Here is a 144,179-nt window from a genome sequence, read left to right on the forward strand (position 1 = left end):
TAGCGTGTGGGAGGGGTTGTCCATGATGGCGTGGAGCTTAGCAAGGCTCTTCCTCTCTGACAGAGGAAGAGTCTAGCTCCACTCCCATGTTACTGGCCTTCCTGACCAGCTTATTTGTTACATATAAGGTACATGTACATTACAGTGAAATGCTTGGTTCTGTATGAGCCCCCTAGATTGTGCTTCAGACAGTAAAAAAGTAAAAAAAAATAAAGACCAAACACTATACAAAATATACAAACTAGTACAAGTACACAATGCAAACAAATGCAAAGATGAGTTAGAGAGGTAGTGCAAATCTTTTACTAATAAATAGATACAATATGGTGTAGTGTTAAAAAGTGAATGTTAAAGGTGAGTGTTATTCCATACACATGGAATATGTATCTCGATACGATAGAGGGCACACATTGTGAAAACAAAGAACAATTTACCGCCTAATAGAGGCCTTGTACAGAGTGTTTAGAATGCCCATTTCTCCTTGTTAGGGACCAAGCAGTGAGACAATGAGGAAACAGGAGTTGTAGATGAAAACTGGGTTTTTATTTACCCACAAGGTGCAAAACCATTGCAAACCAAGAATTTGATAACTAGGACTATAGATGGGTTTCTCGTCCACGTCAGACTCAGCAAGGAGGCCAAAAGGAACGTAATAATCCTGGTCAGAACAATGGGGCAGACTGTATAGAGGATACTTTGTAGGACATGACCTTGAGAACATTTGAAACTGTTTGGGGAGAGATTTCACACAGACACAACCAGGAATGAGGAAGATATGGATAGTGGTTTACAATTGTATCTCTTTGTTCCTGGATTGTAGCCAGCTCTTCATAACAACTCATCAACAATAGTCTTCCGGGATTCTGAAATCGGGGAGGAGATAGCGGGGGGAGCAAATGAATGAATGTGGATGAGAGCCGTGATGTAAGTGATTGCAGCTACGGCTGTGGGGGTGCTGGAGACATGATCGAATAGACTTGTATGCGCCTGAATCTCCTGAACACGGCGCGACCCATTCCTAAATCGGCAGAGAAAAAGCCCATTTTTAAGCACCTATTCCCCATGCACATGCGCAGATTGCCCACGGATTGTGACGCCAAGCACACCCGCCCTGGACTGTTCCATCAGAGGGGGGAGCTTCGGTGGTAGTGTGAGTGGCTACAGACCACTGCACTTAAATATAAACATTAGTCTACCTGGAGACTCAATGAGGTAATTGTAGATGTCGCCATAAGACGCGTCTGGTCATTTAGTGGGATCATTGTTTCATTATCCTGTTCGGCTGAAAGGACACTGGCCACCGAAGCTCGCCCCTCTGATGGAACAGTCCAGGGCGGGTGTGCGTGGCGTCACAATCTGCGCATGTGCATGGGGAATAGGTGGTTAAAAATTGGCTTTTTCTCTGCCGATTTAGTTCTGATCGATCAGGAATGCAACCACTTACATCACGGCTCTCATCCACATTCATTCATTTGCTCCCCGCAATCTCCTCCCCGATTTCAATGTAACGCGGAAGTGTAGTGGTCTATTGTAGCGCTCTACAAATTAAAGTTATTATTATTATTATCATTCTGTTTACAATTGAACATTCCATGAAAATTATCTATAAATTCTGCATCTTCTGAAACATTTATAAACAGAAAATTCATAAAAAATGGCAAAAGAAATTGGTAAATTCCAGTAAATATTGCAATTTTGAAACTTTTTTTCTTCTCTTAAGTATCATAACTGGATTCAGTATCCCGAATAACCCCCAAAACAACTCCAACATTGTTGAAATTGATCAAGTAGTTTCTGAGATTTGGCCATTTAGGCGATTATGCAAATGTTTGCTATATATGCAAATAAAAAAGTTGCCCAACATTTACAACTTAGCATCCGGCAGTTTCTGAGTGCTGGGGATCCGTACTATCCATATCCATCATAAAACTTTGGTGGTTCCGAAATTTCCGGGTTCACAGTGGGGCTCTATGGGATGGCAAATAGACTAAGGCCCCGTTTAGACGGAAACGCTAGCAGGTGAATCCGCAAAAATATTTTTGCTGATGTGCCTTTCGTTTATACGGAAACAGCGTTTTTACGGGGTGAAACCGCAAAAAAGTGAGACTACCTTCCAGGGTGGAATTCCCAGAAACGCAAAAGCTTTGCGATCTCGTCTAAACTATCAAAACGTATAAATCTGTTAAAACGATGACGAAAGGGTTGTCACGGCTCTGGTCGCGCGTACTTGCTTACGTCACAGGTAGCAGGTATGCGCCAGTAGCCGAGACGTAAACAAAGCAAGTATGTCTGACTTATATCAACGGAGATCACCTGAAGGCTACATTGGCAGTACTTTTAACCCTTTCACTGCCACACGACAGAAGGTTAACACTTACTATCACACAACCGGCTGTCGTGTGGCAGTGAAACGGTTAAATACACAAGAATCTGTCCCGCGGCGTGACTGGACCCTCTGTCTGTGAGTGACTCTGCTTTGGTGCAATCACATTCCCCATCCACAGTCTGCGGATCAGAGGCAGAGTAGGGCGGGTCTTCACAGCACGTCATGTGACATATGCGCCAATCGTGTGACAGTGGGGCTCCGTCGTCCCGAGTCGTTACAGCGTCGTCTGCACGCAGAATTCCATCCCAAAACGCTCGTCTAAACGTAAAATTAAAAGTGAAACCGCAAGATGACTTTTGCGGTTTCTGTTCACAAAACGCTCGTCTAAACGGGGCCTAAGATGCAAGGCCATGCCCTGCTCTAGTCCCTCTTGGGAGCTTCAACATTAAGACACCACTGCCATCTACTGGCACAAAATAGAATAACATGTCAGGTAAGTAGCACATCTCCATGCATACATGTGATTCCTCTTGTCCAAGACAGTACAAAAATGTGTGGACAAAAACAACTCTCTCCCAAATCCAAAAACTAGAGCTGTCATCAAGGCAATGGAGTCAGAGTTCACCCTAGAAGTTATTGTCAGTATGCCAGGCTGTTTGTTGACTTCACCTGCTTGTGTCAAGTCCCGTTTATATGGAGCACCAGGTGTGCTAATGCATTTCCTTTTTATTATGCAGAAAATTAACTTAGACAAGAATAAGATAATTGGTAAGATTTGCCTCGTGCAGATGTAAATAATGTACTAGTCATCAGCAAATATACAACTGTTCAGGCTCTCTGACCAATCACAGCTAAGATATTAGATTGATTTGCATCAGTGATTGATTTGCAACAGTGGCTCGGGAGATGGAGCAGTCGTCTGCAGTCGGAGGTTCCCAGTTCTATCCTCCCGGGCAGCGTGTCGAAGTGTCCTTGAGCAAGACACTTGACCCCTAACTGCTCCCGATGTGCAGGTTAGCACCTTGCATGGTTGCCTCCGCATCAGTGTGTGAATGTGTGAGTGAATGGGTGAATGTGAGGAACAAAGATTGTAAAGCGCTTTGGGTAAAAGCTAGGGATGTCCGATATTATCGGCCTACCGATATTGGCATTAAAATGTGATATCAGAAATTATCGGTATCGGTTTAAATTTTTTTACATTTATTTAACCTTTATTTACCCAGGCAAGCAAGTAAGAACAAATTCTGATTTAATTTATTGTCAAAAGTATGCATAATGTTGTGTTAATTCCACGACAAGAGATATGTAATGTTAATTACCTGAAATGATTCCGTTTTTTGGGGGGCGGAAACCCTGCATATATCGGTATCGGTTGATATCGGTTGATATCGGTATCGGAAATTAAGAGTTGGACAATATCGGTATATCGGTATCGGTTAAAAAGCCAATATCGAACATCCCTAGTAAAAGCGCTATATAAATGCACCATTTACCATTTACACACAAGCTACATACACATTTCCGGAGGAAAGCAACAGTTGTGATCAAGAAAAGAGGGCGTTGTTTGAGATATGTCATACTGATGTCCTATAGCTGCGATTAGTCAGAGGTGTCTGTACAGTGTGTTATTTATCATCTCCACACCACCAGCAACTGTGAACGTCTGCACATGTTATTTGAATCTGTACAAGGCAGCTCTGGCTGTTTAAATGAGTTACATATCGGCATGGAATTTCAAAATTGTGCATAGAAAATCTATGGAGAATGATTCATGCTTTTTTTTATGTCATGGAGATTTGTTCATTATCTTCTTTTTCTTTTTTTCATATCTGATACATGTCAAGATTGGCTGCTGGTAGATCTAGTTATCTTTTGAAGAAATAACATATTTCCTGATTAATTGTGTCATCTTATTGTTGTAACTGGCCAAGATAAATGGTTACTCGACAACCAAACCTGTGACCAAATAGTACAGTAGTGCACCCTGACAACATCCTACAACTTTATACCTTGTACTTTGGTTTTTTTATGTTTTTATGCTTTGACTCGTATATGCTTCACTGCCTGCCTGTTTCGTTTTTATGTTTTGTGTGGGGACTGCGGATGAAAACTATAGCATCCTTGCTAAATCCGGTGTATTTACACTGCATTTATTTGTAGTGTCCATTAATGCTCTGTCCCGTCTAAATAAACAAATAATAATAAAAAGATAAAGCCTGGGACCTCCAAATAAATAATACAAATATAATAAACTTTATTATACACCTTTCATACAAGAATTGCAGCTCAGAGTGATTCACATCAGTAAAAAAGACAGGCATAAAATAAGCACAAAATTGGCAGATCAAGAGCAATGCATAAAGTGCAGACATAAAATAAATAAACATGAAATAGATAGCAGCAAAATAGACAAAGTCAATGTAATATAATAGAACACACATATCCAAAATGATCCTTGTAAATCCTTGTGTTGTGTTATTAACAGCTAAATTAAATGATAAGGTAACAGTCCCTATAAGACAAGGTATTGCTATTTTTTTCATCTACATCAATTCCTGAATTTCCCCAAGATGGCCAATAAAGGAATATCTTATCGTATCTTATTTCATGGAGCTGTAATTAACACAACATAAAGGATCCAATGTCTCTTGAATATCACCGGTGGCCATATTCAAACTAATTTACTCTCAATAACTCTCAAACTAAATTAGTGCAAAACTGTTTTGCATGTTTTTGGATGTGCGTGAGATTATGTGCAAAATAAATCAGCATTGTTTTTTGGTGAAGTGCCATGAATTAATGTTCTAACTATAGATAATTCAACAATTGTAATAATATTTCTAAACTGAAAAAAATGTAATAGAGTAAGACTTGATGATCACATCAAGCCAAATAGCTAAATGAATTGGCATCAGAACGTCTGCAGTGTCCTTCAGCAATGTGTCAAAGATGCTGTCTGACAGCCGCACCTTCACAAACAGCTCGTCTTCATCATAGTTGACCCACTGCGCTTCCTCCTCAAGGATCTCCTGAAGCTGAAAGACCAAACTTCAAATAGTAAGACGACTGAAAACATAAAACATTTGAGTGCACAGGTAACAAAAACAGCTAGTCAATCAAGACGGGTACCAAACTGGTCATAAGGGTCCAAGAAAGGACCCCTGCAACACCCACTGCACATACTGTAAACCTGGGTCAGATTCAAAGTACTACTACATTTATCTCTGAATATACAGTAAGTGTTTTGATGCCGCAGCCTTACCAGTATGTGATCCAGGTTGAAGGTTCCTCCTGCCAACCTCCATGTCTTCTGCCAGTCTGTCTTCTGCTCGTGGTCTTTCTTCAGACCAGTCTGTCTTCTGGTCGTGGTCTTTCTTCAGACCAGTCTGTCTTCTGGTCATGGTCTTTCTTCAGGCCATACAGCTTCAGCACTTCTGATGTGATGACTTCCTGTTGTTATAAATAAAATACAAGTTAATTTCCTTTATTCACCTTCATGCACATAGAAGGCATGATTGCACTGGATTATATAGAAAAATATAAATACACTAATATATTTCATTCTAATATTTGACATAATAAAAAAATATACCGCATTAACATTCAAATGCCACTCTACGGAATGAATATGCGATTAGTGGAATAGTTGGGACCAGCTCAACATAATTTAATATCTGAATAGTGGACAGACATTATTTAATATCTGAATAGTGGAATAGTTGAGGCCAGGACAACATTATTTAATATGTTGGAACAGTAGGTTTGCGTCGTACTATTTGACTTGAAATGACTGGCTGGTTGTCTAATCCTCGTCTTATTTTGATTCGCGCATTGTATTTACTGACTGGTAAACTAACCCTCGTTTTCCTCTCTCTCTTTTTGTCTAGTGTGGGGACCAGTGGAGGTTTCTCTATGACAACACGTGAAACACAAATTCACTCATAATTCATAATTATTATTAATTTACATATATATATTTTTTTTTTTCTTTTATTATTATTGTAATGGCTTCTTGTAGGTCAACCAGGTAGTGTCTTTAACACGCACATTCCAAAAAATCCAAAACGAGATCCAAGGTATTATGAATTAAATTATAGATTTATTTTAAGCATCTAAATAAAACACCAAAAGAAAGATTCCAATACTAACACTGATGTGGTTTAAAGAAAAAATGTATGACCTGGCACCTTCACCAAACATTTTTACCATGCCTAGGCCTTCTCTTCCTGCTCATTAAACCACCTGAGATTCCAAGAGTCCCCGCCCCCCACTCTCAACATGCACTACCGGCCTTTGGATACTAGGTGGGGTAGATGACTACAGAGGGGCAGAAACAAAATGTAAACAAATGATAGATACACTAAGAACACAATAGAATGCCTACAACACACCGGCCCCTAATTGCCAAGCAAGGCAATTATCAATAGAAATGGAGCCCATATAATATAAGCAGCAATTACCATGAAAACTAGTTTATATATATATATATATTCTTTTTTACGGGTTTTCAAAGTCCATGCGTTTCTTGCTCTTCTTGAGAGTGTGCATTGTTCAATGATCGGTGTCAATCAGTATATGTGTAGGTGTCGATGACTCCGCTGATTCAATGTCAAGATGTTGCTTCTTCCAGGAGCAAACAAAGCTTGGTGATAGGTCTCTCCAATACGCCGCTCTTTGTTTTAACTCGAACACGACGAACCAGACCTCTGGAGTCTGGCATGGTGTCAATGATTCGTCCCATCAGCCATGAGTTGCGTGGAGCCGAGCTGTCCACTATGAGTACCAAGTCTCCAGGGCTTAAACTCCTTTTTATGCTGTTCCACTTTTGGCGTTGCTGCATTATAGGAAGATACTCAGATGTCCATCTTTTCCAGAAGAGGTTTGCGAGATACTGCACTTGCCTCCATCTCCTCCGAGCATACGAATCTTCTTGGGTGAACAGACCTGGAGGTAAGATTGGTTTACCCTTGAGCTGAATAAGATGGTTTGGTGTAAGAGGCTCAAGGTCATTTGGGTCATCTGAGACTGAAGTAATTGGACGATCATTGAGAATGGCTTCCACCTCACATAAGGCTGTCTGCAGAGCTTCATCATCAATGGTTTGCTGTGTCAAGACGGATTGAAGGACACTCTTTACTTGACGAATGAGCCGCTCCCAGACCCCCCTTGGTGGGCTCCGTGGGGAGGGTTGAATTTCCACTTTATACCATCCTGTAGCATTACCCTTTGAATTTTGTCTTGGTTCAATTGCTTCAAGGCTTCTTTTAGCTCACGATTAGAACTGATGAAATTGGTGCCATTATCTGACGTTATCTCTAGCACTTGTCCTCTTCTACATATGAATCGCCGAAGGGCACTAATGCAAGAGTCTGTGTCCAGGGAGTGAGCCATTTCAAGATGAACAGCTCTGCAGGTCAGGCATGTAAATATTACACCATACCTCTTCACAGTGGATCTTCCTCTCTTAACCTCAATAGGTCCGAAATAATCCACTCCTACATGAGTGAAAGGAGGTAGGTCTGGAGAGATTCTGTTTGTGGGAAGATCAGCCATCTTCTGTTCTCCCACCTTTCCATGTTTGCGTCGACAGATTACACATTTCCGGATAACAGTTCTTGCTGCAGAATTTGCACAGAGAATCCAATATTTCCGTCGCAACCTGGACAGCATGTGATTTCTTCCACTGTGTCCTACCAGCTTGTGTATGTGACAAAGGATCAGTTTTGAAACATGACTGTCCTTGGGAAGGATGGCTGGGTGTTTAACTTCCTCGGGTAAGGCAGACTTGCTGAGCCTTCCACCTACCCTCAGAACTCCGTTCACCAACACTGGATCCAGTCTGTACAATGGGCTGGTTTTCTTTACTGTGCCCGTTCTCAGTGCAGCAATCTCTTCAGAAAAACTCTGACCTTGGACAAAGCATATGACTGCCTCCTCTGCTTGGACCATGTCATCAACTGAAAGACCTGCAAATTTACCTTGCTGCTGCTTGTAATCAACTTGTCCAAGTGTCTTTTGTGCGCTTTTTCTTTCTTGGCATCGCAATCGAAGCATCTTTTTAACTTTCAGCATCCATGCCACAGCTACTTTGAGGTCATACCATGATGAGAAGTGATTAATGAGTTTCCATGTGGCAGCTTCGTCTTTGTTTATGACTGTACTGTAGACAGACATCTTTTTTCACCTCAGGATCGTCAACAGAAACAGCGTCAATCTCTTCAGGAGATCTTGGCCAATGTGATTCAGGGCCTGAGAGGAATCCCGGGCCTTGGATCCACCTTTTTGACTTCAGAAAAGCATCAACTCGCAGGCCACGAGAGGCCTCATCAGCAGGGTTTAACTTAGAGCAAATGTATCTCCATTGAGACGGCTTTGACAGATCTGTGATGGTGGCCACTCTGTTTGCTACAAAGGTCTGGAATCTTTTAGTTCTGTTAGAGATGTACTTCAGGACAGTCATGCTGTCAGACCAGAAGACTGATTTGCCAATTGAAACGATAGGTTATGACTATAACCAAGTTCTGTTAATAGTGGTGACGCTCGGCATCTCTCATGCACTATCCTCGCATACGTGCACGCGCACTGAATAAAATTCCACAATGTACCTTTATCCCTGTATTCGTCTGACCACACCCCTCGTTAGCTTACCTACATAAGCAGGTGTGTGGTCACCTGCTCTCCTCCTTCCCAAGCTTTCACCACAAGGTGAGATCAAGGGCCGCAGCGGCGTCGGATGCCGAGCGTCACCACTATTAACAGAACTTGGTTATAGTCATAACCTATCGTTCTGTATCATAGTGGATCCGCTCGGCATCACTCATGCACATAGGGAGGCCGAGCGGAGCCACCGGCCGACAAATACACCCCGCTGAAGGCCCCCCACAACCATCAGAACAGGGAGGGCCGAGCCCCCCCGACCCCCCCTAATGGAGGGCACCCCCCCTATTGGAGGTTTCCCGGGAGGGCGACGGACCCGACCGTGCGAAGAGGCACTCAAGCAACTCAACGCACAGGGTGAGCAGACCGTGGCCTGACCCCACGACTACACACACGCACAACCTGCATGCCACCCGGGAACGAACGGAGGGAACAACCTCGTTACTGCCCCCAGAATCACGGGGTCAAGGGCAACCCCAACCCCGTGGCAAGGCCGTAGCAGCGGAGCGCGCAGGAAGGCCCAGACCCACCAAGGGACTGGACCCCCTGGAACGGGGGCCCGGAGAAGTCCATGATGCCAGCATCAAGACCCCACCAGGTGGTCACTTAGTGACCCCGCCCCCCACATCGCCAGCGTATTCGGACAAAGGCCCCTCAGCCGAGCGGGCCCTGTCCCCCCAATAGTACACCGCCTGGCATACTGACCCCGCAGTACAGGCAGTCAGCACGGCCGTCAGCGCACCGGGGAAAAACCAGGCAACAGGCTGTTAACCCGAGCGTGGAGACTGCGGACGAGACAGGCGCCAGAGGGGTCAGCTGTACACAGCCGCCCCGGCGGAAGGGGCGTATGCTGGCGTTGTCGTCACCATGACAAACCTCCCTCAAAGCGAAGGCTGACACAATTGGCAGACGTCATGAACGTGCAGGAACACACTCAACCGGGCAATCCGGGAGTTGACACTGCACCGACACACCAGAGAACCAACCACCCAGTCGTTACCCTATGCGGTGGTTGGTCCCATAACCCCTCAGGAAAACTCAAAAACGTACCTGCGGCACTACCGCAGTACCCGTGTTCCAGTTTCCAACAGGGTTATCCCGCGCCTACGGGTCAACGAAAACATTACTTCGGACCGGGCCCGGTGATACGGGGAGCACAGGGTCCCCCGAGGAGGTCAAAGACCACCCCAACAGGCCCCTCTTCGCCATGCGTGAGAGAGGAGCGAAAAGAATGGAGAACCAGCCCCAAGCACACCGTACTTGGTATTCCCAGGCGGTCTCCCAACCAAGTACTAACCAGGACCAACCTGTGTAGCGGCCGAGATCTGACGAGATCGAGCGTGTACAGGTTGGCATGGCCGTAAGCCATTACGACAGTGCCGAGTACAAAATGTACCCAACCAGGGTCTCCATAGCGCTTAACCCTGTAACACCCGGACCGACCTGGCATTTTTCCCCCTGAAAAAAGCCCAAGTCCCTCAGGGTACCAGAACAGCAGATCTGCATCCCCGGTGGACAATGGTTTTAACTGATCCGGACCAGCGTGACCAGAACCAGTTCCGTGCCCTAACCACGCCGACATGCCTACTCCAGGAGAAGATATGCGCGTTGATCTTAAACATGAAAAGAAGGCGCCACCCAGACGTTCGGGGCGAACCGCGCCCGGAGGCCCACCCCCAGGGCGTGAGACCCCTCTACATATGTTCAGATCCATTCCGTCATCATCCCCCAGATATGAACGAGAATCCGTCGACAACCAAAACAGGTCGTCGGAAGAGGAAAAAACCTCCATCCCAGTTGCTTTATAAAAACGCCGTTTTAACCCCAAGCAACCAAGGCGTGCCAGTCAGTCGCCTGATTACAGAACACCCCGAGCTAGCACTATGCGTGCGTCGGGACACAACCACATCAATGAACAGGCTATTTAGACGTGTCATTGAATCCCCAAGGCGCCCAGGGGAACGACAAGAGGGGTGTGATACTTCCTAACTCCAACTCTTTTTAATAGAAAAGAAGGAAGCACCAACAGTATGTATCCCAGTCTACACAGCCGGGGGTAAATTTTTTTTACATCTTTACATTCCACCACCCTCCCATAGAGAGGAGACGGAAATCCCCAGAGAGACTTCCCACGCGAGCTGTACAGATTGAAAAGAATATATTGCACCTTGAGCCATGTAAAAGTTTGGTTTTAGGGCACTCCGGGGAGGAGGCACTGAACCCATACACACTCAATAATCGAATTGAATCGAATACACACACAATAGAGTAGGACTCCTTCTTGAGGTTCCACTCACCTTATCAATCTGAGGAGGAGGCTCTGTACTCTGAGGAGGCTCCCTCACATGGAAGGAGAGTCCCAACTCACAGAAGGCCCGAATAGGAGCTTCATGAGGAGGAGCCCTGACCACCCCCCGAAACAGATCCATCATATGGACCTGAACAGCACACAGAAGTCCTACCAACAGAGACGCGCACAGTGACGTACTCTATGGCGGGGGAATTTCTGTGGTGCACACGCCCAATATTCCAGGGCGTGGGACCAGGAAACTCCCCCCCCCCCCTCACCCTGTAACGTGCCGAACCGCAACGTGACAGGAACCTTGAAGGACAGGTGGGTTTACCCCTGACCAACAGAAAAAAGGGGGAGGAAAGGTTACCAGTTCACCCCTTTACGACCCCACACCCATGATACGATGTAATGACAAAAAAAAGAGTATGACGCAGTCATAGTCAGCTCCATGAAGCGTCTAACAGCTTCACACAGCGCATGTGCTAATCTACTATCTGATTTTTACTAAGGAAAAAACACAGAATAGAGAGGGCCCTCCAAGAGCCCCGGTACCAAACTTACACATGTGCTTCTGTGGCCAGCCCAACCCAGTTGTAGGTCACACGACACACACAACCCATTATCACCTACAAAAAATGGCAAAAAACACTCTACAGAGGAACGCCGTTTTTCATAATGAGAGAATACATAATTCTCGATTAGTATCGGCCACAGGCCTTGCTAAGCACACACGAAAAGCGACCAAACAATCTTTTCCTTTAGGAAAATAAAGTTCCTCAAGCAGTTTTAGCACAACCTCAGCAATCAAGCTAAGGGTTACATCGTATCCCTACCACACAGTGACACAATATAGTGTAACAACATGTCTGAGAGGAGGATGAAGAAGTCCCCAGGGAACCGGGGGGAAACACAACCCTCCTACTTTACCCTTAATACGGCCAGTTGAACAGGTAAACCTGTTAATATGTGAACACACTGTTCATTGTCATTACAGGCTGAGAAAAGAATCATTCTTTAATCTTTACTCATATGTCACTAAGCATAGCTTTATAGGTTAGTTTAACCCCCTTAGTTGTGAGTACACAGTACATAAACACACATGATGTTTCTCAACACAACAAACCAGATCATTTTCACATCTGTAACAAACAACCCGATTTGCATGGAGAAGCTAAATACCAGTGACAAGACCATTCACACATAACTCGCATCGTATCCTAAATGTAGTGCAGCAACACTCGTTTTGGAAAACATCGGTATTTACAAAACATTTAGAAGGGAAAGCAAGAAGAAGTGTTCAAGGTCTGGTCAGGACCTTGCCTACCAGGAGCGCAGATCAAGCAATTTGCAGTCTCTAACATGGCACCGAAGTAACACAGCCTCCTGTGTTTGACGACACGGGCAGCTCGCTGCTCCAACCCGCCGCTACGGTGCTCCTTGTTGACGCAGTCCTTGCCGGCCTGGCTCAGGGCAGGTTCGACGAACATCCTCTGTCAAAGATGACGTCGTAGTCAAGAGTGTTAAAAACATGTTATCGTCACAGCACGTTCAACAATGTAGCATTAAGCCAACGGCCGCTCTCGGCCGATAGCAGCAAGCTAACGTTACCTAGCCTAGCACAACAGGCTTGGTAAACACAGCGAGCTAGCGCCGCAGCTAACAGCTAACACAGTAGGCCACAACTAGCACGCAAGCGGTACGGAACTCGTACACAACGATACAACAAGACACTCAGACAGGCCGCCGTTCTGAAACCCTCCTCACTTTTTAAGAGAAAAGAGAAACAAGATGTTAACACAGTTTATAACGGTGATTTTACCAACACCCGACGGAGCCAGCACAATTCCCATCTGGGCTGTAGCTGACTTGAACACAGATCTTCCGCTAACGAACATCCATGCCCATATTTCCTCGCAAGGGAATACTCTCATTTGTATATGAAAGACGGGGCCTCACGGTGACAGAGAAACATCCACTCGTCCAGAAAACACAGGGATCACCAGTGTTATTGGTCGTGGCCCACTAGTTAACTATAATGGGCTTCAGACCAAGGTCTTCCGCCGTTGCCTAAGAGGCTGAACAAAAGACCCTAATCTGGGGCCGGTGTTCGTAAACATTGTCAGTTAGCCCCCATAGCACTAACAGACAAGTGGAGCTCGCAAGCAAAACATTACTCACCAACCTGGAACCCACCGCTTCTCACAACAGTGGCGCGTCCTACAGTCCAGCTGTGCTTTTACCGCAACCAGCCACAGCAAGGACTGCAGTTGGAAGGCATGTAGCGGCGCGAACTCCCAATACGAAAACCGGTGGAGGTTTTTTAGAATGATCATCAACTTCCAGACACTCCAGTACGAAGACAATATCGCCGTATTTTCTCAAATATAGTGAGAGAGAAAATAAAGATATGATGTCAACGTATCTCTTGTTTTCCAACTCTTCTCCTACTATCACATCACGTCAAGTGGGGATCTACCGAGGCATGCCTTGTGGTGAAAGCGAAAAAAAGGAGGAGAGCAGGTGACCACACACCTGCTTATGTAGTTAAGCTAACGAGGGGTGTGGTCAGACGAATACTGGGATAAAGGTACATTGTGGAATTTTATTCAGTGCGCGTGCACGTATGCGAGGATAGTGCATGAGTGATGCCGAGCGGATCCACTATGATACAGAACTGTAGTTCACGTCTTAGCATCTTGTCCATACGAACAGCCAAGACTGCGGCTGTAAGCTCAAGTCTTGGAATGGTAGTCTGCTTTAATGGAGACACTCTAGCTTTCCCCATAACGAAGGCAGTATGTATGTCATCCTTGTCACTTGTGAAGCGAAGGTAGGTCACTGTCCCATACCCTGCTTTACTGGCATCACAGAAATGATGTAACTGGGCTGTCTTTATCTCAAAGTCTCTTGGTAGGAAACATCTGTCCACATAGAATGCATCTAGCTGGGGCAATTCGGTTTGCCATCTATGCCACTGTTGAGCAATCGTGTCTGGAACGTCTGCATCCCAGCCACATCCAATCCTACACAAATTATGTAGAATTATCTTGGCAGTTAGTATGACTGGAGACAGAAATCCCAGGGGATTGTACACAGAGCTGACAACTGAGAGGATGCCTCGTCTTGTAGTGGGCTGTTCTTTTACTGCCATGTTGAAGTTGAACGTGTCAAGTTCAATGTTCCATTGGGCTCCTAGAGCTCTTTCCATAGGGAGACTCTCCCTATCCAAGTCAAGGTTTTTTACCTCTTTGGCCTTGTCCTCTTCAGGAATACGAGAGAGTACAGAGCGACAATTGCTTATCCATTTGGTCAGCTTGAATCCTCCCTTGGAACACACCTCCTTGAGGCCTTGATACAGTGACAAGGCCTGACCTTCGGTTTTGACAGACTTCAAACAGTCATCCACATAAAAGTTCTCTTTGATGGTATTGATTACCTCCTGTGGAAAGTCATCCTGATCGTCATCCGCAGTCTTCCTCAGTGCGAAGGTGGCACAGCTTGGAGATGATACAGCACCGAACAGGTGCACAGTCATTCTGTACTCAACAAGCTCTTGGCTGATGTCACCATTAGGCCACCAGAGGAAACGCAGCAGGTCAACATCTTCATCTGCTACCTTTACCTGGTGGAACATTCCTTCCACGTCAGCCATGAGGGCAATTTGACTCTGGCGAAAACGGAGGAGCACGCCGATGAGGGAGTTTGTTAAATCAGGTCCTTGGAGAAGCTCTTGATTCAGGGATGCACCCCGGAAAGATGAGGCACAATCAAACACAACACGAATTATTTTCTTTCTTGGATGGTAAACTCCGTGATGTGGAATGTACCACACTTTCCCGTTGTCGCGTTTTACTTGCTCTTGGGGAACCATTTCAGCATATCCTGTCGATAACATCCTGAAGAAAGCCTTTGTACTCCTCAAAGAATGTGTTATTCTTTTTGAACTTTTTCAGGAGGTGCAGTGCTCGCTGCTCCGCCAATGGGCGATTATTAGGCATCTTTACATCCTTCTTCCGAAAGGGTAGTTTCAAATGATAGTGCCCATCTTTTAGCATAGCAGAGCTGGACACAATCTGCATGAACTCTTGGTCTTCCATGGACATCTCGCTTTTGTCTGTATCATGCTGCTCTAGAAAGTCTTGATTATACTGCTTGATTAGCAGTTCCTCCACTCCTTCAATGGATATACGGTTGACACAAATGCTAGGATGACCACATTCATCCAGGCCGATGTTATCATGGAGTGGTCCATTGACCACCCATCCAAGGAGAGTCTTTATAGCGTAAGGCCCATTACCTTCACTGCTGACGATTCTCCATGGTTCCAAAGCCTTAGGTGTGTTGACACCAATCAGTAGCTCAACATCGGCATCAATTTGCATTAACTCAACATCCATTAGATATGGCCACTGTCGGATATCGTCTTCTGTAGGAATGTTGTCCTTTGTGACAGGAATGCTTTGTTGAGTATAGCAGTCTGGCAATTGCAGGAAAGAATCACTCTCAAGAGCAGCCACTTCTAGTCCAGAAACTTTAAAACTGGGAACAAGCCTCGACTGCCTGGTATCTTGGTCCATTGTTGTCAGAAGTATCTCCACCTTTTTTCCTGTAGCATTTAGCTTCGTCATCAACTTTTCAGTACAAAATGTACCGGTGCTTCCATTGTCCAGAAAGACATATGTGTGCACAATCTTGCTTCCTTTCGAGAGCTTTACCTGAACTGGTACAATGGCAAGCGCACATTCTTTGTTACCGGCCCCAGTAGAGCCGCTGAGATCTAGAGAGACCATTGCACTGGTTACTGGAGCTTTGTCTTTGGTGGCTTCTTTGGAAACATTTACCTCTGCTTGCATGCTTCCTTTATTTTCAACTTCTCTGTGCAACAGAGTGGGGTGGTTTCGCTGGCATTGTTGATTGACAGGTCATGCGCTTCTGACAGTTCTTGTGTGGTAATATTGAGTTGAATTTCATAAACAGCCTTGTATACTGTTTAGCAGAAGTGGTGGCAGGGATAGTTGAATAGACAAAGGTCACACCCACTATGTGGCCAGATTAGTACTGTATGGTAATAAGGCCCAAAGGGTCAAAGCGTATTCACACCCCCCACCCGAGGACATCATGTCACACCCCCCCTCGTGAGACAAGACAGACCCCTTCATCTCAGCAAAAGATCACACGGACGTGGGCCACCGATGGGCCCCTTCTGTCTCTGTCCCATCACGTCGCCACACCCCAGGGGGGGGGGGCTGCCAGCGCCCACAGGAGACCCCCCACAGAAGACGCCCACGGACCAACTGTATTATGTAAAGCTATTATTGGCTAGAAATTGTAGTATAAAGGAGGGGACATTTTGGTAATTCGGGAGCTCTCAGACCGGACCAACCCAGGGGGTCTGGGGGCTCCACCGCTCCTTCCACCAGAGAGAGACTGCTGTGCTGGTTGCATTTTATGTGAGTAAATCATGGGAAAACACCATTTGTTGTTTAAAGTTTAGTGTAAATCCTTAATATCTGAAACCAGATTTACTCATGTATAATGTGTGCAGCATGGTTAATGTATGTTCAGATTATGTTAACCAAGTGACTGTTTTGTGTACATTATTGAGGTTTGAGATGCAAACCTGATTGTAATATTTCTGTACAACAGACAGCCCTGTTAATGTTTTCTGATAATCTTTTGTATGTGAAAGGCAACCTTTTATTCACTCTTGGCCCTGACTCAAATAAATCAGCTGAGTTGAACTACAGTTCTGGTTTGTCTGGCGTACACGTTTTATTCCTCATCTGCTAAGTCGGATGAGGAGACCAACAATTCTATCAGTATGAATCTTTCCTCCTCCTTCCAGATAGTCAATCTCATTGTATTGTACTACAATAACCTCAAATTATTGTAGAAAGTCTGTGGGAATTTACCACACTTGCTCATATGTCCCCTTGTGAGACATCCAAAACACAGTCCTTTGCTTCTGAGAAACTCAACTTTCTCCTCGTTTGGTCTGTGTTTCAACTTCTGACAGAATTCCAATGCATGCCCATTATCACAAAAAGTGCAGCGTTTTTTTAGAAGCATCCACTATGTTGTCCTGTTCTTTGTTTCTAGTCAGGCTTGACTCCACAACTTTTTCTGGTATAGCAGTTATCTTTGTTGCAAAACTGCTCCCTCTGCTGGACAGTTTAGCTTTTTGCGTTGAGTCTGTATACTTAGGCTTTGTACCTGGTTTTTGAGTTGCAAAGTCTTGAATGTCCCCAAAGACTGGGTCCAATGCTATTCTGGCTTGCTTCTCCACAAACTTTACTAGATCTCCAAACCTGGCTCTTCTTTCGTATCTTTCCTGAAAGTCACACACGGCTGATCTCCATTTATCACGGAGCTTGAATGGTAACTTTGAGACGATGGTTCTGAGATGCGTTGGATTTTCCAACTCCATCATGTGCTCCATATCCTGCATTGTATTACAACAGCCTCTCAAAAACAGTGCATAGGAACGCAAACCATTACCATCTTCTGCTCTAAGGACTGGCCAGCTCAGGGCTTTATCCATATAGGCAGTTGTTATTTTCATCTCATTGCCAAAGTTTAACTGAAGCTGTTGTCTTGCTCTATTGTATCCTCTTGTAGGATCCATGTGTAAACAGCTGCGAATGAGTTCTCTCGGTTGGCCTGTTGTGTACTGCTCCAAATAGTAAAGTCTGTCTTGCATGTTATCGGTTTTACTCTCAATCCCATGTTGGAAGGCTTTAATGAATGACCTATAATGAAGTGGGTCACCACTAAACACTGGTATGTCTCTTGTTGGCAGTAGAGAGCTCTGCTGTTGCTTTATCAGGAATTGAGTGATGTCGTTTTGTCTTTGGATAGCATTAGCAAGAGCATTCTGGTTATTGTTCACATCATCCTGTCTGTAACCTGCTCTTTGAGAGTCAAATACATTGGCACCTGCTGTATTGGTCAATGGTGTTTGTCTCAAGCTTGTATGCAGAGCAGGAGAATGGGGCCTTGATTTGCAAAGACTTGGTCTCCCTTTTGGAATCATGTATTCAGTGGCATTGGATACATCCTGTAATGCTGGAGGATGTTTCTGTGTTAACTTGATTTACTTGTAAATTCATTACATCATGATTTCCATTGAGCTTCAAACACTTGCTTCCAACAACAGATGAATGGTAGACAGTAGATGAGCATCTTTGGTTCTTCATTAACTTGATTTACTTGTAAATTAATTCACAGTTGTGACATCATGATCTCCATTGAGCTTCAAAACACTTGCTTCCAACAACAGATGAATGGTAGACAGTAGATGAGCATCTTTGGTTCTTCATTAACTTGATTTACTCACTGTTTTCATTGTTGTCCTTGATTTACTCACTGTTTTCATTGTTGTCTGTATTGTTCCAAGTTCAACTCCATTGTGTGGAATTCCATCCATGGTAGAATTTTTCTTTAAACTTTAATGTAATGGCTTCTTGTAGGTCAACCAGGTAGTGTCTTTAACACGCACATTCCAAAAAAAATCCAAAACGAGATCCAAGGTATTATGAATTAAATTATAGATTTATTTTAAGCATCTAAATAAAACACCAAAAGAAAGATTCCAATACTCATAAATAATAGTATTCTAACACTGATGTGGTTTAAAGAAAAATGTATGACCTGGCACCTTCCCACCAAACATTTTTACCATGCCTAGGCCTTCTCTTCCTGCTCATTAAACCACCTGAGATTCCAAGAGTCCCCGCCCCCCACTCTCAACATGCACTACCGGCCTTTGGATACTAGGTGGGGTAGATGACTACAGAGGGGCAGAAACAAAATGTAAACAAATGATAGATACACTAAGAACACAATAGAATGGCTCCAACAATTATGATTATTAATTTTTTTATTAGAAATGTTTTCCTCTGTAAAAAAATGCCAGTGATTTTTTTTTCTTCAAAAATGGCCAAAATGTATAGCTCTGAGCAGGCCTGCACTCATTCTACATTGTTAATGCACACACATAGTCACCAGCTTACAGACACATTAATTAATTACATACATCATATCCCAGGCTTCCACCTGCCCACACTACACCACCACAGTCTTTGTTCTGTTGTTTTGTTTTGTTTAGTTATTTTTGTATAAATAAATACACGCCGGTTGGCGTTTTCCCCTTTGAATCTGTTGTGTTGCTTTTACGGGTCCCGTTCCTCTGTTCCCATAAGTTCAAGTTTCAAGTTCAAGTTTCTTTAATAGTTGTCATACAGAAGTACAGAATACTTTTATACAAAATGCTTCTTACTGTTACGCTCCAGAGACTGTGCTAGACAAGATAAGTATGAAATAAAATAAAGTAGCATGTAAAAAGAAGTAGAAATAGAGGTCCCAGTGTTCAGTATAGACATATGTACAATGTTCGATGCAGACTAGAAGTAACTGAGTTACCATACAATATACAATATACTATGCAATATACTAATATACAATACTATATACAGTAGTGCAAAGCAGAAATGGGATGAGGTACAATTTAGGTACAATTTACAGTAAGGTGTACGAGTTGTAGTGCAAATCCTTTACCAATAAATATAAAGTGTGTTTAGGTGATCTAAAGTGTGGAGAGTGGATGCTGCAGTGTGTTGTTTTTTTTTTTTTTTTTTTTTATCCACTTTTTCTCCCATTTTTCTATATTTTCTCCCATCCCAATTTTTCGTATCATCCAATTCAACCCTCCCCTGTCACGAACGCTGTTTCTTGCCTCCCACAAGCCGGCTGCAATGTGGACTAAGTCATACATAGCACAAGTCCCCTCCGGTACTTGAGGTAACAGCAGTCGCATCTTTTCACCTGCGCAGCTCGATCTCTCAGTGTCGAGGAGTAACGCGTGGGAGGCTCACGCTGCCCCCGACACTTCCTGATTCTACTGCGCAGGCGCACCAACCGACTTGTAGGAGTCGCTTGTTCACAACGTTCGATCCCCACCCTTCAGTTTTCCCTCCCCGTAATACGGCCAATGTGTATTACTGCGGACGACCAGCTAAACTGAAAACAATGTGGAGAGCTGGATTCGAACACGCGAATCCTAGCGTCTCCACACTGGTGGCGAGTGCCTTGCCCACTACACCACCTAGCCGCCCTGTGTTGTTTGTTTAAAGTGAGTGTGTGCGTGCGTGTGGATGTGTGTGCTGTGTGCATTTGATGGTTGTTGCATAGTGTTTATTGTTCGTTGAGCAGCCTGATGGCCTGGGGATAGAAGCTTCTTCTGAGTCTTTCTGTGCTCGCCTTGAGACTCCGGTATCGCTTGCCTGACCGCAGCAGTTCAAAGAGGCAGTTGTTCGGGTGGCTGGAGTCCTTGATGATTCTCTTAGCCTTACCCCTGCACCGCTTGTTGTAAATGTTCTGGAGGGTGGGAAGCCCCCCTCCAATTGTGCGTTCCGCTGAACATGTCACTCTTTGTAGTCTGCTTCGGTCTTGTGCAGTGCTATTCCCAAACCAGGAGGTGATGTTGCCAGTCAGGATGCTCTCTATTGTACATGAGTAGAAGTTCTTAAGGATCTTCTGACTGACTTGGAACTTCCTTAGGCGCCTGAGGAAGTAGAGGCGTTGTCATGCCTTCTTCACAACACTGTCAATGTGTGTGGTCCATGTCAAGTCCTCGGATATGTGGGCTCCGAGGTACTTAAAACTGTTCACTCTCTCAACCGGTGCCCCGTCGATGCTGAGGGGGCTGTAGTCCTTGACCCCCGACCTCCTAAAGTCCACAATCATCTCCTTTGTTTTGCTGACGTTCAGGGAGAGTCTGTTCTCCTGGCACCATCCCGCCAGGACCTTGACCTCTTCCAGGTAGGCCCTCTCGTCGTTTGCAGAGATCAGGCCCACCACTACTGTGTCGTCAGCAAATTTGATGATTGTGTTGTTGCTCCGCTGAGCCACACAGTCATGTGTGTACAGGGAGTAGAGGAGGGGACTCAGAACACAGCCCTGTGGGGCCCCTATGTTGAGGGTGATGGATGAGGAGGTGCAGTTGCCTGCTCTCACCACCTGGGGTCTGCCCGTCAGGAAGTCCAAGACCCACTGGCAGAGGCCATAGTTCAAGCCCAGATCCCTGAGCTTGGCTATGAGTTTGGAGGGGACTATGGTATTGAATGCTGAGCTGTAGTCGATGAATAGCATTCTCACATAGTTCCCCTGCCTCTTGTCCAGGTGTGATGCTGCTGTGTGCAGCACATGGGCTATGGCGTCCTCCGTGGACCTGTTGGGGCGGTATGCAAATTGCAGGGGGTCCAGGTTGATGGGGAGGGAGGAACAGATGTAGCCCTTCACTAGCTTCTCAAAGCACTTCATGGCTATGGAGGTGAGAGCTACAGGGCGGTAGTCGTTGAGGCAAGTGGGCGTAGATTTTTTGGGTACAGGGATGATGGTGGACTTCTTCAAACAGGTGGGGATGACAGCCTGTTCTAAGGACAGGTTAAATATGCAGTGAATACCGGGGCCAGTTGGTCGGCACAGACTTTTAGGACGCGGCCGGGGATACCCTCCGGTCCTGCTGCCTTCCTGATATTCACTTTCTTAAAGGTCCTCCTCACCTCATGTTCTGTTATTCTGAACACTGAATCTCCATCAGCAGCGCCCCCCCTCCATTGCAGTGGTTTGTAGGCTGGTGTTGTTATTCACCGCCTCAAACCTCACATAGAAGGTATTGAGTTAATTTGCTAAGGAGATGTCACTGTTCAGCTTGAGGGAGGTGCCTTTGTAATCTGTCATCGTTCTGAGGCCCTGCCACATGCCTCTAGAGTCAGCCTGTTCAAACTGAAGTTCAACTTTGTCCCTATAACGCCGTTTTGCCTTTATTACTGCTCTCCTGACGTTGTATCTTGCCGTCTTGTGTTCATCCATGTTGCCTGTCACAAGCCCGGTGTTGTATGCTGAGGTGCGCACTTTCAGAGCCTCACAGATGGATTTATCTACCCTATATCTATAACAAGCTGATAATATCTGAATAGTGGAATAGTTGAGGCCAGACCAACATTATTTAATATCTGATTATTGGAAGAGTTGAGGACAACATTATTTAATATCTGAATAGTGGAATAGTTGAGGCCAGTTCAACATTATTTAATATCTGAATAGTGGAATAGTTGAGGCCAGCCCAACATTATTTAATATCTGATTATTGGAAAAGTTGAGGCCAGGACAACATTATTTAATATCTGATTATTGGAATAGTTGAGGACAGCCCAACATTATTTAATATCTGAATAGTGGAATAGTTTAGGCCAGGGCAACATTATTTAAGATAAGATTAGTGGAATAGTTCAGGCCAGGGCAACATTATTTAAGATAAGATTATTGGAATAGTTCAGGCCAGGGCAACATTATTTAAGATAAGATTAGTGGAATAGTTCAGGCCAGGGCAACATTATTTAAGATAAGATATTCCTTTATTGATCACCTTGGGGAAATTCAGGCATTATAGCAGCATGGGGGAGGGGGGAGGGGAGGTACAGGTACATGGTAATAGTAGAATACACAATACATCGCTGCTGTCGGGACAAAACCTCATAACTCCATTTTTTTATTTTTTTTTTATTATATAAATCAACTCCGTAGATCATCCTCCATATGTGTGTGTGGGTTTTACAACGTTTAAACAATGGGAAAGCATTAAACCGATCATCTGTCTAAACCTCTTAACTCTATTCACCCTCAAATCTGTGTTAGTTTTTTTCATCTGCTGAAAAGTTGGGTTTTTGGAGTTATGAGGTTTTGTCCCGACAGCAGCGACATGTAATATAATTATAGTACAGTAGAAGGTAAAAATAGGCAGTGTAAACAATATAACAATATAATTTGCTTTGTGTCTATTTATCTTACATTTAGATGTCGACCTACAGTACCTTTGAAAAAAGTCCACAGAGAATATTGAACTTCTTCCTCTTGTCCTTCTTCACCTGAGGTGGCCTGACCTCCTCTGTGTCAGGGAGGGGTGGGGTCCTCTCTGGTTCCATGCTATCAGATTAAGAGGAGCCAGCAGTGATGGGACACTGGCAACAGCCAATCACACAAAGGAGGGTGCCCTTGACACTGAAAGAAATATGGCAGTCAGTAAATCAATCAATCAATCAATCAATCACACTTGTCTACTAACCTATGCACAGCAGTAACACTAACACACACACACACACACCTACTGAGAGCTGTGGTGGAAGCCATCTTTGCTCCTTGTTATAAAACGGTGTGAACCTCTCCTGGTGTTGTGCTCTTATCCACGTCCACATGAAGCATCTGTCCCACCAGGTCTGCAAAGGCGGACCTGTCCTCTTCCTCAACGTGCAACTGAATTTGGAAACAAGCTAAGAATTACAACAACACTGAAGCAAAAATGCTATTTGACCAACAAAGAAAGAAGGATGAGAAGGGAAAGAAGTACCTTGCAGATCCTGGAGCCTGGTGGATCTTTGGTGAAGGACTGGCTGGTGTTTGATCCAACACACAGGAGCTCATCCGCTAGCTGACATGTCCCTGTGTCTGAGCTGGAGAGACAACATCACATCCGTTTAGACAGACTCTTTAAATGGGAACATCACCCAAATCAAGAGTCAATGTGTTACTTCCATCATGGCCCAGCAAGGTTCAAACACATGGCTACTCTCTCTCAAAGCAGAAATCAGAGAAGTAAGACTCAAACTTGTGATGTCATCAAGTATAAAGTCTGGAGCTACTCCATGGATAATGATTGGGAGACCAATTTTGTGTATCCATAAAATGTCTGTCTTATTTAAGTTGTACAGTATACCCAAATTAGCTTTATTCTAGAGTTGTGTTCTCAGTTCTTCAACAGAAAATGTACCAATATAATAACAGAACATGCTCTCGGTATCATCTATATACCATATCCCAATTACATTTCTTTGGAGCAACTTCAGAATTGATAACTTTAACTTTACTAACTAATAATAATAATTATGTAAACTATGGACAGTCGCAGTCAACCAGCACCTGCTAACGGGTCGGACCCTTTATCTTAGCTGGTTAGTGCGGCCGACTCATCCATAGTTTACAATATAATTAACTTTCACACTGCCGCTGTTCCAAATTGCACCAAATCCGACACTGCATGTCCTTGGGTCGGAACTTCGGCTTGTCAAATGACGCTCGCTGGATATTCAGTTTCAGTTTAAACTTTATTTGAACAGGGACAGCACACATTAATGAACATACATGTCAATGTGTGAGACAGTGTTAGCCAAAGCTAATTTTCAACTGTTGTCCCTGGGCCTGGTGTTGGCCGCTAAAAAAGAAAACATAACATATATGCATACAGGTAATTAAGAACAGGTCTTGTACAGTAACTCGAGACCCGAAGCTTATTCATAAGGTTATATATATATATGTTATTTTCATATAAACATGTTGAATGGGGGAGCTCCAGTAGCTCACCGCGTATCTCGGCGCTATTTCGGCGTCGGGGACAACCGTGCGCGTCACGGATCTGGGGTACATGAGTTCGACTCCCGGACTTGCCGTATTTTCTCAGAGTGTCTTTCCCCCGATCTATATCCTATTCAACCTGTTTCTGTCGGTCATGCTTGACCAGAAAAAAGCGATAAACGCTAAAAAGAACCAGCTGACTGGTCAAAGTTTAAAAAAAAAAAACATGTTGAATGCATCATTTAAATGATTTAAATGGTAAAAAAAAATGAAATAAGTTAATAAAAACAATTGTCATAATATATTAAGATAATAATAAAATAATAATAATAACAATAATAATCAAAGTAATACTAATAATAATAACAAATAATTAGTCAAAACAAATGAATTAATAAGAATATTAGCCAATAAGAGATTAATTCAAACTTTATATAATCATCAGAAAGATTCTAGAATGTACATACATAAGCTCTAACAAACAGCTAGAGCTTTATACCTTTAGGAGCTTCTATCCCCAGGCCATCAGGATACTCAATGACTCTATGCAACACTAACCCATCCATCTACATTCATTGCACACACATCCACATGCACACACTCACCTTTGACATTCACTTTAGACACTTTAAACACTTTTTAACACTGTATTCTATCTATTTATTACAAAGATATTTGCACTACATCCCTACCGCATGTGGCATTTTGTACTTCATTGTTTGCATTTTGTACTCCATTTTGTACTTTAGTTTGTACTTTAGTTTGTATATTGTATATTTTGTATAGTGTGTGGTCTTTATTTAAACTTATTTTTACTGTATGAAGCACAATCTCAGGGGGCTCATACATAACCAAGCATTTCACTGTAATGTACATGTACCTTATATGTGACAAATAAAACAAAGCTTGAACTTAGAGCTCAGCATTCTATTTGACCTCCATGAGGCGACGGCTCAGAGCGGCTACGTTGCCCAGAGGAGGAACAGCACCACAGGGGCATCCGGCTAGAACAAGACTAATATGGTCCATCTTCCGTGTACCTGTCAGGAGCCTGGCTGCGGTGTTTTGTTCTTATTGCAGGTGGGACAGGGATGACTGACAGGGAGTTGCAGTAGTCTAGCTGAGAGGAGAGGAAGGCAGGGATGACTTTATCCAGATCTTTTAATGAGAGGAAAGTCTTGATTTTGTCAATGGAAGATATTTTTTTTTTACAACAGCATTGATCTGCTTGTCAAATATCACGCTATGGTTTTTAACATGAGGTTTGACAAGGTGCCGACCTGCTCACAGGGAGCAGTAAGGGGTTACGTTTTTATTGTTTTATTGGGGATCCCCATTAGTCTACACCAAAGTGAGACTACTCTTCCTGGGGTCCAAACATTAAAAATACAAACACACACAAAAAAAGTTAAATAAAAACATAAAACCACAAACATTGAAGTACTCACAAGAAAACATCACAATGAACAAAACAGTGAATAAAAGCTCACTCAATATTCATAAGTTAGATATCACAATTCTCAACCATAAAATACAAATTACATATTCAGTCCATAAGAACAAAACAGATCAAAATCATATATATGATTTGAACTCATATTATAGCATAACTTTTCTCAAGTCACCGATCACCTTTATATTTCCATATTTCAAAAGTCAATGGCCAAAATGTAACTAATTATTCATGAGCGCAATTTTAAACTTTTTTTTAAACATAAATTTGTTCCTTATCATAGTTATATTTCTGGGTATTTTATTCCAATAAGCAACTGCTCTATACATTACCGTCTTTTTCAGAGCATTTGTTTTTGGTAGAGGTAAAGTAAAGCATGAATCTAATGCTTGCCTTGTGCTATATCCACGTCTCATATTAATGCTGAATGGCACACTGGTAGGAAGAGCCGGAATTAAACCACTCTTACCTCATGAGCCCATTCAGATACGAGACTGTCAGAGAGACAGAAAGATATAGATAGGGCGGCTAAGTGGCGCAGTGGGCAAGGCACTCACCACTAACGCAGGAGATGCTGGGTTCGAGCCCAGCTCTCGGCGTTGCTACCAGCTTGGCTGGTCGTTCATACTAACACAATTGGCAGTGTTAGGGGTGGGAAATCTGGTGGGTGGGGATTGGACGTTGTGGACAGCGACTCCTACAGGTCGGTTGGTGCGCCTGTACAGCAGAATCAGGTAGCATCAGGGGCAACGTGAGCCTCCCACGCGTTACTCCTCGCCACTAAGTGTGGCATCCAACCAGAGTGCAAATGTACTGTAGCAGTACAATGTACAGGTGGTTACACTGGGTACAAATTAAACGGGAGCTTCTTTTCTGCTCTCATTTTCCTGCTGGATGTGTTGTGGCCACTGGATATTGCAGTGGCTGGACTTTTTTCCTGATAGTGACATCTGAGAATCCGCCTCAGGGTGGGCTAGTGTCAGATACATTTTCCCCTCTTTTTTCCATGATGGCGTGGAGCTTAGCAAGGCTTCTCCTCTCTATCACCACTGCCAGAAAGTCTAGCTCCACCCCCACCACGTTACTGGCTTTCCTGACCAGCTTGTCCAGCCTGCTCGCATCCCCCGCTCTCAGTCCGCTGCCCCAGCAGGCCACTGCGTACAAGAAGGCGCCTGCCACCCCACGACTCGTAGAACATCCTCAACATCCTTGTACAGACGTTGAAGGATCTCAGCCTTCTGAGGAGTGTCTAGGTGAGTGTAGGCTCTTGTCCCAGTCCACATGAAGCATCTGTTCCACCAGGTCTGCAAAAGCAGCCCTGTCCTCTTCCTCATCAGCTGTGTGACGTGTCTCCATGATGCCTCTGACCTGGAGAAACAACACTCCACCTGGAGGCCGGCTTCACCAGACAACATGGTCTTTGCAGCAAAGACTCATGGGGAAACATGATATAATTTATAATTTAGATAATTATAGGGATCTATTTTTATATCCAACATCAATGCAGAGTCTGACCAGTTAAAAAATTCTACACAAACGTATACAAGCATAAACAACAACACACACACAATCAGCACGCACACACACACTTACTGAGAGCTGTGGTGGAAGTCATCTGTGCTCACTGCCTGGAGGCGGGCTTTACCAGGGCAGATCTTTCTTCCCAACCTTGGAAAACCAGGCCCTCACTTTGCTGGTAAATGAGAGCTTCTTTTCTGCTCTCATCTTCTTGGTGGAGGTTGTGACTGGAGGCTCCAGTGGCTTGATTCCCATAAGGACTCTGGCAGTGGCTCTTTCCAGATCTCCAGGTGACTCTATACAACATAAACACAGTGGTTGGTCTGGGGAAGCTGGGAAAGCAATGAGTTGGTTGGCATGAACCTACAACAGAGCACACACCACAATGTACGACTGTCAACATGACCTGTATCTGTCTATGAAAATATAACATTACACAGCATGACTATCAACATGACATTTATCTGCCTCTAGGAATATATTTCTTCTGTATGGATGGAAACGCTGTATCTCCAGTTTGAGTAATTCTTGTGTTTTTACTTGAATATGACATGTATTAGGTTCTCTGTGTTGTACGCAGGTGTGGTGACAGAATGAGATGAGTGGACAATCAAGTGACTCTCCAGCTGGTGGAGTTGACCACATTAGTCCTTTGTCAGTCATCTTCATGACCCCATAGGCTCCATGGAACCCATTCAAAACACATTGTATAACTTGAAAAAGCATGGGTGTCAATACGAAAATGTATTTTTTTTTCTCTGAAAGAATAAGAAATAAAGAAATGTGTACCGTATGTGTTTTAGTCACAGTTCTTTAACAGTGAGAAGTAACCTACCAGTTTCACCACCCCTCTGTTAAAAAGTCCACGGAGAAACTTGAACTTCCTTCCCTGGTTCTCCTTCACCTGAGGCGGTCTGACCTCCTCTGTGTCAGGGCAGTCAAGGAAGGTGGCCTTGACCTGATTTGTGCTCTGTGTTGTGAACCGATGGACAAGAACTCCTCTTGGTGTTATTCTCAGCCCTGTCCTCTTCCTCATCAGTTGTGTGGCGTGTCGCCATGATGCCTCTGACCTGGAGAAACAACAAAACATCACATCAGTCTAGATAGACTCTATAAAGGGGAACAACATCCAAATCAAGAATTTCAATGTGTTATTTCCATGGCCCAGGATATTGGTGAAAATGACCTACTCTCTCCCAAAGCCAGAAACCAGTGAGGTAAGATTCAAACTTGTGACGTCCTCAGGTATAAAGTATGGAGCTGCTCCATTGACAATGAATGGGAGAATGATTTTGTGGACCCACAGAATGTCTGATTTCTTTTTTATACCCAAATGAGCTTCATTCTATAGTAGTGTTCTTAGTTTATGAACAGAAAATGTACCCGTATACACAAAACATTCCCCTTGGTGCTCTCAGTGTCAACTATGGCATCTTTCCCAATTCCTGACCTGTCCTGGTGGTCCTCAAGTAGAGCTACAATCAGGAATTGATACATGCTGAATCAATTGGGGGCAGCGGTGGCCTAATGGTTAGAGAAGCGTGTTTGTGACCGGAAGGTCGCCGGTTCGATCCCTGGGACCGGCAGGAAAAATCTGCTGCTGAAGTGCCCTTGAGCAAGGCACTTAACCCCCAACTGCTCCAGTGGAGTTGCTCAGTGGCCAATGGTGTCAGACTGTGGTTGTACTGGGCAGCTCCCAGGTGTGAATGGAACTGTGTGAATGTGAAGCAGGGCGTAGCTGAAAAAGAGCATCTGTGCTCAGCGAACCTACCCTGGGTAAATAAAGGTTAAACAAGAAGGAAGCAGATACTTACCACGTCAGACTTTGTCTTTGCCTTGTCAATTTCTTTGCCCATGGCCAAGTAAGCTAGGACACAGCCTACTGACCACACATCCCTCACGTCAAGGGGACGGATTTCGGGAGCCATGCAGCTACAGTAGCAACACATGGAGACACACTGAAGCACAAACATCGGAAGATCAAATACCAAGAATACAACGTTGAAAATGTTACCAAGATCAAATACCAAGAATACAACATTGAAAATGTTACCAAGATCAAATACCAAGAATACAACATTGAAAATGTTACCAAGATCAAATACCAAGAATACAACATTGAAAATGTTACCAAGATCAAATACCAAGAATACGACATTAGAAATGTTACCAAGATCAAATACCAAGAATACAAGATCAGAAATATTACCATTAAATACCAATATTAGTCATGTCTAATAGACAAGAACCCACAATATCAATACTAAGCTATATGGCACCACTTGAGAATGATGTGGTCTCCGATCCCTAGGAGGAGGTTTGGATGAGTACCACTCTCACTCTCATTTACAGGAGAGGTGTCCAGATCTTTATAGAACTTACCTGCAGTAATTGGGCTGAAGGACTACAGGGTGCTTGGTCTCAGGTGCTGATACGGAGTTGCCAAAGTCGATGATTTTGACATTGAGAGGGTGCTGATGACGGTCAGTCACCATTATGTTTTCTGCCTTGATGTCTGTGTGATTCACTCCAACGCTTTTCAGGGCATGTAATGCCGTGGCCAGCTGCAAATACAACATCAGGAATTTTAGAGAAGGTGCCGCAGTTTACCATTGATAAAGCTTTGAATTTTGACGTTTTATTCAATTGTCAGTGATGATGTTCACACCATGAAGCTTCCTACTACAATTACAGACTTAGACATTCAACCATGAAGCTTAATGACATACTTAGTTGTGTTGGTCACCAAGCAGCAACACAGGAGAAGTTGGGGTTGAAGGAAATCTGTGATTTCCATTTGGTTTATAACCGATATATAGAGATGAGCTTTAAGAGGGTAATACCATTATCATCATTTTTAGCATGTGTGTCTGTCTCCAGTCAAACTGGGCAGAGGGCCGTTATCAGCTGGGTGAAACAGAACAGAGAGGTGAAATGGTAAGCGTCCAAACAACAGCCTAATTAATTGAAAAACCAAGTAGTTTGTTGATCCTGAAGGTTGATTAAGGATGTCTATGTTTTTCTATATGCATATAATGTATATATATATATCGGTGGGTGACAGCGTGTACTGAGATGAGCCTATAGATCTCAAAAGTAGATGGCAGTCAGAGAGTGTGTTGCAGAGGAGGCTGTGCTGTTTAACATCAACAGCTGATAGCCACAGCATCAAGGTCAGTGTCTACAGCAGCGCTGGCGACACAGAGCAGTGTAACCACAAAGGGGGAATAATATCAACTTTGCCGTTGCTATAGTGATCTGGGTCAAAAAGCTGTGGTCAAAGATGGCCGTGTCACATAGTAACGAGGGAAGGGGGCGGGCCCGTCGTTGCTATGACGAAGATCTTATAATGTGAGTGTTCTTCCGCGTATGGGTTAGATTTAGACACGAAGCTGACGCGAGCGGACGTGGATCAGAGACGTCCATTTCTCTCTCACCCTCGCCGGTGGGGGAGGGGAGATGACACATCATCATTAGCTTCGGCTAACGGGAGAAGGGTTTTGGCTAACGACAAGGCCTTAGCCACCTTTGGACTGAACAGCAGAAGAGATCATTAGATTTTAGTTTTCTTCCAAAGACTTCTTTTCAAGGACAATACAGAATTGGTTTCCATCTGATCACGAGGCCTTTGTTTATGTAATAAACAACGTTTTTCAAGAAAGGTACTACGCTGTCCAGTGTCGAATACTTATGGTTATGGAGTTGCATTAAAGGGGAATGACAAAGATTGTACAGCCAGTATGAGAAGACAGAGAGAAATAAACACAACGCAGACACTACACAACGACAACGATGCAGAGGTGATATTGGCTGATTCATCGGAATCTAACAGGGTGAAGTGCCTTGCTCAATGGCAATTCAAAAATAGTTACGGAAGAGCGTTATTCATTCACTTTGCAACCCAAGATCTTTGCCAGTTCAGGTATTGAACCAGTGACCTCCTCACAAGCCCACTTCTCTAACCTTTAGGCCGTCACTACCCAGGATACAGTTTATAACATGAAGTACATGAGTACCTGTCGGGTGATGTGACGTATTTCCACCAGAGGAAGAGGAGCCAAATCTCTCTCTTCCATGATGCCCTCCAAGCTGATGTCCAGCAGTTCGAACACAAAACAATGTCTGTGTTTGTCCTGGAAACAGCTGAACCATTTCACAATGTGGCACCGGTCTGGATCCAGACAACGAAACTTTTGCAGCATAGACTCCTGGGAGACATGAGAGAATTTACAGTTAGATGATTATATGGATTTATTTGTATATCCAACATCAATGCAGAGTCTGACCAATTAAAACAATTCTACACAAAACTTGTACAAACATAAACAACAAAGACAATAATGTTGCATACCTTTCTTTCGGCATCACCAGGGCAGTAGCTGTCACAATCACGGCGAGAGCCTCTCTCTCTCCTCCTGCTTCCACACCCTTATATGGGCAGCTTCCGACCCCAGCGTTCCCACGCTGTCAGCTGCCTGCAATCAGCACAGCTGAGAGTCATCTGCTCATCACCAACCCTGATATCAACCCTACGGATCCTGCCCCTGATCGTCTCAGTGTTATCCTATCAACCTATAGGTACGAGGACGTACCCAACCTTGCTGCTCTGTCTCTATATTGCCTGCCTTGTCCTAACCTCTGTTCTCCCTGTGTCCAGGACCATCACTCTCAGCCTACGCTGTCTCCTGACGCACCGCCCGCTCTGACGTTCCTGGGAACCTCAAGCAAGCGGCCCTGCTCATCCAAAGTCACATATTCTTGTATATTCTCTGTTGCCTTGTCTGCTTGGTACCCAAAGGAATTAAAAAACCAACCTAAAACGCTCCATTCTCTCCCTGTGTTCTGCTATTGGGCTCAGCCACCGCTGCCGTAACAGTAGCGGTCATTCATCAACACTTTGATGGCCACGGTCTTCTCGGTGATGGTATCCCGGCACCTGGCCACCTCACCAAAGCACCCCTTTCCCAGGACCGCCTGGACCTCATAGTGACATGTGCCATTGATCAGCATATCACCCTGGGCCAACGGCCGGTCCTCTGATGACGACGATGGCGATTTATCTCTCTGAATCCATAGCTCTCTGTGTGTGTAGTGTGAATTGCTTTTTTTTCTTTTTTTATTATTATCTTTCTTCTCCCTCCTTTTTTCGTTTTTCTCCCATCCCAATGTTAGTCGTTATGCCCATTCCCAATCCCCTTCCTGGTCGTTGCGCACTCTACCCCCTACCGTCGGTCTGGGAGGGCAGAGACTATCACAGGCTTCCTCCGACACATGTGTAGCCAGCCCACCACTTCTTTTCACCTGGCAGCGCGGACTCTCACTGGGGGAGTGTAACGTGTGGAGGGGTCACACTACCTCCCCCAGATCCTTCCCTCACTGTGCAGGCGCCCTGACCGAACTGTAGGAGTCGCTGTTTACAATGACCAGGACCGACCCCGCCGGCTTTCCCACCCGCTGACACTGCCAATTGTGTCAGTATGGACGGTCGACCAAGCCGGAGGTACCGCAGCTGGATTCGATCCCACTGTCTCTGCGGTGGTAGACAGACGCTTAGTCCGCTGCGCTACCCGGCCGCCCTGTGAATTGCTTTTTAAAGCTAACTTAAGAGTGGTAGTAAACTTAAAAGTGGGTTTTGCATTGGCCTATATTCTATGATTACAGAATGCCAAGGAGAGAAAGCAGATGAGAGCAGAAAAGAAGCTCTCATTTACCAGCAAAGTGAGGGCCTGGTTTTCCAAGGTTGGGAAGAAAGATCTGCCCTGGTAAAGCCTGCCTCCAAGCAGTGAGCACAGATGACTTCCACCACAGCTCTCAGTAAGTGTGTGTGTGCGTGCTGCTTGTGTGTGTGTTGTTGTTTATGCTTGTATACGTTTGTGTAGCATTTTTTAACTGGTCAGACTCTGCATTGATGTTGGATATAAAAATAGATCCCTATAATTATCTAATTATATCATGTTTCCCCAAGAGTCTTTGCTGCAAAGACCATGTTGTCTGGTGAAGCCGGCCTCCAGGTGGAGTGTTGTTTCTCCAGGTCAGAGGCATCATGGAGACACGTCACACAGCTGATGAGGAAGAGGACAGGGCTGCCTTTGCAGACCTGGTGGAACAGATGCTTCATGTGGACTGGGACAAGAGAATACACAAGAGCCTACACTCACCTAGACACTCCTCAGAAGGCTGAGATCCTTCAACGTCTGTACAAGGATGTTGAGGATGTTCTACGAGTCGTGGGGTGGCGGGCGCCTTCTTGTACGCAGTGGCCTGGTGGGGCAGTGGACTGAGAGCAGGGGATGCGAGCAGGTTGGAAAAGCTGGTCAGGAAAGCCAGTAATGTGGTGGGGGTGGAGCTAGACTCTCTGGCGGTGGTGTCAGAGAGGAGGAGCCTTGCTAAGCTCCACGCCATCATGGAAAAAAGGGGGGGAAATGTATCTGACACTAGCCACCCTGAGGCGGATTCTCAGATGTCACTTATCAGGAAAAAAGTCCAGCCACTGCAATAACCAGTGGCCACAACATCCAGCAGGAAAATGAGAGCAGAAAAGAAGCTCTCGTTTAATGTGTATACTTTTTACCCAGTGTAAGTGTGTAACCACCTGTACATTGTACTGCTACAGTACATGCCACACTTATTTTCGTTGTGCTGTATAATCCACTCATACGAAAACAAAGAACACATACACTACTGTCTGATGCTGACAGATTAGATTCAAATTTATTGTCATTATACATTTCAGTCCTTGATCAAGACTTAACTGCTAACTGCTCCCGATGAGCAGGTTGCCACTTTGCACGGTTGCCTCCGCTGTCAGTGTGTGATTGAAAGGCATACGGTAAGTAGTAAAACACTTTAGATAACAGTGCTATACTGTATAAATGCAGTCCATTCCATTTACCATTCACTGTACCCTTCCTTTTGAAGCATTTTTCACAGTGCACTAGTCATTGCTCTGTCTGAATTAGCATCAGCCACACACCTTTACGAAATATAAATAATACAAAAATGTTTTGGCCGATACCATCTTATTACTTGTAAATACCATGATTTATCAATTTGTCACAAGGCTGTGTACTTGAACCTATTCAATTCTGTAGTGTAGAACTTGGGACTGCTATAATGCAAGAGGTGAATGCTGATGTTTTGATATGTCATTGAAAACAAAAATATATGACATGTTTAGCTCATTTCCATGGTGTATGAAGTTGTGGCTCATCTTTGCAAACCACTGTGCTTTTGTGGCACATGGCCACAAGGTGTCACCTGAGGAAAGGACAAGAAAAGGCTAGAATCACATCGCCTTTACAACATGTTCAAATGCACTGTGCATGTCATGTTTTATGTGTAAATAATTTACTTTAAAGTGGTTTGGTTTTCATTTAATAGTTTAACAAAGTTAACATTGCGAGTCATTAAGCTATGTGGTTGAGCATTTTAAAACTTATAGCACTTTTGATATTTGAAAAATATTACTGTGCAGTTGAGATTTATTCCATTAGGAGTTTATACTGTATATTTTGATGAATGCTAACAATGTATGTGTTCCTGCACAGATTTATAATGTGATTTACAACAAGGTTGACATTTGTATTTTATAGATTTAGAATGCATTGCTATTAAAGAAGAGCTTTTGCATGTAAAATTTTTAATAAATTGATGAAAATGATGCAACACAAGTTCAAGCCTGCCTACAGACCACGACCATACCAATTCATCGAGGACTGAATTTGACTTTTGATAACTAATACTTACTTAGAGAATTTTGAATGGCAGACTTTTACCAGAGTACCATTCTGTCAGGGTATTTCAACCTTTAGGCCTACTTGAATGGAAAGGATTTGTGTACCTCTTCCACTACTCACTACTACAACAAGTAGCCTATGAATAATAATGTTAAGACACATAGTAGTCTTTGATGCAGGCCGCCATTGCGCAATGCAGACAAACATTACACACAGGCAGACAAAAAGTGCATTAGGTCGGTCTTCGTCAACTTGTAAAGTTGGAAATGTCCGGGTTTACCACCAGGATGTTGGACTCAAACAGCTGTAAATAACAGTGGTAAACTCAGGCAAGTTTCATGATACCCGACTTTACGAGGTGACCTCTCAGTGACCTTTTTATCTTTTGTGGTGCAAACATGGAGTATTATCAGGCATCATGCGAAATCTGATATTGGGGGGGGCTGGGTAGTGTAGCGGTCTAAGCACTTGCCTACCACCAAAGAGACCCGGGATCAATTCACAGCAGCGGTATCTCTGGCTTGGTCTGTCATCCCTCCCTACAAACACAATTGGCAGTTTTCACAGGTGGGAAGCCAGGGGGTACGAGTCCTGGTCGTTGCAATTGATTGATTGAAAAGTGTATTAACAGATTGCAGAATGGGTACAGTACAGCTCAATACATACAATTGTTAAGGGGATGCAGACCAGAGAAAGACTTTCGTCTTGTTTACATCAGGGACCCCCATTTTCAATTGATCATAATAAAGCAATAGTGACTCCTACTGGTTGGTTCAGCAGGGAGGGGATCTGGGGTAGAGTTTGTGTGATCCTCCACGCACATTATGCTCTCCCAGTGAAACTCCTAGTTGTCAGGTGAAAAGAAGTGGCTGGTGACACCACATGTATCTGAGGAGGCATGTAGTGGTCTACACCCTGCCCAGACTGACAGTAGAGCAGCATGTGGTGGTCTACACCCTCCCCAGACTGACAGTAGAGCAGCATGTAGTGGTCTACACCCTGCCCAGACTGACAGTAGAGCAGCATGTGGTGGTCTACCCCCTCCCCAGACTGACAGTAGGGCAGCATGTGGTGGTCTAACCCCTCCCCAGACTGACAGTAGAGCAGCATGTGGTGGTCTACACCCTCCCCAGACTGACAGTAGAGCAGCATGTGGTGGTCTACTACACCCTCCCCAGACCGACAGTAGAGCAGCATGTGGTGGTCTACACCCTCCCCAGACTGACAGTAGAGCAGCATGTGGTAGTCTACAACCTCCCCAGACTGACTTTAGGGCAGCGCAACAACGAGGAATTGGCATAATGACAATTGGGGGATGGGAGAAAACGTGAAAACGTAAAAACAAAAGAATTGTGGGATTCCTAAAAGTTTATCAGACATCCTGTATCAAGAAAGAAAGGTTAAATAAACTATTTGAATCTGCTGCCTTGGATCCGATTGTTTTGACCTATAGCACCGGGATTCTATCACCATGACATGATAAATTCACGGGTTGACGAGGACCGACCGAACTCACCTAAAGCACTGGTGGAGAATGATAGTGGTAAATAAATGTCTTCACTCTCATCACTAAATAGCGGAATATACACACACAAGACATTGTCCTTGTTTGACATTGTGTACAAGGACTGTGAATTAATGAATCACAGGAATTGTTTTATTAAGCAAAATACAAAAATAGCATTTATATCAGACCGATAAATTTGATACACCGAGTACTTGACTTGTTCTACACCTACAATGTGTTTTCCACCTGTGCCAGTATAATCACTAAAATACACAATTCGTTATAAACATAAAATTAAGTTCCCAAAATGTAGCTCTTTGCAATAAAATTGGTCGACAGTTGAGACTAAAGTTCATTAACAATTCAGAAGGACGTGTAAGAAACAATGACGACAACCTACATTAGGAATCCAAAGGAAATAAAAAAATGTACATACAAAGAAAATACTGGGAATAACAAACAATTCTTTGCACAAATTCTTTCTTCAAAAAGATGTTCTATTTGCCTTTGAAGCTTTTGTTTCTTATTGATAACTCTGCATGTCAGTGAAATATCAATGGCAGTGGTCCTATGAAACATTTAATCAAGAATATAAATCCTTCTATGGATATAAAGACGTCAGCTAAGGTGCACCATGTAGAATACAGATTTCAACAGATGGATCCCCGTTTTCCAAAAACCTTCAAGCACAAACTCAGTAGTGTGTACTGGCCCAATGTCAGTGGCCATATAAACATCAAATTGGAAATAAAATAGAAATATTGGGTACAACATTGGGTATAACAACAAAACAATTAATATTGTTTGGGGCAATTCCATGCAAATGTCAACCTCACCATGAAAAAATTTAAATAACATGATCATAACCAAACCAATTTCAAATGTATCATCAAGGTCTGTATTTTGAAGTACAAAATAGATTTGATCGTAATATTTATGAGAATGCATATTTTTTCACACTACAGGAGGAGACACAATGATGTAAACATTTATTTTTCGATTAACCTAATTGTATGACTTTCTGAATGGCCAGAATGGCAAAAAGAAATCAACAGATATTTTTCTAACCTCACCTTTGGTCATGAAGGGCTGTTGTATCAATATGTGAATCAATTATGTACTTTGTGTCTTTCCATTGGCAGGTGAAGCATGCTGTTATAATGCCCCTTTATGGGACAGCGAATGTAACATCCATAACGTTTTCCAGGAAAAGTTGTCATAAAACATGCATCTGGAATGACATATTAGCAACATTTAGTCATTCTGGTCTTATTTTTTGTATTCTTTACAAGTGTTATGGATGTTACCGTTATGGATGTTACATTGCAAGTGACGGATGTTACATTGCGAATGTGTGTTGTTAAGTCCGATTATGACCCCTTTGTTTGAAGTATAATTTACACATTTTAGTTACACTTATTGAGATAAAGATGAGCCTGCAATAAGAAATGTTTTGACCTTTTGGATTTTGAGATAGGTGACAAAATACAGTGTTATGGATGTTATGGAAATTGACAAGCTTTTCGGACTCACTGAACACATGATGAAAATTCTGTGAATATCTTTTTCAAAGAATAACATGTTTACTATCACTTTGTAGGGAAGGGTTTGAGGTACCCAAAAAGCACATTCAGGAAAACCTGGCATTTCCTCTCAAGGAATGAATCACAAACAAGTGACGTTATGGATGTTACATTTTTGCGTTATGGATGTTACACGTCTGAAATAGACAAAAAACACTATCAAAAATGTGTGTTGTTAAGTCCGATTATGACCCCTTTGTTTGATTTAAATCAGAAGTATTTTATGACTCCTTGTTTGATTCAAATCCAACATATTTCCAGAGACAACTTTTTCACACATTGTTGGTCTAGGCAGAGCAGTGTCCACGTTAGCTTACTGCTAATCGGCTGCTGTCGGCCATCTCCCCCTCGCGTCTGCTCAGCCTACATGTGTATTTGTTATTGTTTTGCCGAGTATCGTGACAAGAAACCCACCCCAAAAAACACAGAAACCCCAAATGAAACCAAACAGAAAGTAAATGAGTATTATTTCAGGGACGACATTTCAAGACAGGCCCCAGGAATGAAGGATGCAGTGACCATAAGAGAAGGATTCAAGCAGAGGGTTCAGAAACGCCACATGTCCATGTCCCTTATGGAGGCTTACCGCTGCACTTCCAACCAAAGAGGACAAGTCCTGGGTCAGTTTTGATCAGATTCGTGAACACCTCAAACCTCACATGGATAACAGAGGGAGATACCATTTCTCTGAACCAGTCCAGGCAGAGTGAATTGGACTTGATTTTTTATAACTTTCTTTTTCATGGTGAGGTTGACATTTTCATGGAATTGCTCCAAAACTAATTTTCTGATTTAACCGATATTAATATTGCTGTTCTCTGTATAGAAAACACTTTTTTATGTTAATCAAATAAAGAGCTATTTTCCAAAAACTTTTTGTAATTTATTTTTGAAACTACTTTCAGTGCCACGCCTGGTTTTCCGTTTTACCGCTTGAATGCCACCATCGGCGCCAATGTTAACGTTAATATCGCCTAATCTATGTTTTAAATTATATCGCCTAATCTATGTTTTAAATTATGGCTATGTGTCTAATCTGCCCATCGCATTATCAAAGACTATTTTCCAGTCAGTGCTGTGAAGACAGATTGTTTTTTTATCGCGTCGTTTCCATTTCAGAGCAGTTAGAAAAGCCCCCGTTTTGATATAAAAAACAGCTCATTCTGGAGCATTCTATGAAAATCGTCTTTTAGTGGAATATTCCACAACGTTGATATTCGTCTGCCTTTTTATGAATCGTTTTCAAATAAACGCTAGATGATCAATATTATACGTGCACGCAAGCACATTACGGCCGCGCACTGATAATCGCTCCGTTGATTACCTCACGGAGTTTTACAGTGAAACCGAAAGAAGACATTTCACAAAACAGCTTATAACTTCATCAAACTTACTCCGATTATCCTACCACTGATAACATAGAGTCCTTACCTGACATCAGATGGTATCCAACTGGTATATTCCAATTCCTGATCACCATTCGAAAAAATCGATACGTGTATGGATCCAACGCGGCGACACAGTAGATCTCTATGATCCGCGGGGATCTGAGGCTCCAGAATGAACTCTGGTAACCCCGGCTGGATCAGTGAACTGGAAAATGTGGAGTACCGGATTTTTTCCCCCATTCATTTTCATTGAGTCCATTCCAAAATCACTTATGTCATCTGGGAGACGACAGGGGGCGCTTTTTTCCACAGTGATCGTCGGCGCCCCTCGGCTATACTCGGGTAGGCTCGGGTGATGCAATAATTTTTCAGTTCGCAAAAAAAAAAAAAAAAAAAAAAAAAAATCCGAGAAATCTCGTGAGTGGCTAGCAACCACCTATAAAAAAACACGACGTGTCACTGAAAGAGACCAAAAAAAAAAGATTCGTTTTTTTGTGATTTCACAGTATGATGTCATAATAGAACATTCTAGAACATTTGTGATGTCACAGTATGATGTCATAATCAAACAATCTATAACATTTGTGATGTCACAGTATGATGTCATAATCGAACATTCTAGAACATTTGTGTTCTATATATATATATTCAACAATTCTCTCAGCTTTAGTGGCGATGAGATGGAGGGTTCCCCCTCTTGGGTGGGCCCTTCAAGAGAGGAGATGATGTTTGTATTGTGATTGTATGACAAGAGGAGCAGAGAAGAAGGAGACAGACGATAGTAATGTGTTTTGAAGATGAGAAGAAGAAGAGTGTAAACTTGCTCAAGTGTGGGCGAAGCATAAGAACTGCGGAGGGCATTAATACGCCATGTTGAGAGCGTGATTGTGATTGGAGAGGTGGAGGTGGATCAAGATCGGGACTCGGGTTTTCTCGGGCTCTGAAGTGGATGTGGACATGGGGTGGGGGACATTTGGTGGCTTGCCGGGTGTGGCTTTTGCTTGCAGTTGATTGCTTTGGAGTGGTGTTCAGCTGGAATGGGGTGGAGATGGATGGGTGTCGGGGTGTCTGTGGAATGTGAATGGGCGTGTGGTGGATGTTGGGTGGAGGCTGTTCACGGCACATATGTCGCCGGAGGGCATGTGGCCGAACGTGGGGGGCGGTGGGGCCCCTGATCTCCCCACCGGGGCTCTGTCGCTTCTTGTTGTTTCTCATGCCTGGTGGCGGGTGTGCTCGGAGTGGTTTTTGTTCGGCGTTTGATGTGCATTTGTTTGCATTTTGTAGATGTTTTCTTGTTCATTGGTTTTTGCTTTGTTCTGGTTGGGTGCTGTTTTGGAGCGGTCGGCTGTGGGTGGAGGCCGCACTTGTGGGCTGTCGGGTGTTTTTTGTTCCGTGTTTGGGTCTGCTTCGGAGCCTGAGGGGGTGATTTTTTTTTGGGTGTTGACAATATTGTATGACAAGAGCAGAGAAGAAGGAGACAGACAAGAGGAGCAGAGAAGAAGGAGACAGAGACGATGGTAATGTGTTTTGAAGATGAGAAGAAGAAGAAGAAGAGTGTAAACAATCGAGTTGATTTACCAGAGACTATAATATGGAAACCATACTACTAGCGTAGTATAAGAACTGAGGAGGGCAGTAATACGCCATGTTGCATCTACACTGCTGGAAATTCTAAAGAAGAAGAAGCTTTTATAAAAGTCTGGTAGAGTTGGGAGTCTCTTCCTTCTCTCTTAAATCTTTCTTTGGCATGGATAATGAGAACCACCAGCTGATCACAGAGGCAGTGCTGACATTTCTGCACGCTTCAGAGTTGTACCAGAGGATATAGCGTTATTGTATTTATTAGTATTGGACAGGCAAGAGGAGCAGAGAAGAAGGAGATAGAGTCGATAGTAATGTTTTGAAGATGAGAAGAAGAAGAGGGTAAACAATCAAAAGTTGGTTTACCAGAGGCCTAACTATGGCACACCACTAGCGTAGTATAAGAACTGAGGAGGGCAGTAATACGCCTGCAGGAAATTCAAAAGAAGAAGAAGAAGAAGAAGAAGAAGAAGAAGAAGAAGAAGAAGAAGAAGAAGAAGAAGAAGAAGAAGAAGAAGAAGAAGAAGAAGAAGAAGAAGAAGAAGAAGAAGAAGAAGAAGAAGAAGAAGAAGAAGAAGAAGAAGAAGAAGAAGAAGAAGAAGAAGAAGAAGAAGAAGAAGAACTGCGGAGGGCAGTAATACGCCACGATGCGTCTACACTGCCGGAAATTCTAAAGAAGAAGAAGAAGCATTTCCTGGCATTTTTTCAGACTACAACATGAATCCAGACTGGTTTGACCCTCAAAATGGTCCACCGAAGTCAAACACATGAGGGTAAAGCCCTATTTTATAGTGTTTTTTGTCTATTTCAGACGTGTAACATCCATAACGGCACTTTTTGTGATTCATTCCTTGAGAGGAAATGCCAAGTTTTCCCTGAATGTGCTTTTTGGGTACCTCAAACCCTTCCCTACAAAGTGATAGTAAACATGTTATTCTTTGAAAAAGATATTCACAGAGTTTTCATCATGTGTTCAGTGAGTCAGAAAAGCTTGTCCATTTCCGTAACATCCATAACGCTGTGTATTTTGTCACCTATCTCAAAATCCAAAAGGTCAAAACATTTCTTACTGCAGGGCATCTTTATCTCAATAAGTGTAACTAAAATGTGTAAATTATACTTCCAATTCAAATCGATGCCATGTCAATGTTAAGTTAAGTTTCCAATGTTCTCTCTGAATGTAACATCCATAACACTGGAATTGTCCTTTGGCAACTACTGGGGACTGTATTAAGTATGTCTGCTTAATGTAATCAAAAACTGTCCATCTATCCCACAATACAAAGCATCTATAGTAGCATCATCTTTTGCTGTTGGTTAACTTAGCAAGCATTAGACTCAGAGCTAACATTTACTACCAAACATTAGCTCTGCTGTCAGCTAAGCTATCAAATGTCAATGCTAGGCTACAGCTAATGTTAGCTAGTGTTGCATTAGCTGCAACATTTGGTAGCCAACATTAGCTCTAATATTTAGTAGCTAATGTTAGCGCTAATGCAAGCCAACAGCAAATAGGATGCGTTAGATGCTTTGTATTGTGGGGTAGATCGAGTGACATCATTAACAGGGGCAGCCATACTACTTAATACAATCCCCAATAATGATATGATGATACTTTATGTAATTGCTCAGAAAATACCCGTTATCTTCTGCACCATAAGACATATCTCAATACATGACAGTACGTTCAAGTTCAACTGAAACTTGCAGTCTTGTGTAAAAAACACAAGTTCAACAATGACATTTTTTTTAAATACCAAACCACCTGTACTGCTTGTCGACTGTACTGTGCTACCAAAATCCCACACGTTTGATACAGCTCGTGTTAAACTATGAATAGTTATTCATAAAGTCTACGAGCCAATCAAATGCCCTGTTGTGCTTTCACTCCACTTACATCAACACTTGATTGAATGTTGATCAAGTTTCATCTCAAGTGATGTTTTTCTAGGAAAACAACTATTCCTACCACCGATTTACTATGTGTGCTAAACAGATACTTTATCCTATCCTGTTATTTTACCCTCTTGGTGCTTATTAAATGGGGCTGTTACATTCCTATCTGGGTGCCTAAGGCTGTTAGTTTCCTCTCTGAGTGCTTATTAAATGGGGTTGTTACTTCCCATTTTGGGTGATTATTAAATGGAGCTGTTACTTTCATCTCTGGGTGCTTTCTATTACAAAATGTTTGGAAGGGGAAGACAGTTGTAAAATTATTGGGTACAGGGGGACATTCTTCTTGCTGTATCTTAAGATTGAGAGTCCTTCCACAGAAAGAGTCTTGACACTGACTATAGTCTCTTCAAGGCGTGTGGGTAGTATTTCAGAAAGATACGGTGGGCAATCTCGTAAGTGTCTCCCTGAGGTGTAGTAGGGTATTTTCTACCGTTATAGATGAATCCTCTCTCCACCTGGAAGACGGCATGGTTGAAGGCATCTTGCTTAAACGGACGTCCCGTGTCAAGGCATTCCACCAGGGTGTTCACGAACAGGCCCCAGCGCTGGGCGTAGTAGTCCTCCATCAGACCGCCCCACTCTTTGCTGGCGTAGTCCAGGATCTCGCCATCAGGGCCCCACAGTGTGATCTGGTTTCTGGCGTTCATGTCATAGAGCTTCGCCTCGTTTTCGTCCAGGCCTAAAGATCTAGCCCTCTCAAGCCACACGCCCAAAAGGAAGTTGTGGTCGCTGGACAACAAGCGGTCAAGCTCTGGCAAAAGGTCGTAGACCAGCACGCCGCCTGCCACCAGCAGATCCGGCAATTTCTGGCTCTGGAAGGCTTCCACAATGTCCAGGTAGAAGCTACTTGTGAGGTCCTGCAAGACCTGCCGCGTCACGTCCACAAGGTCGTATCGGAATGTCTCCTTGGACATGAGATCCGGGGCTACTTCAATAAGCAGTTTCCAAGCTTTGTACAAGTTGCCCTGATCATACCAGAGGTTAGTGTTCATGTGGAATGAAGGCCGACGCACCAGGGGACTGTGATTGTGGTTCTTGTAATGTGGCACAGTGCAGTTGTAGATGCTGGCAAACAGTAGTCTCCATGCAGCGATCACGTTTTCCTGAGTGCTGCCGTAGCGCCGGATGGCATAAAGCGACACCCACTTCGCCAAGTTCACAGGCTCCTTGCGCCAAGCCAGCTCGCTCATCAGCTCGTACACCACGGGGTTCTGCTCGATGCCCTCGGGCGTCATTCCTAGGCCCACGAGAGTGGAGTTGGGGAAGGTCAATGCTTCAAATGGCCCTGAATTGATGCTCTCCACTGTGCCAAAGAAACCACTGTTGCCCCCAAAGTTATGCAACATGCACCAAATGAAGGGCTGCCCATAGAAGGACTTGGTGTAGGAGAAAATTGGCTCAGTCTCCGCAAACAAGTCCAGCACAATCATACGGCCAATGGGCACCCCGTGCAGGAGGGCCTGTATCTGGGCCGGCTTCCAGAATGATGCGTCACTAAAGAACAGCCAGCCCTGCATCAGCCAAATTGCCTGTGGATCAACTGGTGACAGAAAATAGATCTGGATTAGGGAGAAGAAAGACACAACTCTTGAACATGACTGGAAAACAGCAATAGGGTTGAAGGGGGGGCGGGTGTCTGTGTGAGACAATTGGGCAGCGGGTCAACCCGAGGTTATGAAACTAGGGCAATTACTGCACATGCAATGCAAAAGTTTGTCACATGGTCTGCATTCAAGAGTAGAATAGCTACCATTACCATTTTACAACTTGTAACACTATGCCACATAGCCAAGCAGAACTTTTCCTCACCTGCTGTCATTGAGGCGAACACAGAGCGACTGACCGCCGACAGATAGGTGGGGTCGGAGGAAGGAGGCTCCATCTCATTAAAGGTGTCTGTGTTATAAATGTGATCCGTCCCAAACTGTTTCACCACCTGGGAGAGGAAGAGGGAGCCGATCTGGAGAAAAAGGGGGTCACGGGGGTCCAAGATGTAGGCACATGAGTAGCTGCAGTTGAAGTGAGCCCAAGGCCCCAGTTTGGTTACATTTGCTTTTGGATACAACCTGGAAAAATAAGCAACAGTTAAAAAGGATACAAATATTTTAGCTGAAAGGCCATTGATAGCAATCGCATGGTTGTGTGTTTGCTGCAATGTGTAAATGTGTGAACTGATGATGACCATTAACAGAAGCCATTACTATGACATATTATAAAGCTGTTGTAGGAGCTTGTGATGGCGAAACCTTTATGCCACTTATGTAAAAAAGCCCATTACCCGAGAATTCCTAGAGAACATGTATATAACAGGGTACCTCTATGACTAAGTGAATCAAATTGAGACATAATTTGAATGTGAAGATGTTAGCTAGCCACGCTAAGGCCCATACCATGTTGGCTAGTGTAGGGGGCATCGTGATGGCTCATCACGCTAAGGCCCATACCATGTTGGCTAGTGTAGGGGGGCATCGTGATGGCTCATCACACTGAGGCCCATACCATGTTGGCTAGTGTAGGGGGAATCCTGATGGCTCATCACACTAAGGCCCATATCATGTAATCACTACAATCACATCTGGTTCAAGGCTTTTGTACAGTATAACACTACAAGTGGTTGTCTGTATAGAGTGTGACATATTGAAAATAATAATAAAATAGAGTTCAAGTGCATGTAGCCATAAACAGTACTAGGAATGGTTGCATCTACCTGAGAATGCCTTTTGGAATGTTCCCAGAGAAGGCTGGCAGGACAGGAATCATACCAAACGATCTCATTCGTTCCAGGATTTTAAACTGAAGGACAGAAGATACGACACATACATTCACATTGTTCCACTGTCAAACATCTCTGCTCAAAGAGGAAGTAAACTAAGTGGTGTTACTTATTGTCATAGTATTTTCCTAACACATTCCCCGCCAACAACGAGTATACTCGTTATTTGATCGTTATTTCTTTTATTCTATATTTCTATTCATTACAGGCACACAGACTCCGGGTAAACATGGGGAAGCATCCTGAGAATGCCAAAGTGCAATACCGGCACCGGCAGCATCCAGCTAGACGGCGGTATCGAGCACCCTTTATATCTTGGCCTGTACAACGGTCAAATGTCACCGGGCGCAGTTTTCTGGGTCTGGCCAGTCGAGCGGTTCTCCCGGTTTCATTGAAGAGCGTCAAATATCCCCGATCCATATGTTGTGGTGGGTTATGCCGTGGACCAAATGGACATCGGATGTACCAGATGGCGATCAAACAATTGGAATATTATTTTTGAAATACTCCCGATCACAGGTAAGGACTATCTGACGTCAATTTTAGCTTGATCGTGATGGATTTAGCTCGACAAACAAGGTGACACACTCCTATCTTTTAAAGGGTTGGCATTGCTACAACGGGCCCAGTCTAATAGCTGGCGCTGAATGTGTTAACATGTTGAATATTTCATTATTAATTAATTGGTCCTATCCAGGGTATCTGCACAATTCTCAACTTCAAATGTAATGACTTTTAATAAATGTTTAATAACTATACAAGGAAGAAATAACACCATTTCACAACAGTTTAACTATAATACAGTATACAATGTTGTATAGTGCGGATATCATTCTAATGAACGCAGGAAATTGGTGTCCATCTTCTTGTTAGACTCTGGAGAAGACGGTAAACACATTTCCCATAATGTTGGCTTGTTCCTTTGAACACAAACATGAACATAGCTGCTGGAACAGCGGAAGAGTGCAAACAGTCACATCCCTCTTTACTTACAGTAGGCCTACTTGTGTTTTTCAACCGTTTTGTCAATCACATTTCTATCAAACCATGGAGCGCTATACCTCGTTTTGTTCAGAGGAATGAGGCCTTTCCAGTCAACTGAATCTTATACGTAAGAAATAGAGTTTTAAATAAATTGAGAAGTTTCCTGGGTAGACAAACTTCACAAATTGTGCTCCACTTGCATTTAGGTGTTATTTTTACATGTCCAGACATGCCTGCCTTAGCATAGCATTCCATAGGAGGAATAATGTATATATACTGTAGATATTGTAATGACCCTAGGTGTAGAGGTGCAGGTGTGTTATTCTTCTACATGCAACCTCTGGTAGCTCTGCCAGAGGCTGGACCTTTAGACTCATTTTTATTTTTGTGTTGCTCTGCTGTTTGGACACTCAATTCCTCTAGTTGTTGCATGACTGATAACATTTGCAGGTGTTACAGAATTATATTAGGTTTATCCCCGGTCTTGTCCCCTTATTGGAAACGTTAAAATATCTATCCTCTTTGTTTGTCAATACAAATCTAAAATGTATGCCTCCCATTTTTAGACCTTTAACCCCCCCCCCCCCAAATCTTTTAAGGTCCATGTTTATTTACTGTGTCCATGAAAACGACACCATAAATGTATGGTTTCCTTGTGCAGAAAAGATAGTCTGATAACTATATCACTGCATAAATCATGTTCAGACAAGCTTAATATTTGGTTATTTGCTTTTTTATATAGCGCTTTTATCCAAAGCGCTTTACAATTTGTTACTCACATTTTACCCATTCACTCACACACCGACGGCGGAGGTATAAACTAGTCTAATCTAATTCTAATTCTTTCTATTCCAGCACCGTTTTCTTCCCTTGTATTTAACAGGCACACCACATTTTAAATGAGTTATTCCATTTACACACAACAAACTGGGTAGTACATGGGGTAGGCAGTGTTTGTAGCTCCAAGAAGCACAACCAATTGATTGCTTGTGATATAAAAAAGAACTTGTTAATGTGAAGACTTTTTTCCAGGAACTGGCCAAACGGTCATTTTCCCACAGCGCTTAAAGAACATTTAAGATTGCCAAAGACTAGGCAAAACTAATTTCCATAATATGGGAACCTTTAACACATTGGACGCCAAAAACGAGTATACTCGTTATTGCCCGCCATGCGTTGTGCGCCAGAAACTAGTTAACTTGTTTTTGGGATCAATGTTTAATTTTTTCGCCATGGCATTCATAATTCATCCAGCCTCCCTCCAGCTGGACCCTGTCTGATATTGCAACGCCTCAATACCGCCGCCTGGTGGATGTCGGGCGAGTTACACTCCAAGCCAAACCGGAAGTGGCACTCGGTGCATCGAGGAAATTCCTCCGGCAGTAATATCTTGTAGTGTGGATCTAGATACACACTCGAGTGCATTGGGATCGCTTTCGAAACGCAATAATCAATATGATTTCGGTGTTTATTGCGTCATACAAACGGGAAATGGATCTAGCAGATCGACGTCAAATAATTGGAATATTTTTCCTCCAGTCTCATCGCCGAACGGTAAGAGGAAACTAACATTATTTTCAGCCCGATTGTTTATTCATTTCACGGCAATCCATCTGATCAACGTATTAACCCATAGTAAAAAAAGACGCTACTGACGATCAAGGAATTATAAACGACCCCCCCCCCCCTTTCCTTCACGCATGATGAAGCATAATGTATACCGATATACAATTTTTTAATATAGCGTGTATAGGAAAGAAACGCCAATCGATAATCTATCATATACGTCAGGGCCTATAACTCGCGTTTTAGGAATTACTGCAGAAAACCTTAAAAACATACTTATATTCACGACGGTATTAACACGACAATGTATGAATGAAAAAATATAACGTTCCCACATCCGGAACGATAGATACCCGATGTTGAATGGGCCATAGTAATGTCGATATAGCTAATATTTAAAAAGTTATAGCCCTGCAAAGAAGGTAAACATCTCCATAGGGTTACAGCACTGCCAGACTGGGCATAAGGATGGGCACAATGCCTGGCAGACAATGTGTTAAAGGTGCTATAGAAAGCTTTTAGAAAGGTGCAGAATAAAAGTAATAATTTTCTCCCCAAACAATTATTGATTCATTAAATATTTTTTACGGGTCCAAAATGAATGTTGCAGTTGCAGGCATGTATCCCCTCCCTACTTCCCATTTCCCCACATGGAATTCACCTGATTGAATAAATGACATGATGGTGCTCTAGTGCGACATCTAGTGGCGGAATGTTAACTATAGCACCTTTAAATGTTCTACTTAAATTCCATGATTGACAAACAAGTTCAAATGAAATGCGTGTTTTGCAAGTACTTGGAGGTAGAGCTGTTTCACATGCCAGGACTGTGGTAAGGGGCCGCCCCACTCAAACATGTTGCCCATCCGGTTCCAGGCCAGGAAGGCGGGGCCTGAGAAGAAGTCCTCGATCTCCGATTGGTTCAAACCAAGCGCGCGGTAAACCTACAGAAAGAAATCTATTGATTAGTATATCCATGACGTGGGTACAGTAGGACTGGGCAATCTGGCCAAAACAAATATTTTATAGGGCTATATAGATATTGTTATCTAATTTTTCAGTTGATAACTTATCATCGTGCCAGAATTTATTGCTATAATGAACCCTTACACTGAAGAACCATATAACTCATGTAACATGTAAATTCAATCCACATCACTTGGGAGTTGTGACTGCGATATTTCACGAGAAAGTAAATCAACCTCTACCTTTTAACTATGAATGAACATGTAACTAACCGCCTTTAGATAATAAAAGTTTGAAAACTTTGTGCGGAGTGGGGATGGCTGATTTAAGCTGGCTGATCTCCTACAAGCTCTCCTTCCTTCCTACATCCATCACTCTCCTAAATAATACTAGAGGTCGATTCCTTTGAGGTACCACCTAACAGTGGGCTGTCACTTTCTTTCTTGTCCAAGTCTTAAATCTGTTTTTGAAGCTTTTGAAATGAGTTTACCTACTTATGTATTATCAAGTCAAGTCAAGTCAAGAGTTTTAATTGTCACGGCATACAATGAAATGCGGGTGGTCTTGCCCGCAACGATGTGCAATATTCAGTGGTACAACATATAATAGAATCAAAAAATGAAAAACAACATTGTGCAGTAAACAGGTAACAGGTAACATGGAGTGACATCTCGGTATCTGTACATAGTTATTTACAGAGCATATGGGACATGCTAGTTAGCTTTGGTAGTGCAATACACTGTTCCTGTTATTCTAATTTAAAGTGTCCTTTCCTTTGGCCATAAGTGTGCGTGTGTGCGACATGAGTGTGTGCCCGCTCATGTTAAAGTGTTAAGTGGCTGCTCGTGTGTGAGCGTGCACAGCGTGTGCGTGTCGTGTATGTGTTCATGTGTGCTTGTGTCTGGATAGTTCAATGTTCTGAGCACTCAATGTTCATTGTTCATGGCTCTGATGGCCTGGGGGAAGAAGCTGAGCCTAAGCCGCTCTGTCCTAGTAGCTGGGGTTCACAGGCGTCTGCCTGACCTCAGCAGCTGAAACAGGCTGTTATTGGGGTGGTGAGGGTCTTTTAGAAAGGTGCAGAATAAAAGTAATAATTTTCTCCCCAAACAATTATTGATTAATTAAATATTTTTTACAGGTCCAAAATGAATGTTGCAGTTGCAGGCATGTATCCCCTCCCTACTTCCCGGAAAGCCCAGAAAAACAATTGTTCCTCCCAGCCCTTTGGTACAGTATAAATGTAGTAAATTTGAAAACTAGGAAACTTATTTCACTGATCTGAGACTTATTAAAATATGAATCATCAATCAAAATGCACACTTCAAATTGTCAACACTTGAAATTATGGTTGCATGTATCTATGTATTGTCATATTTGTCTGAAGTCCTTTTTACTAACAACCAAAGGAATGATTGTATATATTTTTCTCTTCTTCTTTGTTTACACCATTATCGCAGAATGATGCAGCACTGATGTTCCAAGTAAATTTTCCCCTCTGGGACAATACAGTTTATTCTTATCTTATCTGCTCCGGGTCAAGCTAATTAAGACCTGGGAGCAGGGGTGGCTGTGTACCTGTTGAGCATTGAGGTAATCATTGCGCACAGGTAAAATCTGCCATCCAGACACTGAGAGAGTGCTTTTATCATGACAATATAACATCTGCTGTGGCTTGTATCATCTTGCCACCTCTCTTCAATAAATTGACCTCCTGTTTGTACTGTCGTCGCTTGTGTGTCGGAAAGCCCAGAAAAACAATTGTTCCTCCCAGCCCTTTGGTACAGTATAAATGTAGTAAATTTGAAAACTAGGAAACTTATTTCACTGATCTGAGACTTATTAAAATATGAATCATCAATCAAAATGCACACTTCAAATTGTCAACACTTCAAATTTGCAAAGCCATTTTCACACTAGACCAGACAAATAATGGGGCGTTCTTACCTCTTGCCACAAGGCCTCTTGGCCGGTGAAGGCCAACGGCAGATTGATGCCGTTGAGAGCCATCCAGTCAATCTCCCTCTGCCACCGCGGCCAGTCCCACCACGCCAACGAATAGCTGACAGTACATACATTCTGATAATACCTGAATCTGGACAAAGGTGCAAAATTATTTTAAATGCTGCTTTTTGTCACTGATAAACATGTCAAGTAGGCTTCATTTGATTAATCTGATAGCCTAATCAATAATTCCATTAGAAAACCTCAGCAATATACTCTAAAGGGTCTAGTCTGCCATGCAGGCAGCAATACACTATTACACTACAAAGCGTCCGTCTAGTATACCAGGCAAGCAGGCAGCAATACACTCCAATGGGTCTAGTCTACCAGGCAGGCAGCAATATACACTCCAAAGGGTCTGAAATCCTGCAAGGCGTGAGTTGTTGCAGGAAGACAACACTGGTCAGCTGTGGAGCATGAGAACGTACCGCAAAAACGTGTTGTCTTGAAAGCTAGCTTAGCGTCATCTAAAAGATAAAAACAGCGGTTCGTGTTTGTGCATTTCCAAATTGTGCCAACATGTTGCCAACTTTCTGTAGCGTTCATACTCCTAGTGTATGTGTGTGACTCTGCACAATATCTCATTATTGCTGCTACCATGCTCTTTATGAGTTATAAAAATGTATTTCCCTAAACAATTAGGCCTACTCAAACAACTAGTAATTAATGCAAATACTCCCTCTGGGAAAACATTACGTGTGCCCATCCCTAGTACACAAATATGCTTGCCGTTCAAGTGGTTAATGTCGTGTGGACCCCGTTGCTAGGCAACTGGGCAATGCGTCTTGAAGCCACAGAGGCTAACGATTGCGAAGGCATAATTAATGACAGAGGGATAATATGAAGAACGGCTCTGTATACAAACACATAGTCATGACTTGGTCCTCATGAGTGAACCGGAGTCATGGGAAAAAGTCCCATGCTTGCCGTGCATTTCATAATCTAACCACTGTGCACATGACATAGCTGGGGTGAGCTGATGCAAGCCTAATGCAACGCAGATAATTGAAGGGTACTGCGGTGGGGTGCGAAAACAGACGTTGTAACAATGCTCCATTTGTCACACGTCCCCGGTTTGATGCCGCTCTGTGATGCAGCAAGAGGAGGGGCCGGGACATAAACATGGGTTAAGAGCCTCAGGATTCCTCCGCAAAATGCCGCCACAGAGACGAGTCTGCACACAATACAGTACACCAGTGACCACGCACCAGCGTGAAATTGACTCTATGGGAAAATGATTTGCATGCACCGAAGATAGAACAAAATGGTATTGGCCCATTTCAGCTTTAAAAAAAACACAATCGGTCCTAATTGTATTTTTTATATAAGTGTCAGATTGTATAAACAAATTGTATAAACAAATTGATACTATTATAAACAAAGACATTTGTTATTTTACATGGCTGTGTCCTTGATAACCCGGCATGTCTGAAATACTTAACGAGTTGCACCAAAATGATATACTAGAGGCCTTGAACATAATGTGGTTCTTCCAGTATGTCTGTAACTATTGGTAACCACTTAACCACATAATTTATGTGCAGAGGTAGAGCAGGTAAAGCCTGATATTTACAAAATCCAGTAATAAGACACCAAATTATGTTTTTGTTGATACATTTCTCAAATTCTCATAACAACACATGGCAACCATTGTTTTGCACATAGCAACTGCTGTCTCTTCTTCCATTGCCATGTACAAAACAATGGTTGCTATTGCATGCAGCCATGTTGGAAGACAGAACTACACAAACATTCCATGCAGGGCCTCTATTGGTATCGGTATCAGCCAATGTGGAGGGGAAGGGGGTGTGGGGGTGCAGTATCAGCTTTAACAAAACAAAAAGTGCTCCCTGGGGAAATTAAATGTTCAATGATGCTGTTTTGCTGAAATTTGGTTTTCAGTAGTTAACTATTTGGAAGGAGCTGGGCTAGAGGAGCTAGACTAGAGGAGCTAGACTAGAGGACCTGGTATAGAGGAGCTAGAATAGAGGACCTGGTATAGAGGAGCTAGACTAGAGGACCTGGTATAGAGGAGCTAGACTAGAGGACCTGGTATAGAGGAGCTAGACTAGAGAGGCCAGGCTAGAGGACCTGGTATAGAGGAGCTAGACTAGAGGAGCTAGACTAGAGGAGCTAGACTAGAGGACCTGGTATAGAGGAGCTAGACTAGAGGACCTGGTATAGAGGAGCTAGACTAGAGGACCTGGTATAGAGGAGCTAGACTAGAGGACCTGGTATAGAGGAGCTAGACTAGAGGACCTGGTATAGAGGTGCTAGACTAGAGAGGCCAGGCTAGAGGACCTGGTATAGAGGAGCTAGACTAGAGGAGCTAGACTAGAGGACCTGGTATAGAGGAGCTAGACTAGATGGGCCAGGCTAGAGGTCCTGGTATAGAGGAGCTAGACTAGAGGACCTGGTATAGAGGAGCTAGACTAGAGGACCTGGTATAGAGGAGCTAGACTAGAGGTCCTGGTATAGAGGCGCTAGACTAGATGACCTGGTATAGAGGAGCTAGACTAGAGGACCTGGTATAGAGGAGCTAGACTAGAGGACCTGGTATAGAGGAGCTAGACTAGAGGACCTGGTATAGAGGAGCTAGACTAGAGGGGCCAGGCTAGAGGACCTGGTATAGAGGAGCTAGACTAGAGGACCTGGTATAGAGGAACCAGGCTAGAGGAGCCAGGCTAGAGGTCCTGGTATAGAGGATCTAGACTAGAGGACCTGGTATAGAGGCACCAGGCTAGAGGACCTGGTATAGAGGCGCTAGACTATAGGACCTGGTATAGAGGAGCTAGACTAGAGGACCTGGTATAGAGGAGCTAGACTAGAGGTCCTGGTATAGAGGAGCTAGACTAGAGGACCTGGTATAGAGGAGCTAGACTAGAGGAGCTAGACTAGAGGACCTGGTATAGAGGAGCTAGACTAGAGGACCTGGTATAGAGGAGCTAGACTAGAGGACTTGGTATAGAGGAGCTAGACTAGAGGACCTGGTATAGAGGAACCAGGCTAGAGGAGCCAGGCTAGAGGTCCTGGTATAGAGGATCTAGACTAGAGGTCCTGGTATAGAGGAACCAGGCTAGAGGACCTGGTATAGAGGAGCTAGACTAGAGGGGCCAGGCTAGAGGTCCTGGTATAGAGGAGCTAGACTAGAGGGGCCAGTCTAGAGGGCCTGGTATAGAGGAGCTAGACTAGAGGGGCCAGTCTAGAGGGCCTGGTATAGAGGAGCTAGACTAGAGGGGCCAGGCTAGAGGTCCTGGTATAGAGGAGCTAGATTAGAGGGGCCAGGCTAGAGGAGCTGGTATAGAGGAGCTAGACTAGAGAACCTGGTATAGAGGAGCTAGACTAGAGGACCTGGTATAGAGGAGCCAGGCTAGAGGAGCTAGACTAGAGGAGCCAGGCTAGAGGAGCTGGTATAGAGGAGCCAGGCTAGAGGAGCTGGTATAGAGAGGCTAGAGGGGCTGGTATAGAGGTCAGAGCTAGGCTAGAGGGGCTGTGCTAGAGGTGATTGGCTAAAGGAGATAAAGGAGAGACTAGGGGAGGTGGGCTAGAGGTGCTAGACTAGGGGAGCTATGTTAGAGGAGCTAGACTAAAAGAGGTGGGTTAGAGGAGCTGGGCTAGAGAAGATGCAATGTCTCACACATAAAATAATGAATACAAAGTATAGCCAACTACAGAGCACAAGTAGCCTAGATAAAAAACATTCGTCTCTTGGTGAATAACAGGACATGAAACCAGGAAGTCAATTGGAAGGTTTTATTTACTCAAAGTATGGCAAGTGATGTGTTTTAATAAAACTGCTAGTGTCGCATTGATAATACTACATGAATGAATGAATGAATGAATGAATGAATGAATGAATGAATGAATGAATGAATGAATGAATGAATGAATGTAAACTTTATTTAACAGATTGCAGAATGTGTACAATACAGTACGGCTCTATACACACAATTGTTAAGGGGATGCAGACCAGAGAAAGAGGTTTGTCTTGTTTACATCAGGGTCCCCCATTTTCAATTCAGTGTTGAGATATTAGTAGTCGGTGTTGGCAGTGAGCCAGATCATATTTGACTTGAGATTATATATCTAATTAATTCCAGTTAGTAAATCAATCTAATAGGAAGGGAAATGTAGAAATGTGGGAAATGTAGAAATGTGTGCAAATTGTCCACCATCAATTTAATTAATAAGCCCAATGAAGGGCAGGCCAATATATTAATTAGAATACCGCCTGTTTAAATTAGATACACGTACATGAACATGAATTGACATTCCTTAATTTTAGGCATTCGTTCGTTCCACACACACACACACACGACACAAAAGCTTCAGTGTGTGTGTGTGTGTGCGATTGATTGATCGATTGAAAAGTTTATTAACAGATTGCTGAATAACAGTACAGTACAGCTCAATACATACAATTGTTAAGGGGATGCAGACCAGAGAAAGACTTTCGTCTTGTTTACATCAGGGCCCCCCCATTTTCAATTCATCATAACATATATGACACAAACGACATACAGATGGACAGTACTGCTACATCTATACATTTATGACATACCAGATTTGCAAATACAGTACTGTTTGTGATACAAAAAGTGTCCAGAAAAGAGTGTATATACATTTGACGTAGAAATACATTGGAACAATGTGTGTGTGTGTGTGTGTGTGTGTGTGTGTGTGTGTGTGTGTGTATCACATGTCAATCACTTACTTGTGTTGCGTGTTGATGCGCAGGACGCCCGTGACCTGCGGCAAAGGACGTGGGAGATCCAGTTGATCGCCGGACCAAGAAACATGACAATTACAGAAATACTTCAGGTAGTTATAAATGCCAGATGCGACGGCTACTCCGGTGTTGCCCGTGGCGACGATCTTGTTGTTTTTACTCGACCGGAGCTCGCACACGTCCAGACTGTCATTGGACAGAGTCCTGTTGACCGACACGCTGAACTCTCGATATCGGTTGCCAATCAAACGTTTGAGAAGCTCGACCACCGCTCTCGATTGTGTCTCATCGCTGGCTTGCGGTTTTAAATGATCGAGAGTAGGAAAGTTACAGTGGGCCGTGACCATGAGAGAGAACGCGACGAATAAAACGAGACAAGCACCGCGCCTGAGATACATTTTGCTCTCTATCGTTGCCCCCAGCGTATCAGAAGTTTAAACACACAAGTTTATTCCATTTGCGAGCAACCAGGAAGCGTTTTGCTCATTAAAATGTTCGGAGCCAATCGGAGAATGTTTTGCCGTGTCAATCACAATGCAAAACCAATCATAAGCGAGTTCCAGTGAACCCAGTTTGTGTGTAACCTCGTTCCCAGCTTAAAGCCTGGTAAAGCACTACGGCCGAAAGTGGGAATCGGGTAGGAAGTCCCGCCCCTGAAATCACGACACGGTGCTCATGAAAATGTATCCCCCCCAGAAACAACCTCGTTATCGCCTCCCTCGACGAGTAGGGGGTATCTGCAGCGCCGCAGAGCCAGGCTGGACCCAATAGTATCCAGCTGCAGACCTTCAGACCAGCGCTTACAAGCCCCGCACATACAAGCACCGCACATAGCAACCCCTCGCTTCCATTGGCTGATTTTGGTGACGTGATTTTGGGTCACGTTGCACGTTGCACTGCGGGATTGATTGATTGATTGATTGAAAACTTTATGGTGACGTGATTTTGGGTCACGTTGCACGTTGCACTGCGGGATTGATTGATTGATTGATTGAAAACTTTATTAACAGATTGCCGTATGATTTGGGTCACGTTGCACTGCGGGATTGATTGATTGATTGATTCATTGATTGATTGATTGATTGATTGAAAACTTTATTAACAGATTGATTGATTGATTGAAAACTTTATTAACAGATTGCCGAATGGGTACACGTGACCACAGGCCCTGATTGATTGATTGAAAACTTTATTAACAGATTGTAGAATGGGTACACGTGACCTGACCGATTGATTGATTGATTGATTGATTGATTGATTGAAAACTTTATTAACAGATTGCAGAATGGGTACAGTGACCGATTGATTGATTGATTGATTGATTGATTTATTGATTTATTGATTGATTGATTGAAAACTTTATTAACAGATTGCAGAATGCAGTACAGCTCAATACACACAATTGTTAAGGGGATGCAGACCATGCAGTACTGTTACATTTGTGACATACAGTAAATATATACAAGGGGGAGGGAACTGTACATTTATGATGAATTGAAAATGGGGGACCCTGATGTAAACAAGACGGAAGTCTTTCTCTGGTCTGCATCCCCTTAACAATTGTGTGTATTGAGCTGTACTGCAGATATATTTCAATTGCCTTACTTATTTACATAAGTATTATAGGCCTACAGCAGTATTGTACAGACAGTCTGTGTGAAGTCTGTGTGGTTATCCAGCTGCACAAAGGCAGAGCAAGAGGCTCTACAGAGGGTGGTGAAGGCGGCAGGCAGGATTGTCGGGACTCCTCTATCAAACATCACCTCCGTCTTCACCTCCCGCTGCCTCCACCGCTCCAAGTGTATCATCAAGGACCAGTCTCACCCAGCACATCACCTCTTTCAGCTCCTTCCCTCAGGGAGGAGATACCGGTCCATACATGCCAAGAGTTAAAGATTTAAGAACAGCTTTTTCCCCCAAGCAGTCAGACTGTTAAACGCTCATTGACTGTCCCCTCACGTGCACCATGCACTTACCTGGACTTGATAATCACTGTTACCACTCATCATGCACTTTATTTAAAATATTCTGTTATGTACAGTGTTATATGTGTTTCATGTATGTATATATTGTACTACGGTCTGTGGGAGCTCCCCTGAAATTTCACTCACGGTCATATAAGAGTTTTAATGTAGAAGGTTTTATTAATGAAATGTTGGGTATAAACTGGGAGGAGGTATGTTGTGAGGATGACCCAGAGGTTGCACTGGACTTATTTATGTCAGAAACAAATCAGCCCCATGGATAGATAGTAGCTTTTAATGAATTTTAATGAATGAGAGAGACATACTGTAGCCAAAAAAGCATCAGTGTGTTCCAGTTCTGCAGATGACAGACAAAAGTACCGTTCCTTACGTAATCAAGTCACAAAGTTAAATAAGGTGAGAAAAAGGGAATATTTTAAACCATGGTTATATGATGTGAGAAATGATGGTAAAAATCTATGGAATGTTTTAAATCAAATTATGGGTAGAAAATCCAATGTCTGTACACCTTTTGTTGAGTCATATGGAATTGTCCTAACCAAACCATGTGATATTGCCAACCATTTTAATGATTTTTATGCAAGTAAGATATCTCAGCTCAGGCAGGGAATGCACATCTCAAACAATACAAAATCAAATGACATAATTAAGAATATCATAATGAAAGATAAAGGGTGTACATTTGATTTTCAACAGGTTGAGGTTAGTGATATTGAAAGGTTCTCCAGCTTCTGCTCCACTCTTCTTCTCTTTGTCAGCCTTTCTATCTTTTCTATATTAGGTCTGGAGTTGCCCTCATTAAAAACTGATTTGGAGTCTTTGGGTAAAGGAGTAACCTTAGCCTCCTTCCATATCTTTGGACATAGTCCCACTTGTATACATCTATTAATAATATGACACTGGACTTGCTATGATCGTAGCAGTAATTCTCAATAATTTACTATCCAAGTTGTCTGTGCCAGCTAACTTGCTGTCAGGTAGAGCCTGGAGTAACCTTTCAATATCACTAACCTCAACCTGTTGAAAATCAAATGTACACCCTTTATCTTTCATTATGATATTCTTAATTATGTCATTTGATTTTGTATTGTTTGAGATGTGCATTCCCTGCCTGAGCTGAGATATCTTACTTGCATAAAAATCATTAAAATGGTTGGCAATATCACATGGTTTGGTTAGGACAATTCCATATGACTCAACAAAAGGTGTACAGACATTGGATTTTCTACCCATAATTTGATTTAAAACATTCCATAGATTTTTACCATCATTTCTCACATCATATAACCATGGTTTAAAATATTCCCTTTTTCTCACCTTATTTAACTTTGTGACTTGATTACGTAAGGAACGGTACTTTTGTCTGTCATCTGCAGAACTGGAACACACTGATGCTTTTTTGGCTACAGTATGTCTCTCTTATTCATTAAAATTCATTAAAAGCTACTATCTATCCATGGGGCTGATTTGTTTCTGACATAAATAAGTCCAGTGCAACCTCTGGGTCATCCTCACAACATACCTCCTCCCAGTTTATACCCAACATTTCATTAATAAAACCTTCTACATTAAAACTCTTATATGACCGTGAGTGAAATTTCAGGGGAGCTCCCACAGACCGTAGTACAATATATACATACATGAAACACATATAACACTGTACATAACAGAATATTTTAAAACCTGAGCTGACTTCACTGTGTTCTTGCTGAGTAATGTAAGTTAGTACTCAATCCATTGTATATTTTGATAATTGTTTGTTAATCAATCAGGCTCTGTGCAACCCCATTGGGTTTGACTTGAGCAGCCTGTGGTAATTAGTCCAATCAGTCAGAGGCAAAGCTTGTTTAAATACATTTGCCTGTGCACATATTTCTCTAAAACCTGAGCTGACTTCACTGTGTTCTTGCTGAGTAATGTAAGTTAGTACTCAATCCATTGTATATTTTGATAATTGTTTGTTAATCAATCAGGCTCTGTGCAACCCCACTGGGTTTGACTTGAGCAGCCTGTGGTAATTAGTCCAATCAGTCAGAGGCAAAGCTTGTTTAAATACATTTGCCTGTGCACACATTTCTCTAAAACCTGAGCTGACTTCACTGTGTTCTTGCTGAGTAATGTAAGTTAGTACTCAATCCATTGTATATTTTGATAATTGTTTGTTAATCAATCAGGCTCTGTGCAACCCCATTGGGTTTGACTTGAAGCAGCCTGTGGTAATTAGTCCAATCAGTCAGAGGCAAAGCTTGTTTAAATACATTTGCCTGTGCACACATTTCTCTAAAACCTGAGCTGACTTCACTGTGTTCTTGCTGAGTAATGTAAGTTAGTACTCAATCCATTGTATATTTTGATAATTGTTTGTTAATCAATCAGGCTCTGTGCAACCCCATTGGGTTTGACTTGAGCAGCCTGTGCTAATTAGTCCAATCAGTCAGAGACTAGCCCCCTACAGGTGTGGGACAATATTCAATAGGGATTTAAGTGTAGTCTATCGAAGCGCCAGCAGAGCGCCGGCGACCGACTAAGACTTGGAGTTTTCCTGCTGGAGTTAACCGAGGAGGCAACCGAGTGCATCAGAGTATCTACTGCCCCTCACCTGCCCTCCTCTAGCAGGCCACTCCTTTGTACCTGCATTTTCTGGTCTTGCCTTGTTAGCTTGTCAACTTACTCGACCCACTGGTTTTAGCTCATTAGCTAAACCTTCAATCGGCTTCATACACATAGCCTTTAGCAGTTGATCCATAGTACTTCGTATCTTTATTTGTTCCTGCTCTACCTGGTGTAAGCATGGCTATGTGTTCTGTCTGTCCCTCTCTCCTAGAAAGGTTAACTCTGTTAGAGAGTCGTGTCCTTGAACTTGAGTCAGGAAAACAGTCAGCTTTAGACGTCTTGGACACTACAGGCTTTTCTGAGGAGCCTCTAGCGGGGTCTTCTCGTCTGGAGAGTCCCAGACATAGTGCTCAGGACAAGGCCTTTGCGCCCACTACGAAGCGGCAGTGTAACCCCTCGGCCTCGGCCTCAACAGCACCTGCTCCGCAACATGATTTTACACGTGTTGCGGGTTCCGGTCCCAGTACGCAGCCGGTTCCACTGCAACCCCGTCGTTCCGTCCTTGTGATTGGCGACTCCATCACCCGGCATATTTTGCTAGACAAGCCAGCCGAGATCAAATGTTATGGGGGAGCCAGAGCTACCGACATTGAAGCCAACCTGAGATTTCTGGCGAATAGCATAGTCAAGGCAAAAGGTAACCCACGTATCACACCCACTGAAGATAAATTCGACCATATTGTTATACACGTCGGAAATAATGACTGTAGGATGAAAGTCTCTGAGGTCACAAAGATCAACATAGTTAGGCTTTCTGACCTCGCCAGAAAGATGAGTCGGCATCGAGTAATCTTCTCTGGCCCCCTGCCTGTAAACCGGCATGATGATGAGTTTGTGAGTAGGACAGCTTCTCTACACCGATGGCTGGAAAAATACTGTAAAGAACAGGGCTTAGGGTTCGTGGATAATTGGTCCTCTTTCTGGGGGCGCCCTGGCTTGCTGAGAAAGGACGGCGTGCATCCTAACATGCAAGGCGCCTCTCTCTTATCTCGCAATATAGACAAGATTATAGCTTCGGGCTGACAGCCACCCCACAAGCATGCCAGGGTGCAGGCTCTTAGCGAGCCTGCTAGTCATGCTAAACTGATGGACCCTGCCAATCCTTATACCTTTCTTGCTCGGTCCCTCCTCCACCAGGCTCCCCACTCCTCTCTTTCTATCTCTACCCCTAAACCTGTATACCCAATCAAAACTAGAATATCCCGTTACGCTCCGCTTTACCCAGCTCGTCCTTGTGCGATAAACCATGCCAACTTAATTGCGATTAAACCTACCCACATGGCTGAAAACCGCGCTGCTAAGTATACAGAGAGTGTGAAGGTTGGCCTTATCAACATCCGCTCTCTGCCAACCAAAGCTCTTTTGGTAAATGAACTGATAACAGACCATAGTCTCGACCTATTTGGCCTCACTGAGACATGGCTTAAACCTAATGATTTTCTGCCCTTAAACGAGGCCTCACCCCCTAATTTTAGTAGCTCCCACATCGCACGCACCTCCAAGAAAGGAGGCGGAGTTGCTCTAATTTATGACTCTAAGCACAACTTTACATCCGACGCAAACTGTAAGTTTTCCTCGTTTGAGGTGCTCCTGTTGCATCCCTCTCCACCCAACAGAAAGTGTGGCGGTCTGATTCCTACCTCCACTGCATCCTTTGTAATGGCTGTCCTATACCGCCCCCCAGGCCCTTACACCCTCTTCCTAGATGAATTTTCAACTTTCATCTCTGAGCTTGTTATGCGCTCAGATAACATTTTAATTGTTGGTGATTTTAACATTCATTCCAATAAAACTCTAGATCCCCTAAATAAGGCTTTTACCGACATCATTGACTCTGTCGGTCTCATTCAAATCGTTGACCAACCCACTCACAGTGGTGGGAACACCCTTGACCTAGTCCTAGCCCGCGGTCTCACTGTGTCAAATTTGACCGTCTCCCCCTATGTTCCTGCTCTCTCAGACCACTACCTCATCAAATTTCAAATTGATCTGACGGTTTCTCGCCCAGACAGTGTAGAATCCTACATGAGCCGTCGTATTAACGCCTCAACTGTCCCAATTCTAGTTAACTGCCTACCAGATACCCTCTCTCCCTTCCTCTCTTACTCTGGCCCCCTTGATCTCTTTACAGACAAACTTAATGCCGCCCTTCGTAGCACCCTCGACATTGTCGCTCCCCTTAAACCTAAAATTAAACGTGCTCCGCAAAAACTAACTCCCTGGTTTACGGAGGAAACGCGCTCCTTTAAAAAGGCTTGTCGCAAACTTGAACATAAATGGCGTTCGACCAAACTCGAAGTATTCCGCCTCGCCTGGAATGATAGTTTACGTAACTACAAAAAGGCACTCTCACTTGCCAAAACCTCTTATTTTTCCAGGCTCATAAATGAAAACAAAAACAACTCAAAGTTTCTGTTTGACACAGTTGCAAAACTTACGCAGAAACAACCAAGTGCCCTAAACCATGCGTTCTCGGCTAACGAATTCATGACATTTTTTACCAAGAAAATTGACCTCATTAGAGATGAAATTGTTGCTTTACTCAACAATCAGAGTCCCTCCCAACCTTTGACGGGCATTCCCCCTGACTTTGATTCCAGTCATACGCTATGCTGCCTTGAAAACGTCTCACTTAGTGCCCTCTCTAAACTGGTTGGCGCGGCTAAACCTTCAACATGTCTGTTTGACCCTCTCCCAGCAACTCTCATCAAAAAACTCTTCCCAACTCTAGGCCCTGCCCTACTCAATATCTTCAACACCTCTTTGTCTACTGGCGTGGTGCCCCTGGCCTTTAAATCAGCCGTCATTAAACCATTACTTAAAAAACCGAACCTCGACCCTCTAATCTTGAAAAATTACAGACCTATCTCCAATCTCCCATTCCTATCCAAAGTGTTAGAACGGATCGTCGCAACGCAACTTACTGACCATTTATCAAACAATAATCTTAATGAATCATTTCAATCTGGCTTTAGAGCCTTACACTCCACCGAAACGGCGGTTACCAAAGTCACAAATGACTTACTGCTCTCTCTTGACTCAAACCTCACCTCTGTGCTCTTATTGCTTGATCTCAGTGCAGCCTTTGACACTATCGATCACTCGATTCTTCTAGGTCGGCTTGAGAACCATGTTGGCATTCGGGGTCTCGCACTAGCTTGGTTTAAATCCTATTTAACTGATAGAACACACTGCGTGGTCTATAATGATTTAACATCTGAGACCCTCCCAGTGCAATGTGGTGTCCCACAAGGCTCTGTCCTGGGCCCTTTGCTATTTTCGATTTACATGCTACCCCTCGGCGATATCATACGCAAATTTGGCATAAACTTTCATTTTTACGCTGATGACACCCAATTATATATACCTATTAAGCCAAATGATTCCTCCCAACTACAAAACCTTGAGGCCTGCTTGCTTGCCGTCAAAAAATGGATGTCGCAAAACTTTCTACTCCTTAATGCAGATAAAACTGAGATGTTAATTGTTGGCCCCCCAAACCACAGAGGCCTGTTTCAGGACATCTCCCTCAACTTTGATACCTGTCATGTATCCCAGAGCTCCACCATAAAAAACCTCGGAGTCATTTTTGATTCCTCCCTCTCATTTAATGCACATATAAAAAATGTCACCAAAATTGCATTCTTCCATCTTCGTAATATCGCAAAAATACGCCCCATTTTAACTCTGGCTGATGCTGAAACCCTGATTCATGCTTTTGTCTCATCACGTCTGGACTACTGTAATGCACTTTTTTCAGGCTTACCTAATTCAAGCATCAAAAATCTTCAACTCGTGCAAAATGCGGCTGCACGGATACTAACTAGAACTAGAAAATTTGATCACATCACACCAGTTTTGTCCGCCCTACATTGGCTTCCTATCCAAGCCCGCTCTGACTTTAAAGTGCTACTCCTCACCTACAAAATTTTAAATGGGCTTGCACCGCTCTATCTATCTGATCTCATCTCCCGATACTCGCCCGCTCGTGCTCTGCGCTCACAAAATGCGGGGCTTCTATCGACCCCTAGGGTTAAAAAGAAATCCGCCGGCCACAGAGCCTTTGTCTACCGCGCTCCCTACCTGTGGAACAAATTACCTGCCGTCATCAGGGGCGCCTGCTCTGTCGAAGCTTTTAAATCCCTGCTTAAGACTCATCTTTTCTCTCTCTCCTTCAACCTACATTGATCTCACCTGGTCGGGGACTGACCTTTAGATTAATCTGTGTAGTTTAGTTATGGTACAGGGTACTACATGGTACCACTGGGTAGTTTACTATAGGGTAGTTTAGTTAGGGTACAGGGTACTACATGGTACCACAGAGTACTACTTGGTACTGCATGGCATTACAGGGTACTACATGGCTTACATAGCTCTACATGGCACCACAGGGTACTACATGGCACTACAGGGTACTACAGGATACTACGGGGTACTACATGGCACTATGGGGTACTATAGGGTACTACATGGCACTACGGGGTACTACATGGCACTACAGGGTACTACATGTCTGCTCCTTTGCAGCACCACAAACATGGGAACTCTCTAACTCTTCCCCCCCCCCCTCTCACCCCCCCCCCCCCCCCCCCCCTCCCTCCCCCTTCTCTCTGAGTACCCGTCTCCTGGCGCTGACCAAGGTGATGGATGCCTCGGGGTCTTGGCCAAGCTTGTAGTGACTGCTCTGCATGCACCTCCGAGGCATTGGATCAGTTATTCACCGCCGTCTGTCCGTGGTCCTGTCAACTGTTTAACAGACTGTTAACAGATTAACAGTCAACGCGGTTTCATTGCTGGGTTAAGTACTTCTATTCTATTCACATAATACGCTTACTTCATATATCTACTCCATTCACATATATGCCTACCACTTGTATCTATTGCTATGTCCGCCTACTACAATCTCATGAGCTGTCTAACGCCTGTCCCGTCTCCCTGTCTTCCTATGACTTGCTGTCCTGGAGTGTTGACCGGAGTGTTGGACGTCCCGTGACGAAGGCCGGGAGATTGCGACCCCCTCTGCGTGCCCCCCTGTCTTCGGAGGTCTCGTAGTGGTGACCGGAGTGCCGGATGTCCCGCGATGATGTCGGGGAGTTCGCGACCCTCTCTGCGCCACCCCCCTTCCCCCTGTCTCCGGCTGTCCCTGAGCAACGACCGGAGTGTTGAATGTCCCGTGACTAAGACGGGGAGGACGTGACCCTCTTGCGCCGCCCCTGTGCCTCAAATAGATCCGCTATCAACTCTATCTTTAATCTTTCAAAATGTTCAGTTGCTATCGCTATTAGCTCTATCTTTAATTTTTCAAAATGTACAGTTGCTATTGCATGCACTCATCTGTGTTTCACCACACACATGAGTGCATGCTTACCAACTGTCCGTCTGCAACACTACTATCACCGACATCTAAGAAGGGAGATCCCCCCTTGAACGGCCCTTCTAAGGTTTCTCTCCTCCACATTGCCTGTGGAGCTTTTTTTCCCTATTGTTAGGTTTTAGTGAGTTTTTCCTTACCTTCGCGTGGGGTATGTCTGGGAGTGCTTGCATTCTTTCATTTATTTGCATTCATCTAAAAAATGTTTGGACCCTATGGTGTTCTTGTTCTGTTCTTGACTTATTGTTATGTTGTCTTCTTGACTTGTTTAAAGAAGACCTGTACGGCCCATGGGGACATTAACGTGTGTTGTCGGGCCCTATAAATAAATTTGATTTGATTTGATTTATGAGTGGTAACAGTGATTATCAAGTCCAGGTAAGTGCATGGTGCACGTGAGGGGACAGTCAATGAGTCGGTTTAACAGTCTGACTGCTTGGGGGAAAAAGCTGTTCTTAAATCTTTAACTCTTGGCATGTATGGACCGGTATCTCCTCCCTGAGGGAAGGAGCTGAAAGAGGTGATGTGCTGGGTGAGACTGGTCCTTGATGATACACTTGGAGCGGTGGAGGCAGCGGGAGGTGAAGACGGAGGTGATGTTTGATAGAGGAGTCCCGACAATCCTGCCTGCCGCCTTCACCACCCTCTGTAGAGCCTCTTGCTCTGCCTTTGTGCAGCTGGATAACCACACAGACTTCACACAGACTGTCTGTACAATACTGCTGTAGGCCTATAATACTTATGTAAATAAGTAAGGCAATTGAAATATATCTGCAGTACAGCTCAATACACACAATTGTTAAGGGGATGCAGACCAGAGAAAGACTTCCGTCTTGTTTACATCAGGGTCCCCCATTTTCAATTCATCATAAATGTACAGTTCCCTCCCCCTTGTATATATTTACTGTATGTCACAAATGTAACAGTACTGCATGGTCTGCATCCCCTTAACAATTGTGTGTATTGAGCTGTACTGCATTCTGCAATCTGTTAATAAAGTTTTCAATCAATCAATCAATAAATCAATCAATCAATCAATCAATCAATCGGTCACTGTACCCATTCTGCAATCTGTTAATAAAGTTATCAATCAATCAATCAATCAATCAATCGGTCAGGTCACGTGTACCCATTCTACAATCTGTTAATAAAGTTTTCAATCAATCAATCAGGGCCTGTGGTCACGTGTACCCATTCGGCAATCTGTTAATAAAGTTTTCAATCAATCAATCAATCTGTTAATAAAGTTTTCAATCAATCAATCAATCAATCAATGAATCAATGAATCAATCAATCAATCAATCAATCAATCCGCAGTGCAACGTGACCCAAATCATACGGCAATCTGTTAATAAAGTTTTCAATCAATCAATCAATCAATCCCGCAGTGCAACGTGCAACGTGACCCAAAATCACGTCACCATAAAGTTTTCAATCAATCAATCAATCAATCCCGCAGTGCAACGTGCAACGTGACCCAAAATCACGTCACCAAAATCAGCCAATGGAAGCGAGGGGTTGCTATGTGCGGTGCTTGTATGTGCGGGGCTTGTAAGCGCTGGTCTGAAGGTCTGCAGCTGGAAGCATCTCGGCTGGACGGGTATAAGTGGTCTGGACAAGTATAAGTGGTCTGGACAAGTAGTTGCGAATGGGGGGGGGGGGGGGGGGGGCGGGGTTCGTCTCGTTTACATAGGTACAGTATGTTGTGTGCCAGGTTCAAACAGTGCTGTATATGTACAGTTTATTCCTACTCCTATCCAAGCTCCGGGAGGGTCATCAAAGAGAAGTCGGGTCATCAAAGAGAAGTCGCCTATTCTTAGTCCTTGCCCCACAATGGTGGAATTGTCCTAATAAACTAACCTACACTGTAGCACTCACACTTTATGAACATTGTTACTGAGACGAAAGTTAAGTTTACTCTATTATTACTAGATCTGGTATGTCTAGATGTAACACTATGGGTACAAGTTTACTCTATTATTACATGTCTAGATGTAACATTACTGTCTATGTATAATGTACCTATGTAAACGAGACTAGATTAGATTAGATTAGAACGTTAGCACAGGAAGTCAGACCGGAAGACGGTTGCGACACGAAGTAGAAGAACAGCGACCGGATACAGGCGTTTAGTGTGAAATGTATTACATTCTACAACTACCTACAAAAGGTAGAGACTCCAGAGAGAAGATACCGGCAATGTGGGGTTGTTCCCGGAGAGCTCACTCTCGGCCGTGGTTTCTCAGTGTATAATGTATGGTGCTCTCCCTCAACATGCGAGTAGGGTGAGACAACACCATTCTTTAGTCCAAATAATACCCTACTTTATACTATATTATTGTCATTCGTTTAATGTAAAGTCAGTCTTACATTGGCACTGCTTTAACGTTGCATTTACCCATAATCCATTGCTGTATTAGACGTGCCAGTATAACTTTTGTAAAGTAATGAAGCACAAATGTAAAGTTAATCAATACACAATGAAACAATATCTTTATCTATATCACATGTCAAAACTACTTTAATAAAAGAAGATTTCCGTTTTTCATTTATACTCATACTTTTTTTTGTATACTTTTCATAGAATTTCAGTTTATATTACAGCAGTATCAGTTTTTAACATTACAAATAGTGTCTTGACTATACATAATTTTCCTGATGAATTGAAAATGGGGACCCTGATGTAAACAAGACGAAAGTCTTTCTCTGGGCACCGTTCCCCGTACCTGGCTATCTGAGTTAGCCGGATAATTTTCAGCATAGCTTGACTTAAGCCAGACCTTTCCATTCCCCGACGCTCGATTGTCTGAATCACTATAACAACAGATCAAAAAGTTTGAACCTGGTCGAGGGCAGGGTTAAGTTCAGTTAGCTGGATGAACTATGGCCACGCCCCCGCAAAGAAATCCCAGCTCCCTTCCTGAAATATTTCTCAGTCTAGATCCCATTATGCCATTCTGAATTATGTTTTTGTGCTTCGTTTGAAATGTAAAATAATATGTCTGCAGTAACACTGATAATAAATCATATTCAGCCTATGAATTTACTATATAATGCACGTCATATTTATACGGATACGGGCATACGGCGCTCGCGAGTCGCGACACACAGTTATTTTAATAACGGACTAAACGGATCATTGCAAATGTGAATCCCGCTGGGATATTTTTAATGAATGAAACCTATCGGGTGTTTGGCTCTGATTAGTTTAATATTCTTCGCTGTGTATTTGCTTAACGGAGCACCTGGATGCGTTTAATTCAAGCTGAAGCGTCTATGCGCGGATTGTGGATATGAATTATGAGGAATCTGAATCTGTGGAGTATTTAATTGTATCACTGTGACAGTGTCACACGTTATTGTGATATTGTAACTGGGATTAAAATATATGAGGAGATGCGCTGTTTGATGGATTTGATGACGTGACGTGACTTGATAAATTGAATGAGCCTTTGACGTTTTTGATGAATGAATTCGAGAAAATGCATTTATCTTTTCAAGCACTGTTATCTGATGATGAACATGAGGTGTCACTGGTATAAACCAAATGGTAATCAATTCAATGCATGTATGGATTAGGTCCGAAACAGATTAAAACCTGATTAATAGTGTAACTGCAAGCCTCCCTCCAAGCCTCTCTTTGGAAACCATGTATTTATATAGTACATAATACCTAAGCACAGATATCCTCATGATATAATTCGTATCAATTAGATATACTATTTGGGCTTGTTTTTATCGTTATTCTGAAAGAGCTGAACTAATTATTTTCGCTAGCAAGATCTCATTTGATTATTCATTCCATAAGCCTATACTGCCAGCAGGTACGTTTAAAGAAATATAATCTGATTGATTGGGGTAATGAGGGATTTAAAATTAGCCTATAGATTATGCATTTAACTTGTCGGCGAGGCTATGAGCCGTACTGCATTGTACCCATTCTGCAATCTGTTAATAAAGTTTTAAATCAATCAATCAATCAATGCCGTTAGAAAATCAGGATTTCTGCTATCGACACTTGCTGTCTTTTCAGCTGAGGCGGGCGCGCGCAATTATCCTGGGTCTCAAGTCTGGTTCAAATGAACGAGACTGAATCCACCTTCGAGGAACAGGAAAATCCCGGATTCAAACATCGGGTTAATTGAATCTGGATAATGGGACTCTTGATCGACTTAGTTGAACCAGGTACGGGGAATAGGGCCCTGGTCTGCATCCCCTTAACAATTGTGTGTATTGAGCTGTACTGTATTGTACCCATTCTGCAATCTGTTAATAAAGTTTTCAATCAATCAATCAATCAGTCTGACACTATAGACACATGTTAAAAGTCAAAGTCAACTTTGTCATTTTCCAATTTGTGCAAGACATACAGAACAATTCAATGACGTGCCCCCCCTCCCACGGTGTATATAGAAAGAGACAATAAACACAAAAGTAACATAGGACACAATATACAACACACAGGACTATGTACAATATAAACAGTGCCTACAATTAAATTAATGAATTAAATAAGAGGTAAAAGAGAACTTAGTGTAAATATTCTTTAATTTATGTCAACGTTATAAAAATCCTATTGTATTCAACAAATTAATTATGATGCACCACAATGTGCCCTTTCTATCTATTCTAAATATATGGCCTCGCGATTCCATGGCTACGCAGTGCAGACAATATAATATAATATACATACGAGGGGGAGGAGACTACATTGGGAGGGTGCGGGGCGGGGCGAAATATCCAGTTTTTTCAAATCCCAATGTTGACAGCTATGGTGTGGGAAACCGCACAGACTAGCTGTCATGTGATGTGTTTCTGATTTAGTAGAGAGAAGAGCAAAATGATTATCACATGACTCCTTACTGCACAGTCAGGTAAAACGTTTCAAGTATCATCTTTATATTCACTGCTGCGAACACCAGCAACTAGGACAGAGAGACTTCGGCTCAGCTTCTTCCCCCAGGCCATCAGAGTCTTGAACACTGAACTCTCCACACACAAGCACACATGAGCACACACACAACACACACACTGTACACGCTCACACACTAACAGTCACTTTAACATGAACACACAAACACATATGCTGCACACGCTCACACTATGGTCACTTTACACAATGAAAGGTCACTTTAAAAACAAGAACAGGAGTGGTTCTTGTATAGTAAATAGATGGATAGCAAGCTAGCATAAGAACACATAGTATAACTGTAGATTGTATAGTATAGCATTGTATAGTAGTGTACATAAGACCCAGTGCCCCATCCGTAGCTAACAGTGTACTGCACTATCACAGGACCTAGCATGTCTTACCATGCTTTTGAAAAACTCATGTACTCATGTAAATACCTGTATGTCCCTATGCCATAAATGTCATGTATGTTGTGTATGTCATAAATGTCGATATGAATTGAAAATGGGGGACCCTGATGTAAACAAGACAAACGTCTTTCTCTGGTCTGCATCCCCTAAACAATTGTGTGTATTGAGCCGTACTGTATTGTACCCATTCTGCAATCTGTTAAATAAAGTTTTCATTCATTCATTCATTCATTCATTCATTCATTCATTCATTCATTCATTCATTCATTCATTCATTCATACATATGTCTTTACTCTTATGACTTGTATTCTTATTATTGTATTACTTACTGTACTGTGCACAATCGTTGCGGGCAAGACCCCCCCCCCCCCCCCCCCGCATTTCACTGTATACTTGTATGCCGTGACAAATACAACTCTTGACTCTTGACTTGAGACTGAATGGTGCCGATTAAGGTGTAATACTCATTCCAGCCAGAGAGAAGCAGCAATGCGCCAAAGGCGCCTAATCTGCATTCAACTCCTAATAGAAGAAGTAAATGTATCGAATTCCATAGATATCTATATATATCTATGTCGAATTCGACGTACTTGCTTTTGACGTTCAATTAACGTTCGCTAACGTAGAGAAACGTCAGACGTACTTCGAGATACTTCCGTACTTTCCGCCAATCAGCGCGTGTCCTGTCAGCGGCAGAAGTGTCGTGTGGCTGGCGGAAGTTGCCCGTGAGCGGATATCTCCGGGGATGCATCTGGAGGCTACTCGAATTCGATAGTTTGCTTCCTTTCGCCACTCCCGCATTGTGTTGTTGAGAACCATATCTACATTTCTGATAAAAACATTTGTGAAATTATTAGATACCGTAAGCTACTTTTTATATATAATACGTTCATGTCGGTAAAACACGTTGGTTGTGCATGCCTACAACTAGTGTTGCACTTTGAGGAAAGATGAATGAGGGACAAATGGATACCCAACAACCAGGTATGTTTGACTGGTAATAGGTGTATTAAACAAGGTGTATGTGTTAAGAGAAAGGACGCGAGACACGTGTAGACAATGCAAGATGGCATTACTCTCTGCCAACCGGACGTGCCGCCTCTCAACTCCGTCCGTGTGCAAGCACAACAACATAGCAGACTCTTATTCCTTATCAGAACACCACCCATTTAAGTAAAAAAAAAAAAACTCTTAAGCAACAACTTAACAGATATCAACAACTCAAATCTTTGTATCGGTAGTCTAACCCACATTTACAAACCTTACAGTCTGGTCTGGTCTCTCCTCTGGTCTTACAGCTGGTCTCTGACAAGAACAAGTTACAGGTTGAAAAAAACCCTCAGCTCTGAACTAGGCAAAATCTGCATATGGCTCGCTGATGACAAACGATCATTACACATGGGCAAAACAGAGTCCATTCTCTTCGGTTCAAATAACAAACTCAGCAAGACCGACGGCTTCTCAGTTACTGTGGGTGATAATATTGTCACAAGGAAAGATGAAATGACCTACCTGGGCTCCATCCTAGAGGCTAATCTTTCCTGTGACAAAATGGCATACTTATTTTATACGTATCTATTTTTGTCTAGCACAGTCTCTGGAGCGAAACAGAAAGAAGCATTTTGTATAAAAGTTAGTATTCTGTACTTCTGTATGACAACTAATAAAGAAACTTGAAACTTTCCTTATCAGAACAATAGGTATTTAACCAGATAGTAATACTATAATATACTTAATCTTGACCAAATTAACCATTCTATGTTGTCAGCAATTTACCAGTGACCTCAAATATGAAAGAAAAACAATGAAATGTGTGACAGCCTCGGGTCTGAGTGTCTTCTGTCTTTCTGTCCATTGTTTTGACTGCAGTGTGGACTAAAGATGACTTGCTGAAGCTTCTGTGTGCCATGAAAGGGAGCGTTCAACAACGCGATAGATGGTTTGTCTATACCACAGGGCAGCGGAAACTTGACTGGGAGAAGGTGGCTTTTCAGCCGTACTCCTCTGAGGCATGTCAAAAGAAGTGGGAAGAGTTTATGCAAAAGGTGAGCTAAATTTTTCACTTTGATGTAAGGTTTCACATGAATAATAAAGCATCTTAAAAGGAACACGCCAACATTATGGGAAATGCGCTTACCGCCTTCTCCAGAGTCAGACAAGAAGATGGATACGGTACCAATTTCCTCTCTGTGTATTCAATACAAAACTATCTGGCTGCAAGCTAGCCAAGCTTTGGCACAAATTAATGGAAGCGGATAAGGACCACTAGCCTAGCTGTTGGCCAAAAACACCTCTCTTGGAGTTTTAAGGTAAGCTAGTGGTCCATATTGTTGGGGGGTTGTTCGGATATTATAGTTGCAGGGCTTGAATCTATCTTTTTTCCCTCACCACTTCCCCAAATGTGCCGCAAAGCCATATTTGTAACCGTCTCAAGAATATACACATGTATTTTGATATTATTTATAATATGACCATCATCTGGTAATATTCTGATACTCAAGAAAGTGAGGAAAGATTGAAATTGTATTGAGATATTTACTAAAAGGATTTACTCTTATTGTCACACATGGGACAAATGGGAGGGTCCCAAATAAAACATTTTAATGGGACATCGGGACCTTAATTATCAAATGCTGAGTTGTGAGTCCATAAAGCCTCAAAAGCTGAGGAGCTGGTGGTGACTAAAAGTGGTGTGAGTAATTGTTGTGAGATGACAAGCTCACTCTTAAAGATATTACCTGGCTGGGGAAGTTTGACCTGGGTCGGCCACCCAAGTCTAGTCTATGTGAGAAACACTCTGACCTTTGCTGTACCGGGAATCCAGAATTTGGGCTTCTTTTCCCCCGGTAATTGCACACTGGCAAAATTATTATTAAATCATTATTATATATATTTTTTGAAGGGGAACATAATCATAGTTTGTGTGTGTGTTTGATTCAGTATAGGTTTTCAGAATGAAAACAAGTGCATGCTTTTAACATGGATACAGATTGATTGATTGAATGAAAGTTTTATTAACAGATTGCAGAATGGGTACAATACAGTATGGCTCAATACAAAATTTTTTTTTGATCCACTTTTTCTTCCATTTTTCTATTTTTCTCCCATCCCAATTTTCATATCGTCCAATTCAACCCTCCCCTGTCTTCGAACGTTGTTTCTTGCCTCCCACAAGCCGGCTGCAATGTGGACTAAGTCATACATAGCACGAGTCCCCTCCGATACTCGAGGTAACAGCCGTCGCATCTTTTCACCTGCGCGGCTCGATCTTCCAGCGTCGGGGGTCTGGGCTTTGGAGGGGCCCCGCCCCCGTCGCTTCTTGATTCTACTGCGCAGGCGCACCAACCGACCTGTAGGAGTCGCTGTCCACAACGCCCGATCCCCACCCTTCAGTTTCCCTCCCCGTAATACGGCCAATGTGTATTACTGTGGACGACCAGCTAAACTGAAAGCAATGTGGAGAGCGGGGCTCGAACAGGAGGCATCCTGTTCGAGCCTAGTCTCCAGCATTCGTTGCGAGCGCCTTGCCCACTGCGCCACGTAGCCGCCAATACACACAATTGTTAAGGGGATGCAGACCAGAGAAAGACTTTCGTCTTGTTTACATCAGGGTCCCCCATTTTCAATTCATAATGAATTGTAAGTAAGGGTGCAATTTGCTCTGTGCAATCCATTCTTTGTGGATCTAGCGCAGGGGTCAGCAACCTCAAGTCAAGTCAAGAGTTTTAATTGTCACGGCATACAGGTATACAATGAAATGCGGGTGGTCTTGCCCGCAACGATGTGCAATAGAATAGTGGTACAACATATAATAGAATAAAAAAATAAAAAAACAACATTGTGCAGTAAACAGGTAACATGGAGTGACATCTCGGTATCTGTACATAGTTATTTACAGAGCATATGGGACATGCTAGTTAGCTTTGGTAGTGCAATACACTGTTCCTGTTATTCTAATTTAAAGTGTCCTTTCCTTTTGGCCATAAGTGTGCGTGTGTGCGACATGAGTGTGTGCCCGCTCATGTTAAAGTGATAAGTGGCTGCTCGTGTGTGAGCGTGCACAGCGTGCGTGTCGTGTGTGTGTTCATGTGTGCTTGTGTGTGGATAGTTCAATGTTCTGAGCACTCAATGTTCATTGTTCAGGGCTCTGATGGCCTGGGGGAAGAAGCTGAGCCTAAGCCGCTCTGTCCTAGTAGCTGGGGTTCGCAGGCGTCTGCCTGACCTCAGCAGCTGGAACAGGCTGTTATTGGGGTGGTGAGGGTCTTTCATTATCCTGCAGGCTCTGGATTTGCACCTCTTGTTGTATAGAACCTGCAGGGCAATACCCGTGGTACGCTCGGCTGAGCGCACCACTCTCTGTAGGGCCTTCTTGTCCTGTGCCGTGCTGTTTCCATATCAGGCAGTGATGTTTCCGGTCAGGATGCTCTCTACAGCTCCTGAGTAGAAGGACTGGAGTATCTTCCCCGATACTCTGAACTTCCTTAACCTTTTTGACATGGAGTGCCTGTTTGAAATATAGTTGTAACTAGTGTGCCTCAACAATATTCCATGCATCGTACAATTTTTTTCTCATAATCAGGTCTTTTTAATGATAATTTTTACATTATTACATCATTATTGTTGTTATTATTAACAATATTATTATGATGGTTGTATCAACCCTAAATCTGAGTTGGGGGGGGGGATGCAATGCAGACAAACAGCTGCATACAGTGCGACCATTTCACTCACATTTGCCCATTCATTTTTGGACACATCACACACCATCGGTGTGTGTACTGTATGTGTGCTGTCATAGCTCCACCTACAGGCCTAATGGAGAACACCAGGAGAACACCAGGATGTGAATGTGAGGTATATCGTGTAAATAAGTTTTGATTGATCGCAAGACTACACCGAAAAAAAAAAAAAAATAAGTTACCAGAACTTAAAAAAATTGAGTTCAGTGGGGCGGCTAAGTGGCGTAGTGGGCAAGGCGCTTGCCACGAATGCAGAGACGCTGGGCTCGCCTGTTTGAGCCCAGCGCTCCACATTGCTTTCAGTTTAGCTGGTCGTTCATACTAATACACATGGGCCGTATTAGGGGGTGGGAAACTGATGGGTGGGGATCGGGCGTTGTGGACAGCGACTCCTACAGGTCGGTTGGTGCGCCTGCGCAGTAGAATCGGGAAGTGTCGGGGGCAGCGTGAGCCTCCCACGCGTTACTCCTCGCCACTGAGAGATCGAGCTGCGCAGGTGAAAAGATGCGACTGCTGTTACCTCAAGTACCGGAGGCGACTTGTGCTATGTATGACTTAGTCCACATTGCAGCCGGCTTGTGGGAGGCAAGAAACAGCGTTCGTGACAGGGGAGGGTTGAATTGGATGATACGAAATTGGGATGGGAGAAAAATATAGAAAATGGGAGAAAAAGTGGATAAAAAAAAAAGATTGAGTTCAGTTACTGTGCATTAAGGTTTTCAGTTTTAACAGAAAAATAAGTACACAAACACATTATTTCAACCTAATAAAACTATGTTTATTGTCATTGTTTTAAGAACACAAGTTGACTTGGTAATACTCACATTTTGAGTAAAAAAAAATGGCTTTTAACATGTGCAATGTTCAATGAAATAGAAAAATAAATTATAAAATGTGTTGATTAATCCCACTGGTCACAATGGTGACCGTAATAATGTTTTTGTTACAAGGCTCTGCAAATGTTACTGAATGATGTAGCAATGTATTTCCAGCTAAATTTAAATAATAAACAAATAAAGGGTCTCAATTAAATATGTGGTAGTAAAAAGAACCTGTGGGAGGATTTCAACAAGATAAATGCGACAACAGTGCAAAATATTTCACTATAATATTTCAAAAAAAATAAATGCAGGCACGCGTGCCTAGGGTTGCCTACACATGATCTAGCGCATAGTTGTTGCAGGTTTATATACTACTGTTGCACTGAAGAAACCGGCTTCTACGAGTTATAGTGTAACTTGTTGTGTTTCTTGTTCAGATGCGTAAGATGCGTACCCTTACAGAGCTCCTTGATGAGGCTGAATCTGCCATTGAAAACCCTTTTGAGGGCAGAAACCGCAAGGTGAGTGTAAAGCTTGTTTTGAAGTTATTTGTTGTGTATAAGGTTGGTCTGTATGGGACTGGAAGATTAGGGCTATCAAATGGATGATTAAGAAGTCTGCGATGTGATATGCAATGCATTGCATTGTGCACCTCAACCATAACAAATTACTGCACTTGGCTCTTGCAGACAACACACAAACAGGATTGGTAGCCAGGCACCATTTAAATAAAAAGTCCATTATTCTCTTTATCGATTGGTTTGGTCTTAGTTGACCTAGACTTTGTTTGTCGATTAGTTTATTTGTATGCTTTCTCCGTGCTGAATGAGGTATTTTCCCCCAAAACGGCAAGAACTCAATTTAAATGTATCCAATGGAGTTTTTGACCACTAGTTGCTGAAATTGACGCTATAGAGCAGGGGTTCCCAAACTTTTCAGGCCGCGACCCCGAAATAACAGCCGTGACCCCCACTAATTTTTTTTTTAATAAATGGAAATGTATGGTTGAAACATGCACACGTTCAAACGCACACACACTAATAAGCATTGGAGGCTTTTAACCAGGGCCGGACTGGGGAAATCATTCAGGCCAGGAAATGTAGTGCAAAATATAGCCCCAGTCCGGCCACTTTTTAAGCAGGGGGTCTGGGGGTCCCCCACCAGGAAATTTATTGTTACAAAGACTTAATTTCCTGCATTCTGGTGCAGGAATTTTTTTATTTGTACCCTTTAACACTTTGACTGCCGGGAAACGCTGTACAGCGTCATTCCCGGCCATGCTCAAGTTGCCGGAGGAGCGTCCTTATATCAATATTTCAAAAATCTGCGATCGGATTCATATTTCCCCTCCGCTGGCCTGAGATCCACCAGGGCCCCGTTCCCCGTACCTGGATAACTGAGTTAGCCGGATAACTTTCGGTTAAGTCTGACTTAAGCCGGACTTTCCGGCTCCCCGTACCTGGATTGTCCAAATCACCATGACAACAGATCCAAAAGTTTGAGCCTGGTCGAAAGCAGGGTTTAAGTTCAAGTTAGCCGGATGAAGCACAGCCACGCCCCCGCAAAGAAAGTGACAGCGCGTTTCCTGAAATTATTCCCACAGTCTAGGATCTGCTTTATACCATTCTGAATTACGTTTTTGTGCTCCATTCTTCCAGAGGGGGCTTTTGAAATGTAAAATAGACCCAAAATGCTGATACTAAATTCACTTTGTCCTAAATAATGCACGTTATATATACCGTGGCGCTCGCTCGGTGCGATGTACACATTATGTGGTTATTCTAACAACGCGCAGCATTGCAAATGTGAATCCCGCGGGGATATTTTTAATGATTGAAACCTATCGCTCGTTTGGCTCTGATTCCTTTCATATTCTCCGCTGTGGATGTTTAATGGAGCGCCTGGATTGTGTTTCATTCAAGCATAAAATTGAAGTGTCTATGCGTGGATTGTGGATCTTGTCTCGTTCATTAATGTATAAACAATGAATTTATCCCATCTGGCACAGTGGCTCAGCGGTAGTGCTCAATCCTGGCAACCCAGCGACCGTGTTCGAAACCCCGTGTTTCCAATATAATTTTTTTGAATATAATATTAATGATTATACGCCAAAGTAGCCTAGTTTCAAGTTAAAATATTATAAATCTACATGCATTGAGGATGTCATTCTTTATATAGCTCTCAACGTGCACCAAATTGAATTATTCCTACATCGCAAAAGGAAGGGGGAGACTAGGTTTCGAACCCCGGTCGTCTGCGTGAAAGTCAAAAGAAGAACCTGTTACACCACAGTGGAGATAAGTAAAAGATCGACTATACATCAATCAATGGGAAGAGAGCCGTATCGTTATTTTGTATAACAGTTTAACTAATTATTTTCGCTAGCAAGATCTCATTTGATTATTCAATCCAGCAGGCAAGTTTAAAGAAATATAATCTGATTGATTGAGGTAATGAGGGACTTAAAATTTGCCTATAGATAACGCATCTAACTTGTCGGCGAGGCGATTGAGCCGTACTGCAATATGTTACTAAAGTTTTAAATCAATTAATCAATCAATGCCGCTAGAGAATCAGGATCTCTGCTCTCGACACTTGCTGCCTTCTCGGCTGAGGCGGGCACGCGCACTTATCCTGGGTCTCAAGTCTGGCTTGAGTTAACGAGACTGAATCCACCTTCGAGGAACAGGAAAATCCCGGCTTCAAACATCGGGTTAACTGAATCTGGATAATGACATCTTGATCGACTTAGTTGAACCACGTACGGGGAACGGGGCCCAGGAGGACCCACTGAGCTCTCTGGCGGTTCAGGAGCGCCATCTGGTGGCCGATCAGCGCAATCGCCAAACAGGAAGTGCTATGGAGGTTGTGCTGGTCGGCCATATTACTTCCGGGCACTCTGTTTGGCTCCCGGGACTCGATCTCGACACAATACATAGTAATAATGGCAATGTAGCAATAGAATTTAAAAAGTTATAGCCCTGCAAAGAAGGGGAATTTCTCCATAGACAAATAGCGCTGGCAATCCACAGTCATTTTCCGGATTTCTGGCCGGCACCCATAGTGTTAAATGCCAGTGTTTGTGATGGCATCACAAATTATTGTTAAAAAACAGGCTAGCATATGTATGATTAGCAACAACACTGATTTTGATGGATTTTGTTTTTTTGTAATGTCAGATTGAAAATAATACAATCTTTTATTCAACTTCAGCCCTGATCATAACACCACATATTCATTTGATAATTCTAACCCTTTAAATGCCAGTGTGTGTGATGGCATATATTTGCAATATATCAAATGCAAAGTAGATTTTTCTGGGGGGGATTATTACAGGCTAGCATGTGTCAATGATTAGCGACAAGTTTTTTGTAAGGGTCCCGCCTCCACCAATCACATGCAGCTCCCTTTGTGTGTGTGTGTGAGAGCAAGAGAGAGAGAGAGAGAGAGATGGTTCTCCAACTTGTGTGAGTTGCAGTGATCTAACTATTGCGCTGCTGCAACTAGAAACACTGTCCTAGCCTGCTTTTCTGTTCAGTGGCCTTGACTGCATACATTTTTTTTATTTTTTTTTGGGAAATCATCTAGCGACTTTAATGCGAATTTAAACAAAAGCAAGCTGTTTACAAGAAAACTGCGGTGGATACCTCATGTTAAAGAGGTATTTCTCCATGATTGCATGTTTGAAACGCAATTTAAATCAACAAACCCATTAGTCGACTAAGAATTTCTTTAGTTGAGGGCAGCCCCCGACTCAAAATGTTTGACAGCACCATTCACGGTGCTTCACAGACAACACTCAAATACACTGACCACGTGTCCACTAGTGGGACACCTCCTGAACAGCATTAACAGTGTTGCATTAAAGCCAAGAAGGTTTGACACTGGCTGCATATATTAACATTTATTAAAGTGACACTTTGGGTGTGTTCAGGACTGGGTGGTCATTGACTAGTAGCGTAGAATAGATGATAAGTGTGAATATTGTCCAGGTCATTCTGTGAGACCGCTGCCATTGCACCCTTTCTGAATGAATGAATAGTTTATTTCAAACAATATGAAAGAATCAAGAAATTACAAATAAAGATACAAGGATAATTAGCTGTGAAAAGAAAAATAATAAAGTAAGATAACATTATAAACAAACAAAGCAGTGTCTTGTCAATAGGCTACTGTCCATCCAGTATCTTTAGAAATCAAAAGGTATATGCTGACAAAGAACAAAACCCAAACAAATACAACTCAATAATTTCAATAATGAGAGCTTTTTTGCAGATCCATCCGGAGTTCCCAAAGAAACCCCTCACTCCAAACTGCACCTTCTTCCAGAAGCAAAACGACGTGCTTAAGAGACAGCACCCGGACCTGAGCAAACCAGAGTACCTGACCTTGGCCAACAGTAAATACAAGAAGCTCTCAGAACACAATAAGGTACAGTTAGCTAACTTGAAATGTAGTGTGACAGACTAAAGATCTAGGTTTTTGCAACAAGGTACATTTGAACCATTTCTGTTTTTATAACTCATACAGGCTGAATATGTTGAGAGATTCCATTGTGAAGTTGAGGAATACAAGCAAAGAATTGGGCAATTGAGGTAACATGCATTTCTTTTTTATCCTTTTAACCAGGGAAATCACAGTGAGATTTCCATCTCTTTTTCAAGTGGGTCCTTGTAATGTGGTCTTGTACGCCCTGCCCAGCCCACAGTGTTGTTCTGTCTCAACCAAATCCTCCTCCTGCCCAGCCCAGTGTCATTCCTCCTCCTTTCAGGAAACTGTATCCGAAGAAGAGAAAAGGCCATCAGCGGCCAACTCTCAAGAACTCTCTGCTAACGCCTCGCGGTCTCTGGTACCGCCATGAAAGGGAGAAGTACCTGAAGTCCAACCCAGGTGTAAGTGACAGGCAAACTTTGGTCAATCCCCTATCCATCCATTCTGGCATTGGTTTACTTTTTTATAGTTTGTTGTTCATTTTGAACGTCAATTTACCTAATGATCTATGATTTCTAATGGCCAAGAGATTGGTGTTGTCTGTGACAGAAACGACCCAACAGTTCCAGACAGATGGCTGAGCACGAAGCACGATGGGACAAACTGTCAGACTCTACGAAGCTCCAGTGGATCAACCATGCCTTAGAACAGCAGGGGGAGCAGGAGATGGTGAAAACACACATACACACTCTCTTTTATAACTATTTGTGAGGACTATTGACTACATTTCATTTACTACATTCATTCCTCTAACCCTAACTACAAAATGGCCTATTTTGTTAGACTCCCAACACACACACACACACACACACGCACACTCCCAGCACTCGCCCAATCTCGAGCTCCGCCCTCTTAGCTTGACAGAGGGAAGCAAAGCTTGTAGGAGGGTCAAGCAAAAGCCAGGAAATTATCTTTGGTCAAGAAAAGAGGGGCGGGGCTTGATTGCCAATTGTTACACCCCTTGTTGGGAAATTGCAAAAACACACACTGAACCTTCAGCATACCATGTGTATTAATATAGAAGTTTTGAATTGTGATTTAGACGGACAAGCAGCAGCCTTCCGAGTGTGGGAAGATGACCAGATTTCAGTCTCTGAATGAAACCGGCCTGCGGGAAGAGGACAGTATTGACAGGGAAAGGTATGTATTGGCCATAATAGTAAGTGAGAACTGTTTAAACAGAGAGCTTTGTAGAGAAGAGATACAGCAAGCTATTTGGCATGGCTAGAAATGCGTGGCCTGTGTTAAGCTAAATGGTGTACTGAGTGGTTCCCTACACCCTGAGGGGTGAAACAAGGTGACGCTCTGTCCCCAACCCTATTTGCCACCTTTATTAATGATCTGGCAAAGGAAGTAAAACTGCTGGGAAGGGGTAACATGCAGAGAAGTGATGATATAACTTTGATGGCAGAAAATGCCATCATGTACCACTCTTGTGTTTGTCTTATTCAAAGGAATATTAACTTTGATGATGTGAGGATATCTACTGTCAGTGGCTCTTGTATAGAGAGAGTCACTGAGTATAAATATCTTGGCCTGTGGCTCGACGAGAAATTAACATTTAAGTTCCATGTGGAAAATCTTGCCACTAAACTGCGACAGGAAATTGGTTTCCTGTACAGAAACGGATCCAATTTTCCTCTATTTAGTAGAAAAAGAATTGTGGAATCAGTCTTCTTATCAGTTTTGGACTATGGTGATGTAATTTATAGGCATGCTGCGGCATCAACTCTTAAACCTCTGGATTCTGCATATCACTCAGCTCTCAGATTTATAACTGGTGACAGATATGATACTCACCATTGTGTCCTGTATGATAGGGTGGGTTGGCCTTCTCTTGCAGAAAGGCGCAACAAACACTGGTATTTATTTATTTTTAAAGCCCTTATTGGTAAACAACCTGTTTATATCTCCTCACTGTTAGATTGGAATATTGGAACCTATTCAACTCGATCGAATGACTGGATGGTTCTTAGGGTTCCTCAGATTTGTTCTGAGCTAGGGAAGTCAGCCTTTTCCTTTGATGCCTCTAACTCATGGAATGTCCTTCAACTCACGCTAAAATTGGAGGTTCTCCCTTCCCTTGGAATGTTTAAATGTATGATTTCAGACCATTGTGTGACTACCTGTAACTGTTTTAGTTGATATTTTAAAATTATTTTTAAACGTTTTTAATTTGTTTTACTCTGGTGTTTAAATTTCTGTGAATATTGTTTTTATTATGTACTGTACAATCGTCGTTTCTGTAAATGAGGGAAACCTCAGATGCTTACGATTTTAAATAAAGGTTGAAATGAGAAAATTCTCGACTACTCTTCTAGGGTTTGGGGGTTTAGACTCCATAAAAGTGTAAGTGTTCATAATGGGGCAATTAGATACTTTCTAGGAGTCCACAAATATGCTCCCATAACTGCTATCAACAGTGACATGGAGTGGGAACCATGTGAGGTCAGTTGGAGGACAAATATGGTGAACTTATGGAATCAAATGCTTGATCTACCAGTTGACAGAATGGTGAGTCTTTAGGTGGGATCTCCCAACTTGAGGGGAATGGGCTTCATAAATGCTCAAACATCTTCAGGAGTGCAGGCTTGAGCATCTCTACATCCACAGACAGAAGGTTGATGTGGGGAGGTTCAGGGAACTTGCCATGATGAAGTATAAAATTAAATGGGTAGAGGAAATCTACCACAAACATAAATTACGAACATGTTGTCTGAATGGTGTATGAATGTGAATAGGGAGGTGTAGTGGTTACCAGGCGCGGAAATCCCAGGGGGGACATGTCCCCCCCAATCCTGAGAAATATATCATATGTCCCCCCCCCAATATATCACTGTAAACATAACTATGTAATTCAATAGAATAAATAATACGCAATGAAAGAACTTGTGCTGATTATAGACACTTAATAGCGAGTTTTTAAGTTTCCAAAGATTGCGACCACCCCCGCATTTCATTCACAATGGTTTGATCAACTGCCTCCCGAGTCCCACCCACAGCACGCTGTCAGTGTGGTGCATGAGATGCAGGTAGGCTGAGTGCTGTGTATATCACCACGACCAGTCTGTCATTTGTCGCAGACATTTCCAGTAAGTTGTTCAAACAAATGATATGTTAGACATGTCTTTACTTCTACAACTCAATACAATAAAACACATTTATAATCACCACCTTCTCTTAATTTTCGCTGCATTGAATTACAGGTCACTCTTTATCTTAGCTAGCGGTTAGCTGACGTTGCTAGCTGCTTGATTGATTGATTGAAAACTTTATTAACAGATTGCAGAATGGGTACAATACAGTACAGCTCAATACACACAATTGTTAAGGGGATGCAGACCAGAGAAAGACTTTCGTCTTGTTTACATCAGGGTCCCCCATTTTCAATTCATCATAACATATATGAATGACATACACGACATACAGATAGACAGTACTGCTACATCTATACATTTATGACATACCAGATTTGCAAATACAGTACTGTTTGTGATACAAAAAGAGTCTAGAAAAGAGAGTATACATTTGACGTAGAAACTGTACACTGTACATCAACCAGTGTTTGACTAGCTATAGGGCTGCAACGATTAGTCGACATAATCGACGACGTCGATCATAAAAACTCATCGACGCCGATTTTTGCGTCGATGTGTCGGAAAAAAAAACATAGGAAAAATACTTTTTTATTTTTTTTTATTATTTTTTTTGCACTACCTATCTTTGTGAAAGTGGCTTCTCAGCTCTGGTCCAGCTGAAGACAAAGCAGAGTAACAGATTGGACATTGAGCATGACCTCAGAGTTGCTTTTTCTACCATCACCCCAGACTTTGAGACTCTTGTCAGGAGCAAACAACATCCCCAGTTATCCCATTAGTTCCCTGGGATGTTAAGCTAAGAAGTCTGCTAAGAAGGATATATTATTTATTATTATTATTATTATTATTATTATTATTATTATTATTATTATTATTATTATTATTATTATTATTATTATTATTATTATTATTTTATTTCATTGTGTTTTAGCCCTAGTTGCACTTTTGTTGCAACCCCAGTTATCCCATTAGTTCCCCCAAACTTACTGTCGGTCTGTTATGTTAAGCTAAGAAGTCTGCTAAGAGCCCGGAAAAGGAGCCGCGCCCACAGGAAGCAGAGATGGAGGGTGTGACAGAAATAATCGTTAGATTAGTCGACTAATCGGAAAAATAATCGACAGTTTAGTCGACTACCAAAATACCGACATCAGAGCCTTTTTCAGTACACCAAAACGCAAAGTAATAACCCTAGTAGCCTAATATCTCAAAGACTTAGACTACAGAGGTTGAAAAATGTTCATACGAAAGAGGTGAAATGCTAAAATAATTTGATAATGATGTCATTAGGCAGAGCAGGCAAGAAATGGTACACAGACACTGACAGCAGAGCTGGGGACAGATACAGTAGGCAGGAACAGACGGGCAGAGACAGGGAGTCTCAGGTATGTTTGTTGAGTTCTTTTTTGGCAACATTATGAAATGTTGTATTTATTAGACTTGTAAAATATGGACATATTTTAATTTAATTTATTTAACCTTTATTTACCCAGGCAAGCAATTAAGAATAAATTCTTAACATTTATTTGAACATAATTGGACAATGCCATGGATTGTTGTCACTCTCAAACTTAAACTGGTGACTGAACCACGATTTGTTTTAAACAGTCAACATAACATATCAAAGTGCTTGACTTAAACTTAAAAGTCTCTTCTAACATACAAAATAACTCTGTTCCTCAATATACATTTAACATATTACAACGTAGGCTATGTGTTACAGCACTACTTTTCGTGTCCCCCCCCCCCCAGGAATTTCTCTTGAGAAAATATAATGTAATTGTCCCCCCCAAAGTTGATATCAGATTTTCGCCCCTGGTGGTTACGTCATTGTTGTTTCCGGCCAGTCCACCTCGCTTGAAATTGCAATCTATTCCAATGGACACATTTCTAAATCGTCTTGTTTAATCAAATAAAGCATGAACATTGGCATGGTGTACCTTTCTGTGTGTATTCATCCACAATCTATAGCTCAACATGAAACAATTAGCAATTAATCGTAAAAGAATTACGTATAATTTTATTTCAACCAAAAATGCTTAAACAATAATGTTAGTGATAGAAGGGAACTCATTTTGTGCAAAAATGGAAATTATGCAGAATTATTACAATAGCCGATAATACATTTTCCCAATGATAAATCCCTATACGGGTGGACCGTGCGGGAAACTAAAGTGACGTCAGACTACACCTCCCTATTGCCATTACATATTGAAACAGGGTGGTACACTGGAACTGAGGAAGACCAGAGGCTCTGTCTTTACTGTGACGTTGGTGAAATAGAGAGTGAAACCCATTTCTTACTTTACTGTCCCCTGACAATCTACGAAAAAGTACCAAAACATGTCTGCATGTCCCAAGAACCCCAAGACAGCTACACAATTAAATGGCTATTTGATAACCACATACCGGTATTTGCAATATCCAACTATATCCATAAGGCCTGGAACAGAAGGAAACAAGTAACTTATGCACAGTAGGCGTGTTGTGAAGGATCAGATTAAACCGAATATATATATTTATTTATGGATATATATTTAATAGTATTTGTATATCGTTTGATATCCCTTGTATATTCCTTGTACATATACACTGAATATCCCTTTAGTCTACTAACAGCCCATAATAGTTTCATTCTCTCATTGGACAAGAACCTGGCGCCAGCAGCCAAGCCCCTTGGTTCAAGTTCAATCGTGCCGACGAACATGTCGTTACAAGCCCGGTTCCGCGTAGGAATACGTCTGGCGAAATACGAATGGTACTATTTGTTCACAGCGCATATATATATGGCGCAAGTAAAGTAGAACTTTTCTTTTAGTCCATTAGTCCTTTACCCTCCAACCTAGTTGTTGTGAAGGATCAGATTAAACCGAATATATATATTTATTTATGGATATATATTTAATAGTATTTGTATATCGTTTGATATCCCCTGTATATTCCTTGTACAATATGCACTGAATATCCCTTTAGTCTACTAACAGCCCATAATAGTTTCATTCTACCATTGGACGAGAACCTGGCGCCAGCAGCCATGCCCCTTGGTTCAAGTTCAATCGTGCCGACCAACATGTCGTGGCAAGCCCGGTTCCGCGTAGGAATACGTCTGGCGAAATACGAATGGTACTATTTGTTCACAGCGCATATATATATGGCGCAAGTAAAGTAGAACTTTCTTTTAGTCCATTAGTCCTTTACCCTCCAACCTAGTAACAGACGCGAAGCCTCACCCACGACGCACGTGTGGTGCAGTAAGGCCTACTTGGCCTCAGAATAGGCATTGAGACATCGTGTGGATTAATAGTTGAATTGTCATAGTTTGGCACTATACCGTCGAGTTGGACGTATTTCTATTAAGCTAATAATAGTCTATTATGTATGGTGCATCGTTCGGTTAGAGTTATAAAGTGAGCAGTACCCCCATCGTTCCTGACGTTATCTGGAGTCTTAACCAGGCTGGGCAGACCACGTGTGGTGCTTGCATCCGAGGAGCTCCGGGCCAGGACGAGTGGACCTGTACATTGGATTACTTTACCCGGACGACGGCGAGCCTTCCACGGCTTGGATTATCTACATGCTTTGGGTGCTTTGATTATTCCATGGATAACGGCCAACACTGCTGAGTGTTGGAACTACCCCCCAGAGAGGAGTCCAGGTGAGACGGCGCTCTACCCCGAGTGAGGTCGCCTCACGTCTCTTCGTTGTGGACCGGCAGCTACCGTCCACCAGAGGGTCCAGCTGTATTCATCTGCGGACCGAGGTTCTGTGGGCATCGTGTTCAGGACTCTGAATTCTCCCAAGAAATCGTCGGCCAGATGGGATACCGCCAGCGGCTCTCCTAACCCCCCCTACTGTCTTACAACCAGCGGGACCCCCCCCCCCCCCTTTAGTGTATCCAGCTATAATCATTTAAGTACCATCGCTATAGTTCCCTAAAGAACCAGGTTGTATATTTGCTCCCTGCGTAACCAGAGATTGGACATTCAATGTTGATTTACCTACGAATACTCATTTGCCTTACAAGTGCATTTCAAATCATAAATGTCATTAAGTGAACGTTGTATATACCCTTTGCTATATAAAATATTCGATTTATACATTTGTGTGGACTTCGTTTCATCAGGTGGGAAAGTGTTCATCATATCTATATCATGTACTGGATGGCCAGAAGTTAAAGTACAAGCGGTAGTGGTTTAATAATACCATACTTATCAATACAGTCAGGGAATTGTACCCCTCAGTTACACTAGTAACAGACGTGAAGCCTCACCCACGACCCACGTGTGGTGCAGTATGGCCTACTTGGCCTCAGAATAGGCATTGAGACATCGTGTGGATTAATAGTTGAATTGTCATAGTTTGGCACTATACCGTCGAGTGGGACGTATTTCTATTAAGTTAATAATAGTCTATTATGTATGGTGCATCGTTCGGTTGGAGTTATAAAGTGAGCAGTACCCCCATCGTTCCTGGCGTTATCTAGAGTCTTAACCAGGCTGGGCAGACCACGTGTGGTGCTTGCATCCGAGGAGTTCTGGGCCAGGACGAGTGGACCTGTACATTGGATTACTTTACCCGGACGACGGCGAGCCCTACACGGCTTGGATTATCTACTTGCTTCGGGTGCTTTGATTATGCCATGGATAACAGCCAACACTGCTGAGTGTTGGAACTACCCCCCCGAGAGGAGTCCAGGTGAGACGGCGCTCTACCCCGAGTGAGGTCGCCTCACGTCTCTTCGTTGTGGACCGGCAGCTACCGTCTACAAGAGGGCCCAGCTGTATTCATCTGTGGACCGAGGTTCTGTGGGCACCGTGTTCAGCACTCTGAATTCTCCCAAGAAATCGTTGGCCAGATGGGATATCGCCGGCGGCTCTCCTAACCCCCCCCCCTACTGACTTACAACCAGCGGGACCCCCCTTTAGTGTATCCAGCTATAATCATTTAAGTACCATCGCTATAGTTCCCTAAAGAACCAGGTTGTATACTTGCTCCCTGCGTAACCAGAGATTGGACATTCAATGTTGATTTGCCTACGAATACTCATTTGCCTTACAAGTGCATTCAAATCATAAATGTCATTAAGTGAACGTTGTATATACCCTTTGCTATATAAAATATTCGATTTATACATTTGTGTGGACTTCGTTTCATCAGGTGGGAAAGTGTTCATCATATCTATATCATGTACTGTGTGGCCAGTAGTTAAAGTACATAAACGGTAGTGGTTTAATGATACCATACTTATCAATACAGTCAGGGAATTGTACCCCTCAGTTACAAGGCGGATCATACGTAACATCATTCTGTCCGTACCCAACTCTATGTATAAAAAAAGCTTGCCTCTCGCTCTCCTGGCTGAACTCTTTAGTTTTTGATTTAGTCATTTTTGATTTGTCTTATTTATTATTTATTTTTGTTTGTTTTATCTGTATCTCTTATTTGTATTCATTTATTTTGTTTTGTTTTTCATTAGTGTCAGCGTGATGGCACTAGAAAAAAAAGGTTCTCAAATGTGTCTGAATAATCCTGTAAGGAAATAAAATCATTCATTCATCTAGTTCATTAATTTATTGCAGCAAGCACCTGATGGCCGTTCTAAACAGCCGTGAGAGACGGATGCTATTAAAAGCAGAAGGCCTCCCTGAAAAACCTCAACGGTAAGTTACTGACTCTGCCAATGCTCTTTCCCCAGGGGATTAAAAAACTATTTACCGGTACTCAGTTTTCTGTTTTAAGCAGAAATGTCCTTGATAATGATTGAGCATTCATCTGTAATCATTTGTTAGTAGAGAATATAAGACGGTGTATTTTATAATGTGATCTAAATTACACCCTGAAAAACTATATTCACACTCTATAGAGATTGGAGGTTAAGCTAGTCTAACAAAAATTCTTTAGGTACTATTCCGTAGGTTTCAGAGAGTTGAAATTAAGGCCAAGTTAACCAAGGTCAGGACTGAGGAGGAGTTATAATTACAATGTTAAGGTCATGGTGATCAATGAGGCAACCTATCCAGTGTTTCCCCTACCATTGCCTTGGGGGGGCGGCCCACCCCGCTAACGGGACCCCCCGCCCCCCCTGAAAAAAGTATTAAAAAAATAAAAATGTATTTTATTTTTAACGTTTTTTGAATCACAGTAACGTTGGCGAGCTAGCTAAATTATACATAAATCTGTTTTCATATAAATCAATCTTCACTAAGACTTTAAAACGGTGGTGCGGCATGATCTACGGAGATTCAGAAAAAAAACTACCAAATCCATTCCGAGACTGACTAGCGGTGCGCGTAAAAAGTCTGTCTCTCTCTCTCTCTCTCTCTCTCTCTCTCTCTCTCTCTCTCTCTCTCTCTCTCTCTCTCTCTCTCTCTCTCTCTCTCTCTCTCTCTCTCTCTCTCTCTCTCTCTCTCTCTCTCTCTCTCTCTCTCTCTCTCTCTCTCTCTCTCTCTCTCTCTCTCTCTCTCTCTCTCTCTCTCTCTCTCTCTCTCTCCAAGTAACATTACACTATAAAAACGAACTGGATAGTTGATATAAGTTGGTATATGAACTGGATAGCTTATATAAGCCATTCTCCCTTTCTGTGTGTGTGCGTGCCCGTCCCAACTCTGGTCTTTGGAACGTTTGATAGTATTTACTGCGGATGGCCAGATAATGTTGATATTTAAACTTAAAAAATAATTATACAGAGAGAAGTTTCAGCAAGTACAAAACGCTGCTGACCGACAAAAGAGAATCCCTCACTGAGGAAAACACAAAGGCCTATACCATCATGTATCACAATGGTGATGTCAGCCAGAGATGGGGAGAAGCATGAACCTTTAATTAAAGGACATCTCTTTGAAATAAATTACATTTTACAGTTTTTTTCTTGATTTCTTTTAAACAAATTATTATTTTGTATTATTTAACTATTTAATTATTATTTAGTTATTGCACTGCACTGGCAGTTGAACTGAACTTAATTGAAAAAAATAAACCTCATAACTGGCACTTAACATTGAACTACACTGGCACTGTTTACAGATGTACTATTATTAAAGTTAGTTAAAAACTTTTTGTATTGTTTCTTTTGGTTAAATCCAAAGGAAAAAATATTAAATCAGAGAAATCCGAAAACGGGAACATTTTAAACGGAGAAATCCGAAAACAGGAAAATGCATATCCGGAGGGGGAAAAAAAACGGATTTCATAGGGCCCTAGTTAAGGTGAGTTAATAAATTCACTCTGGAAATGTGCTCCGCTCTGATAAACTGACTCTTTGCAGAGCGTCCAGTCTGCACTCAGAATTTCCGAACAACTTGAGTGCGCTCGCTCTGACACTGGTTGTAAATAGTTATGAGTGTTGTATGTGCCTCCCTCAGTGTTTCCCATTAATTACCTAGACTGATACATTGCCAATATGGATGTATTGGCAGTGGTAATAGTCGTAATAGTAATCCAGTATATTTTAATATTTTCTAAAAAATAAACCAGTTCAACACAGGTAACCACTTTTGCTTCATTTCTTTGATGGCTCAAATGTATGCTCTATCTAGTCGATTTTGTGTTTTGAGCACAAAGTTCATCATAGATCTGGCCTCTTTATTTTGCTCTCAAAGTGCAACAGATTGATGCATTTAACTTTAAAGGGGAACTATCTTATAAATGGCCTTTTTGAGTGTTTAGCATTGTTTCCTAGCTATGTGAACTTATATTAATATGATCTATGTCTCAAAATTCTCATATTGGCGCATTCTTCCAATTCTCCTCTCACAATATTCACCCTCACTGAACTGAGTCATTTGAAAATGTGCCCTATATGTGATGTCATATAGTCACTGCTGCATGTTAATGTCCCAGATGCCGCGAAGTGGCCACAGTGGTTGGAGCCCAGGCTCAAAACAGCTCGAGATCTTGAGGTAGAAAAATGCTGTTTTTGAGGACTTGATTAGAAATACAAAACAATGAATAAAAAAAATATATATATTACAGAGGTGTTCCATAGACTCACAGGAATTGTGTAAAAGTGCCCAAATAGTGAAAGAAATAGTAAAATAGTTCCCCTTTAAAATGTAAAAAAAAAAAAAAATCGGGGGAGCATGCCCCCAGACCCCCCCTAGAGGGTCCGAGGTTCACCCACCACAGTCTCATAAAATCCTGTGGGAAACACTGTCCGTCCCTGTATTGTAAATAGTTCATATGTGTGTTGTCACTACTGTATGTATAATTGTAAATAACTTAATCTATGTGTTGTTATTTACCTAATTTATGTGCAATCGTTTCATTTCAGCTCAGTGTAGAGAAATGCACCGATACTAACAACCGCCTTACTGCTTGCGTCTATGACGACACTGTTGACACCACGTATCCGTGACACACGCGCCCCGTGACAACACTAGTAGTTTTGGGGGGCCTACCACCCCCCCTGAAAAAAATCCTAGGGGAAACACTGCTATCGTTAAATTTTTCACTTTGAAATCTAAATTATGTAAAAGAAATTGTTTTTAAAATAGGCCTACAGTTTAATACATTAGTATTTATTTTATTTTAATGCAATTTCATTTAAATAAAATGCTTAAATGAATGCTTCAAAGCTTCAGTCACTGCCATGGTAATCAATGTCAAAATCACTATTTGAATGCTTTGTTTTCCTTTGGTTTTGTTTTTCGTTTTTTTTTTACCACTCCACATATTTGCAGTAGCAGAAATATCTTATAGAAGTAATAATCCAACATTAATTTTGAAAATCTGTTATTCTCCCACAAGGACATCATAAGAAATTTCAGAAAAACTAACGCATTTTACTCTGGAAGAATGAAGCTTTAATTATTCAATGCTAATTACTACTGAAGCTTCCAACCATTTTGTATTTGATTTACTTGTATGCATGTACATACCGGTAACCTTGTTTTTGTTACAGCCTCCCACCCCCCCTTCCCACAAAAGGCCTTTGCTTTTTGGACTGCTTTTGTATATAAGAATTTGTTCTTAATTGCTTGCCTGGATAAATAAAGGTTAAATAAATAAAAAATACAAATTTGATTTTCAAATAATCTTTTTCCAAAAGAAAACAAATATAATCAGGCTTGTCTTACGGTACTTTTGGAAAATGAATGACTTCAAGGCTGATAGGAGCCCTATGAAACACACACACAAATTGTGTATCGGAATTTAACTAGTGATATGGTAGGACTACTGGTGATGTCATTTATAGGCATGCTGCGGCCTCGACCCTTAAATCCCTGGACTCTGTCTATCACTCTGCCCTCAGATTCATCACTAATGATCGATATGACACTCATAACTCTGTCCTTTATGAGAAGGTTGGTTGCCCCTCTCTGACGGAGAGGTGCAACAAACACTGGTATTTGTAAAAAGAAAAAATAAACTTACATTTTTATTAACATTTATAGACAAACAACACTTACACAATACCTACAATGACATCAACAACACAACAGTACATCAACATGGGCCGCTTGAATTCGGCCTCGCTCACGGCCCTAGCACACAGCACACGAATGAACACGGACGGACGGACGGGCGGCTGCCGCTTCACTTCCGCTCCCATGTTAACGGACGCTACTGTGCACACTGGCCGCAAGCGGGAGCGCGCCTCGCGGGCGGCTCCCGAGCGACAAGCTATCCTTTCCGCTTCAATCGGATTCGAGGCGGCACGAGAGGCGTGCGCCACGCGATTGATTTATTGATTGATTGCAAATTTTATTAACAGATTGCAGCTCAGATTACAGCTCTCTCTTTTTCTCTCTCTTTATTCTCCCTGCCTTTCTTTCTCTTTTTCTCTCTCTCCAGTCTCTTTCTCCCCCTCTCTTTCTTTCTTTCTCGTTTTCTCTCTCTCTCTCTCTCTCTCTCTCTCTCTCTCTCTCTCTCTCTCTATCCATTTTTTTTTTTTTTTTTTTTTTTTTTTTTTACTTTATTTTTTAGCGTTTATCGCTTTTCTGGTCAAGCATGACCGACAGATACAGGGTGAACCGGGATATAGAGCAGGGGAAGACATTCTGGCAAATGACGGCGGGTCCGGGAATCGAACTCGGAGTCCACCAGATCCGTGACGCAGCACGGTTTTCCCCGACGCAGAAATAGCGCCGAGATATGCGGTGAGCTACTGGAGCTCCCTATCCAGTTCGTTTTTATAGTGTAATGTTACTTGAAGGAGAGAGAGAGAGAGAGAGAGAGAGAGAGAGGGTTCTATCTGGCCAGGCGCGCGATCCCGCTAGGAACCCGTGCGTGAAATTCGTGCGCGTTCAATGTGCCCGAGCCGTCAGCCTCCCAGACCCCCATGAGAGGGACCCCCCCCCCTCCCGCCATCCACCCCCAGAAACAGGGCTCCCCACATCACAGGGCCGTCCCACGCGGGGCCGAGCACTCAGCGACACGGGTACCTTGAATTTGATTGGGCCAGACAAACTTAAATTTTTTTTAATTGATTTGTTATTCTTGCTTTTTGCCTCACCTTGTTGTCTTACTGTTATGATCTTATATGCTTTTTTATTTTTATTTTTTTTAATAAAAATAATGTTTTGCTTATTTCCATATGTAAACTATGTATCTAAACATTTAATGTAATTAACTTATTTATTTGTGTGTCGTGCAGCAATGGCTACAGTCTTTTTTGTAAAGAGCAGAGGACCTTCCTGAAACCTTCCTGCACCGAATCCTACATTGTTATCTGTAGCCAACGTTGGCGACAGCTGACGCAGATACAGAGGGATGAGTACATCACACGCTGGAGAGAGGTTTGTTGAAGAGCAACACCGAAATCCTTAATTAAATTATTCCCTAGATTCAAAATATTGCAGAAGTTCAACACAGTTCAAGGAATTGATCCAGGTACAACAGTTGAAAATTAGCCGGCTGGCTAAAACTTGCACATTTACAGAAATGTTTATGTGCATTTATCCCTGTGAAACTGAATTGAATGGGGCGACAGTGGCTTGAGAGGTAGAGCAGTCGTCTGGCAATCCGGAGGTTCCCGGTTCGATTCCCGGGCAGCGTGCCGATGTGTCCTTGAGCAAGACACTTAACCCCTAATTGCTCCCGATAGCAGGTTGGCACCTTGCATGGTTGCCTCCGCCGTCGGTGTGTGAGTGAATGTGTGAGTGAATGAGTAACAAATTGTAAAGCGCTTTGGATAAAAGCGCTATATAAAAAAGCAGCCATTTACCATTTAAAGTATGTTTTTACATATTGTCCTGTGCTTTATTTCTCAGTTGAAGGGGGAATACGAGGTCAAGCTCCACCAATATCTGTCTGTAAGTAATGTTGCCTTGAAGGATGTAATCCCCCCCTGTTGCAGCACGTTAGCTGTTGCTGACACACAGGTAACATGTGATTGTGATAATCATGTGTTTTGTGTTGTTTTTAGGCACTGCCAGACAAGAAGCACCAGCTGATGTTTGCAGACGGTGACAAGATTCTGAAAAAGCTATCAAAAAAGAAGGTATGTATATGTCATTTTTATCTATCAAATTATTTTATCACACTATTCACGTTAGCTGCTAATAGCCTCAAATGGTCTGATGTGACAGTCATCACGGTCACGTGATACCAGACTTATTCCTAGAGCGAATGAAACAAGATAGTTTTTAGGGGTGGGAATCAGGCCCCACAATACATTATCATCATGAGTCATGGTATTGTAATATCATGATACTGCGATGTATTGTGATGTCTGTTCAACTAATTCCAGTGATTTCTATTGCATTAATACTGTCACTGTATCAATATAATATCGGCACACAAGATATCATATTTTCTGCAACGATGGAAACCACCAAGAAACCAGGAATCCACTCTGCAGAAAATCTGCATGCAAAAAAAAAAAAGGACCTGTAGGACTGCCATCAAAACTAAATCAAATCAAATTAAATCAAATTTATTTGTAAGCCCCAACAACACACGTTAATGCCCCCATGGGCCGGACACGTCTTCTTTAACCCATTCAGTGCCAACCACGAGATTAATCGGGTTAACTCGCCATGTGTTGAGTGCCAAGACCCGAGAAAACTCGGGTTTTAATCGTTATTTCTTTTATTAGCAATATCCATTCATTTTTCATGAATGGGTCTGAGCTCGAAAAGGGCAAATACCGCCGCCTATTGTTTCCCGGATGGTATTGCACATCATTGGATTGGATTGGGTGGGACTGCATCAGAAAAAAAAATCCGCTCCCGGGGTTTCCCTTCTCGGGCAAGCACTATCTGTTACCACATTCACTGGGGAGGCTCGGAGCAGCTTTCGATTATGTGTTTTGGTGCTATGACGTTGGATCAATAAATGCGATCAATATTTGGAATGGCGATCAGGAATTGGATTAATCTTTTTGCAGAACATCTGATGTGAGGTAAGGACTCTATGTTACCAGTCTTGGGTTAATCAGATGTTTTTTTTTCTGCCATCGCAGTGTGTGTGTGTGTGTGTGCGTAACGTTAGCCATAGCCACGGCATGGATAATCGATTTTTCAGCCTGCTTCTCTAGCGTGCATAAGTACACATATACTATCGATAATCTAGCGTTTATTTGAAAACTATTCATAAATCAGCCGAAAAATTACGGCGTGTTTTGTGTATTCCCGTAAAGGGCTATTATCTCGGAATTTCTCTGGAATTACTAGACGTCTCAAACTATACTCTTATTCAAAACGGTATAAAACGGAAATGTTATGAAAAAACAATCAGTTTCGTACATGTTGACTGCAAGCAAGTCATTGATAAGCGAGGGGTGTTTTAGACCCATAGCCATAATTTAAGATATAGTTTAGGCATTTGCAAATTTGCCCGTCCTACCATTGACTTCCTTACTGGCACGCTAGCCCTAATATGGTCAAAGGGGCGTGGCCCTGAATGAGTTAAACAAGTCAAGAAGAAACATCACAATGAGTCAAGAACAAAACAAGAACACCATAAAGTCCAAACAATTTTAAATAAATGCAAAATAAAATGCAACACTCCAAGACATACCCCACGCAAAGGTAAGGAAAAACTCACTAGAACCTAGCAATAGGAAAAAATGCACCACAGGCAATGTGGAGGAGAGAAACCTTAAAAGGGCCATTCAAGGGGGGATCTCCCTTCTTACCAGCGTAAGCCGTGGTAGTGGACGCAGCGCGCGCGTTCCGGATAGCGTTAACCACAGAATAGTCAAGACGCATCCCCACCAGATTCACACTTTCAGCAGCCAAGCCTAGAGGCTGCCCCAGAACAGGAGGCAGAACAGAGTTCCGCGTGCCTGAGAGAGGGCCCGCGGTGACCACGGAACAGGCCACGGCGGGGCCACCAAGAGCTGAATCAGGGCCGGGGACCACACAGGTGAGCCCCGGCCTGGCGCGACCAGGATCAAGTCCCGCGCTCCCGACGTACCCGCCCCAACAGCTGAGCTATCAGGTGTATGGGGGGGGAATGTGTACAGAATCCCGGGCGGCCACGGAATCGATCCCAGACCTGTCCGACTATGTCTGGACGTAGTCCCCACTTGTCAGGGTGAGGACCGCCCGCGACATCACATCTGCACCCACGTGACCGGAGAGCGTGCTAGACACAGCAAGACGGCGATGTTTTTTTAGGGCGTGCTCATCTAATGTAGCCGATCCCTCGGCCGCCTAGGCTGTCGGCCTTGTGATCACCTGTTTTCTTCGTGTCCAGGGTATCCCAGGCGGGGGAAACATGGCTGCACCAGGCCCCACCACCCGACAACATTTGAACAATGTTGCCAGTCGCTGCTAATTCTATACCGCGGCGGTATAGGCTTCAGCCCACCAGCCACCTGCCGGGCTGACTCGCCTCATGGCGTCGGCCGGGCGGGACACCGTTCCACCATGTCAGGGCAAAGGACTGATGCCACCTGCTTCACTAAGCACGGAACACCAGTGGTGGCTGCAGACCAAAGTCTACTACTAGTGAAGCACTGCCTCACTAGTAGGCATGCAACAACCTCCACTGCGGTGTGCACCCATGAAGGGATACTGTAAATGAATGAATGAACGAAAACTAATAACATATTGCAGAATGGGCTAGCCCAATACACACAATTGTTAAGGGGATGCAGACCAGAGAAAACGTTAGTCCTGTCCACACTAGGGACCCTCATTTTCAATTCATAGATTCACAAAAAGCACACCTGCCCTGAGCCTCAGCCCATCCACCCATGTAATGGTAAACAAGCCCCCGTTAAAACCCCCAACATTAGACACCGATTGACCGTCAGCATGAATGGTTAAGAGGAGGGAAGACAGTAAAGACAGCCCTCGGCGGGGAACAAGGGGAACGTCACCCCAACATTGTAGCATTAGCTGCGCGCTAGGATACTCGGAAAACATCCAAAAGAATTTTCCCAAATATCCCGCCCCCCGCGCCAATACATCACTCGGTCGTCTCACGAGACAACGAGCAGTATTACCCATGCTAGTATCAATGCCTGATAGCGCAGGTCCTACCTGTGCATGACTTAGCTCGACTGCTAACCGTAGCGCGACGTCCCTCAGTCCGCTGTCACGAGACGAGGAAACCCAGGACAGGCCCGTTGCGCTGTTAGGATGTGCCGAGAAGGTTCCGGGGCCTGGTGAACTTCTGGCGAATACCCAACATTGTGTAATTTCTCCCTACGTTTTCATAACAACTAGTTCACGGAGTGCACTGCTACTTCCGTGTTGGAAACGAAAAGAGGAAGGTGGAGCGTGACCATTTCCGGCGTCATATAGGGAGACGCATGGGCGTGGCCTGGTCACGTGCAAGTGGGTGCATTTGTTTGTTTCGTGTGCACAATATGTGCAAGGAGATAAGAGGTTATCTCATTGGCAGAGCGAGACGCGATAGCCAAGTATGCTATATAACTACCTTTAGGACCTGTAGGACTGCCATCAAAACTACCTGTAGGACTGCCGTCAAAACGTAGGACTGCTGTCAAAACTACCTGTAAGACTGCCGTCAAAACTACCTTTTGGACCTGTAGGACTGCCTACAAAACTACCTTTAGGACCTGTAGGACTGCCATAAAAACTACCTTTAGGACCAGTAGGACTGCCGTCAAAACGACCTGTAGGACTGCCATCAAAACTACCTTTAGAACCTGTAGGACTGCCGTCAAAACTACCTTTAGGACCTGTAGGACTGCCATCAAAACGACCTGTAGGACTGCCGTCAAAACTACCTGTAGGACTGCCATCAAAACTACCTTTAAGACCTGTAGGACTGCCCCGTTTCTTCATTTGGACCCACGGAAATATCCATAATCATATATTGAAAGTAGAGCTTCAAATGAGAGAGAGAAAAAGGCAGGTGTTTTCTTTAGTATCTTGGCTGCTCCATTGAGAGCAAGGTGTCCCCTACATTTTCAAAAGCCTAGAGAAAGCTTTTCTTAAATCGCCGTCATGAGTTATGCATGTGAAATTAATAGGGCTGTCAGTTTATCGCATTAATTAATTACACAGCAAATTATCACGTTATGAAAATTAACTCAATTAATTAAAAACATTTAAATACATTTGTTTTATTATTATTATTATTTATTATTTTTTATCTCATTCATTCCATAAGAATGTAGAATAAACATTTACAATTTTTTTTTTTTTAAATGGTCCATTTGCATGTTCTTGGTATCTGATTGGTATCTATGGATCTCAGGGAATGTATTCGGAGTGTCAGAAATACTGTGTCTGTTACTAGGCTTGAGTAAATTGTAATGAACCAAATGAGAATATCAATTCAATAATTTTTATTTTTTTTACTGTGAATAACACCATGCTAAAATTGACCAGACCTGAAAAATCTAAGCAAATGAATAAAGGGAAGATGATTAAACAGAAGGTTTGGTAGATACAGTACTGAATTCTGCCATCTGGAGACATTTGAAATATGATTATAGAATATAAAATATCATGCCTAAAATGGTTATGCGATTAAAATGCGATTAATTAGATTAATTAATTACAAATCCTGTAATTAATTAGATACAAAAATGTAATCACCTGATGGCACTAGAAATTTATTATATTTATCGCATGCGTGTGCGCTCCTTTGAAGATGGCCTAATTTCGAGCAGCCCAATTCCAGGAATATGATTTATAGATATGATTTGTCTGTTCAAAAGTTGTCATGAGTTGTCCTGGTATTACAAATGCAGTTACTGGTAAACGGAGATACTGAATAAAAACGTGCATCGCAATGCTTTTGTTCTCCAGACACACCGTTCAAATATTATTAAAATATTTCCACTACTCCAAATTCAAGAAAAAAGCCAATGACTAAGTATCTTTTGGATGACGATGGTCATGTCCGTTTAAATCAGACATGGAGAACTACGTGATTGGAACTGGGGCGGTATCCGCTCGTCCATCCTCATGTATGGAAGATAGCCCACAAATTTCATATTTAGGCTATTTATCATTATATAATTTATCATCATCAATTATTCTAATCTTACGTATGAATAATTTGTTAGATGATAGACTTTAGAAACAAAATCTTGAACATGGGCCAATTTGTAGACGAGACATGAGCATTTTTAAAAGATTAGTTTCCGACGCTCATAAGTATCAAGATTCAAGAGTTTTATTTGTCACATACATACCAGGGCATACAGTGAAAGCGGGTGGCCATGCCCGCTTTGATTGTGCAATAATACTAATAATAAAATAGACGGGTAATAAAATGGCCATGATAAAATAGACATGCTAAAGTCCTGAGATAATGATAATGTTAGCTACGGATTTAAGGCACTGGGTCCTATGTACACTACTATACAATATACAGTCTTTATTCTATATCCTTATGCTATACTTGCTATATCTAAACTATACTATATGCATGTGTGCTCATGTGTACTTGTGTGTGGAGAGTTCAGTGTATCAAGTATCATGCTTAAACTGCTCTATAAAGCTGATTTTCTTTTCATAACATCACACAAATATTAGATTAGGTTAACCTTTATTCTCAAGATAATAACTAAATATTATGGGCAGCCTATTAGACTACACTACAGGCTGTACAAAGAACACACCTGGAGAGAATGTGGGGTGTGTGCAAAGCCCTGTTCTACACCCTTAACACTTTCAGTGCCACTCACGAGTTTTCTCGGGTTTCCGATAGTTATGTTGAAAGCCACTCACGAGATTTCTCGGAATTATTTAAAAAAAAAAAATGTAAGCGATCTGAAATCATATTGCATCACGTGAGCCTACCCTAGTCTACCCGAGCGCCGCCGGCGATCAGATGTGGAAAAAAGCGCCCCCTATCGTCTCCCAGATGACATAAGGGATTTTGGAATGGACTCAATGAAAATGGATGGGGGAAAAAATCCTGTACTCCACATTTTCCAGTCCACTGATGCAGCCGGGGTTATCACAGTTCATTCTGGAGCCTCTGAGACCCGCGGAATCATGTATTGCACTGTACACACGTTGGATCCATACACTTATCGATTTTTTCTAATGGTGATCAGGAATTTGAATATACCAGTTGGATACCATCTGATGTCAGGTAAGGAATCTATGTTATCAGTGTTAGGATAATCAGACTCATTTTGATGAAGATATACCGTAATTCCTCTAATAGTAACCGGGTCTCAAATACAAGCCAGGTCTCTATTAATGGCCGGGTGCGCTCTTGAGCTAAGCAATTATAAGCCGGCCTCCTAATACAAGCCGGGTTACTAATATACTGAGCTGCATACTGAGCTAGTTACTTGATTTCACTTTGAAAACGTTGAAATGACCAGTGACCACCTGTAATTGCACTGTTTACTATTTCATACAGTACTTGGTTTCAATAAATGAACCCAGTACATTTTACTGGGTTCAAACTGACACAAAATGTTGATTTATTCATTATGATCCGTTTGAAAATTTTAAATATAGGCCTCCCTCTTATACAGGCCTCCTCCTAATACAAGCCTGGTACCCGCTACAGTTGAAACAAATACAAGCCGGGGTTACTATTAGAGGAATTACGGTAAGCTGTTTTGTGAAATGGGCTCTATCGGTTTCACTGTAAAGATCCAAGAGGAAATGAACACGGCGATTATCTGTGCGCGGCTCTAATGTGCGTGCGTGCACGTATAATATTGATCATCTAGCGTTTATTTGAAAACTATTCATAAATAGGCCGACAAATATCAACGTTCTGGAATATTCCAGTAAAAGACGATTATCATAGAATGGTCCAGAATGGACTGTTTTTTACCTCAAAACGGGTGCTTTTCAAAATGCTCTCAAACGGAAATGAAGCGATAAAAAACCAATCTGCCTTGACAGCACTGACTGGAAAAGGATTCTTTGATAAGCGACGGGCAGATTAGACACATAGCCATAATTTAAAACATAGATTAGGCGATATTAAGCGTAACATTGGCGCCGATGGTGGCATTCAAGAGCTAACTCTGGCGCCACCTCGTGGCACTGAAAGTGTTAACAAAAAGGCTAAATAACTAAAAGTGGTTCTTTGGCTCGTAATCATCTACAGGCTGCGTAAAAGATTATATACAACTGAAGGCTAAATATTGGATCCTCCAATGGTCCACGGAAGCAGATTGATAAATTTTTATTTAATAATAGGCTATGTGTGGATAACGCTCCCTGCGTTTGCTTGAAAAGTGGGGACATTTGCGCGAGATGCACCTGATTTCTATCACAGGCCAGGACCAAAATGTATTGATAAGCAAATTCAGTCTGGGGGCCGGATAAAAATGCCAGGTGGGCCGGATTTGAACCGCAGAGAAAATACTAATATATCCATATAAGCGCAAAAATATCCATGTAACCGTGTGGACATGGTCTTAATGTCTATTGTTCTGCATATGGGACTGTTTACCATCTTCATGACTCTGTACTGACAATGTCTGATTGACGTACAATCAGAGTGGACTAGTGTTTGCCTTTGTACTGTACCGTGTTTGCATGGGTTCAAATCCCACCCATTAAAATCCTGGAGGAGGTCTGCCCAGTTTGCCCATTCTCACAAGAAATGCAACGTGATTGTTGCTAAATTCTAGGGCTGACCTCGACTAAGGATTGTATAGTCGACTTTGATTGGTCGAAATGTACTACCCCTCCAATGCAAAAAAATATATATATAAAAAAAATTATCATTCCATTTGGGCTATTGGGGGTGCTTAACACTTTGAATGCCCAGCAGGGGGCGCTCATTTAGTGCTTGAATGCCCAGCACCACTCTAATGTTAACATTAATATCGCCTAATCTATGTTTTAAATTATGGATATGTGTCTAATCTGCCCGTCGCATTATCAATGACCCATTTCCAGTCAACATTGTCGAAGCAGATTGTTTTTTTATCGGTTAATTTCCGTTTGATAGCATTTTGAAAAGCACTCGTTTTCACGGAAAAAATAGGAGATTCTATGATAATTGCCCTTTACTGTAATATTGTAGAACGTTGTCATTTTGCGGCCTATTTATTAATCGTTTTCAAATAAACGCTAGATTATCGATAGTATATGTGTACGTGTGCACGCTAGTGCCGCGCGCTGAAAATCGATTCTCTCAGTTCCTGATCACTCTTACAGTCAAACAGTCATATCACATTATAGTGGAAACGCTTATATCTCCGTGAAAAAAGGTCTGATTATCCTAATACTGGTCAAATAGATTCCTTACCTGAGATCAGATGGTATCCAAATGGATTATTCCAATTCCTGATCGCCATTCCGAAAATCTATCCTTTTATTGATCCACTGCTACGTACTGTAAAACACATAATCCCCGCTGCTCTGAGAGTCCAGCCTGAAGCTCATCGACTCCGGTTACATGCGTGAGAAGTAAAATGTGGACTCCGGGTTTTTTTTTCTCATGCTTTTTCATTGAGTCCAATCCAAAAGGGTGAATTACCAACTGGGAGACGATAGGGGGCGCTTTTTTCACATCTGAGCGCCTGGGGTGGCTGAATTACCAACGGTAGACTCGGTTGATGAAATATGAATTCAGATCGCTAATAAAAAAAACGAGAAAAAACGAATATTCTCGTTATGGGCATTCAACCCACGGGGGGTAAACCCGAGAAAACTCGGGTTGGGCATTCAAAGTGTTAATGTCTGAAGGAGTCGACTGAAGGCTTCTTGTCCTCTGCGAAAGCATGCAATTGGTCCACTGATGGATACATCTTGATATTTGTCTAGTCTAGTGTCTTCATTAGATGGGTGAAATCCTCTTTCAGTGCCTCTGTGCCCATTTTCTTAGGCAGTTAGTCTCTGGTATGCGCGCCATTAGCGTTAGCCACTTTGCTTTTGGAAAGAATGAAGAAAAGAAAAAAAAATATATATATATATATATAATATTATTTTTTTTGCATTCAACTAAGAGGTTGTCAGTCGACTACGGCTCCTTTCGATCGATTAGTCGACTAATTGGGGTCAGCCCTACTAAATTCCAAATCTTTGTGCTCAATATGCAGGACTCAACAGCAGCCAAAAGGTTGTTTCCCGGTGAGCCCAAGAAGCCAGCTGTGTGAGTCCCACCTGTCACTCCTACTCTTCAAACGATCTGTACTAATACTGAAGATTCATGTTTGCAGCAAACTTGAACTCACAAGCTTCCTCTTTGTTCTCCATCTGTCTCGAAACAGAGCCGCGTATTTTGTGTTTGTAAGCGAGCAGATGGTACATCTGAAGAGTGAGGTTCCAAATTCAAAGGACCGCCTGGGCAAGATCAATTCTAAATGGAAGGGTCTCTCAAAGGCGGAGACGACACGCTGCAAGAGGATAGGAGGAGAGAACCTCAAGAAATATGCAGTGGAGCTACAAACGTGGTTTCTTGTAGGTGAAACCAGAGACCACCTTAATGAAACAAGATTATTCAACATGCTATCATTTCCTGTAATGTAGGTTTAATGAGGTGTGGGGCTTTGGCCGGCTTTACTGTGTAGGTGCAGGTTTTAATTCATACCAATTTCTTTTAAAATTTAAAATTTAACCAGGAAAAAGTCTCATTGAGGGCGGTCAGGTGGCGTAACGGAGATTGCGTTCGTCACCAACCCCGGAGCGGCTGGATTCGCCTGTTCGAGTCCAGCTCACAGCTCCGGGGTTGTCACCAGCTTGGCTGGCCGTTCACACTAATACAATTGGCAGTATTAGAGGGTGGGAGAAGCTGGCGGGGTGGGTCCGGGTCGTTGTAAACAGCGACTCCTACAGTTCGGTCGGGGCGCCTGCTAAGCGCGGATAGGATCTAAGTGGGATAGTGTGATCCTTCCACACGCTACGCCCTCTCAGTGAGAATCCGCGCTGCCAGGTGAAAAGAAGCGGTTGATTGGCTGGACGTGTGTCGGAGGAAGCACGTGGTAGCCTCCACTCTCCCAGACCGACTGTGGGGGGTAAGTGCGCAGCGACCAGGAAGGGGATTGGGAATTGGCATAACGACTAAAACATTGGGATGGGAGAAAATCGGAGGAAAAAGGAGGGGTGAAAAGATCAATAAAAAAATATATATATATATCTTTTACAAGAGCGTCCTGGTCAAGATAGGCAGCAGCACAGTTACAATTTCACATTTACAGACGAAAACAATTAAAAAACAAACAAACATATAGCAATTAAAACAAAAACAAGGACAATTCACAGAACCATTTAGTCAGTCAAAACATCTGCAGCCAGATGTGCTGGATTCCATTGCTTAGAAGGGTTTTAAAAGCAACCAGTGAGACCAGCTCATGCAAGTTCAGGTGGTTTTGTAGCTGATTCCAGGTGGAGGGAGCTGCATATCTGAACGCCCTTTTTCCCATTTCAGTACAAAATTGAGTACCGTATATAGAAGAACTTGAGAGTTCACACGCTAAACCTGTTCAGATGAGGACCGGTGCAACTCATATTTGGACCATATAATCGTCAAAAAGGAAGGTAATTGATCTTTGATTGATCTTTAGACAAATATTTAATAGGGTGCAGAAAATCACTAACGTTTCAACACAAATGTGTCTTCAGAGTGAGTCCCTATTAAATATTTTTCTAAAGATGCTCCGTGTGCTCCAGTACCTTCCTTTTTGAGGGAATATAGAAAGTTTGGATTGGATATGGCTCATTATTTCTGGCCCAAATGTAATATATTCGACCATTCCCTGAGTAGGTGAGTACATTTTGTAAGTACATTTTGCTCCAGAGTTGACATTTTTCTGACATGTCGATTCAGTAAAAAGAGTCCCATTGTCCTCCCATAGAGCCAACAGGTCATACTCTTAACACTTTAATCGCCGTTGACGCTGAAACACGTCTTTCCCCGCCATGCTCATTCTGCCGAAGACGCTGGACAGCGTCTTTGATATCAATATTTCAAAAATCTGTGATCGAAATCATATTTCTCCCCCGGAGACATGAGATGTACTGTTGAGCCCCTCTCAACTCTACAACGGTTCAAGAGCGCCATCTGGTGGCCGATCGGCGGATCGCCCAGGGCATAAACAGGAAGTGGAAGCTGGTGCTCATTTCAATTCGGTCCGATCACTCGCTAATAGTCCCAGGACTCGTGCTGATCACAACGGATAGTGATCCGTTACCAATAACTCGATAAACAACATGATTTGGACGTATATACTATTATACAACCTGGAAATGGATCGGATATTTCGACATCCCATAATAGAAAAAATTCTGTTCCACGCTCATCTCCCAACGGCGAGAGGAAGCTACGGTGAGTTTCAGCGTTATTTTTTAATGTCTTCGATACTAACTGCTCTAATGATCATATCACCCACACTAGATGAATGATATAACGTTGCCCACGGAATTATAAACGCCCCCCCCCCCCCCCCATCCGGTCATCATCAGATCATACGTAGTAACTTCTAGAAGTACGTCCATTTAAAAAAAAAAATCTCGCACAGATTCCTACCAAACTATATCAATATAATGCATTTAGGGCTATAAATCAAGTTCTGGAGAAAGCTGCAGAAAACGATAAAAACATACTTATACTTTAGACCGTATTTTAGTATGAATATGTGAATGAAAAAGTATAACGTTGCTACACCCTGAACAATAGATATAGGACGTTGAATGGGCCATAGTAATGTCAATTTAGCAATACAATTTTAAAAGTTATAGCCCTGCAAAGAAGGGGAACTTCTTGTTAGGGCTGGCGAGGGATGGTAAATTATGAATTTAACCCCGGCGATCAAAGTGTTAAGGACCACGCTTGGAGGGGAAAACAATCTGCACCGCAATATGCAACCAAAGGCTGAAACACTAACACAATCATGCCTGTAGCTAGTTTAAAAAGAAAAAGAAAATGTCAGCATGTCAATGGATTATTTTAGCACCCTGTGTCTACCAGAGGAGAAGGTATATTGACAAACAATATATTGTTAATATCTCCAGCGTAGACTCAACACAGGAGGGAGGAAAAGTGGCATTATGTTTATGGCCAAAATGGAGCCAGATGTAGAGAAAAGTCGGGGTGCAGTTAATGACTAAAATGACGATGTGGCAAGATAATGTTAGCTATGTGTTAACAAGCTAGTTAGCTAAGGCACTTGTAATACTGTAGGCTATAGCTTTTAGATTTTTCCACATTACACCACAATACAAGTTGCATAGCACTGTCAAAATGCTTACCAGTGACAAAGTACTTGGTGCACACATTGGCATCAGGAGTGTCAGGGTCGCACAGTTTTCCCATTCTTGCCGCCGACACCGCACATCTTTTTGCCTACATCTACTTTTCTCTTCTTAACCCTTTCACTGCCGCACCACCAAACGGTTAACCCTTTCACTGCGACAATACACAGAAGGTTAACCCTTTCACTGCCACACAACCTGTTGTGTGGGTTAACCTTCTGTCCTGTGGCAGTCTCAGTTTTTCGGTTCAGAAGCTTATGCAAAGGTGGTTCTGGGTTCTTTACCCCGTTGGCAGTGCATCCCACCACACAGCAGGTTTTAGGAATTTTTCTTTAATTTGCTAGCAGACCGAAATGACGAGGAGGCACCGTCACGCAATACAAAGTCAACAGGACAGCGATGAAATGTGTTCCCCTCCGGTGTGGGCCCAACCTGTTTGCTCTCGGTCTTTATTGGCACAGCTCGGAATGCATCATCCTCTTGTATATATCTGCCCTATATTTCACCCCTCCGTCTAGCAGAATCCTTTAGTAGCTTATCTCACTTCAAGCAGCCCTACAGTGATCTTGAAGGTCTCAGTTGTTTGATTTGATATTGTTTACATCTTTCAGGCATTGTCGGAAGACGAGCAGCTCGCCTACATTGAAGAAAACCCCAATGTGAGTATGAATTTTAAATGCACATGCCCGTTTGCTTCCTTCCAGAGAAGTTATCTCGAGTTTAACGTTATGCACTTCCCTTTTACAGAAACTGAAATCTTTGGGTGGGGTAAGACGAGAAGGACAAACGAGAAGGACAAAAGCAACTCACGGACCGTCCGTAAGTTGACGCATGCCCACGCCATTTGATGCATGTATACTAGGGCTGGGAGGCACGTCATATGTTAAGGTTTGCTGTCATGGATCCATACAAAGGTATGGATTTTTACTATACCATTGTCAATGATACAATTCGTAACATTATACATGTATTTTCCTTGCAGCAGTATTATAAAGTTTTTGGGATATTGTCATATATTTTTACCATATATCACCCAGCCCTAAAGGATTATGGTATGGAACCAGTATCAAGCTTTTTATTTATTTATTATTATAAATATATATATATACACACATAGATTTACACTCACGCTAATGGTGAAAAGTGGATGTTATCTCGAATCATTTTTGTCCAGCGACTGTAACCTAATGGTCTTAAGTCTACTGTATATCGTTCAACGAAAGTAATATAATTCAGTGAAAGTAATATCGTTCAGTGAAAGTAATATCATTCAGTGAAAGTAATATATCGTTAAGTGAAAGTAATATAGTTCAGTGAAAGTAATATATTGTTCAGTGAAAGTAATATAATTCAGTAAAGTAATACCGGTATATCATTCAGTGAAAGTAATATATCGTTCAGTGAAAGTAATATATCGTTCAGTGAAAGTAATATCGTTCAGTGGAAGTAATATCGTTCAGTGAAAGTAATATATCATTCAGTGAAAGTAATATATCATTCAGTGAAAGTAATATATCATTCAGTGAAAGTAATCATTCAGTGAAAGTAATATATCATTCAGTGAAAGTAATATATCATTCAGTGAAAGTAATATATCGTTCAGTGAAAGTAATATAACATTCAGTGAAAGTAATATATCGTTAAGTGAAAGTAATATAGTTCAGTGAAAGTAATATATTGTTCAGTGAAAGTAATATAATTCAGTAAAGTAATACCGGTATATCATTCAGTGAAAGTAATATATCGTTAAGTGAAAGTAATATAGTTCAGTGAAAGTAATATATTGTTCAGTGAAAGTAATATAATTCAGTAAAGTAATACCGGTATATCATTCAGTGAAAGTAATATATCGTTCAGTGAAAGTAATATATCGTTCAGTGAAAGTAATATCGTTCAGTGGAAGTAATATCATTCAGTGAAAGTAATATATCATTCAGTGAAAGTAATATATCATTCAGTGAAAGTAATATATCATTCAGTGAAAGTAATCATTCAGTGAAAGTAATATATCATTCAGTGAAAGTAATATATCATTCAGTGAAAGTAATATATCGTTCAGTGAAAGTAATATAACATTCAGTGAAAGTAATATATCGTTCAGTGAAAGTAATATAATTCAGTGAAAGTAATATCATTCATTCAGTGAAAGTAATATATCATTCAGTGAAAGTAATATATCGTTCAGTGAGAGTAATATATAATTCAGTGAAAGTAATATCATTCAGTGAAAGTAATATATCATTCAGTGAAAGTAATCATTCAGTGAAAGTAATATAACATTCAGTGAAAGTAATATAATATTCAGTGAAAGTAATGGATTTAATCTGTATTGGTCAGTTCCTAACGTTAAGCACCAAGAATAAATGTTGGCACTTAAAAAGTGACATCGGTGCCTCTTCCCTGACTATCTGCAATACAACAAGCTTATCCAACCATCCGGTTCAACCTAAGTAGGCGGAATGTATCGTTGCTGAGGTTGTTGCAGAGTCCAGACTTGAGTCTCCATCTGTCTTAATACGCAGGACTCTGGAAACAAAGAGATCGAGGACACCGTCGGTAAAGAGATTAAGGACACCGTTGGTAAAGAGAAGGAATCCGAAGACGACTCTGACGAGGAGGACTCTGAAGATGACTCTGACGAGGAGGACTCTGAAGACGACTCTGATGAGGAGGACTCGGTCAGGCTTCTAAAATAACAACCTATTTTATGACTTAGATCTTCCTGTCACATTGGTAGAAATAACATGACCGGTCTATTTTGCGGTGTAGGATGAAGATGAGGAAGAGGAGGACATGACATTTGGTATGATGGACTTGGCCAACCTCACCAGAAACACCACAGATGCCTCCAGCACTGAAGACGACTCTGACGGAGGAGACTGAACCCATGGGCTGCGTCTTGACTTCCTGTCCTGATGCAGCAGACTGTGTTTGGGCCTTCAAGGCTTCCATATTGCCTCTGAAAGTTGCCTTTTCGTGTTTGCATCGTCTCAGTTTATTGTTTATTGTTAAGTTAAAAGCACTTAGTCCTGTGCCTGTGAATAGAGTGGATGAAAATGAGACTCGTTAAAACATGGTTCCTACACGGATCTGAAAAAGGATGGACAATTTTATCTGATCCAATGGGTCTGGAAAAGTTTGAGAATTGCACTAAAATGTCCTGATACACATACTGTAGGACTGCTTCTGTGGTCATTGACCTGCTGCAACCTCATCTTCCAGCAGTAGAATGATGTCCGACTGAGCGACACGTAGCTGAGCCACTGTCGGCGTCATGTTGAACACCAACCAAGATGTTTAAATCCAGGCAAGAAATTAAAGTCTGTATATAGGATGGGATTTTTTTTACGTGTAGGAACCATGAACCAGGACCTCAGGACTAGGGTGATTGAATGTTATGATTTTTTTTTTTTAATCTCTAAATGAAAATGAGAGATTTGACTTACCAAGACAGCTTCTTACCGGCTTTGATCCTCAGTTCAGATTTAGTTTTGATCAGATCCAATATTTGGATCCAATGCCTTGACTGTTCATTCATGTTTGTATGGGACCCATATCTGACATCAGTGCAAGCAGATCTCTGCCTTGAAAGGCCTTGTGTGCGCACATTTACAACAGATAAGATATTGCGCGTGATCCACATGCGCTCGTGAACAACTACCAAGCGTGTAATATTTGTGAGACAGTCATGGACGGCGCTAGCGTTCATCTCTAGGATTATTTGCTGTGTAGGTCAGATGAGTTTGTCAACTGTTAAGGATGATGGTAAGAAGGCTCCCGTTGTCTTTTCTTTCATTTTTAAAGTGAATCGATGATGTCACATTGGGGTCGCATGGCCATTTTCTTATTTGTAAGTTACTTATTGGGGTGTTCACCAAATAAAAGTTGATTTGGTCATGTTAAAGTTCAGCTTTGTAATCTGCATAAAGATTCTTAATAAAATGTGTTTGCTTTGGCACGCTCAACCTCACTGCATAGAAAAAAGGGTATTAAAGGTGGAAATCCAACCTAAATTAGAATTCATGTTACCATAATACTGCACAGCTCAGTTTCCATTTGTGAATACGAACAAGTCTGAACAACGGAGACAGACTAGTGATGTCATCAAGAGACAAATCCTGGAGCTGCTCCATAGACTGAACAAAGTAACGATCCCATGATTTTACTGGGATATATGGGTACCTTTTCTCATTCACAGCTACAAGTCTTATATTTAAATAAAATGCAGTTGGATGTATAGCTCAAACAAAGGTTCTACGAGCTCACAAAGTCAGCCACTAATGGAGGCCCTGCACGGGATGTTTATGTAGTTCTGTCTTCCAACGTGTCTGCCTATAACATAGCAACCATTGTTTTGTACATGGCAATGGAAGAGACAGTGGTTGCCATGTGTTGATATATGAGAAATATATCAACAAAAACATAATTGTGTTTTATACTCTTGCACAGCAATTAGAAATTTTATTTTGAAAGTGGCTACCAATGGTTACAGGCAGCCATACTGGAAGAAAGAACTACAATACATCTTCATTCCCATTAGACCAACTCACTGGTGTAATTTGATGACATCACAGATTCGAGTGGTTTCCAGCTGGGATAAAGTTGTCAGTTTATAAAGTTAGATATTGACTTAAGGGGACATTATGGAAAATGGGTATTGCCTAGTCGTGTGGATTTGATAGTTGAAATGTTATTTAGGTGCTAGGGGAAAATGACAAGTAGGCTACTCCCTGCTTGTGTTATCACAAGGGGGACATAATCAATAATTTAGCTTTAATTCATCAATTAGCTGTGCTTTCTAGAGCTAGGAACACTGCCTACCTAATATATTGCCCAGTTTATAAAAGTGTTTTAGGGACATTCTACCAGAAACGTACATTTCCACTTCTAAGAATCTTGGTGAAAAAAATCGTATTCTTTAATCTGAACATTGAGTCATATGGAGGACATGTTAAACTATAAGAAACACATTGTAAAGGCCGAATGAGTGTTTTTTGTTATGGATTATTATTATTAATATTATTATCATTATTATTACCAATAGAAGGTTACGATTTATGGGAATGTTATGATTCTGTGTAACCTGTTGGGTGGACTCTGTTGTACTGTGGGTGGATCACCTGCACCTGTCAGGTGATCAGCCACAGCGCGGCGGAGATCATTAAATAGGTGATAGGAATCAGCTGTTGGGCGGTAGCACGGGGAACGCATAATATTTTCTGACCGCTTCGGGACGTTTCCGGATGCTTATAGAACGCTTCGGGAACGCTTTAGAATAGTTTTATCTTAGGAAACACTTTGAGTAATTAGAAGAACCACGGTTATAGGACGCTTAGGATCGCTTTGATCACCTCTCCCATGTAACCTACCTTTTCTAATTAAATCGGATATCACGTTTGGTATCTGATAACGGAACTCAAGGTGTGGAGACTATTTCTTTGGATGAAGCGCGTATGGAATCACTCCCCGACTGCCACAGGAAGCGGACACAGGCATGTTGCCGCTACATTCAGTCAGAAAATAGCTTTTATTGAAGCCACCCAAGGAGAGGCGCGCTTCAATAAGGTGACAAGAGGACTCGTCAGGCTGAAGCCACCCATGACGATACCAGGAAGGAAGGAAAGCATTTAGTCGGAAAGCTATCTGCGTTATTAGGCGCACTTCAATAAGCATTCAGTCAGAAAATATGCGTCTGACTATGCGTTATTGAAGTGAGTCCAGGCTAGAGGCGCACTTCAATAAGCATTAAGTAAGAAAATAGCCTTTATTGAAGCCACCCAAGGAGAGGCGCGCTTCAATAAAGTGACAGAAGGACTCGTCAGGTTGTAAAAGGAGGACTCGCGCAGGTTATTGATGGCACGCGTCAATAAGTGACAATTGACGAGGACTCGCAGATTATTGATAGCGACCCAGGTAGAGGCGCGCGTCAATAAGTGACAACTCTGACGAGAGAGGACTCGCAGGTTATTGATAGCGACCCAGGTAGAGGCGCGCGTCAATAAAGTGACAACTGACGAGAGAGGACTGCAAGAGGACCGACGGCATCACAGCCCGAGGACATCGCTGTTATCAGCAAGAAGGAATCGATCAACCACAGCCACACACATTGAATGATCACAGCCCGAGGACATCGCTGTGATCAGCAGCCAAAGGATTGATCAACGCCAATCACAGCGAGTGGAGCCCCTCCCTCCCGAGACTGCGGTCAAGTGAGCCGTCTTTTGCTTTTGCGTGGTCAAGTGAGCCGCTCTTGTTTTTCGAGTGCGCGATTAGTTCCAGGTTTACGGTAATGCATTAAAACAAGCCTGGGACGCTGTTGTAATGAACCGACGTGACTTTTGAACACAGTCTCACAAGTAGATCTTACAGAAATACTTAATATGACATTGAATGCGCATCGAATCAATAGGACGTTTAGTCTAATCAATAGGACGTTTCGTATGTGCAGTATTATTGAACATCGAATCAATAGGACGCGCAGTATATTCGATCACTAAACTAAAGCTACAGACAATTCCACAGAGGAACACTTCCGGTGAGGATTTCAAAGTAAAGGATGGCATGTGGTTCATTTCTATTATTTCATAAGTAGTTTATTACACTGCCATGTTTGTACTTAATACTTCTCAAGACTACTTGCACAAATAATATTAACTACTTTTACTGTGTACTTTGAGTAATTTGAGTTTCAAAGTCCTTTTTATAGAACAATGAGTATTTTCGACTAACTTTGATGTGGGATAAAAAAAGATTTTCCCATAAGCACTTTATGAAACTGCCATGGTTGTACTTAGTACCTCTTAGACTACTTGTACAAATTATATGAAATATTTTTACTGTGTACTTTTTGAGTAATTTGAGTTTCAAAGTCCTCAGAATCAGCATTTTCGACTAACTTTGATGTGGTATAAAAAAAGATTTTCCCATAAGCATTTTATGAAACTGCCATGGTTGTACTTAGTACCTCTTAGACTACTTGTACAAATTATATGAAATATTTTTACTGTGTACTTTTTGAGTAATTTCAGTTTTAAAGTCCTCAGAATCAGCATTTTCGACTAACTTTGATGTGGGATAAAAAAAGATTTTCCCATAAGCACTTTATGAAACTGCCATGGTTGTACTTAGTACCTCTTAGACTACTTGTACAAATTATATGAAATATTTTTACTGTGTACTTTTTGAGTAATTTGAGTTTCAAAGTCCTCAGAATCAGCATTTTCGACTAACTTTGATGTTGGATAAAAACAATTCTTCCCATAAGCACTTTATGAAACTGCCATGGTTGTACTTAGTACCTCTTAGACTACCTGTACAAATTATATGAAATATTTTTACTGTGTACTTTTTGAGTAATTTCAGTTTTAAAGTCCTCAGAATCAGTATTTTCGACTAACTTTGATGTGGGATAAAAAAAGATTTTCCCATAAGCACTTTATGAAACTGCCATGGTTGTACTTAGTACCTCTTAGACTACTTGTACAAATTATATGAAATATTTTTACTGTGTACTTTTTGAGTAATTTCAGTTTCAAAGTCCCCAGAATCAGCATTTTCGACTAACTTTGATGTGGGATAAAAAAAGATTTTCCCATAAGCACTTTATGAAACTGCCATGGTTGTACTTAGTACCTCTTAGACTACCTGTACAAATTATATGAAATATTTTTACTGTGTACTTTTTGAGTAATTTGAGTTTCAAAGTCCTCAGAATCAGCATTTTCGACTAACTTTGATGTGGGATAAAAAAAAGATTTTCCCATAAGCACTTTATGAAACTGCCATGGTTGTACTTAGTACCTCTTAGACTACCTGTACAAATTATATGAAATATTTTTACTGTGTACTTTTTGAGTAATTTCAGTTTCAAAGTCCCCAGAATCAGCATTTTCGACTAACTTGGATGTGGGATAAAAAAAGATTCTCCCATAAGCACTTTATGAAACTGCCATGGTTGTACTTAGTACCTCTTAGACTACTTGTACAAATTATATGAAATATTTTTACTGTGTACTTTTTGAGTAATTTCAGTTTCAAAGTCCTCAGAATCAGCATTTTCGACTAACTTTGATGTTGGATAAAAACAATTCTTCCCATAAGCACTTTATGAAACTGCCATGGTTGTACTTAGTACCTCTTAGACTACCTGTACAAATTATATGAAATATTTTTACTGTGTACTTTTTGAGTAATTTCAGTTTTAAAGTCCTCAGAATCAGCATTTTCGACTAACTTTGATGTGGGATAAAAAAAGATTTTCCCATAAGCACTTTATGAAACTGCCATGGTTGTACTTAGTACCTCTTAGACTACTTGTACAAATTATATGAAATATTTTTACTGTGTACTTTTTGAGTAATTTCAGTTTCAAAGTCCTCAGAATCAGCATTTTCGACTAACTTTGATGTTGGATAAAAACAATTCTTCCCATAAGCACTTTATGAAACTGCCATGGTTGTACTTAGTACCTCTTAGACTACCTGTACAAATTATATGAAATATTTTTACTGTGTACTTTTTGAGTAATTTCAGTTTTAAAGTCCTCAGAATCAGCATTTTCGACTAACTTTGATGTGGGATAAAAAAAGATTTTCCCATAAGCACTTTATGAAACTGCCATGGTTGTACTTAGTACCTCTTAGACTACTTGTACAAATTATATGAAATATTTTTACTGTGTACTTTTTGAGTAATTTGAGTTTCAAAGTCCTCAGAATCAGCATTTTCGACTAACTTTGATGTGGTATAAAAAAAGATTTTCCCATAAGCACTTTATGAAACTGCCATGGTTGTACTTAGTACCTCTTAGACTACTTGTACAAATTATATGAAATATTTTTACTGTGTACTTTTTGAGTAATTTGAGTTTCAAAGTCCCCAGAATCAGCATTTTCGACTAACTTTGATGTGGGATAAAAAAAAAGATTTTCCCATAAGCACTTTATGAAACTGCCATGGTTGTACTTAGTACCTCTTAGACTACCTGTACAAATTATATGAAATATTTTTACTGTGTACTTTTTGAGTAATTTCAGTTTCAAAGTCCCCAGAATCAGCATTTTCGACTAACTTGGATGTGGGATAAAAAAAGATTCTCCCATAAGCACTTTATGAAACTGCCATGGTTGTACTTAGTACCTCTTAGACTACTTGTACAAATTATATTAAATATTTTTACTGTGTACTTTTTGAGTAATTTCAGTTTCAAAGTCCTCAGAATCAGCATTTTCGACTAACTTTGATGTTGGATAAAAACAATTCTTCCCATAAGCACTTTATGAAACTGCCATGGTTGTACTTAGTACCTCTTAGACTACCTGTACAAATTATATGAAATATTTTTACTGTGTACTTTTTGAGTAATTTCAGTTTTAAAGTCCTCAGAATCAGCATTTTCGACTAACTTTGATGTGGGATAAAAAAAGATTTTCCCATAAGCACTTTATGAAACTGCCATGGTTGTACTTAGTACCTCTTAGACTACTTGTACAAATTATATGAAATATTTTTACTGTGTACTTTTTGAGTAATTTCAGTTTCAAAGTCCTCAGAATCAGCATTTTCGACTAACTTTGATGTTGGATAAAAACAATTCTTCCCATAAGCACTTTATGAAACTGCCATGGTTGTACTTAGTACCTCTTAGACTACCTGTACAAATTATATGAAATATTTTTACTGTGTACTTTTTGAGTAATTTCAGTTTTAAAGTCCTCAGAATCAGCATTTTCGACTAACTTTGATGTGGGATAAAAAAAGATTTTCCCATAAGCACTTTATGAAACTGCCATGGTTGTACTTAGTACCTCTTAGACTAGTTTCATAAAGTGCTTATGGGAAAATCTTTTTTTATCCCACATCAAAGTTAGTCGAAAATGCTGATTCTGAGGACTTTAAAACTGAAATTACTCAAAAAGTACACAGTAAAAATATTTCATATAATTTGTACAGGTAGTCTAAGAGGTACTAAGTACAACCATGGCAGTTTCATAAAGTGCTTATGGGAAAATCTTTTTTTATCCCACATCAAAGTTAGTCGAAAATGCTGATTCTGAGGACTTTAAAACTGAAATTACTCAAAAAGTACACAGTAAAAATATTTCATATAATTTGTACAGGTAGTCTAAGAGGTACTAAGTACAACCATGGCAGTTTCATAAAGTGCTTATGGGAAAATCTTTTTTTATACCACATCAAAGTTAGTAGAAAATGCTGATTCTGAGGACTTTGAAACTGAAATTACTCAAAAAGTACACAGTAAAAATATTTCATATAATTTGTACAAGTAGTCTAAGAGGTACTAAGTACAACCATGGCAGTTTCATAAAGTGCTTTTATCCCACATCAAAGTTAGTCGAAAATGCTGATTCTGGGGACTTTGAAACTCAAATTACTCAAAAAGTACACAGTAAAAATATTTCATATAATTTGTACAGGTAGTCTAAGAGGTACTAAGTACAACCATGGCAGTTTCATAAAGTGCTTATGGGAAAATCTTTTTTTATCCCACATCAAAGTTAGTCGAAAATGCTGATTCTGGGGACTTTGAAACTCAAATTACTCAAAAAGTACACAGTAAAAATATTTCATATAATTTGTACAAGTAGTCTAAGAGGTACTAAGTACAACCATGGCAGTTTCATAAAGTGCTTATGGGAAAATCTTTTTTTATCCCACATCAAAGTTAGTAGAAAATGCTGATTCTGAGGACTTTAAAACTGAAATTACTCAAAAAGTACACAGTAAAAATATTTCATATAATTTGTACAGGTAGTCTAAGAGGTACTAAGTACAACCATGGCAGTTTCATAAAGTGCTTATGGGAAAATCTTTTTTTATACCACATCAAAGTTAGTCGAAAATGCTGATTCTGAGGACTTTGAAACTGAAATTACTCAAAAAGTACACAGTAAAAATATTTCATATAATTTGTACAAGTAGTCTAAGAGGTACTAAGTACAACCATGGCAGTTTCATAAAGTGCTTATGGGAAAATCTTTTTTTATCCCACATCAAAGTTAGTCGAAAATGCTGATTCTGGGGACTTTGAAACTGAAATTACTCAAAAAGTACACAGTAAAAATATTTCATATAATTTGTACAAGTAGTCTAAGAGGTACTAAGTACAACCATGGCAGTTTCATAAAGTGCTTATGGGAAAATCTTTTTTTATCCCACATCAAAGTTAGTCGAAAATGCTGATTCTGAGGACTTTAAAACTGAAATTACTCAAAAAGTACACAGTAAAAATATTTCATATAATTTGTACAGGTAGTCTAAGAGGTACTAAGTACAACCATGGCAGTTTCATAAAGTGCTTATGGGAAAATCTTTTTTTATCCCACATCAAAGTTAGTCGAAAATGCTGATTCTGGGGACTTTGAAACTGAAATTACTCAAAAAGTACACAGTAAAAATATTTCATATAATTTGTACAAGTAGTCTAAGAGGTACTAAGTACAACCATGGCAGTTTCATAAAGTGCTTATGGGAAAATCTTTTTTTATCCCACATCAAAGTTAGTCGAAAATGCTGATTCTGAGGACTTTAAAACTGAAATTACTCAAAAAGTACACAGTAAAAATATTTCATATAATTTGTACAGGTAGTCTAAGAGGTACTAAGTACAACCATGGCAGTTTCATAAAGTGCTTATGGGAAGAATTGTTTTTATCCAACATCAAAGTTAGTCGAAAATGCTGATTCTGAGGACTTTGAAACTGAAATTACTCAAAAAGTACACAGTAAAAATATTTCATATAATTTGTACAAGTAGTCTAAGAGGTACTAAGTACAACCATGGCAGTTTCATAAAGTGCTTATGGGAAAATCTTTTTTTATCCCACATCAAAGTTAGTCGAAAATGCTGATTCTGGGGACTTTGAAACTGAAATTACTCAAAAAGTACACAGTAAAAATATTTCATATAATTTGTACAAGTAGTCTAAGAGGTACTAAGTACAACCATGGCAGTTTCATAAAGTGCTTATGGGAAAATCTTTTTTTATCCCACATCAAAGTTAGTCGAAAATGCTGATTCTGAGGACTTTAAAACTGAAATTACTCAAAAAGTACACAGTAAAAATATTTCATATAATTTGTACAAGTAGTCTAAGAGGTACTAAGTACAACCATGGCAGTTTCATAAAGTGCTTATGGGAAAATCTTTTTTTATACCACATCAAAGTTAGTCAAAAATGCTGATTCTGAGGACTTTGAAACTCAAATTACTCAAAAAGTACACAGTAAAAATATTTCATATAATTTGTACAGGTAGTCTAAGAGGTACTAAGTACAACCATGGCAGTTTCATAAAGTGCTTATGGGAAAATCTTTTTTTATCCCACATCAAAGTTAGTCGAAAATGCTGATTCTGGGGACTTTGAAACTCAAATTACTCAAAAAGTACACAGTAAAAATATTTCATATAATTTGTACAAGTAGTCTAAGAGGTACTAAGTACAACCATGGCAGTTTCATAAAGTGCTTATGGGAAAATCTTTTTTTATCCCACATCAAAGTTAGTCGAAAATACTCATTGTTCTATAAAAAGGACTTTGAAACTCAAATTACTCAAAGTACACAGTAAAAGTAGTTAATATTATTTGTGCAAGTAGTCTTGAGAAGTATTAAGTACAAACATGGCAGTGTAATAAACTACTTATGAAATAATAGAAATGAACCACATGCCATCCTTTACTTTGAAATCCTCACCGGAAGTGTTCCTCTGTGGAATTGTCTGTAGCTTTAGTTTAGTGATCGAATATACTGCGCGTCCTATTGATTCGATGTTCAATAATACTGCACATACGAAACGTCCTATTGATTAGACTAAACGTCCTATTGATTCGATGCGCATTCAATGTCATTAAGTATTTCTGTAAGATCTACTTGTGAGACTGTGTTCAAAAGTCACGTCCGTTCATTACAACAGCGTCCCAGGCTTGTTTTAATGCATTACCGTAAACCTGGAACTAATCGCGCACTCGAAAAACAAGAGCGGCTCACTTGACCACGCAAAAGCAAAAGACGGCTCACTTGACCGCAGTCTCCCGAGGACATCAAGAGGATTCGTGAGTAGAAATCTATGAATGAAATACGGACTACTACTTACGTTGCGCGCGCACGGCGCTGTGGAATATAGAATAATTATAAGTTGTGTTACGGATTGGCCAGTTACCAATAACGAAAATGTCTTATTCTTACCCTGGTGAAGAGGAGGATAATAAGTATGTGCAACAAATGCGAACAGCATGTAAAGAGAAGCTCGCAATTTGCACCAGCAAACAACATGAGATTGAACAAAAGGTGCAATTAAAAGATGTAGAAAGTGTAAGCCAGCACCTGGCATTAATTAATATTGCACTCAAAGAGCTTATGTGTGCTAATGAGGCTCTACGATTCTGGATGCATATGATGGAAGACTGTGGTGATGATGATGATGATGATGTTACAGCCAGTAGCCAGAAGATGGATGAATTCAATGCATTTATTAATGTGACGGATAATTGGTTGAAGAAGGAAAATAAGAAAAGCCAAACCCTAGCTCCCGGCCAAATTGAATCTGTGGTCCCAAGACGGATTGAGAGTGCTCAGGATAAATTGGATGAATTAAGTTCAAAGAGAGCTGAATTGGAGGCTGAATTAAGTCTAAAGAGAGCTGCATTAGAGGCTGAATTAAGTCTAAACAGAGCTGCATTAGAGGCACAATTAAATGCCACTGCACTTTCAGCCAGAGCGATATTAAAGGCGGAGAGGGAGAAATTTGAAATTGATACAGACATCTCTGTATCAAAAGCCAAAATCAAGGTAATGGAACGTTATGAATTAGAGGATAGATTAAGGCTGCAGGAGGCTAATTTAAAGGCTGAATTAAAGGCTAAATTAAAGCTGCAGGAGGCTAAATTAAAGGTTGAATTAAAGGCTAAATTAGAGCTGCAGGAGGCTAAACTAAAAGCTAAAATAAAGACTGAGACGGTCTCAGAAGGTCCACAGACATTTCCGCCACCCTCACAGCAGCTCCAGCTAATTAGCCACCAGCAACAGCAACAGGAGGCCAGACCGGCTGACAAGAAACAGTTGTACTCTGACTCTGTCATGAAGAAGACCTCTACCACAGGAGCCAAAGAGCAGCTGAGAAGAGAGGAGGAGAGGAGGCACTCTGAGAGAGAGCGGAAGTACAAGCGTAGACGGATTGAGGATCAGCGACAACTTCTGCGGTTGCAGAGACAGCTTCAACAGGAGAGGGCCTACCTCGTGTCTCTACAGCAGCAGCAACAACAACAGCAGCAGCAGCCGCAACTACAGCAACAACAACAACAACAACAGCAGCAACAACAACAGCAGCAACTACAGCAACAACAACAACAACAACAACAACAACAACAACAACAACAGCAGCAGCCGCAACTACAGCAGCAACAGCAGCAGCAACAACAACAACAACAACAGCAGCAGCCGCAACTACAGCAGCAACAGCAGCAGCAACAGCAGCAGCAGCAGCAACAACATCAACAGCAACAACAACAGAAGCTAGCCCAGAGCCTGGTCCTCCAGGCTTAGCAGAACCAGCAACAGAACCAAGTCCAGATGGCACCTACCCCGAAGTCTGCGGTGAGCCAGGCTCAGCTGAAGAAGAAGCCAGAGGAGAAAGTGAAGTCCCTTGACGGCAAACAAGGACAACAGCTGAAACAGCAGCAGGCAGCCGCCACCAAGCCACATGTGGCTCAGGTTTCCACGCACCTGCAAAATAAGCTCATGAAGGATGCAGAGCGCAAAGATGACGACACGGATAAACGGAAGGACAAGGACAAGTACAAGGACAAGAGAAAGGAGGAGAAAGTGAAGTCCCTTGACGGCAAGATTAAGAAGGAAGAGAACAGTTCTGTATTGGAAGAGAACAGTTCACGTAAGAATATGAAGTCTGAGCATGAAGAGGACCCCTACCACTCTCCTAAACACCAGAAGTCTCTGAAGAGGGAGCGAGATGATGTGACAGGAATCTACTTCAAACCTAAGAAAATCAAGACTAAAAACGACAAGGTCAAGAAAAGTAAACAGGATGAAGAAGAGGACATCAAGCCCAAGAAGACTAAGAACAAGAAAGGAGTAGTGGTGGATGGAAAAGACAAGTTTGGAGGATCTCAGAGCAGAGACAACTCTGGAAGATCTAAGAGAAAAGATAAGTCTGGAAGATCTCAGAGCAGAGACAACTCTGGAAGATCTAAGAGAAAAGACAACTCTGGAAGATCTAGGAGCAAAGAAAAGACTAAAAGATCTAAGTGCAAAGAGAAGACTGGCATATCTAAGAGCACAGAGAATGTACCTCTTCAAGAGCTAAACAAAGAAGATGGCCATGTCTGGTACAAGGTGTATCATAAAAGAAGGAAAGAGAAGACGACATGAGTGGTGCTTGATTCACATCATCATTCCAAGGCACCACCATGGCAAACTCTGGAGTGAGGTGGATTGTGGACTCTCAAGCCCCCCCCCCTTTCAGCCCACTTTGGTAGGGTAAATGGGAGGCTGACCAAGGTCCTGACAAGGTCTTGACTTTGAGAAAAGGAAACACAAACGCAAGAATGTGAACATGATGCATTGGTGTATTGATCACATGACAATAATACCCAATTAAGACCAAGGAATATGCATCATTAAGACATTTAAGTTTATTATGGACTCTTTTTAAGTTATGAATTAATCATCGCTATGAAGATTTATTATTTTGTAACATGGAATGTCCAGAAGACCAGAATATGGACTCGGAATGAACATTATCATATCCATTATGGTGGACTACATGAGCCATGACAGAGCTGCCCCAAGCCCTCAAGACGGCAGCCTCTGGATGGCAAACACGAGCAGGAGCATCAGCCACATCGGTTAAAGAGAGAAATGTGAGGCTTGGTGAAGATAATGGGGCCGGTAAGGACTGTGCCTTAGCCATTATAGTGGACTACACAGCGCCCAGGAACCCTGGCCGCTCGGACGGATCCAGGAAGCCTTTCCAGATGACAAAGGTTCAGTACGAAGTGCCTACTACTGGAGCCAAAAGGAGGATTGCCAGCCGTAAATGAACACTCACCTGGCCATGTTATTTATTTTGTAATTGTGTAAACACAATTAGGGGCCGGTGTAAAGGCCGAATGAGTGTTTTTTGTTATGGATTATTATTATTATTATTAATAATATTATTATCATTATTATTACCAATAGAAGGTTACGATTTATGGGAATGTTATGATTTATGGGAATGTTATGATTCTGTGTAACCTGTTGGGTGGACTCTGTTGTACTGTGGGTGGATCACCTGCACCTGTCAGGTGATCAGCCACAGCGCGGCGGAGATCATTAAATAGGTGATAGGAATCAGCTGTTGGGCGGTAGCACGGGGAACGCATAATATTTTCTGACCGCTTCGGGACGTTTCCGGATGCTTATAGAACGCTTCGGGAACGCTTTAGAATAGTTTTATCTTAGGAAACACTTTGAGTAATTAGAAGAACCACGGTTATAGGACGCTTAGGATCGCTTTGATCACCTCTCCCATGTAACCTACCTTTTCTAATTAAATCGGATATCACGTTTGGTATCTGATAACGGAACTCAAGGTGTGGAGACTATTTCTTTGGATGAAGCGCGTATGGAATCACTCCCCAACACAGGCATGTTGCCGCTACACACATATGCCACCTCAGCATTTATACTTTAATAAAATACATTTCTACACCTAATTTCACTCATAAATATCAAATCCTATCACAGACATTTATTTGTATGTTTGAATGGTTTCCTAATTAATTAATTTGATACAAATAGCATTTTCTTATTCATCACATGTCCCTGATTGTATCTAACATGGTTTTGTAATTCCTATAAGAAATATAAGCAACTTTTTGGTCAACTAGTGGATGGTAAGCACCTAACCACCAGGCACTCGTATAGCAAAAACAAAACAAAAACTACCTTTACTTTTTATATCAATGTCCCGTGTGACAGGACTGACTTTATGGATTTAGTTGATGCAGGAAAAGTTATGTTTTGTGTTCTTTAATTACGTTTTGGTAATCATTCCTATTTAAAATGATTATTTTAATGTTAAGACTATATTGTAAAGTTCAGCCAAGGCCATAATAAGGACATAATTCATTAGAATATGACTGACAACTGATATTGTCCAAACATCTTTTTAATTCAATAAACTAATTTCATAATAATTCAATATAAAAAATGTAATGGCTACAGATAACAATAACATTGAATAACTAGAATGGCAGGAGTGAAAACAAAAACCCTGCTTGTGCTACATGGGCGTAGTTAGTAACCAAAATAAAATGTGCTTTAAGATTTCATACTAAACTTGATCATACTCTCAAATCTAAACATTTTACTATGCATAATTTATAAAATGTTTGCATACATGAATAAAGATTTGTACATCAGGCATACATTTGTTTCATCTTTTTTTTGTATCCACTTTTTCTCCCATTTTTCTATTTTTCTCCCATCCCAATTTTCATATCGTCCAATTCAACCCTCCCCTGTCTTCGAACGTTGTTTCTTGCCTCCCACAAGCCGGCTGCAATGTGGACTAAGTCATACATAGCACGAGTCCCCTCCGATACTCGAGGTAACAGCCGTCGCATCTTTTCACCTGCGCGGCTCAATCTTTCAGCGTCGGGGGTCTGGGCTTTGGAGGGGCCCCGCCCCCGTCGCTTCTTGATTCTACTGCGCAGGCGCACCAACCGACCTGTAGGAGTCGCTGTCCACAACGCCCGATCCCCACCCTTCAGTTTCCCTCCCCGTAATACGGCCAATGTGTATTACTGTGGACGACCAGCTAAACTGAAAGCAATGTGGAGAGCGGGGCTGTTCGAGCCTAGTCTCCAGCATTCGTTGCGAGCGCCTTTAAATCACAAATGACTGTTTTGCACATGGGAAAGATTAAAACAACCTAAACAATCTCCACAAGCTTTGCCCAAATGTCTTTTTGGATCTCATGGTGACGGGTGGTTACAGGCTGAGGAGGTGGAATGAAACAAATAACATCCTTGAACATGTACCAGATCATGTCCTCTGGTGGGCCAGAGGAATCGGTTCACTCCCACACGGTGCATGCATCTCACTTGCACCTGAACCTCATCAATGGCGGTGATTATGCCTGGGTAGAGGTCTCCGTCATATTTTATGACGCACCACTTTTGAATTACTTTTGGACCCCATTCAATCTCTTCTGTCGTTGGTGTGTTGAAGCTGAATGCTTTTCTGTTGTAGCAGGTGCACTGTAGAAGGTTGTCTACAGTGCACATGCAGCTCACGTCCCGGTACAACATCTGCCCAGGAGAGGTAGTGACAACCTGGTTTATTCTCATTGTTGATGGGACTTGGGGGATGTTGTCTGGCATGGATGTTCCCATATGGCTGTAATATGAAGTGGTACCGTGATGGTAGTCCTTTCTAACCTTAAAGGCTGTGGATCTGTGGCCTTTCTCTTAAGCTGGATCTTTTCTGTTGCCATCTCCATAATGTGTGCTTATGTATTTGGTCTCACTCATTCAACTTGTAAATTTCTGCATCCATCTCTCCCTTTCTATCTGAAGATGTCTCTTCCTTCTCTCAGGGTCTGCGTTTCGTCGTGCCCGACATTTCCTTTGTCTCTCAACTGCACTAACTCGAGCCATCTTACTGCAATCTGTATGAATTGAAATAATTACTCATTATTACTCAAAGCTAATATAAATTACAATTGTATATATATATATAATGTATTGAACTATCATTAGTATACAAAGTGCAACCTCAAGGGCGGTTAGGTGGCCGAGCGGAGATTGCGTTCGTCACCAGCCCCGGAGCTGTGATCTGGATTCGCCTGTTCGAATCCAGCTCACAGCTCCGGGGTTGTCACCAGCTTGGCTGGCCGTCTGCACTAATACAATTGGCTGTATTAGAGGGTGGGAGAAGCTGGCGGGGTGGGTCCGGGTCGTTGTAAACAGCGACTCCTACAGTTCGGTCAGGGCGCCTGCTAAGCGCGGATAGGACTCGAGGGGGATAGTGTGGTCCTCCCACACGCTACGCCCTCTCGATGAGAATCCGCGCTGCCAGGTGAAAAGAAGCGGTGATTGGCTGGACGTGTGTCGGAGGAAGCACGTGGTAGCCTCCACTCTCCCAGATGATCTGACTGTGGGGGGTAAGTGCGCAGCGACCAGGAAGGGACTGGGAATTGGCATACGACTAACATTGGGATGGGAGAAAATCGGAGGAAAATGGAGGGGGGAAAAGAAAAAAAAAAAAAAAAAAAAAAGTGCAACCTCAAAAGCAGTGCTACATAGGCCTAGGTAAAAGAGGGTCCAAATTCAAAATGTTTGTCTGAGCATAAAAAGCTTCAGATTTACAGTGTTGTCTCTTTATTCAAACAATGTTTTACTATGGCATGTGTTAAATACATATGATATGCAATAAAAAGAAACAATGCCATCATATGTAAGGCCTGTTGCATGTGACGGGGCCTGATGGTCGGCCATTTTAACTGCCATTGCTTAGCCTGTAGTCGACCACAGTTAGCATGCAAGCAATTTCAGTAACCTTTTTACAACAATTTCTTTTTTGTATCCACTTTTTCTCCTCTTTTTCTATTTTTCTCCCATCCCAATTTAGCCGTGCCAATTCTCCCCTGTCTTGAACGTTGCTCGCATATGCCCCCCACTGGCTGGTTGTAGGGAGGATAGAAGCCTTGCATCACATGTCCCCTCCGATACATGTGGAGGCAGCCTGTCACATCTTTTCACCTGCCAGCGTGGACCCTAATTTTTTGGCGAGGTGTAACGTGTGGGAGGCTCACACTATGCTGTCTCTGCTGTGCAGGCGTCCCCCAACCAACCTGTAGGAGTCGCTGTCCACAACATCCAGATTACCACCTATCGACTTCCACCCGCTAACTCTGCCAATTGAGTTAGTATGACGGCCGGCCCAAGCTGGAGGCAACGCCAACAGCCGGAGTCGAACCCGGTGTCTCTTGCGTTGGTGACGAGCGCAATGTCCGCTGCGCCACCCAGCCGCGATTTACAACAATTTCATAATTTTTCTGGGATATTCTAGCGTGACAGGGCCCTGACCCTTTAGCTTGTCCTCCTCAGAAAAACATGCAAAAAGAAGATTAAAATCATACAATTCAATGACAGAACCTACCCTTGATCAGCACGCTACGCTGGCGTCTCCTCTCCTCGGTCAAATGGTGTCACTTCCTATTGCACACTTTTATGTAGTGTTTATGTAGTAAACGTGACAGGACTGGCCGAAAACATGTGCACAGTTGTAAAATACTATTTATTTGTAGAATTTTTGTAGAATTTCATGTTTCAACTGAAAGATACATTTTACACACAATTTGGCTGAGGACAGGCCATTTTTCAGGATTTGTAAGTGTTTTTAATAAAGAAAAAAACATCTGAGAACAAACTCAGCAATACCGACGGCTTCTCAGTTACAGTGGGTGACTATATTGTCACAAGGAAAGAAGAAATTACCTACCTGGGTTCCATCCTAGAGGCAAATCTTTCCTGTGACAAAATGGCATCCAATGTAATAAAAAAAGTCAACCAACAAACTCGATTCTTGTGTCGCGGGTGGGGGTCTAGGGGTATCTGTATGGGGGGTGTCTATACCTGCGGGAGCCAAAGAGGAGGACGTGTCCCGGGATTCTCGAAGACACTCTGATGTCACGAGACCGCCGCCATCTTGGTATAGGGGGACCATACGGATTTCTACCATCAAATGCATGCGTTGAGGTCCGTTTTTATTACATGTTTTATCACATTCTTGTTCATTTCATAACATTTTCATACGATTTGTTTTGAAAATATTGAGGCCAACATGGCATTTCACTATTTCGAAAGCCTTTCTGGTGATTCTAAGGCGAGATATGAGTCAAAGATCTCCCCCTGATTGACTTGACATAATGTCCATACAAAACACCTGCAGACATGGCCATCTCTCGAATACCCAAATTGAAGCTGCTGTGTTATGTTTTGTACTAATAACAAACACAGAAATCCAAATCGCAAGTTTTATATAATACCAGCTGATGCATCACGGAGGAAAAAGTGGCTGGTGGCTAACGTTCGGCTAACTCGCTCTGTGTTGTGGTCATGGTAGCTACATGCTAAGCTAACGTTAATTACATAATATCGAACCGATAGGAGCTTATTTATTTATCTAATCTTACGTGGTGGTACCACGTGTGCCACTACCCGATCAAACATCCATGTAAGATTAGATAAGATAAGCTCCTATCGGTTCGATATTATGTAATTAACGTTAGCTTAGCATGTAGCTACCACGACCACAACACAGAGCGAGTTAGCCGAAATTGCAATTTGGATTTCTGTTTTTGTCATTAGTACAACGCGTAACACAGCAGCTCTTTGGCATTGTGAAGGACTGAAGAAAATTCCGCTTGATAGTCTTTAATTTGACGCTTTAACGATCCGTTTCTGCACTAAATGAACCGTACACAATGTACCAGTTTCCCCCCACGCTGCAGTTGCCTAGCAACAACAGACAGGAAGTTGACTTCGAGAATGGTCTGGAAGAGGACCTAAAGGCATACCTGGCTGATGGAAAAGGCAAGTAAATATCAGCTGATAATGATATGTGAAGTACCGTCGCTGTACTGCACCATGCTGTCCCTGTTGTTTGTTTAGACGGAGTGGAGTCCAGGAGGTCCTGACGGGAGCGGAGAGAGCCATCTTGGGAGGATGGTGATTTTGTGCAGACGACAGCTACAGCAGGCGAGTGCAGGACCACCAGGGGGGGGGTAGCGTATGTAAACATTATACAGGCTACACATGTGTGCCCTCTTCTTCTTACGCAGCTGGGGAGCGTCGTTGGAGGGAGCGCGAGGTGATTGGCTGGCTGGCGTGACGGGGGCGGTGCCCGGAAGTGCTGGCGCTACTGAAAGGAGAATCAATGACGAACAATGGCAGAACGAAAACGGGAGTCGAGAGGACGCTAGCAGAGGACGCAGGGCTGCGAGGATACACGGCTCTTTTTGTGTTTTACCTTTCCTCCAGTGGAACCAGTTCATAGCGGCGACTGCGGTGTTTCCTCCAGAGTGGAAACGAGTGGAGCTTCAGACCGGAGGGACATTATCGCCACACCGGGCGCCGTGAGTAAAGAACACAAGACAGTGGAATACGTGCCTAAACAAACTAACTATTTTCCCGAGTGGTAAATGAAGACACAGACGAACGGTGACTGCATTTGAATTAGGAATATTATTAGTGGCGTGAAGCTGAAGATTATCGGAACGGCATACAGTAAAGCCAGTAATACTGTCGAAGACTGGAACCTAGTATTGTGGATTCTCCATCCTCTGCAAACTACCTTTTTCTCTCTCTTTTCTAAATCATATGGAGGATATCTAATCAATTGTGCATTGTGACGAACCCGTGAACGGGGGGGGGAGAACCTTGCTCTTACTGACTGTGCCTTCCATTACAGGCGGAAGGACATTATTGCACGCCTGGTGCTTGGAGGGCCTAAAACACCCCAGTACAGACCGAACAGTTTTTAGCCCGAAGCCGAGAGGGGCTACGGGAGCGGAAGGAGGTGACGTCCTTCCGGCCCTCAGCTTCGGGCCCCGGTTATTAATAACCTTTCTTTTTGTATTGTTTGTAACTCAGCGCTTCCACTGCCCCAGACCTAGGTTAGGATATGGGAGGAATATTCTAGGCCTGGTCATAACCCCTAGTGGTGAACAACACCCACTATCCTATCCAAACCCCCTTAATTTACTGTGTGAACACTTAGTGTGTATTTATCTACCTATATTCTCCCTAAAGCATTTGCCGTGGCTCCCCGAGGGATAGTGTGATATCGATGCTTATTTCAGGACGTTTTGCAGTGAACCGTGTGGTATAGTGTGATTCTAAGTTGACGTTTGATAAGTCATAGACCCGTGTGCGGGGTAGACTCTTTTTTGCCTTCACGTGTGTAGTGTCTCAGGGGTGGGGATAGGTGACGTGGGTGGGAGTAACAGTCTGGGGGTGGGTTTACGGGGCATGGAGCACTTCCTCTTTTTAGACTACCCTAGGGTCTTTTAAATAGGCTAACCGACCAGTTATTTATATTAACATATAATCTTGTATTAAACTATCTATTTTTATGCAATAAAAGCTTTTCTTCAGCGACGCTCGCCTTGTGGTATACTCAGAGTCACTATAGCCGTTAGCAGCAAGCTAATATACCGCTTACACTTCTAGGATAACACGTTATTTACTGACGTTGGTTCTTCTTTCCGTTTCGCTTATTCACACACTTCTCTATCGCTTGTACTTCTAGGATAACCCGTGTTATAGCAAAGTACTTGTTATCTCCCGTTGCTCTTCAACGGGGCTCTTCGAGAGCACACATCCGCTCACGTCCGAGTTCACTGTCGAAGAGGACTTCCTTCTGTTCCGCCCTCCAGGTAATCATCTCTCACTCGCTGCTCCTTTCTCCTCCGCTCCGCCTGCCACCACTGCCCCCTGCTGGCGACCGCAAACTGGTCCCACTATAGGACACTCAAGGCAGGAAGAAAGATGCTTCAATGTCACGTTAATGGTCCATATCGAAGCCGGAGGAAGAAGAGCACCTCGCATCATTAGTCCGGGCGAGATATCAAAAAGGAACACTATTTATCACGTCTTCGTGCACACAGGGGAAGTAACGGGTTAAGTCAGCACTTCTGAATAATTAGCAGAATATTCAGGATGCTACACCCAGATTCGGCTCAAACAAGGGACTAAACACGTTTCGCAATTATGCCACATCAATGTGGAACGCCCTACCCAAAGCTGTAAAGGAATGTGAATCACTACTGTCGTGGATTTTGATTAGTCATCATTGGTTTACAGACCACAACAGGTTCTCGCCCCCGGCATTAAAGCAAACGGTAACATGGTCATGCAAGAATCAGGTCATCAAATGAAGCAAGGAGATAACGGTTCCGAATACTCACGTGAAGTAAGTTTATTTGAAAAAGGTGTACAGTACCATGGAGGGTCTTTCAGTTTGACAGAGTGTATACCGTATATCAAAGAACATGAACACAGGTCTGCAAAAGCGAAAGCAAAGAAAAGCCTTGTATCATGTTATAAGCATAGCGAATGCATTTTAGAAGTGGGCGGCTAATTTCTGATTGGTCAAGTCTTATACGGTCATTTGGAAGTCGGGAGAGATAGGCTCTTGAGGGGGGTGTAAAAGGGGCTCCTCAGAGGGACACTGCGACCTTGGATGCCAACGTTATCCGCCTGCTCTGAATCTAATGAATGGAGCAGTGTTTTAACAGTTTCTTTAGAGAGAGAGATAAGCATGACTTCATGGATTTAACGTCCAACCCTATTGTGGGGCCCCAGAGGATTAAGACTCTGAAATTACACTCACATTTCCCCACTTTGTGCCATTTTTGGCACACACCTTGGTAATTTCAACCATCCACATCACCAAACTACAGTCTCAAGTACTAGGTAGAACATCAAATCAATCAACACCAATACATCATAATTTCATACTTGGCAGAAAGTAGCACGATAATTCTAAGCATTAATATCACTAAACCACAGTTTTAAGGCGAGACACTACAGGTGACCAGGGTAATCTACTTAAATATGCAGGTAATTGTAAAATGTCGTATTCTTAGGTAGAATAAAAGGAACAATCATAAAAAATTTAAAATTTAAAATTTAAATAAAAATCATGAAAGCAAATGAAAAAACAGAAAAGAAAAAAACGTGGTACTGTTTGCGTCGTTATCCTCCGGACAGTCGATCACCCCTTAGATGACGTAGGGGCGTTGGCATGCCACTTGTCGGAGAGAGGCGCTAATCTCACCCTCATCTCATCTTGATGAGCGATGCGTCATTATGACGTTCGTGTCTCTTTGCAAATGTTCAATGTATCTTGTGTGGTGAGATGACTCAGAATCAGACCATGGAATCTATACTACCAGATGACAGGTGCCCCAGTTGACAGGTGACTGTCTCTGGTGGTCGATGGATTCAGAATACAGTGTCCAGGTCTGGGTGGTCAAAGGTGGATTCATACACAGTGTCCGGGTGGAAAACATATTTCTCCAATCTCTTCACCAGGCTGGAAAGATAGAATCACAAAACACAAAACCCAGTATCTTGCAGAAAAAAATCATGTCCTTATACAAACATATGCAAAAACAAACACATTTCGACAAAACTATTTCAGTAGAGCGAGCATGAACAGATAACATGTGGCCTACATGTGACAAAACAAACGTGAAGCTTGGTGCATGTGACAAAACAAAACATGACGCTTGGCTGCTATAGGCCTCCTTGACACCACATTCCAATCCATCCTAGTGATCAAAACAAAATAATCCCAATACCCCTCAATACTCAATTTGCAAAAACACCTTCATTTTGACAGTAATAGACTCCATATATTGTCTGTAGTGTGTGTTTCAACTCGCCTTATCATTTGTAGAATCTCAGGTGGCAGGTCCCCCTCCCCTCCGCCATCCAATACCCCCCGGCCGGTCCAGTCCGATGGTTCTCTCGTTGTCCTAGTTGGTCTTCTTCTTTCGCATTGTTCTTGGTTTGGATGGCCTGAACTGAAACAGGCTAACTGTCTTTTCCTCTGATGAAGGAGGTTCGGTTAAAAGCCTGCTGGTGAATGGCAGCTTTGATTGCTAGAACTGTCTCTTAGACAGCTACTGTCTCTTTATCTTCTTTGGCTAGTGATAACTAAGGTTGCTGTCCCATAGCTGGGTGGTGGTCAGTAGCTGCAGAGTGAAGCAGGCTGGTATGGTCCTTGCCTCCCAGTTCTGGAGCAGTACGGTCAGCCGGTGGTATCTTATTTGGCTCGTGATAAGGTTGCTGTCCCATAGCTGGGTGGTGGTCAGTAGCTGTAGAGTGAAGCAGGCTGGTATGGTCTTTGCCTCCCAGTTCTGGAGCAGTACGGTCAGCTGCATCCGCTTCTCTCTGGAGCAGTGAGTCAGCTGGGCTCAGCTTCCTCTCTCTGGAGCAGTAGGGCCGGCGGGCATTGGTTTGGCACAGAGACGGAGGACCCCCCCCCCCCCGAGAAACCACAAAGGAGAGGGGTACAGGTGTTCATTGTTTACCTACCTGTGGTGTCCACTAAACTAAATATTTTAAAGCATACCAGTAGTCAAATCAAATTATAAATTAAGAGCATACTCACCTGTTTGAAGACCGGCTAGAGCCCCCATGTTACATTCAAGCCTAAAATATGGCTCGTGAAGGCCTTGAATGCAACGTGGTGGACACAGGACACTGGACAAGAGTTATCAAAAATAACTATTTATTTACACAGCAATTTACTAATAGAACAAAATAATAGGGGAGCTGGGTGCTCCAGACTCCATAGTTCAGGATATAAATGAAGTAAAGCACATGGTCAAAAATAGCGCAGCAAAAATTGTCAAAAGGGTGGAAAGGTCTCAGAGCACAAATGAAGGAGCACTTCTGGTGAGGTTCTGGAGACCAAGTGATGAGCGACAGCTGCAGACTGCACTCTGGCCTGCTTACATAGGGCGTGGTGCCTCAATCACCACACCTGTGACAAATACAAGAAGCAGCCATTTTAAACACATGGAAATGACAACAGAAGTGTGTATCAATTAAACCACCAATTAGTGACAGCACACTTAACCACAATGTGAATATGCACCACAGACCGTAAGTATCCCTCCACCATGTGAAAGTAATACGTAACAGTGGGAGAGAGAGAGAGAGAGAGTAGCAGTTTAAGAACAATAAATCAATACATCATAATGTCATACTTGGCAGAAAGTAGAATGATAATTCTAAGCAGGTAATTGTAAAATGTTGTATTCTTAGGTAGAATAAAAATCAACATAGTTCTTGAGAAAGAAAGAAATTAATTTTTTTTAAATCAAGTAAATGAAAGTTCAGGTGCAAATTGAAAAAGGGAGGAGTCCCAGGCTGGGGACATATTGAAAAGGGGAGGAGTCCCGGGCTGGGGACAGTTTAGTCGCTGGCGCCTTACTTTAGCAAGTGAACATAACCATTAAGTACAGAGGAACTAATGAGGCGTAGAGAGACGCTCAGGAACAAATATTCTTGTTCTATCGATAGTTTACTTTTGCAAAAACAAATGGAAAACAATAAACAGAAAAAGAGAGAAAAAAAATACGTGGTACTGTTATAATAATAATAATTCATCACATCTATGAAGCGCTTCTCAGTGACCCAAAGCACCGACAGCAGTTAATAAGAAACAAAGAACAAAGAAAATAAAATGGCAGTCTTAATATAAGTAGTATTTTCAAACTCTGAATATGTACCCATATTTAAATCAGAGATTTGACTTTTTAATATGCACACTGGCTTCTGCAATCAGTGTGTGCATTGGTGTGTAATTTAACTTCCCTTTGTCGTTCTCAGTAGCAGTCACAGTGGACTACAATAGCAGTCATCTACAGGGAGTAGGGAGGTAGGATAGTCGTCTTCTCACTCCTTCACACACAGAACAATATATCTGTTGCAAGGAGGCCGGAAGCCGTTGAGTAGAGTAGCAGTCAGGTGTCTTCTCACTCCTTCACACACAGACCGATATATCTGTTGCAAGGAGGCCCGAAGCCGTTGAATCTTCTCACTCCTTCACACACAGACCGATATATCTGTTGCAAGGAGGCCGGAAGCCGTTGAATAGAGTAGCAGTCATCTCCTCATAGTTGAATACAGTAGCATACCAGGTGCAGGGAGTAGGGAGGTAGGATATTCGTAGCGGGCGCCGTTTGTACAGGCCGGGGGTCGTTGTTGGTGTGGTGGGGTAGGTCCTACTTATGCATAAGGGTTTGGGACGTCGTCTATGGGTGGGCCCGAATCGTTGCTGGCGTTGAGGTGCAGGAATGGTATTTCCTCATTTAAGAGGATGTCATTGTCACGGTCGTTGTTACGATCGTTGTTCCCGGCCCTCCTCCTTACCCGCTGCTCGTACTTGCGGGTCCTGTCGCTCTTTGGGGCCTGGCACTCAGAGGCTATGTGGCCTGCTTCATTACAGTTGAAACATTTACCATCGTTTATGCGTTCCCTTCGTCGGGTTGTTGCAGGGTATGGTGGCTGGTGTGCCGGTGGAGATGGGGCCCTAGGTGAGATGGGGCCCCAGGGAAGGCGTGGCCCTGCTGTGGGGATGGGGCCCCCAGATGGGGTGGGGCCCCAGGGAAGGCGTAGTCCTACTGTGGGGATGGGGCCCCCAGGTGGGGTGGTTGCCCAGGGACAGCGTGGCCCTGCAGTGGGAAGTACGGCCCTGCTGGTGTGTATTCGTTATCTCCTTTCTGTTGTGCCGAAAGAAACTCACCCTCCCCCATCGTTCTTTTACCTTGCTCCCCCTCACATTCCAACTGTCCTAGCCTCGTCTTCTCATACTCCATCTTGGATGTCATGCGTTGCGTTAATGAGTTGCATGATTTCGCCGGCCAAAGGAAAAGAAATATATATATTTTTTTTAAAACAACAATTGCAAACATGGTCAGTGTGTTGTGAGTGTTTGTCTGCTTGTAACCATTGGTAACCACTTTTAGAAAGAAAATTCCTAATTGCTGTGCAGTGGTAGAGCAGGTATAACATTGGAAAAGCATGATAGGCCTATTACTGTACCTTCCTACTGTGACTTGTTTACAAGATAATAAGATACCAAATGATACATTTCCTGTTGATATATTTCTCATATATCAACACATAGCAACCATTAGTTTGCACATAGCAACCGTTGTTTCTTCCAACATGGAGGACAAATGGGCATTCTAAACATTATGTGAAAGGCCTCTATTGGATTCAAAAAGATGAAAATATTAAAAAGAAAGTTATGGCCTAACTATGAAGTAAACAGTATTTATTTTTATCATAGGAATCATGTAACCTACAGGTAATTGGAAAGAGTTAACATGTAGGCTATCTAAACCCATTTCAGTCTTTCAAGAGGTAATATAATAAACGTGGAAACTATTTTAGCAAAAAGAAAAGTTTGAACTCTCATTGTGGGTACAGACAGTTGTGAAAGAAATCTACTTTTAGTTATCACATGTCACTTCCATCTCATGTCAGATAAGTCAACCCTAGTCCTGTCACGGACCACAGTAAACACACACTTGTGCTGTCTTGGCAGCTTTGATGTCCTGCCACGGACCACAGTAAACAGAGCAAAATCCAACCGGGTTGAACTTCTCGCATTGTCACCAAATCCCTTTAAGCACATATATAGCTTGTCTTAACACAGATAGTGACCAAAGCCAAACCAGGGTTGAAACTTATCGCATTGTCACCAAATCCCTTTAAGCACGTATATAGCTTGTCTTAACACAGATAGTGACCAAAGCCCAACCAGGGTTGAAACTTATCGCATTGTCACCAAATCCCTTTAAGCACGTATATAGCTTGTCTTAACACAGATGGTGACCAAAGCCCAACCAGGGTTGAAACTTATCGCATTGTCACCAAATCCCTTTAAGCACGTATATAGCTTGTCTTAACACAGATAGTGACCAAAGCCCAACCAGGGTTGAAACTTATCACTGTGTCACCAATAATCAAACGGGAGAGCGATGACCAAAGTCCAACCAGGGTTGAAACTTATCGCGGTGTCACCAATAATCAAACGGGAGAGCGATGACCAAAGTCCAACCAGGGTTGAAACTTATCGCGGTGTCACCAATAATCAAACGGGAGAGCGGTGACAAGTCCAACCAGGGTTGAAACTTATCGCGGTGTCACCAATAATCAAACGGGAGAGCGGTGACCAAAGTCCAACCAGGGTTGAAACTTATCGCGGTGTCACCAATAATCAAACGGGAGAGCGGTGACCAAAGTCCAACCAGGGTTGAAACTTATCGCGGTGTCACCAATAATCAAACGGGAGAGCGGTGTCACTTATAATCAAACGGGAGAGCGTGACCAAAGTCCAACCAGGGTTGAAACTTATCGCGGTGTCACCAATAATCAAACAGGAGAGCGGTGACCAAAGTCCAACCAGGGTTGAAACTTATCGCGGTGTCACAATAATCAAACGGGAGAGCGGTGACCAAAGTCCAACCAGGGTTGAAACTTATCGCGGTGTCACCAATAATCAAACGGGAGAGCGGTGACCAATGTCCAACCAGGGTTGAAACTTATCGCGGTGTCACCAATAATCAAACAGGAGAGCGGTGACCAAAGTCCAACCAGGGTTGAAACTTATCGCGGTGTCACCAATAATCAAACGGGAGAGCGGTGACCAAAGTCCAACCAGGGTTGAAACTTATCGCGGTGTCACCAATAATCAAACGGGAGAGCGGTGACCAAAGTCCAACCAGGGTTGAAACTTATCGCGGTGTCACCAATAATCAAACGGGAGTGAAATGGCGACCAGAATTCAACTACAGTTGAACTCCTCTCAATGTAACCAATGATCAAGCGGGAATGAAATGGCGACCAGAATTCAACTACAGTTGAACTCCTCTCAGTGTAACCAATAATCAAGCGGGAATGAAATGGCGACCAGAATTCAACTACAGTTGAACTCCTCTCAGTGTAACCAATAATCAAGCGGGAATGAAATGGCGACCAGAATTCAACTACAGTTGAACTCCTCTCAGTGTAACCAATAATCAAGCGGGAATGAAATGGCGACCAGAATTCAACTACAGTTGAACTCCTCTCAGTGTAACCAATAATCAAGCGGGAATGAAATGGCGACCAGAATTCAACTACAGTTGAACTCCTCTCAGTGTAACCAATAATCAATAAAAAAAAATTGAATCACCCCCTGTGGCGGCTCCACTGTTCTAGAGAACCACAGTATGGCTGCTTGCAGCGTTCTAGAGAACCACAGTATTGCTGCTTGTTGCAGCATTCTTCTAGAGAACCACAATATTGCTGCTTGTTGCAGCGTTCTTCTAGAGAACCACAGTATTGCTGCTTGTTGCAGCGTTCTTCTAGAGAACCACAGTATTTTCAGACACCATTTTACAAGGATCCCCATTAGTCATCATCAACGTGTTGACTATTCTTCCTGGGGTCCTCACAGATATACACATACAAATATGAAACATTCAGTGTAAATCAGTCATATATCACATACATAATCAATATAAAATACGCTTTATGAAGTGGAGTAACTCACTTCCAGATAGATGGTAACGCACAGGTGGATAAAGAACTGTTAAATCAGCAGGTGGATACATCAGGATATTGGAGGACAGCTTAACAAACTTGGCTTCCAGCCCCTCAAGTCCAGCACCACTATTCTCCCTCAGTTCATTAATAGAACATTGTACATATACACAAAGTAATAGTTAAATTAGCAAAACCACTTAATAAGAATCTTTAGCACACAATGCCAAAGAACATCAAGGTAAACAAACATACAGCAGCGGCCCACTAGCAGGAAGATGTTAACAGCAGAAGAGCCTCCATAGAAAATCAATACATGTATAATGCATAAGACGGGTGCCCATTCATAAACACGTCTAAAGTGATTTAAGACATCCATCATGTGACATTAGTATTATTACTGTTGTTACATCCCAATGTATATATTCCCCAGTGTGTGTCTCCATGTGTGTGTGTTCTCCATTTTTGTTTCCTCCCTCCAGCCATTGTTCCAATGTATCAATGAAATAACCAACGCCAATAACCAACGCCAATGGACTGAACATTTTTCACATTAACATTAACAGCTTAAAAAACAAATTGCATGAAATCAAACAATTATTCATAAATGGTAAGGCAAACATACTGTGCTTCTCAGAAACTAAGCTTGACGATTCTGTAAAAGATCCAGAGATAGAGATTGAGAACTACTCAATAATTAGGAATGATAGGAACAAACATGGAGGTGGTGTCTGTATGTACATACACAAGGACACCAAATTCATCAACAGAAATGACCTGAATCATAAATCAATTGAAACTGTATGGGTGGAAATCCTATTCGAAAGGGCGAAATCCCTACTGGTTGGCACAGTCTACAGGCCGCCAGATCATAGTGAATTTTATGATACACTGGATGGGTGTTTAGCTGGAGTTGAGGATGTAGACAAAATTCTTATTGGAGACTGGAACACGGATATGCAACGAAAAGATGCACCCGTCTTCAAGTCATTCAGTAGGTTTTGTGATCTGCACGGCCTCAGCCAGCTAATCACCCAACCCACACGTGTATGTGAATCAACTCAGACTACCATTGACCTCATTCTGACCTCCGACAAGTCCAAGATCTCCAAGAAAGGGGTTATAGCATGCGGGTTAAGTGATCATTATATGATATTCTGTACCCGCAAAAAACTAAAACAAAAGGCTGGCTGCCACAAAACAGTCACATCTAGAGACCTCAAAACCTACTCTAGCGAGGCCTTTAACCTTGAACTGGAGAGCCTGGACTGGTCAGATGAACTCAATGGTACACTGGTTGAAGAAACATGGCTTGGTTTCAAAACCAAATTCTCAACAATACTAAACGACATGGCCCCCCTAAGAACCACCAGGGTAAAAAATCGCGCTGAGCCGTGGATGCACTCCGAAATACTGGCCGCTATGAAAACCAGAGACAAAAAATGCTCTGAGTTTCGTAAAAGTCAGTCAAAGCTTACTAAAAGCACGAGCAGTGAACTCCAAGCCCACGTGACTGAACTCAAACTAGAAAGAAACAGACTAAGAAACGACGTAAACTCCATGATCAAAACTGCAAAAAAGAATTTCATCAATGACAAAACTGAGGAAAACAAAAACAAACCACGTGAACTTTGGAAATTACTCAATAATCAACTAGGATGCAGTAAAAAACTTAAAACCAGATTCTCAAACATAAACATAAAAACGGACAACACGCTCATCACAGACAAGCTGGATGTAGCCAATTACTTAAACATTTTCTTCACAAACATAGCCACAACACTGGTAAACAAACTACCCTCCCACTCAGGGCTTTATGGGGTAGAACACATAGTAGCTTACTACAAAAACCTAGGGGTCCGCAAGGACGACTTCAAGCTGGAAATGGTAACAACAGATGAGGTACTCAATAAACTGAGCGCCCTCCAACCTAACAAGGCCACTGGCCATGACAACATCCCCTCCAAATTCCTCAGAGACTCAGCAGCCGCCATCACCCCAATCATCACACACATAATAAACCTCTCCATAAAACAGGGACACGTCCCCAAGGACTTCAAAATTGCGAGGGTGACCCCTCTGCACAAAAAGGGCAGCAAATTAGACCCAGGCAACTACCGCCCTGTTTCTATTCTCACCTCCATCTCGAAAGTCATGGAAAAAATAGTCTACGAACAGGTCGAAAAGTACCTAGCGGAAAAAAATCTAATCTACGAATTCCAATCTGGCTTCAGAACATCCCACTCCACTGACACATGCCTTCTCTATTTGAATGACCACATCAAACAAGAGGTGGACGCAGGCAAATACTGCGGCATGGTCATGCTGGACCTACAAAAGGCCTTTGACACGGTCAATCACTCCATTCTGATTGACAAGCTAAAAGCAATTGGTTTTGATAGTCTATCAGTGAGCTGGATGCAATCCTACCTTGAGGGGAGGGAACAGATGGTGGAGGTAAACGGTACCCTATCCCCCCCTCTCACAGTGAGCTGTGGTGTTCCACAAGGAAGCATACTAGGACCGCTACTGTTCCTAATTTATGCAAATGACATGTCGTCAGCTTGTGACTGCAACTTGTTCCTGTTTGCGGACGACTCAGCCCTGCTGGTCTCTGACAAGAACAAGTTACAGGTTGAAAAAACCCTCAGCTCGGAACTAGGCAGAATCTGCATATGGCTCGCTGATAACAAACTATCATTACACATGGGCAAAACAGAGTCCATTCTCTTCGGTTCAAATAACAAACTCAGCAAGACCGACGGCTTCTCAGTTACAGTGGGTGACAATATTGTCACAAGGAAAGATGAAATTACCTACCTGGGTTCCATCCTAGAGGCTAATCTCTCCTGTGACAAAATGGCATCCAATGTAATAAAAAAAGTCAACCAACGAACTCGGTTCTTGTACCGGATCTCCTCTCTGGTAAACAAGAATACCCTGAAGACTCTGGCAGGAGCACTCATTCAGGGGTACTACGACTATGCTTGCACCTCATGGTACCAAAGCACCTCAAAGGCGCTAAAAACAAAATTACAAACATCTCAAAACAAACTGGTCAGACTACTGCTTGACCTTACTCCTAGAACCCACCTCACCCCTGCCCACTTTGACAACCTAGGATGGCTTAGAGTAGATGACAGAGTACAGCAACTTGCAATGGGCCTGGTCTACAAGATACACTACACGACCAAGGTACCCATGTACATGGCAAAATACTTCCCAAAGGTCAGTGAATACCACGATCACAACACCAGCGGGAGCTCCACAAATCATGTTAAACCCAGATTCGGCTCAAATAAGGGACTAAACACGTTTCGCAATTATGCCACATCAATGTGGAACGCCCTACCCAAAGCTGTAAAGGAATGTGGATCACTACCCACTTTCAAAACCTCTCTCAAGAGACACCTACGGGAGACTGCAATTCAACACTGGCCCCTGTAAATATCCTAACCCAACCCCCTCCAATGTACAGTCATTTACCTAGTATGGTTTTGTCAATAGTCCAATGTACAATTTTGTTTGTTTGTACAGAGTCTCCCCCCCCTCAATGTACAGTTTTGCTTGTTTATACAGTGTGCCCCCCCCCCCCCCCCAACCACCTCCAATGTAAATTACCCAGTATGGTTGTCAATATCCCAGTGTACCCAACCCCCCCCACCCAACCTCCTCCAATGTACAGTTTCTACGTCAAATGTATATACTCCCTTTTCTTGACTCCTTCTGTATCACAAACAGTACTGTATTTGCAAATCTGGTATGTCATAAATGTATAGATGTAGCAGTACTGACTATCTGTATGTCATGTATGTCATATATGTCCTGATGAATTGAAAATGGGGGACCCTGGTGGAAACAAGACGAAAGTCTTTCTCTGGTCTGCATCCCCTTAACAATTGTGTGTATTGAGCTGTACTGTATTGTACCCATTCTGCAATCTGTTAATAAAGTTTTCAATCAATCAATCAATCAATCCCTCCACCATTGGTCCCTGCCAGGCCTGCCCTGCCATTATAGCAGCACAGCACCGATTGGTGGATGGTTTTCCAGACTCCAACACTCAATCAACACCACCCAATCATGGATCACCACACACCTGTTAAAACATGGCTTCTCACTTCAGTCTCTCTCTCTCTGGCATGAGGCTAGGTCTATTGTTACTTTGTGACATTGACATTGACTTTGACATTTACATTATGTTTATTGGCCTTTGTGCTTAGTGGAAATTGCCTTGTGTGTGTATGGCCACAGAGAGAGCATTGTTAGCTATAGTTTGTTTTTGTATATATTCTGCCTTTGTTGTATGTATCATTAATGTGTTTTTCTCTCTTTTCTCAGGAAGCACAGATGGGGTGAGCTGCCATTTCCTTTGGATATTGTTTTCTCCTGTTTTGGTTAGGTAAGGGTAGTTTAGGTAATGTAATTTATTTTACCATAGATTAGATTGGTTTATTTGGAGTATAGTGGTGTTTGTTTGTTGTTTTGGCTACATGTGCTTCCTTTGCATCTCAATAAATATCATTGTTTACAAACGTGGTCCATCTTTTCTGTCAACCAACTGTTATGTTACAGCCCTTTACCCTTAGACACACAGGGGTCGTAACAACTGTGCTTTATACAAAGAGT

General features: G+C 42.3%; 2 protein-coding genes across 5 annotated transcripts; one reads left to right on the forward strand and one right to left on the reverse strand.

Moving 5' to 3' along the window:
* Positions 1-43,740: 43,740 nt before the first annotated feature.
* Positions 43,741-56,822, reverse strand: naglu (N-acetylglucosaminidase, alpha; the record flags this gene model as incomplete). Its single annotated transcript, XM_084323062.1, has 6 exons — positions 43,741-44,945; positions 45,215-45,471; positions 46,113-46,198; positions 49,526-49,672; positions 51,639-51,786; positions 56,410-56,822. 6 exons carry the CDS (start codon positions 56,820-56,822, stop codon positions 43,741-43,743), a joined length of 2,256 nt encoding a protein of 751 aa, XP_084179188.1.
* On the forward strand, positions 56,433-112,429 carry LOC311235998 (nucleolar transcription factor 1-like). Of its 4 annotated transcripts, none has more exons than XM_084323562.1 (18): positions 56,433-56,516; positions 73,586-73,761; positions 77,714-77,797; positions 81,552-81,707; positions 81,807-81,871; positions 82,048-82,168; positions 82,317-82,436; positions 82,810-82,907; positions 90,442-90,522; positions 95,457-95,598; positions 96,073-96,114; positions 96,228-96,302; positions 105,261-105,313; positions 105,432-105,621; positions 109,023-109,070; positions 109,159-109,230; positions 110,934-111,089; positions 111,181-112,429. In XM_084323562.1, the coding sequence occupies exons 2-18, from the start codon at positions 73,624-73,626 to the stop codon at positions 111,292-111,294; spliced, it is 1,755 nt and encodes a 584-aa protein (XP_084179688.1). In that variant the 5' UTR covers positions 56,433-56,516; positions 73,586-73,623; the 3' UTR covers positions 111,295-112,429. The 4 variants fall into 4 exon arrangements, with proteins under 4 accessions (XP_084179688.1, XP_084179686.1, XP_084179689.1 ...); XM_084323560.1 differs by lacking the exon at positions 56,433-56,516 and adding an exon at positions 72,454-72,700; XM_084323561.1 differs by lacking the exon at positions 56,433-56,516 and adding an exon at positions 73,287-73,348.
* The last annotated feature ends 31,750 nt before the right edge of the window (positions 112,430-144,179 follow it).

This window comes from Notolepis coatsorum, assembly GCF_963971535.1.
Source record: "Notolepis coatsorum genome assembly, chromosome: 10".
NCBI lineage: Eukaryota > Metazoa > Chordata > Actinopteri > Aulopiformes > Paralepididae > Notolepis > Notolepis coatsorum.

What these genes read in the sequence shown, in the direction of transcription:
- LOC311235998 (XM_084323560.1), top strand. Translation starts at nt 72,667, where the DNA reads ATGAATGAGGGACAAATGGATACCCAACAACCAG. An exon ending in ACATCACACGCTGGAGAGAG is followed by an intron (nt 95,599 to 96,072) that starts GTTTGTTGAAGA and finishes TTTATTTCTCAG; the next exon opens with TTGAAGGGGGAATACGAGGT. An exon ending in AAGCAACTCACGGACCGTCC is followed by an intron (nt 109,231 to 110,933) that starts GTAAGTTGACGC and finishes CTTAATACGCAG; the next exon opens with GACTCTGGAAACAAAGAGAT.